General features: G+C 43.5%; 11 protein-coding genes, 1 long non-coding RNA gene and 2 other non-coding genes across 22 annotated transcripts in view; 5 read left to right on the forward strand and 9 right to left on the reverse strand.

The window, feature by feature from the left end:
* Positions 1–5908: 5908 nt before the first annotated feature.
* trim46b (tripartite motif containing 46b) lies at positions 5909–19224 on the reverse strand. 3 transcript variants are annotated; one of them, XM_047605740.1, is made up of 12 exons: positions 18714–19154; positions 16283–16544; positions 15958–16147; positions 15243–15441; positions 14803–14949; positions 14374–14469; positions 13136–13389; positions 12077–12198; positions 11542–11880; positions 9212–9441; positions 7560–7627; positions 5909–7330 (listed from the first exon to the last, which is right to left on the reverse strand). In XM_047605740.1, exons 1-12 carry the CDS (start codon positions 18801–18803, stop codon positions 6889–6891), a joined length of 2439 nt encoding a protein of 812 aa, XP_047461696.1. In that variant the 5' UTR covers positions 18804–19154; the 3' UTR covers positions 5909–6888. The 3 variants fall into 3 exon arrangements, 2 of the variants coding, with proteins under 2 accessions (XP_047461696.1, XP_047461697.1); XM_047605741.1 differs by having other exon boundaries at positions 18027–19154; XR_007114202.1 differs by lacking the exon at positions 5909–7330 and adding an exon at positions 10052–10113 and having other exon boundaries at positions 18714–19224.
* Positions 19225–20713: 1489 nt separating this feature from the next.
* On the forward strand, positions 20714–21732 carry LOC125020407. The gene is made up of 4 exons (XR_007114203.1): positions 20714–20838; positions 21013–21049; positions 21139–21275; positions 21482–21732. It is a non-coding gene; the product is annotated as an uncharacterized LOC125020407 (long non-coding RNA).
* Positions 21733–23410: 1678 nt separating this feature from the next.
* On the forward strand, positions 23411–25063 carry s100a10a (S100 calcium binding protein A10a). 2 transcript variants are annotated; one of them, XM_047604192.1, is made up of 3 exons: positions 23411–23577; positions 24557–24715; positions 24821–25063. In XM_047604192.1, exons 2-3 carry the CDS (start codon positions 24578–24580, stop codon positions 24980–24982), a joined length of 300 nt encoding a protein of 99 aa, XP_047460148.1. In that variant the 5' UTR covers positions 23411–23577; positions 24557–24577; the 3' UTR covers positions 24983–25063. The 2 variants fall into 2 exon arrangements, with proteins under 2 accessions (XP_047460148.1, XP_047460149.1); XM_047604193.1 differs by having other exon boundaries at positions 23524–23670.
* A 3841-nt stretch (positions 25064–28904) lies between these two features.
* Positions 28905–30997, forward strand: LOC125020032 (ictacalcin-like). Its single transcript, XM_047605234.1, has 3 exons — positions 28905–29027; positions 30317–30462; positions 30709–30997. Exons 2-3 carry the CDS (start codon positions 30325–30327, stop codon positions 30850–30852), a joined length of 282 nt encoding a protein of 93 aa, XP_047461190.1. The 5' UTR covers positions 28905–29027; positions 30317–30324; the 3' UTR covers positions 30853–30997.
* A 2733-nt stretch (positions 30998–33730) lies between these two features.
* Positions 33731–46882, forward strand: snx27a (sorting nexin 27a). Its single transcript, XM_047604905.1, has 13 exons — positions 33731–34208; positions 37682–37907; positions 38110–38302; positions 38625–38689; positions 39472–39576; positions 39673–39751; positions 40016–40179; positions 42147–42236; positions 43276–43425; positions 43522–43650; positions 43852–43911; positions 44080–44128; positions 45215–46882. Exons 1-13 carry the CDS (start codon positions 33895–33897, stop codon positions 45283–45285), a joined length of 1695 nt encoding a protein of 564 aa, XP_047460861.1. The 5' UTR covers positions 33731–33894; the 3' UTR covers positions 45286–46882.
* A 9533-nt stretch (positions 46883–56415) lies between these two features.
* Positions 56416–73029, reverse strand: chrna11 (cholinergic receptor, nicotinic, alpha 11). The gene is made up of 10 exons (XM_047604947.1): positions 72676–73029; positions 70908–71047; positions 70560–70604; positions 70344–70453; positions 70171–70250; positions 68052–68219; positions 67775–67969; positions 63294–63380; positions 61650–61759; positions 56416–60277 (listed from the first exon to the last, which is right to left on the reverse strand). Exons 1-10 carry the CDS (start codon positions 72725–72727, stop codon positions 59549–59551), a joined length of 1716 nt encoding a protein of 571 aa, XP_047460903.1. The 5' UTR covers positions 72728–73029; the 3' UTR covers positions 56416–59548.
* On the forward strand, positions 67096–83332 carry LOC125019900 (small conductance calcium-activated potassium channel protein 1-like). Of its 4 annotated transcripts, XM_047604946.1 has the most exons (11): positions 67096–67162; positions 78142–78311; positions 78535–79438; positions 79744–79839; positions 80013–80300; positions 80836–80957; positions 81181–81322; positions 81404–81514; positions 81951–82078; positions 82771–82849; positions 82947–83332. In XM_047604946.1, the coding sequence occupies exons 3-11, from the start codon at positions 78554–78556 to the stop codon at positions 83184–83186; spliced, it is 2091 nt and encodes a 696-aa protein (XP_047460902.1). In that variant the 5' UTR covers positions 67096–67162; positions 78142–78311; positions 78535–78553; the 3' UTR covers positions 83187–83332. The 4 variants fall into 4 exon arrangements, with proteins under 4 accessions (XP_047460902.1, XP_047460901.1, XP_047460899.1 ...); XM_047604945.1 differs by lacking the exon at positions 67096–67162 and having other exon boundaries at positions 77839–78311; XM_047604943.1 differs by lacking the exons at positions 67096–67162; positions 78142–78311 and having other exon boundaries at positions 78318–79438.
* Positions 83333–83705: 373 nt separating this feature from the next.
* Positions 83706–83835, reverse strand: LOC125020641. The gene has a single exon (XR_007114241.1). It is a non-coding gene; the product is annotated as a small nucleolar RNA SNORA35 (small nucleolar RNA).
* Positions 83836–83887: 52 nt separating this feature from the next.
* Positions 83888–85888, reverse strand: rps27.1 (ribosomal protein S27). Its single transcript, XM_047604948.1, has 4 exons — positions 85827–85888; positions 85118–85226; positions 84917–85027; positions 83888–84109 (listed from the first exon to the last, which is right to left on the reverse strand). The coding sequence occupies exons 1-4, from the start codon at positions 85830–85832 to the stop codon at positions 84081–84083; spliced, it is 255 nt and encodes an 84-aa protein (XP_047460904.1). The 5' UTR covers positions 85833–85888; the 3' UTR covers positions 83888–84080.
* On the reverse strand, positions 84292–84421 carry LOC125020640. Its single transcript, XR_007114240.1, has one exon. It is a non-coding gene; the product is annotated as a small nucleolar RNA SNORA35 (small nucleolar RNA).
* Positions 85889–87001: 1113 nt separating the features above from the next.
* Positions 87002–91656, reverse strand: lrrc71 (leucine rich repeat containing 71). The gene is made up of 16 exons (XM_047604407.1): positions 91469–91656; positions 91071–91103; positions 90850–90984; positions 90470–90574; positions 90218–90293; positions 90030–90104; positions 89819–89887; positions 89557–89716; positions 89398–89481; positions 89183–89257; positions 88936–89043; positions 88795–88858; positions 88626–88699; positions 88311–88419; positions 87851–87942; positions 87002–87566 (listed from the first exon to the last, which is right to left on the reverse strand). Exons 1-16 carry the CDS (start codon positions 91530–91532, stop codon positions 87480–87482), a joined length of 1410 nt encoding a protein of 469 aa, XP_047460363.1. The 5' UTR covers positions 91533–91656; the 3' UTR covers positions 87002–87479.
* Positions 91657–91962: 306 nt separating this feature from the next.
* ash1l (ash1 (absent, small, or homeotic)-like (Drosophila)) lies at positions 91963–121166 on the reverse strand. 3 transcript variants are annotated; one of them, XM_047604406.1, is made up of 27 exons: positions 121004–121166; positions 119829–119933; positions 115706–116506; positions 110707–115126; positions 108245–108905; positions 107906–108079; positions 107671–107765; positions 107215–107288; positions 107018–107063; positions 106700–106808; positions 106357–106563; positions 106039–106185; positions 103735–103843; positions 103485–103634; positions 102831–102898; positions 102411–102577; positions 102159–102311; positions 101975–102029; positions 101471–101603; positions 99223–99546; positions 98754–98840; positions 98568–98658; positions 97893–98031; positions 97608–97780; positions 97150–97316; positions 95798–96257; positions 91963–94486 (listed from the first exon to the last, which is right to left on the reverse strand). In XM_047604406.1, exons 3-27 carry the CDS (start codon positions 116309–116311, stop codon positions 94395–94397), a joined length of 8907 nt encoding a protein of 2968 aa, XP_047460362.1. In that variant the 5' UTR covers positions 116312–116506; positions 119829–119933; positions 121004–121166; the 3' UTR covers positions 91963–94394. The 3 variants fall into 3 exon arrangements, with proteins under 3 accessions (XP_047460362.1, XP_047460359.1, XP_047460360.1); XM_047604403.1 differs by having other exon boundaries at positions 95771–96257; XM_047604404.1 differs by having other exon boundaries at positions 95771–96257; positions 120907–121010.
* A 4945-nt stretch (positions 121167–126111) lies between these two features.
* On the reverse strand, positions 126112–131319 carry rnf115b (ring finger protein 115b). Its single transcript, XM_047605209.1, has 9 exons — positions 131131–131319; positions 129650–129708; positions 129445–129505; positions 129144–129355; positions 128420–128488; positions 128207–128285; positions 127891–127984; positions 126900–127015; positions 126112–126701 (listed from the first exon to the last, which is right to left on the reverse strand). The coding sequence occupies exons 1-9, from the start codon at positions 131206–131208 to the stop codon at positions 126579–126581; spliced, it is 891 nt and encodes a 296-aa protein (XP_047461165.1). The 5' UTR covers positions 131209–131319; the 3' UTR covers positions 126112–126578.
* A 1165-nt stretch (positions 131320–132484) lies between these two features.
* Positions 132485–139178, reverse strand: part of scamp3 (secretory carrier membrane protein 3) — a 7201-nt gene continuing 507 nt past the window's right edge. Inside the window, exons 3-10 of the mRNA XM_047605602.1 lie at positions 138874–138954; positions 137491–137604; positions 136980–137100; positions 136633–136761; positions 135297–135456; positions 135088–135189; positions 134217–134334; positions 132485–133399 (exon numbers count right to left, since the gene is read on the reverse strand). Coding sequence (XP_047461558.1) covers positions 133250–133399; positions 134217–134334; positions 135088–135189; positions 135297–135456; positions 136633–136761; positions 136980–137100; positions 137491–137604; positions 138874–138954 — 975 coding nt within the window. The 3' untranslated portion in view covers positions 132485–133249. The remainder of the gene's footprint in view (positions 133400–134216; positions 134335–135087; positions 135190–135296; positions 135457–136632; positions 136762–136979; positions 137101–137490; positions 137605–138873; positions 138955–139178) is intronic.

Genomic DNA, 139178 nt, shown 5'->3' on the forward strand with positions numbered 1-139178 from the left:
CTGGCCTTAAATCAGCTGATCCATAATGACATGCATCTTTAAAAATGTGAGATCTGTGGCGATGGCTGGTCTCCCTGCCATCTTGACTTAAGTCCAGGCAGCAAGATCTAAAGTAAATGAATGCAAGTGTCAAGTGTTCAACTAAACTCTGAGTCCAAAGCCTCAAACTTTTACATGCATATTTATGACGATACCTCACCTAGCTGTACGCTCTCCTAATAAAGGTGTTTTTCTTTTCTTTTTCTTTTTTTTTTTTTTTTTGATGGGTACGTGCCGATATCCACTTCCCAATTATATATTGTGCCTGGTAATGCCCCTCAGACATCATTTCGTGCCTCAACAGATCATACTGAGTGAAGCGGAGTTTGTTGGATCACTTCTCCGACAGAGCAAGGTCTGAGCTGAATCAGAGCAGATGCTCATTGGGGGTCCCCGAAGCTTTGACACTGACAAGCTCACAGCTCATGCATATCCTTGATCCAAGATCATTTAGGTACGGCGAGAGCCTGCACTAAATAGCTGAGATAATAGTTGTGGGATCCATGCGCTTCTTAGGGCCCACTTAATGAAGTCTTGGGCCGCTCAAGTGGGTGTAAGGTCAGAGTGTGGTCGAGTGTGACCGACTTTAACCACGTGAGAGTAGAACTTGCCCTCAGCGCCCTGAGTAAAGAGACACACCTGTTTCAGCTGCTGCTGTAACGGCCGCAATGAAACGGCAGAGGAATGTGCCCCCCCCCCTTCTCGTTCTCCATCCTCTCTCCACGCTGTCCTAATGAATCTCATCACGCGGCCTGTGTTTGTCCCACTAGTGCTTTGTTTGTTGACCTTTATGAGACGTCATTCCTTGTTATCTTCATGGCTTGTGTAATTCTGCCCCATAACACAATCCCCTAAACCACATCCATGGACCCACAATATGTGTGTGTGCGTGTGTGTCTGATCAAATGCTTCTTGTCAGTGTAACAGCCATTAACAATGAGCAACGGGCATAAGCTTGATGATGTCTCCCTCCTCCCTCTGTCTATTCTCTCCTCTCGCCCTGAAACACAATGTCCTTTAGCATTACCATTATTGACAGTGGAACTAATTGGCACATGGTTATGAAAGTTCCCTCTGGGCCATTTTAAATTGGACTACACAATTTCCTTCAGCGTCCGATGGTCTGCACACGGGACCTGAGGAGGTATTGATTATAAATGTATTAATGTGGGTCAGTGCCGTATGCACAGCATGGGACAGATGATAGGAGGCTGCACGTCTGCACTGGAATAGACTGACCTCATCTTGTGTTTACCGAATGGATGTTAATGGGAGGAAGAGGAGAATTTGTTCTGGCAGCCTTATCTGCTAACTACATTGTTGTGCTTTTGTAGAGCTGATTGACCCATGTCCCGGGGAGATGCTTCTATAGAGGTGAATTAAATCCGATTGCTGGTCATATACATCTGCAGAATTTACTGGCTTATTACACCCACATATGCACATGCATATTAAATAACCGAACAACCACGCATTTGCATAAAAAAAAAAATCATTAAGTCAATTCGATAGATGCAAGCATCACTGACTTCGTGCCAGATATTGCCTTTGGTGTCTCATTACGTAGACAATGTCCGACACGTTTAGGGTCGAGGATCCTTTGCTTTGCACGATCAGGGGAATCGCGTGGAATCAGTCATCTGGACGCAGATCCATATGTTCGATTTGTTCTGAAATCTACACAGTTAAAGAGACTGCAGAGTTAGGCTGTTGTGCAGAATGTCCCATATAATCAGTGATAGTGAGTTGAAAGGCGCCACCACTTAATTATTTCACAGATCCCTTTTTATGCAAATGCGGTGTGCATTTGTCGTACATTTTCCGGACATTGTGAATGCCATTGACTTTACGTTGAAATGGTAAAGGTGAAGGATTATGGATTATCTGTGGTGGGGAAGTGGGTAATACTCTGAAAGCTGATTGTGGCCGCCCTCAGGCAGGCTTGGCTGTCAGTACCCAACTATGAAGTTGATTAGGTCAGACTGCTGCTCTGTGGTCTCGTCTATCTCAACATCAGCCATATTGCTCCTCCGACCCAAAGACCCAAACTGCTTGACCTCTCAGAAATGTGACCCCGAGGCTCCTCGCTGCTCCTCGAGGCACCTGCCAACCTTTCACCCCTTCACTTGGTGAGCATCTGGAAGGTGAGGAAGGACGGACGAGAAGTCCAGGGTGGGCCGTTGGGAGCTTTTGACATGGTAACAGATAGGACTAAAGAGTCATTAGACTTCAGAGGAGCAGTCAGACTGTCTTTCTCTTTGCTCAAATCAAACACAACCTCCCCCCTCGTCCATTTCATTTGCCGAGTTGCCACATGTCCGTCTTTCCCTCGGTCTGTTTTCTGTCTTTATTTCGGCTTCTTTCTTCTTTCTTTAAGAGAGCACGCACATCTTGCAGGCTATGATGTATGCACAGCTGGTCTTGACAGAGCCGTCCAGGAAACGTGTGGTTTACAGATCCCCTGTTGACATACTGATTTGACTGGACTTTTTTTTTTTTCTCTTAAGACCTGGAATTTTAACGGTGCAGGTCCAGCTCAGCATGTTTGACCACGGTGGAAAACCGCTCAAAAAAAAAAAAACCCCTGCTGCATCCTGACTGACTGACTGACTGACTGAATGGATGTGTCACATAGAACATAAACCCCAATGCAGAATCATGGTTTCTAACCGCGCATGCAATGGCCCCACACCTGCTCACGCCATTTGCTACAAAGAATTTTGTATCATTAGTCTCGCTAAAATGCTATTCCACACTTTTTGAGTTTTATGGAACAATAATATTCAAGTTGTTAAGTTACAGTGTACGGACGAACTATATATCTGAAGTTACGCCATTCTTAAAGTTACACCTTGGGGCCAAACGCTGTGTAGTAATGTGTGCTTCACTTCACACACTTGATTCCAAAGACAGGATTTTAATGGTTGGAAACCGGTGAACCATTCTTTTGGGCAGATGATTAAATCGTTTACAAAGCGGGAGACATGCAGTTTCTTGGTTTTAGTTTGCAGTTAATGAAATGGCCCTTGCAAAACATGCACATTCACTTTCTTACCAAAAGATTAAAACGGGCATACTGTACCAAAATCTCGTCATTTCTTCCAAACAAGAGCCTAAGCTGAGCGTAGCTACCTCGATGCACGCCATGGCCTTGTGTTTTAACAAAGGTGCTTGAAAGTGGTATTAATCTTCTTTTCATCTAACTCTGTGCAGGAAAACAAATAACTCTGTTTCCCCATTGACTTCTGTAATGTACTGTCTGCTGTCAGACGCCACTTTATTTGCACGGCTGTGCGGTGCGTGCTTTTATGCAATAAACTACCCGATCATTGCATAACCCTTGTCGCATCATTAAATGGAGAAAACAAAGTGCAATTCACAAATCCAATAGAGTAGGAAATTCCGCCGGAGTGTAAACTGAATTAGCCCCGTGCCTTCGCTCACAATCGCAGCGCACTGGGTTACAGTATGTGGCCATATGGGCCCTGTCTCGCATTACTGTCACCCCTCATTTGATTCTAGTGAAGCGAAGGTGGCCTCGCTATGCCCCTCAAATCCTCTTAGCCAACATTTAGCTGATTGATTTTTTTCCCCCCTCCTTTCTACCTCCATTCAGATTATCAGTGTGATAAAAAAAAAATAAAAACAGGAAGTTCTATATTATTGATGCCGTTCGGTCTCGCGGGCGGATGGATGGTTGAGAAAGAGATACATAAATGTTTCAGCAGTGGTCACGACTGGAAGAATAACATCAAGGTGACGTGATTGAATTTAAAGGAGGTAAGAGGGAAGAGTGATGTGAGTGTGATTTAATCCTTTCAGCGAATAACCTGTTACACGTGGAGAAGGCGGGGATTGCCAGGGGGGAAATGAGACTCGGCACCTCATGAGACTTTAATATAGAAGTTTGCTCTCATGAAGATAAATAATTGAGCTACCTCACTCTTCAATCGGATGAAACTTTCAAAGCTATATAGCAGGTATCGCCTGTCGTAAACCGAGCTTTCATTACAAACACATCATATTAATGTCCTTTTTCATTTCACCCCCCGCTGACTTAATTCCTACTGCAGGCCTCCATCACAGAGACCCGGTATTAAACCCGGCTGCCCACTAACAATATATTGCACTTCGGGCTATAGAGGCTATATAGTGCATTCAACAAACAGGTCTTTTGAACATGTGGTTTAGCTTCATGTTTAAACCCGTTGGGTGAGCTGTATCCCAGCAGACTCTGTCCTATGTGTTCTCCAGATGGCACCGCACACTGTCTCTCACAGACTGTATAGCTACAGCTCCGAGATCCTTCATAAATTGAGACCCCCCCTTCATGTCCCATGAACTATGCTAAATGATGATCATGGAGATTATGTATGGGTAATTCCTGCCAGGTCTTTAGAAGAATGCCCATGCTGTGTGCTTAATACTCAGCGGAGGGATTATGCAGACCCCTACATGTGGTGTTGTGGCTGCATACCTCCAGTCAGACTAAACCCAATCTGTTACAGATTTGGAGTAAAGAAGAGAGGTGCAGCAAGCACAAGGAGGAGGGTGGTGCGGCACCGCGCTCATTCTTTACAGTACATTCCTCTTCTTCTATATCATAGGGGATCAGAGCTAAACCTCCCTTCGGAGGCAATATTTTTATCTGTGTGAATTAGGACGTTAAAAAAAGAAACCTTGGCTCACGTCAAGGCTGTGTGCTTTATTATTCCTCAATCCTTTTTTTTTTTTTTCCTTTTTACGCTTTTTTATTTTCCCTTTGTGGTTCAGGCAAACCCAAATACAGTTTCCCCTTGAACGTGGGTCCAATTAAACACATATGTGGATTTTCATATTAACGCTCATAAAAGGTAAACTCCGGCGATTTACATTACATTTACATAAGGAATGCTAAGTGCCTGCACATGTGAGGTGTTAATAGCTCTATCAAAAGCAGATGGTCGTCATTATTCATCATTCTCATCCAGGGTGTTTCACTCAATAGGAATCTTATATGTGGGCAGGTTATTTTTGGTCTGTGTAAAGTACTGTAAGCCTTTTATTTCCTATCAGGAAAAGGTCAAATGTGACAGCGTTTTGGAGGTATTTCAAGCGTGCACCAAGCCTCTGTTCTGCTTTAGAAAACTATTGGCCAATAGGTGGTGCCCTTTGCACTTTACAAAACTAGACTCCTGTCTCATTCTGTGCACCAGAGGACAAGAGGGATTAAAGGGCAAGTACTTTCTGCATGTTACATGGGAACATTTTACTGCATGCGTGTAAAACTTAAAGTATGGTTTACTTATTCCTGTACAGTCTCTTTTTTTTTTTACGCATAATTGCATATATACAGTACATACATTAGACCATTTGGCTGTGAGTGTTACTCTTCAATGCCGTTCAAGGACTTGGCAAGAATGTGCGATTTAATATCATGGCTTTCAGTTTGCCAGAAAGTACAGCAATTCATATGGTAAACGACTCGGTAAAGCTTTTTTATTATTAGAGATTCTTCTTCTTTATTTTATGTTTATGTGTCACATTTATCTTTTGGAGTGGGGGGAATGGGTGTATGCAAAGCTGTAATCCATGCAAATTAACCGTGAAAAGAAATGGCGGGGGCGCACATTTAATAAAAAATTGCAAGTTTAGAAAACGTCTTTTGTACTTTTCAACACATTTCAGTATTCTGCAACAAACGTTAAAATGCATGTGACCATCTTTGAGCCCTTTTAACAGCTGGAGTGCGCTTTGTTTTGCTGTGTCTTACTGCGCCCTGGTGGTGAAACTGTGAAACGGACTCCTTCCTCTTAAGTAAAGGCGCTTGATCGTGAACAGTTGAAACACTGATGGGATCCAAACATCAACGAGACGAAACAGAAGGCGGTTTCATAATTTAAACAATTTGCATTTATTCTGTTTATTTCCTTAATCCGCTTTTCTTCTGCAAACATTCTGCCAGCAGGTGGAGTTTACATGGAGTCAATCTGCTGTTCCTTTTCACGAGAAGCGCTGCTCATTAACTTACAATCAAGCAGGGTTTGAAAATAAATAGATAAATAAATAAATCTAAAGTAGTGTTTGCGAGGAAACATTTTTTTTTTTTTTTTTTTTTTACAGTCAGTGCTGTTATCAGTCAAACCGCACACCCCCATGCACACAGGGATTCGAACACACACATGCGTGCACACGCGCGCGCACACACACACATATACACAGACTGGGGTGCTTGAAATACAAAACAGCAATGCATAAACAGAACTATGGAAACTAGTGATTAGCTGTGCAGCGGAGGTATAATTGGAGCGTATAATTACAGTATTGCCTCATTGTTCCTCTCTACCTCTAATTTACCACATTTACATCCCAGAAAAAAAAAACAATAACTTTGGTTGGGATCATAATGGGTGAATGACTAGCATTAACCGTGGTTAAACACAGTTTTAGTTCTAGATGCAATTAAATAGTCTAGCCCCCCCCCCCCCCTTTTTTTCTTTTTTTTTTTGGTACTGGCATAATGTTCATATCTCTAAAGCAAAGGAGAAATGTTAAGGGCGTGAAATGACAGTAAAAGCTCCTACGAGAAAGACAAAGTCACGTGGTGCAGCATCTACATTAGCTTTAGAAATGTATGCGGTATAGCCTGGCTAAGTGCAAGCATCAAAGGTATAATTAAGTGCCGGATATACCAAAGCGATAATTCTTGCAAAAATGCATATAACAAAAATGTAAGAAACTTAATTACATTGCATATTCGTTGCTATAGAAACATTTTCTCATACGTGAAAATTAAATACAAAACAAAATCGCTGAGATGTCTACCTTTTCGCTCTAGCAGAGTAAATACTTCACAAATACATTCCTAATTCAGTTGCTGCTCAGGTTCGAGCTGCGGGGCTGGATGGTGACCCGTCGGACCGGGGTCTGATCCGCGTTGCGGTTGGCCACCAGCTCCTGCAGCTGTAGCGCCCCGCCGCCGATGAAACAGAAAGCCGGGCACACGGGGCCCGAGCAATCCACGTGGCCTTCCCACAGGGGTCGCAGGGAGTGGGCGTCGTAGAAGGTGACGCGGCCCTTCTCAAAGTCAAGGCACACGCCGAGCCTGGGCGGCAGAGGGTAGGTGAGGCCTGTGGGCGAGGAGGGGCCGTTGCTGATGGGGTCGCGGATGCTGTTTCCATGGCTACCGTGGTGGTGGTTGCTGTGCTGGGGTAGGTAGATTTTACCCATCCCCATCGTGAGGAAGCAGAAGGGCGGGGCGGAGTCCAGGGCGTCCTCTGCTCCGCTGTCATGGCCGCTATCTGGGTCATATCTAGAGAAAGAGCACAGTAAAAAAAAAAAAAAGAGGAAGATTCTAGGTCTATTTTACAATATTCCTCTGGTTTTTAATGCACTGTCCCCCCTTTTTTTCAGTAGATTTGGATTCAGACTTCCGCATACTTGTGAGTTGATTTTCATTTTCATCACCATCACAGAAATCCCTCAAGGGCTTTCTTCCATTAGTTTGTGTGATTTCTTTTTGTTGCATTTCTTCTACTCACCGGGGACTAGCCATGTCTTGTGGAAGGTGAAACCACTCCTGCAGTTTGGATTCCAATCCAACACCCACCTTGACAAGAGACAAACAGAAAAACCTGTTTTTGAGAAGATTCTTTGTGAGGCAAAGCCGTCTAATGAGCCTTCTGTTGTCATTTAAATAAAGCGCAAGTGGATTCATCTTCTTATGACTAAATAATAACACTGTTCAAAAACTGGTCATAATATATAAATTTCAACCAGTATGAAACTACTCTACCTGGCGGCAAAGGACGAGCGGACAAAATGTGTGTAGTGACCTTCTACTATAATTTTAGCTTTGTTCGATTAAGAACACATTTACTACACAGTTGTCAGCATGGAGTGGATTCTTTGTTGTCGACTTTAATAAAAGTAATCACTGACATAACGTGTGTCTGATTTATATGAAGAGTAACTTACTTATCAGGTTTGTGTTGTTGTTTTTTTCCAAGTAAGATAACATTACATAACATAACTCTTGCAAAGTATTAAACTACTAAAATGCTCTGTTATCGTAGGGAAATACAGCTCGTCAGAATGGGATGGCATCAATGTAACAAACCCCATCGCAATTAGTAAAGTAAAAATGGTTAAAAATAGAACTGATAAGGGATTGCAGTTGTTTTGCTCTGTTTTTCTTTTAACTCTTCCTTTGTACCTGTAACTGGTTTCAAATGGGTGGGGCTCGCCGTTCTTAAGGCCCCCTAAATAGTTTGGTGTTGTTTTATTTCAAGAAGTAATAAAAAAAATTATAAAATAATGCTGACAAATTCAATATAAAGCGGTCAGCGTGCAAGGACTTAAATGTGATCATAAATCTGTCAGTTTCCCTCCACTTCGTAGTGTACGGTAGAGCGAGCCCCTTTAGTGCGTCCTTATCCAATCCACTCATAATGTAATTCAAGTAATTAAGTAATATTTTTCAGGGCCCGAAACTGCAGCCGTTTTAGTCACATGTGTAATCGGTGCGACTTCAAAATATTTGAGAGCAACCGATTATTGTGTGGTGCACAAGCAAAAGTCACGCCTCTATGTTGTGTTTAAAAGCAGATTGAAATGAGGACAGTAAATAAATTCTCAGTCTTTGTTAGCTGTCTGTGAAATTATGTGCTCACACGCTACGTTGCCTCGAGTGCAACGAACGCAAACTGAAGGTTGTTACCATTAAGGGAAATAATGCATATGGTAATGCATAGGTACATGCATCCTGCATGTACCTATGTGGAAACTCCCTAAAACTAATAACCGGTTGGGCCACCCTTTGCAGCAACAACTGCAATCAAGCAGTTTGCGATGAACTTGCGAAGAACTTGCAATGACTTAACAATGACGTTTTTTTTTTTTTTGGTCCACTTGCGTTTGCAGAATTGTTGTAATTCAGCCACATTGGAGGCTGCGTCCTTCTGCCGCCATCAAGGAGTGTCTTTGCCGTGGCGTGGTCTGGTTTAGGTGGGCGCTACACGTCTAAGTAACCCAGTATCCCAGCAGAGTAGTGTATTGTCACAAGATTAGTCAATGTTATTTACTTCTCCCATCGGTGGTTTTAATGTTGTGGCTGATGGGTGTGCATTCAAGACGTGGAGTACTAGTCTTTAGAAGTACTCCTAATAATTCATAAGCAGTGCAGTGTACTTGCCTTCACTAGGTAAGACCCAGGTTCCACTGAGCATGCCCAGTAATGCCGGCCCTGTGTAATGGCTACATCCCCAACCAGAAGGTCAGAAGTCAGGTGACAAGAAGTGAGGGCGTGGTCGGCGGCCTGCAGCAGAGAGAGACCGGGGACGCTGCGAGCGCATCGCTGCTCTTTGCTGACCACCAGCCGGTCAGCGTGGAGACCCCAGCGAGAGTCCAGGTAGAAGTTGAGCACTGGGAGGAAGGACAGATTTTGGGGAAGGAAGATAGGAAGAGTTGAGAGGAAGTGAGTAGGTGCATTCGAAAATAGGGGTTTTGAGATGTGGCAGGAAGAGTTTGGGAGGCAGCTGAGAGAAAGTGGAGCGGAGCCATTTAAGAGGAGACTAAAGGGAAGGGGGACAGAGAGCAGGCATGCACCAACTCTCACCAGCACTGGAAGAGAAAAGGACATTGATTTATACATTGATGACTCAGGGAATAAAACACAAAAGGTATTGTAACAAAGCCCTGCCGTGGGAATTGCAGTTTTTTTTTTCCAGATAAAGAACAGAGGGAAGATACGCAGTAGCAGGAAGGAAAAGACAGCCAGCAGAGACACGAGGAATTCACCAATCACTCAAATCGACCACTAAAAATCCCTGGATCTGAATCCGATCCATGCTGTTAAGCCTCCAGTCTTAACAAACTGCAAACCTCATCAGCGCTCGGACAGACCTCGCTGTGGGGAAGGAATGATGTGGGAGGCAGAGGGATGAGTGGGATGACCACGAAGAGAGAGGGGGAGGAATCCTTATGCAGTATGGGGCACAGAGAGGAAGTGAAGGGACATGAATGCACTTCTTACGTTCAGTAGGAGGCATGTAGGTTGGCAGCGTGGAAGTAGCAGAGCAGATGTCAAGTACAAAGCTGTGAAATGGAAATAATACATGAGAGAAAGATGGGGGGAGTGGGGGAGGGGGCAAGGTGAAAGGACGTGGTAAAAGTGGAGAGGGCGGCGGAAAAGGAAGATGGGAATGAGAAGAAAAGAAAGACATTGAAATTTTAAGCATTTCACCGCTCTAATGCTTTCATCGTAAAATATAAATAATAGTAGGTGTTATGAGGTGATGAGACTCCTTCCTGTGCAGATATAATAAGAATGTCTTGAGTTGTTGAGTTATCAGTCAGATATTGTTGCATAATTGGTTGGAAGATGATACAAGATTGTGTCATACTGTATATGCATGACGCATTTGGAACTTTAAAAATTTATTTTCATAGTTCATTAAACTTTTTCCTCATAGTAAAGGACTCGAATTAAGGGATTACGGTACAAAAAAGAAGTGAGAGGCAGGTAAAGTTCTAGCCAGCAAACATGTCTCAGCTCACAGCTCATGAAACCAGTTTTGCAAAACTGAGCTTTCTATTCTTTTTTTAGCTCGTCAAAAGCTCTCGCTGTTGCATTGTTCTCCAGATGCTTCTGTTTGTCCTCTTGCGTGCCACCGGTTTCAATCCGTTTTGCTTGTGTGTGTTTAAGACGCTTTTCTACAGCACAGTCAGTACAGTTACTACGGTCATTACATAGGAACAGCGACACAGTCCCAAATCTCAACTCAAGTTATTGAGGTCGCAGCAATGCTTTTCGTAACTGGTAGAAAAACGGACCTAAAAATGAACTTAAGATAAAAATAGAAACTGTTGTCTAGCGAACTGGACCTCCTTCAACATTTTCTACTGCAGTATGCTGAGGTAGGGACTTAACCGGCAAGGGACTGGCAATATCTACCAAGCAGCTATTAATACTCACGTGAAGACCATAATAAGCCTGATAGGTGGTTTTTGAACCAGTTCTGCTTTTCAGTTACGTGCAAAGGTGTTAGTACAGAAGAATAGCAGGTGATTGTAACGGTCAGATCTGTCACGTCAGTCATTTCACATGGAAGGTCCTTTAAACACATGTGCTACTTCCTGGTTGAAGACTTGATGAACAGAAACCTCTGTGGTGTGCTGGAGCATGTTAGAGAATGAAGGTCTGGTTTCTCAGAATTGGCCATTGGTGTGTGTATTCATTATTAAATTAATTAGAATTTTTTTGCGCATGTGGATATGAGGAGTTCTGGTTCAGTTAATTATTCTGAAAACATAAGGACTAGCCCACTATGCAACCTGACCTGCTGTGAACTGAACCCAAGCATATTACAAATGTCGCTGCTACCACTTATCTGAAGAAAAGATATAAAACCATTTAAATCATCACGATGGTTCAGCTTGTGGAGCAAATAGCGGCTAATAACACAGACGGTCAAGCTCCATCTGTTCACTTGTGAATAACAGCAAATGCGAAGTCGCCCTCACCTGGCGCAGGCGGAGTGTGAAGGTACACCTCCTCGCTGTACTCCCCGTAGCCCGCCTTGTTGCAGCCTCTCACCCGCAGCACGTACACGCTGTCCATCTCCAACCTGTCAATCACAGCACTGCTCCCACTCACTTCGTCCAGACGCTGCCAGCCCCAGCGGGCGGCAGACAATCCCCCTCTGATCCCACCTCTGGATGCCCCTCCTGGGACCACGCCCCGGCGCCGATACTCCACAGAAAAGTGCCAGGCGGGAGCAGACTCCTGGGGCAGTCGCCAGCACAAGAAGAGCTGGTCGTAGGCCAGCGTACGCTGGGTATCAATCACTGGAGCCAGGGGAGCTGTGATAAGATCGGGTTTAATGTAGCTTCCACTCACATTAGGAAATTTCACATTTACTTCACTAGACAAAAAAAGGCTTCTTCTACGTCTTCTCCTCAGTTCCTCCCTTCCTTATCTTGTACCTTTCCACTATCTCCATCCTCATCCTTGCCTCTCCTCACCCGTCCTAAGAGCACTCCCTTTTCCTTTTCTCACCCTGGATGAAGTTCAACTCCGTCAGGAATTTGAGTTCTTTGGAGACGTCCAGCTGGAAGTGTCTGAAGGACGGATCCGCAGCTAGAGTGAAATGCTGGAGATTTTCAATTGCTTTACTCAGCCTGGTTCAGTGGGGAAGAAGGAAAGCATGTGTTAGAGGACTAGGGGACGAGACAGTGTTTGTGTGATGCCTTCATCAGAATGGGTGGGAGGGTGGCATAGATGGATGAGGTGGGAAGGAGAAGAAAAGAAAAAGATGATTGCGAATAAAACAGCACATCAGTCCACGCACCAGTTTATTTTAGAACATATTTTGCCCGAAGAATTAGTTTTGAACTATTTTCATCTGCAGATCAACTGACATGGTGTTTGTAAGAGCCGGGGCCGTGTGCTGTAGCAAGCAGCCACTATAGAGGTCTACTGCACGGCGCATCAGGGTTTGGATAAAGCTACTAGCCATAACATTATAACCACTGACAGGACAAGTTAATAACATTGATCGTCTTGTGACAGTTCAGAGTTCAGCTGGGAAACTTTTGCACCTGGCATTCGTGTGGCAGAAACCGGACCACACGCGCACACCCCATAGCAATGACACTCCTTGATGGCACTAAAAAGATAAGATGTTTTTTTGCGTACCAAGATGTTGATGTGGCCTCCAAATTTACTAGATTCCAATCTGGTCAAGTATCTGTGGGATGCACTAACAACACTGTGTTGCCAGACACCACAGGACACCCTCAGAAGGACCATGTCCATTCTCTGATGCGCCACAGCTGTTTTGGAGGCACAAGGGAGACCTACACATTAGGTGTACCTATTAGGTAGTTGGTCATAATGTTATGGCTGACCGGTGTAGCTATTAATATTAATTCATTACAGCTTTCATGGGAGCATGCCCCGTTTCACACAAATTTAACTTCATAGAGCTAAGTTTACGACTTTCACATGATGTCAGTTGTTGCAAGCCATGCAGAGAAGAATGTGGAAGAAGAGCCAATGTTTTTATGCAATTAAAATGTTCAGAAAGCCAAGCCAAAGTTGAACAAAAGGAAAAACCTGTTATGAGTCTGTCGAGCAGCCTGCACAAAACAGGGTTGGTCAGTTTCTTTTAATAGCTCCTGTGTGAACGCCATGAGTCCGGCATGTTCCATCAAGCCCCGTCTCTCCGACACCTGAGCGGCCAACGCCTCGCCTCGTTTCTGCCGGGCCGCCTCCAGAGACTGGGTGAGAGATGCGTGGCGCTCTGCAAGAGCGGCTGTCAGATCCCTGATGCTCTGAGCTAGCTGCTCTCTGGCAGACACGCTGTTTACCTGGGGACGAATTACACGGACGGACAAGGTCGCACGCATGAGCCTGGTATTCAGGACGACTTGTAACGTTTACCTTTAATCAAAAGACACAAAAAAAAATGTTGCGCAGTCTCCTCTGATATCAAACAACCTTTGCTTTGCATTTGTTTATGGGGCACGTTGATGGTGCTGTGTGAAAAGCACGATTTACAATAGTTTCCTACAGCAGAGTAAGGTCTTAGGTACTTTTATGTTAGCATGGGTTACAAGTAGGGATGTCCGATAATATCGGCCAACTGATAATATCGGCCAACCGATAATATCGTCCGATCTGTTCATATCGTTATCAGTTTTACCACCGATAATTAAAACAGATAATATAATGCCCGGGTTGTGCTGCTGCGTGCTCCTGCTGCTGCTGCTGCTGCTGCTGCTGCTTGTGGGGTCCTGAGACATTTACTGGTGCGGAATTGATGACCTTATCAAACCGCACCCGGACCCAAAACAACAACAGAGTGTAGCTAGTGTGGCTAACAGGTTGCTTGCTCACTCGTTGGCACACAAAATTAGTCTTGGCGAAAAAAATTAAAAAATGCCTGCATATATCGGTATGCCATATCGATTGATATCGGAATCGGAAATTAAGAATCTTGCCAATATCGGCTATCAGATATCGACAAAAAGTCAATATCGGACATAGTTATAAGTTTTGCAAGTGCACAAAAGGACAGAAAAAAAGTGGAGAACAGGTTTGACCACAAAGGTTGCGTGAACAAAGGACAATCGACAGATACATTGGCAGATACAACACAGTAACCTACTGAACAGTCCACAGTTAAATATTTTACATGTTTAAATATTTCAAAAGAATAATAATTTAGAATTATTTCTGTTAACTTTAAGGTCCAGTTTCTGTAACCCAGTTTCTGTATTTACGTGTCATTTAGCCGCTCACTGGTTAATTCAGTTTTTAGCAACATTTTGTCAGCTACAAGCGTTAATCACCTCAGTCTGAGTGATGCCACTCTCCAGCTGGGTAATCTGAGCCAGAACTGTGTCCTGGTTGGACAGAATGTAGTTCATCTCTTTCGTAATCTTCTCCTGTCAAATTAACGGCAGAAACACGACATGGAAACAACAAATGGACACAGATTAATAGTTTCACAGAGACTTGCATTCACTGCTCGGCGTTTAACATCGTAAGCTGACTTTTATTGCCCCTACATCACTTCACTTTATCTACTACTAAGTAATCATAATTTATTTCCAAAGTGCAGATGTAGCCCAATACGTGCAGGAAACAATCCATTCAAACGATGCTATCACCATAGTACATGAACCGCAAATGATGAATCCCAAACAGAATCAATGTCAAAGCTATCCCTCTATCTCTGTGTGTTGCATTTGCAAAAACTGCCAAGTTCAGGGCCGTACCTTCAGCGCTTGGTATGCCTGGGCGACTGGGAGGATTTTGTGCCCAGTGTGGATGCGGCGCAGTTTGCAGAGCGGGCAGAGCAGACGCTGACATGACCTGCAGTAGAACTGCAGCTTCTCCTGGTCATGCTCGGGACAGGTCAGAACCTGAGGGGGAGAGTCGAGTTAAAATTAAGAGTAATGTAACTGACAATCGGATTGAGAGGGGCGTTGTAAAACCTTAGATAATTCATTTACTGGTAAAAAGAAAAACAACAACAACAACAAAAAAATAGCGCCTAATAAGCATGTAAAAGCTTGATCTGATATTTTCTCTCTGAGCTCTCAGTTTGCCGGAGGGTCAAAAACCATGGCAGTGACAAAACTACTAGTTGTTGCTAGTCGAGTTGAAGAAACATTGTTCTTCTAAATGTATCTGCTGTCTTTGAGTCTCACAGTACCTTTGGTCTGAAGTTGAGAGTAGGCAGGATATGTTCATGTTGTGCCCGTGGCGTACCCCATGGGTGATAGAGCTTGAAACACTCGTTGCAGAAATTGGACCTGCAGTCGGCGCAGCCCTTGGTGGCCTCCAGGGTTTGAGGGGGCTTACAAAACTGGCACATCACAGCCACGCTGCCCAGGCTCACTGTGTGCCTGTACCTGGTGGCGTAAAGACAAGGCAGGAAGAGTAGAAAGTGAAGCAAGATTTTATTTACACTTCTGTTATCTAGCTATCTCCTGCTGTGACTGAACATATTTTATTACGGGTGAACTGTCCACCCAACAAACACGTAAAGATAAAACTGCTTGGCCACCCTAATCAGAGTCACGAAAAGCTGCAGAATGTGCCGTGTGAGGATTGAGGCAAGCAGGTGATAAAGTGCTGCTTACAAAGCTGCTACACTGTGAAAAGTGTGGGTTGCTACGGTATGTTTCCGTGCACGTTGAGCAGGATTCTTCAACGGTTCAGCTGCTCCAGGATAACAACAGTCTCATTTGGACATGTTCCTAAACCTTCTGTTTCTTCGGGTGTAAGTCTTCTATTTATTTATTTATTTATTTATTTAATTTTTGGCTCTTACCACCATATGCACTCAAGGATGATATCGCCACATGGGAGTTTTGTGCATGTCTTCGCACTTTTCTTTTTTATTGATCAGAGTGTGCAGCATCTACCTCTCCACTATACGCTCCAAAGTTAGATTGCGCAGACAGTCGGTAAGGCCCTTCTCTCCCAGTTCAACATCTCGTCCGCAGGGGCTGCAAGGAAACATCATCACCAGAGGCGGGCCCTCCTTACGACGTCGCCCTGGGTATGTCCCGTGACCGGGGGATCGCTGCATTGATGGCGAAGGCGGATGAGGACCTTAAACCAAGAAGGAACGATGTTTATACAAAAATAAATCATTTCTAGATTGCTTCTGTTTAAATGACTTTTTATTTTTTTTGTTTTTTTTGCACCAAAGATTATAAAGAGAAAGACCTTAGGAAGAAATCAAACCTGATCGCAGCACGCGGTCAATGGGTCGCTGCTCGGCTTTAGGTGTCGGCCTGCGTGCCTGACGAGGCGAGCGGGTGTTGGGAGTGGAGGCGGGGGAGTTGGGTTCTGGCGGCAGCTCCGGAGGCGGGTAGCCATTTGCCACCAAGACCTCAGAGGCACACAGGAGGCAGACGCTGTGCTGGCATGGCAGGACCACGGGCTGTTTGACGATGTCTTTACACACGGGGCAATGCAACTCGTGCTCCAGGCTCTTCATGTTAGACTGTTGGAAGCAAATTTCACCACACGGAGAAACAAATCGGGTTGGAAAGAAGTGTAACACGCAGGTAGTGCTTGCGATGTGGGGTCAGAATTCTGTCACGTCCCGATACTTCACAGACTGGATTCTCGCTTCCGTGGATTTACTGAGACACGGTCGCACTTGCAGGTGAGAGGCAGTAACACAGTTTCACAGAAGATAATGGGGCTGAACTTAAATAGAGAGAGGTGCTGTGCAAAGGCCGTCGCAAACCAGCGACATAGGGGTGCCATTCTTGTTAAATATGTATAAAGATCAGACATTAATTATTCAAGCGCTGCATCCCTTCAATCACAACCCTGCGTGTGAACGTCAGCTGTTTAGGCCGTGGCCATATACAGGATACTTCTACATTTATTACAGTTTTCTGACTCGACAACTTCAATTAAATGTGTATTTTAAACAGTGCAACAGTTACACCGGGCCACAAATGAGCACGGGCTCAGATGGGCATTCGTAAAGGCCATAGATGCAACATCCATGCACGGTAGAGATGCAGATGGCCTCCATGGTGACACAGTACACACTGCTGTAGTGGCGGGGTAACTATGCATAATAATACAGTGTAGACACATAGGGGGTTACAGCTAGGACAGTCTGTTAGTCAGTCTACAATATCTCAACACAAAACAAGGTTTGATGAGCGATTTGTGTCTTTCTGTGGCGCTCCGAATCCAGTCAGTGGCAGGCTCAAGGACGTGGACATGACGGAAAAGGACACTGGCTGTTGCAGAAAAACGTGACTTCAACACCTGCAATCGTTCCAATTACCTAGAGGAATGGCATGGCTAAAGATCACGTTCATTATCATTTTAGTTTCCTGGTACGTGTGATCATCACTCAGGCTTTATGCTCAGTCAGTTAGTGCTGCACATGAGCAGCACATTAAATATTCAGTCATAGGGTGGCCAGCCTCCCTTCACGGATGCCCTTGACACACAACCCCAACCTACAGCCTAAAACTGTTGCAGGGCCTCAGACATTCAGGGGACGCTTCAAAACAGCAGTCAGCAACACAAACAGACTGACTGTGCCGCGTAGGGATTTTGTGGAATTTCTCACTGTGATGTGATGTGATGTGATGTGATGCAGCATCAGGACAACTTATCATCTCATAGTTGAGACAGAATTAGGCTTCTGCAAGGAAAGCTACAACACTAGACATACATTGAGGCATAAAGTTGGACAAACTGGATTAATTTAAACAACCTACTCCTTGAGTCCACTTGAGTCTTTCTGTGTCATTCTCCAATGTCAGCTCCGGCCTGTCTTTTCTTTCCCCCTCCAGCAATTTAGCCTACTCCAGTCTACTACAATTCCCTGCTATCTATACACAGCGAGGCAAACTGTGGCCCTCTGCATCCACCTATAACGGAATGTGCGCGCTGCTACTGCCGAGTCCGGCGTGTTGAAGGCGTATAACCGGCGACAGCAGCGCATCCTTACCTTCACCTGGAATCTAGGCGCCATGACAGTAGACTACGTGTGTCTACCTCCAGCTTCAAGAGATCTCGGTCTCGGAAGGAAGGAAGGAAGGGTGGGAGGGGTCTGAGGCTTTACATCGCGAACATGCGAGCACCTCCGGTAAGATGGTGTCTAGAGGAGAAGGGCTATAGCGGCTGATTCGAGCGTATGAAAAGATGCTGCACCTTATGCAGGACTGCTCCAATCTGGGACGCGCTCTACGTGCACTACTAAACCTTGGTCCCCACTGTGGTGTACGTGTCTGATATTTTAACCCTATAGCGGACTATGCCACCAGCAGCAGCAGCAGCAGCATCCGCACACATTTTTTTCCTCCTGCATCTCGTATCCATGGAAACAACCATCCTACATGAGCCCGAAAAAAGAAACGTGTCATTTCAGTCAGCACCTAAGCTTTTTTTATCATTTGACTACCGATTGAATGCAAACAGTGTCGGACAGTGTTTTCGAAGGAATTCTGTGCACGGATTAGCAATATTTCCTCGGCCCCAGGCAGTGCGGTGAGGCATAAGAAATATGGGCCCATGTCAGGGAAATGTTGGGTTAATTCGGCGTTTCATTCCAATAGGACGGTCGAGAAAAAATTAAAGCGTTCGCCGTAATATCAACGTGAATTCAGCGACAGCACAAAAGCAGAGAGATACTTACGCTGATGCGAACCAAAGCGTCCATCGCTGTGGCTGATTTTAAATCCATCTCTGCCATTTTATTAAAATAGCTGCTCGCCGTTTTCATCATCTGGAGATATTTAAGTCACAGCCCAAGGAGCACATATTAACGACGCAAAAAAAGAAAAATAAAAAAAAAATACGACTGTTATTCCTTTGGATTATTATTTATTATTATTACTATTATTATTAGCGTTTAGCAATTTTATTTCTTTTTTTTTTGTCAAAAGATAATCGATCTGGATATTTTTACGCACAAAAAAATGAAAGAAAGAAACACGAATAAGCATCCAATACTATATTATTACGCGTACAGGAATAAAAAAAAATAACCCGATTTCTTAATTTGCTGTTGAGGACAATCCACGCTGAACAGGCTAGTAAGAGATGCCTGTGGCTTTTTCATCCTCACCCAGACATACCCGCCCCCTACCCTTCCTTCCCACCCTGCACCGGATGCTTTCAAAGGATGTGGCACACAGCGGACTGAAAGCTGGAATGGAGGGGAGAATCACTCTGCATCTGGTATTTTTAAATCAAACTGTTAAATCCACATCGGTCCTGAAATGGTAGTCACTATGTAGTCTGAAAGTTGTTTTTTTTTTTTTTTTTATTATTATTATTATTTTTTTTTACTATTCAAGTAGCCTAGTAGATCTAAAATATAATCCATAATATAAAATAGAATGAACTGCTACGGATAAATTAAGCCACCTAACAAAATGAATAAAATCAGACATTGCTATCCTTATCCAATAGTAATCATTTATTTCTAAAAAAAAAAAAAAAAAAAAAAAAAAAAAAAAAAAAAACATAGGAAAGTGTTTTGTTGCCATTGTTCCCATACAAAATAAATTATAAAAGAGTCTAAAGTGTTAAGAGTGACCAACACAGGCAGGAATGACCTCCTGTGGTGTTTTGTGGTACATGTCGCTAGGATGAGTCTATTGCTGAAGGTACTCTTTGCCAGTGTGTTGTGGAGTGTTTGGGAAGAATTGTCTAGGATGGTCTTCATTCTTGCCAACATCCTCCTCTTGTGACACGGAGTCCAGCTCCATCCCTACAACATCTAAAATCTGAGTTAAAATTGAACAAAACGTCCAACAGAACAATGCGTTTCATCCAAGACACAGAGTATCACTGAGATAACTTTTGAGAGCCACACAGCCATATCCAGATCCATTACTTGAGCAGAAGTTCTTCTAGAGGGATCTATATTTAACTTACATAATGGCTCCATTCAGGGGATCACTGTTGTTGTTGTTGACTCTGAGGCTGTGGAGCAGGTTTGACTCACATAACTTGAATGATAGAAGATAACAGTGCAACTGAAAAACTCACAGTGAAAAGGCCATAGTCACATTGGAGAAGTCATGAGTAAAGTAGTTTCCACTGGTTCTTCTTTTAACCTAATTTTAATAATGAAACACATAGACGTGGCTTGGAACAGAGACGGTAGTGTGTTTCATGCACAAGGCGGACTCAATGTGCTTTACAAGAGGTATACATAGTTACAATACAAACAGTTACATAAAAATCAGTTTGGAATCAATTGAAAGGTATAGGTGCAAGTAAACAATCATATGTATGCCATTTTCACCACATACACACTTAAACTCACACAACCACACATGCATACACGCACGCACGCACACACACAGCTCAGCAGAAGGCTGTAGAAAAAAGATAGGTTTTTAATCTGTTTTTGAAGATGGCTACTGATGTGGCATGTCTAACTGTGTCAGGCAAGGTGTTCCATGCCAGATCTTCTGCTACATGCCCAAACCAATCCAATGTAAATAGCTGCATAACCATACCAGCAAACCGGCACAAGGGGTTTCTTTGAATACTCTGCGCAACTTTTGTTGATATTAGTAAAGGATCAGTCTCAGGTGCTTCTTGTTGTAGATGCCATTAAATGACTACTGTCTCAGTGTTTGCATGCTTTAATCTTACTTAAATCCCAAGTACTTGCTGCACCGGATCCCTCAACATTCTTCAAAGGGTGTGTGCGTTAGTGTTGGAGAGCTTACCACCTCCTCTTGTATTTAAACCCACACAAACTGTGTGATCCTCACTCCGTGGAATCCCTTTTTTGAATACAGGTAGGAACACATTTTATGTTTTTTGTGTGTGTGTTAACTTTATTCCAGCGTCGTTGCAATAACATTGATTTACGATTTGATTTGATGTCCCGTATTTAAAGGTCTATTGTTGATTTTGTGTCAGACTGCTGCCGTCATGCTTTTAATAAATGCCCTTCATGTCTTATGATTCAGGTACTTCCTCCAGTGAGACTGCCTTACCCTCTGACAGGTATGTAAATGTTCTGCATTTGTGTTTGTCTCATTGACATTCAAATAATAACATGATTGTTATTTGTGGTTTTGTTTAACTGTTCACAGTTATGGGTTTAACTTCCCTGGAAGGAGCTTTGGCTCACATGATGATTGTCTACAGTTCATATAAAGGGGACAATGGTAAATTGTCCAAAGAAGACTTCGGGAAATTGTTGAGAACGGAAATGCCTCTATTTACCAAGGTAAGGAGAATCACTGAATGCACAAATAACTTATCCACTTGTAAATCACTACCATGTAGCATGAAGCAAATTAAATTGTTAAAGAAATGCATTAATAAAATGTCCTTATCACTCTGTACAATTAAGTCTGTGTACTTCACGACAAAGCTAAATAGGAAAAGGCAAAGTGAAATTTGAGTTCTTATTTGTGTCCTCCGTCCATGCAGGGCCCTAACCCAGATGAGCTTTTCCAACATGTGGACGGAAACAGCGATGGGAGTGTGGACTTCAAAGAGTTTGCTATGATGATTGCTTTGTTTGCTTGTATGCACCATGAAGCCCTTGAAGAGGCGATGAAATCTGTGAAATAGTAATAATCTGCCATGAATCTGTAAAACACTAGAGAAAGGAAGCAAACGTGTGGTCTGACCTATGTGGTTTTACAATGCAGTAATTAAAGGATTTCTGTTACAACCTTTTTTATGTGTGCTTATTTATTTATTTATTTATTTTTTAACTAGCTATATTTGGTTAAGTTGGTAACTTATGCATGATCTAAAACTATGTACGTGCCAAGGAAATACAGCATCATCAGTACGAAATGTAACACCACATAGAGATCAGGCATGTAGCATTAGGCACGAATGTCTGCTTGTGAATGTGCACAGTGACACCTAGCAGTAGTAACATGGCAACATTGCTTGCAGATGCACTATTTAATGGAACAAATGCTGCACCGTTGTTACATAAATTTGAGTGCAGGCGTAAAGGTGTATCGGAGATATCCTTCATATTTTGGATGATGAGCTCCACCGCAACTACCTGCATTGGACAAGAGATTGTTTTTGACTTGTTAAAACACATTTAAATAACGTCTAAAATCTTATTTGCTCAAATGGCATGCCTTATGAAAATGTTTTGTTGACTCACTCTTTTACAGTTTATGAGAAGTACGTACATTTGTTCAAATACTTTATTATACTGTACTTTTCTTAATTTAAGATACTTGTTCTCTCTCTTTCTCTTTAAGTGAATTTTCTTATAATGCTTTGCCCAAGTAAAGGGCGGATTTGTGCTCCATCACTGAAAATATCCTCATTTTACAAATATATTTCAGATCTATTTTAATGATCTGCGAGGAGCAAGAGAATATGATGATGATGATGATTATTATTATTATTATTATTATTATTATTTAAAAAGGATAAATTGTTTAAATCTACTTGTAATAATGAAATATAATTATCCCTTGTAAGTGTGTTTGTAATGTCGTATTCCTACCACAAGGGGGCACACAATTCACGATTAAAGGGCACTGACACCAGAGGGCTGAATAAAATAAAGTAAGCACTCCCTGTACTATAGATAGGGACACAATATCATTTCGGACAAAATATAACAAAATATATATATGAGGTTTAAATCTAATGATTTGCTTGCCAATCACTCAGTCATTGCGTCACGATAAATGGTCTCTATCTTCTACTGTGTGGCAAAAATGCTACCGATTGACTTTGTTGCTGATTATCCTGAGCCTCATTCATCAATCCTATCTATCCTATCCATCTTTTGTGGGTAGTAGTCCTGAAGTCAGTTTTCTTCGAGATAAATCCTCTTTCTGAGTTGATAATTATCCAACATTCAGGATGTATGTGAAGTGCACTGGTAATCAAATCTGGGTTACCAAAAGAAACAAGTCGCCCAGTAGCAATTTCTTAAGGAACTTCAAGCCTGCAGGGACCCCAAAAGCAACAGTCACAGATCAAGGCCTTAAAAGAAGAATTGTGTGTCTTTTCTTTCATCTTTTAATATATGTAATGCACCTTTACAGTTTTTTTTTCTAATAATCAGCACACAGAGCACATGGGGCAATGCAGTTGCCTCTCCTCTTTGTTTCAGTGAGATCACTATTGCCTGAAACAAGCTACTGTGACCAAGCTATTCCCCCCGTGGATCAATAAAATCTAATCTAAATCCGTCCCAGTCATTTTAAGTAGATTAACTACCCAAATTAATTAGTCATTTTAGCTCGACTTGGATTCTGATAGCCAGGGGAAATGAGAAAACTGCGCATATTCCTCTAAACTGAAAGAACAAAACTACTCCCAACTACTAAACCATAAAGTTTACTGTGTTACTAACGGCCTGTGTAACCGCCCATCCACACTCGACTCGAGAGTCCAGCAGTCTGTATCACAGCCTGACTCACTGCACAGCCACAGCAGACCTGGGCGGCGCCTCTCTATAAAACGTCCGCTGCGCTTCTTCCAAACTTCTGAACTTTTCCACCACTTCTCTCCCGGCCACGTCCCAGCCCTTCGAGGTAAGAACTAACGGTACTGCTCTTGTCTCACAGGTGTGGCTTTGGCGTGATCTTCTTCAACCCCATAACGCCTGCAGGTCTATCTAATTAGAGGTAAAAGGAACGTTGTGGGTCGTGTATTTTTATTTACTGTTATTCAGAACAGGATCTCATGGAAATTCGAACCGCGCCTCCTTTACGCACAACGTCCTTTGTGCGTAAAGGGTACGATTCATCTACTTTTACTTAGTCTGGTACTCGTAATTAACTTATTCCCATAGGTCCGAAATCCGTTTTCTACGTCCATGATACTGACTTTTTTTTAAAAAAAAAAAAAAAAAAAACTAACGTCACAGTTCATTATGCTTATTTTCGTGTATATATCTCATCCATACAGCCCACAGGGTGCGGCAGGACTGAGGGCATGTACGCACATGTCCTCTTCTTCTGCAGCGTCCTCTCTCATTACCTTGAATGCTACCACACTGGGCCTCTTCAAGTTTTCAGTTCCCTCTAACACAAATAACAGGATTTCCCTCCCACTTCTCCTTTTTTTTTTTTTTTTTGTCTAACTGTGCTACTGCAGGATGACTGCTTACAGTGGCAATACTTTTCAGTCATAAAGTGGAAGGAGAGCTATCTTTTCCTAACAACTTAATAACACACCTTTACTCCCTCCGCATGAGCATTACTCACTGGAGAGAGCAAAAGCATTTCTTCTCCTTCATTGTTCTGGGTCGCTTTAACCTAGTTGGAACAGTCCTCTTTAGCAGGAAAGTTTTTTTTTTTTCAGTTGTACCAGCCCTCTGACTTAACATCTAGATTCTCACTACAACAGGCAAAATACTGTTGCGTCAAACCTACACATAGGAGGCCTACTGTTCACCCCATAACCCATAAGGTCCAAGTCTTTGTGCAAAAATGGCTAAATGAAGATAAACTGTGTGCCATCGGCGACCATATTCAACATCTTCCTGTGTGTCTGCACGTTGTCTTTCAGTCTAAACACATTCCAGCAACCATGCCTTCAGAACTGGAGAACGCAATGGAGTCGCTCATCAAGGTGTTCCACCGTTACGCCTCTAAGGACGGCAAGGGCACGCTCAACCGGCGAGAGCTCAGAGAGCTGATGGAGAACGAGCTGTCTAACTTCCTTAGGGTGAGATGAGCATGAAAAGAGAACAATACACAATTTAAGCACCGTTATTTATTGTTATATCCTTTCTCAGCTCACGCTTGCCCTCACATCCCTTCTTTAACGCAGTCTCAGAAGGACCCTGCTGCCGTGGACAAGATCATGAAGGACCTGGATGCCAACGGTGACGGCCAGGTGGACTTTGAGGAGTTTGTTTCTCTGGTTGTTGGACTTTCCATTGCCTGCGAGCAGTGCTATCAGACGCACATGAAGAAGATGGGAAAGAAGTAAAAAAACAAAGAAAACGAGACCAAAAAGAATTTCAATTTTTGTAAAACTTGCTTTTGTTCACTATTAAACATTTCAAACCTCTCATGCTCCATGTGTGGATATGTAACTTTGCCTGTAGCACATTTTGCACAGACCTCTGCCTTTTTGAGGTTTTATAGATATATGATTATACGTGCCCTGCGATAGAGCGGCGATCTGTCCACAGTGTACCCCACCTCTCGCCTGAAGACAGCTGGGACAGGCTCCAGCGTGACCCTGTAGCGGATAAGCGGCTATAGAAGATGAGCTGGTTAAATGAAACATATGAAACAGAACATTGATAGCAAGGTTTTTTCTTTGCAAAACCCTTGCTCCTTTCACAGCTGTACTAGTGACATTAGGTGTGATGATGCAATTCCTACCTTTCACGCATCCCTGAGTGTCAAAGGGCAGATGAGCCTCTCCCTTTCTGCTTGATAAAGACCCGTTTATCATTGCCTTGAGGAATCTGCAGAATGTCCTAGACGTGAACACACCTCTCTGCGAGGAATAATCACTGAGCTGAGCTGTTACAACTCTGCATTAGCATTCGCGAACAGATACATTAGGTTGATAGGTTCTTGGGCAAAAGAATAAAGTTCTCATTATTTGATTCCATTACGCAAGATCTCAGCACACTGTAGAAATGTGGAGAGTCTGGGTCACAAGGCGAATATTTGGGATTTTTTTTTCCCCTCAAAATTTCTTTTCAATGTGTTTCGCGTGTGGCTAAAGAGACGAACAGGGTAACCCTTCAACCCACTGACCAGCCATATTCTCTCTGAGCAGGGAAAAGTGTTTGCCCTGATGTCAGCACTTAAAATCGCAAATGTGAGGGATATGATTCCAAGGCACATGCCTGTATTTGCAGTGACGATTCGCCAGCGCATGTGAAGTAGGCAAATCCTCCTCTGCCTGAGCCTGAAAGGCTAAACTCGGGGAGGGAAAAGTCTAGAGCGCTCTGCACACACACCTACTTGGGGAGGGCTTAGCCGTTTGCTCTGTCAATGTTCATGGTTACAGGGCAAACACTGAAGTTGCTAGGTTACGAAGCTCTGAGTGTGTGTGTGTGTGTGGCTAGAGTTTGTAATCGCCCCTCAGTTTACACAACCACCACACCCATGTGACCCACAGCTGAGTTCAGCGTCGGGAATTCCAGCATTGCTCACTGTTTTCTCAATGTTTCTTTTGTGTGGTTGACTTTTTTTTTTTTTTTTTAATCATTGCCTACAAAGAGTTCTGAAACATCTGCTTTTCATGCTTTATGTGTATGATGATGAGGAAAAGGATGATACAACCACGATTTGTCTATGGTTGGATTCTCCAAGAATGAAGTAAGAGACAAAGCAGGTCAAGTCTTGTTCCTGTTGTAAAGACGCTCACTAAGCCACAGGTATCGACCTTTGTCACAGCTCACAGTTTTACTACAACTCAAGGCATTCCTCGGGGGGGCGTGTATTTGTGTGAATTCAGAGATTCGCGAATAATATTCACCAATGGATGCCACACCTCACACAGGCAGAAAAAGAAATGTATTAAGCAACAACACAAATGCCTTGAACACAGCAGCCCTTCGTACATCCGGCTTGAAACTGCTGCCATGAGAAAATGACGTCAGGCTATTGTGATCCAGACTTTGGAACTGATTGTATAACCTACAAATCAGGCTTGTTTCAGTGCATCAGATACTTGGATCAGTTTGGGATCTAGTGAATTTGGAGATCAGGTCAGTACGTTGTGCTGTTCTTCGCGTTTTTCTGAGTTGTTTCAAAACTGTTTTTATTTTGTGCGCATCTGCGTTGTCCTGCTGGGGATGGCTGCTGCTGCTACCTTCAAAGAGTGTCGTTGCTATGGGGTGGGCGTGCCTGGTCTGGTCTGGGAGGGTGGTACGTGTCTACATGTCTAAGTAACATCAACACAAATTAGAGAGTTCCCCCAGCAAAACATTGTATTGTCACAACATGGTGAATAGTCAATGCTAATAAATTATTATTTATTGGGAAAAACTAATTTTCCTTGCAACAATATTATATGTGATTTACTTGTTTATTTAACTCTGGTAATTGCAAAAGCAGCGTTCACTGTACCATGTTGTACTGTATGTGCTGTGGAACGTTTCAAATTTTTTTCTATTTTTTTCTTATGCTTTGCAAATCAAACACTGAATCATTAATTAACAACAATGGGATTAATTAAAACTTTTTTCTGCATTTGGTTTTGATGACTCATATTTTTATTACATGATGTATCATTACAGAATGTATTTTTACAGTGTGGCGTTCACTTAAATACAGGACATGAACATTCTTCCACCACTGCCCTTAGGCGTGAGCTTTCTTCCCTCATTTCCTGTTATTCCTCTCTTCTGTATCCCTTTAATAAACGTGGAGGGCATGAGACTCTTGGCTTCAGCATTTCCAAAATCCCTTTAGCTGCATCCAAAATGTTCACCACTAGATGGCGCGAGAGCATAACTGCAGTCATAATGAGGGACACGAGTTCTTGGTATGTTATTAAAACCACTCCAGCTGCACAGCAAATAATTTCACATGAATCACAGCTGGATATGATACAGAATGTGGTTGCCGTGGATACTAGCTTCCTAATTTGGTAGATCTGAGTCGAGTTGAGGAGGAGGACGGAAAATGTCTGAGTAATGATTTCCAAGATGTGAAAAAAAAAAAAAAAAGATTCGCAATGTCAAAAAAAAAAAAAGTACATGAATGGTGATGATTGTGACTTCTGGGTTGTGATCTGTACTTAGCTGGACTTTGAAATCGCTAATTAGAGGCGAAAACAATTCTACCCTGACCAGAGACGAGGGACAGGAAAAGACGTTTGATATCAAATTGAAAGTCACACAACGGACCACACATGCAGACACAGACAAAATGTGCAAACAAATGTGCCACAGTTCGGATTTTTCTTCTTTTTCTTTCTTTTTTTTTCTTTCAACTCTGTAGCATATCTTGTGCATCAGGGATGTGACTGTGAGTCACAGCCTCACGACAAAACACAACAATCAACTCTCAGTGAGTCACTCTGCCCAATGTTTTCACTCTGGGATTATCTGCATCTGAAACAATTAAATAAAAATAGAAAAAACATGTTAGTTACATAAACAACAAACCAGAAATTACAACATGCAATTAAAGTGTCCTGTGATAAATCTGTGTTCAATTTAAAAACTTATTTAACTGTTCTGTGGTCGAGTATGTTTCCAGTAAATATGTTTTTCGAGAGGGGTATTGCGCTACGATTAGTGATTTACGATTTATTTGTAGCAAAGGGCTTTAGCAGGATAGCACAGAGCGAACCCCGGAGTTTTAATTCAAAATGCATGTGCAGCAGCTCCTTGGGGAGATTTAGAACCTCTTCGAACAGTTCGAGCATTTGCCCGAGACGCTGCCATCAAAGGTCTTAGTGGTCTTTGCAAGGCTCCGCAACACAAATTGTAGATGTTCCTTAAAAGGACTGACGAAAAGCGAGTTCCAAATGGAGCGGCCGACTACATCGTTCTAACAAAAAGTTATTCATTCTGCGTGAAAGCAGTTGCTCTCTTTTCATCCCCTTGCAAATTAAGAGCCTTAAAGTGACATGCCAGTAACCACGACTCGCCGTCTCGCTCCGAAATAAATGCATACATTAAACTTTATAGTGATGGGAATAGGAAATAAAATGGTAACCCTGCTGGATGAGTATATTTACTTTAACTGCACTGTGGCTGTGACAAGCAATACTACACACCTTATGTAAAGTAATATAGCTTGCTTGCATCTTGCAAAAACATGCCCTACAAAAAGTGCACAGATCCACTGTTTCGTAAAGAATAAGTTGGAAGATGGAAAAAAAAAAGGAACAAGACAAGGGCGGGAGAAGGAGGAGTGGCTGGAGATGAAAGGAACGTTACAGAGGGAGGGATGCAGGGTGTGGTGATGTATAAAGCATCCTTTGCACCCATTTCTCCTTCACTGCAGCTCCTCTGACACTGACACTCAACTCTCCCATCTCCTTAAATCTCAGCCTGGTGAGTAGAAAATCTCAGTAATGACCTGTTGTTTGTCGTTCGCCGTCATTTACTGCCTTTAAAAACGCACCCTTTCCAGTGTGGATTTTTTTCCTTTTGAGTTTCATTTCAGTGCAAGCCGAACCACTACTGCGCGAATATTCATAAACTGCAAAGTTTAAGTCCGATGTGTGTGTTCTGTGCTTGTTTGGGGCTGATTTTGCACATGTGACACTTGATGTTGCAGCAGTCGTTGCTCTTTTTTTTTTGGTCCAATGCCAGTTGTGTGGCCAACTCGAGCCTGTTATGCAATTCCACTGATTCATTGCACATTCTGAAGTTAGAACCGACCTCTGATTCTAGCCTTTAATTATAACCACAGACATACAAAACGGAGATATGGCATTGGTTTTTGTTCTGTCTTCCGCCTCAATTCCCATCTGTTTACAAACCCTCTGATTCCCTAAAGAGGGAGCAACACTGTGTGAGTCACAACGCAACCAGAACCGACTCTCTTGGGGTTTTGGAGACGCTAGGAAAAAAAACACTATTCTGACATATCGCGTTAAAAGAACAGACATCTGGCATCACCCCTGGGACTTAAATCAAGTCTTGGCCTGCTTCTTCACCTAGTTTAACGGAGTTACTAAGTGTGATTAAACGGTTGCTATAACAATGCCCTGTGTCCTCAGCACCGGTGCTGCGTTAGGGACCGGTAACAGGAGGAAATAAGAGTGGTGGAGCCCAGGTGGAAACCCTGTGTTTATTTTTATCCAGCTCCATGGAAAACCAGGAGAAAAACACTGGTAAACACAGAAGCAGTGATGTCAGGAAGCGTTTGCAGCCTCAAAAATCACCTCAAAATCAATGACATTAGTAGGTTAGTATGTTTATATGTCTCTGTATGACAGTAGAAAGTGGCCACTCAAACAATAGCAGGAGAAAAGGTTGAGTGAGTCTTTGCATCCTGGTTTTACCAAACAGTGTCTGCATTCCTCTCAAGTCATTATGCCCGTTCCCTTTCCTTCCCGTGTAACCACTCCCTGAAGCTGTGGATATAAATGATGTCCTTTGTTGAGGCCCCAAATGTGACCACAGTGCCACATGATTCACTATAATCTGCACCAGCAACCGTTAACAGACCTAGACTCTGCCTCTAGATGGAGTCATGGCAGCATTATAGGAGAGCATTAACAATGTCTTCTTTTATTTGTCTGGATATGCTGCAGACAATGCATTTGGGGAAAACCACAGGGACTTAAATAAACATAGCTCTGTTTAACTCTTTTTTTTTTTTTTTTTTAAACTAGTCATCATCATGTCTGACATCCAGACAGCTATGGCCCTCCTCATCACTTCCTTCACCAAATATTCCGGCAAGGAGGGAGACAAGCACAGCCTTAGTAAGGAAGAGCTGAAAGATCTTCTTCAGAATGAGTTTGGGGAAATGCTGTGTGTAAGTGACCTTTGACCTCTCTCTAATAAAATGCATAAATACACCGGGCTGCAGTACGCGTTTGTATTAAAAGTGTTAAATACACAGATTTACAATATGGTCCGTGCAAAATTTACGTACAATAAAGCCTATTTTTTGTTGCTTATGATCAGTAAACGTGATGCAGAGAACCGAGGTGCAATAAAAGTAACCACCTGAATGTCTGCGAGTTGTGCATCGGCCGTCTAACACTTTTCCCCATTACAGAAAGCCAATGACAAGGCAGCCATTGACCGCATCTTCAAGGACCTGGACACAGACAAGAGCAACAGCGTGGATTTCGGTGAGTTTGTCAACCTGGTCGCCTGCCTCACTCAGATGTGCCACGAGCACTTCATCGGCAAGAAATAAGGATCCAGGCGCCACCCTGAGGCCAGTGGCGAGAGCTGTGAACGAGAAGACGTGGCGCTGAAAAGCGTCAACGCGAAAGCATGACAATGAAGTCACAACAAAAATTTATTGCAATGAAATAAACTTTTTTTTTTTCTCTCTGAAACTCTGGAGTTTGTGTGCATTTTGTGTGTTATACCATACAGCATAGTGTGCCAGGGCATTGGACGGTTATGCAAGTACTGTCATATTAGTGAGCTTAGCATGGGCCTTAAATGTGATGACACGAGACTTTATGCCTTGCAGCCACATTAACTTCAGGAAAGGAACAATACAACCGCAGGATGTTGCTTGTATCACTGAGCTGACATAACAGAGCACATTTACCAAAGCACAATATTTAAAGTAACACCATATGTGACTTTTAAAATAAGTAATACTATAAAGCTTTCACAATATGATACATATACATATACCTTACCTTACAAATGAGATTCATTAAATTCATCAGCAACGCAGGACACTTTTAGGTTTTAGATTTGGATAATAATTATTTATGTTCGCAAATATTAGACAGGTAAGTATTTGACTCTGCTTGTTCTACACTTTCTACACTGCATTTTATAATTAACCGTAGTCCTACAAGCTAAATATAAGTCCAAAACAGTGGCTCATCAGTGGATCCTTTTACACCTAGAAGGTTTAAATGAGACCTAATGGTCTGGGTATTTTGTACATGACGGTTTGCACGATTTACAGCGGGTGCACGCACGTTACCTGAACTGTTAAATTCTGCATCGCTTGTAGATGTGAATGTGAATTAGTGCGACTGTCTGTGTGCATAAGCCCTGTAAAGCATACTTATGAAACTGAACACATGTTGGGACGTGAGTGCGTTTCCTGTTTTATTTTAGGCTATAATATTTAATTATTTTTCTTGGTGACATTGGTACTGGTATTTCCCATCTCTGAGTCAGGCATAATTTGATTTTGTGTAATTAACGCTCTTTTTTTTTCTTCTTGTGATTCTGTTGAAGCAATAACACTACTACTTGTGTTGCCTACAGGCACAGCAATAAGCCTAAAAATACTGCATTCTTCTGACACAGTTAGTTCACACTAATGATGAGTAATCATGTGCCTTAAGGGCTGACAACCTCATTCCAACCAAATACAATGAGTGATTTCAAACAGGCCTTTTAGACTAGGATTCAGCAGCGCTCCTAATTCTTCTTCGGATTGCATGAAATGATCGTACTGTTACATATAATGCAGATTTCTGCTTGAAATTCCTGTGAGTACCCCTACAACTCAGTTTTCATTCGTTTGCTTCTCTTACTTTTACTTTTAGTTTGCCAAAGCACTGGGTTTCATCAGAAGAGTTAAAAACAAAAATCAGATCAACTAAATACATTTTTTTATATATATATATATATTTTTTATATATAGAAAGTATAACATCTCGTTTCATTGTTTTGCAGATGATTGACAATTTTATCTGCAGACAAACAGCAATGCCTCTATACAGATTTTACTGGGTTGTCTGAAGGGTGCACAGTCATGGATGGAGGTAAATTTCCTTAATCTAAATGAGGTCAACAGTGAAATTACATTGTTTGGAAACGCGGTTCTCCTAGATGACTTTGACAGTGCCATCGGCCCTCTGACATCCTATTGTCATCCTACTGGAAGGATTAGTTCAGTATTCAAGGCGTGTTTTTTAAATTAAGACTCCTAAGTAAAGTGTTTTTTTGTTTGTTTGTTTGTTTTTACCTCCCTGTACACGATTTTGAGAGGATAATTCATGCTTTTATTACCACCCATTTAGACTATCTGTACATTGGGTTGGACCAGTCATCATTACGCCACCTGCAGGCTGTACAGAATGCAGCAGCGCATGTTTTAACACTGGTACTGGCCTACCTACCCTGGCTTCCAGTTCACTTTAAGATTAATTAGAATTTTTTATTACTTGTTTTTAAGAGTCCTAATTGCAGGGCACCATCTTATCCGTCAGAATTACCAAGATCTAGCCAGAGCTCTGAGACCAACAGACCAGCTCTTACTGGAGCTCCCTAGACTTAGAGACATTAGGCTCAACTTTATTGATGGAAATTGTATTTCCAGCAGATAAAATAAAAATAAAAATAAAATAAAATAAAATAAAGAAATAAGAGGAAATAATGTACAATAAACTCTTAACACATTAAATTACAAATTACAAATATTGCCGTATTCCCTCCTCCCCCTGAGTGAGGAATTGTAGAGCCTGATGGCATGAGAGACAAATGAGTTCCTGAGTGTGTTAGTCCTGCCGTCTCTCACTGAACAGGCTCCTCTGGTTGCTGATGACGGTGTGCTCAGGGTGGCTGGTATTGTCCACAATATCCAGCGATTTGTGCAGGGTCCAGGCACAGAAACAGGGACGATGGAGCCTTTCCGGTGGTGCCCCCCCCCCCCAACTCTAGAATAGGCCACCTTATCATATCAAAGCTGCCCAAAGTTTTAAGTCACTTTTGAAAACATTTGAGCAGACAATCTTCAAATGTTTTTATTGACTTTGTTTTATTTTATGTTCTATTGCCTAATTTATCTCATGTTTATTTGTTTTATATTGATTTGCATCGATTGCTGACTTATTTATACTGTTTTGCTTGTATGGCATTTTTTTTGGTTCAACTGAAGCTGCTTTTAAATGGGCCTTAGAAATAAACTTCGACTTTACTTAATAGAAAATAGTAAATGAATTACAGTCGGATGAAAACTGGCTTATATATTTCTATATTGTGACATTAACAAAATGAAACGAAAGTGTAACATTTCCTTGAAGCATGTGAGGGTAAACAGGCCAGACTTTTTTTTTTTTTTTTTTTTTTCCGGTGACGCCTCCGGTGGGTCACGTTGTGAGGCCGTGTCCCGTGACGCTACCGAGGGGCGGGTTATTAACAACAGAGTCGGTCTGTTGTCGAGCTAACGATACCGAGCCACGGAGCCTGTGTGTTGTTTTGAATTTGATCGAAAGACACCGAACGGAGGGGGGGCTAGTTTGTGCCAGTGGATAAGATGGCGGATGTAGGAGGCGATGAAACTCGGCCGGCTCTTCCTTCTTCGGCATCCCGGAACGGTCCGGTCGTCGGTTCGTCCGTTGGCACCGTGGGCCAGAACGCCACGACTGTAACGTCGGGTCCTCGGGTGGTGAGGATCGTCAAGTCCGAGTCCGGTTACGGTTTCAATGTTCGCGGTCAAGTCAGCGAAGGGGGACAGCTCCGGAGCATTAACGGGGAGCTGTACGCCCCTCTCCAGCATGTCAGCGCCGTTTTGCCCGGGGGTGCCGCAGACCGAGCCGGGATAGCCAAGGGTGACCGGATCCTGGAGGTGTAAGTCTGTGCGCTCAATTAATACATTCAGGGGGGGGGGGGGTGTTAGCAGGCGAGGCTAGCACTTGATGCCATTGCAGGGCATGCGATAACAACATTAGCCGTCTTCAGGGTTTCAACCGAGACGTCACTTGTATGTTACGAAAACACACACTGGCCGTTTGACTAATTAGCCTCGGCTTGTGTGTGTGTGTGTTTGTGTGTTTAAAGCTTTTATCCAAAACACATTTGGAGACGAAGCAACGCCGAGCTGGCTAGTGTGAGTTAGCTGAGTTATCCAGAATGCTAACCAGCTAACCAGCTTACATAAGTTCTGACAACAGCCTGTGCATGTTGATTAGCTTTAGCTCGCTAGCTACTGTGTTTGGTTTGGTCGGGTCCCTGCGCACTGGCATAGATAGATAGATAGATAGATAGATAGATAGAAGGGGCGATTCTAGGGTCAGAGCTTTAGGGGTGTTTTAATGTCAAACTGACGTTACTGTGTCACAAATCTATGATGCGGTTTACAAGATAAAGCGTTTAAATGAGAGGATGAGGTAAGAACAATAAGTGCAACTTAAAGATATGAAGGTCAATAATAAAGAGAGGTAACCGTGACTAAGAGACAACATCATTCTAGCCAGTGTCTCTCCTGTAAGGACTGAACCACATACTTACTCTGCAATTGTGCTGAATTTTTGAATCACGTCTAACCCTACTCCTGAAACTGGGCCAAATAACCAAACAACCATGTGTAAATGTGCAGGCGGATGGTTTGAGGCAGGAAAGACGTCCTGTATCCTTCTTTTTGAGACGACAGAGTTGCCCGAGCCTCTTGGAGAAGGTGCTCCGTCGTCCGTCCAGGCTTGATAACAGTTTGTTTAAGTGTCCTCCTCTCTGGGCGAAATTCAAAACCGCAGTCCCATTGACACTGCGTTGTCATGTGCATAATAGTGTTGATATGTGACGTGAGTCCGTCCTCACACGGTGGTTGACGGTCTGACTGAGCCTCATATGGCAGCAGTGTTTGGTCTCCTGGTCTGGAGGACACGGACGAGCTGCAGCTGTTTACATGTGACTGTTTTAGTGATGCTTGTTAGTGTCCTTGAGTGGGATCGAAATAACGTGGCTTCATCCTGGAGACAAGTGCTTTTTGTTTGGTCACACTTGAGATTGTTGTTAGTCTTTCTCTATGGGAGTGTTTGATGTTAATACGATTATTACTTAAACTGTATTCAAGCCTTTGACATGCAGGTGTCAAATACACGGATCCAAGAGCCGTCCTCCAGAGGGTCTCATCTGGCCTGCAGCATGAATTTGCAAAGTGCAAAAATTAGATAGAAGACTGCATTTTTATTTATTTATTTTTTTAAATAACTGCTACTCCTTATCCTCTGTCCACTGTTTTGGTAAGAGAAGTGGACAGTGCACAACACTGAGACGCTGCTTGAGATCAAATCAGGCACTGTGTGGCCCCTGAACTAAATGAATTTGACATTTTTGCTTCAACAGATACTTAACAGTGAATTTAATTGGAAGTGTGTCCTCACAAGAACCTGTTACAATTCATATTTGTAGGTAGAGTAATAATATTAGACTCTCCCACCAGGACTGCAAGCCTTGTCTCTAATGAGGGGGAAATGGTTTTTATAAATAAAATTAACTTAATTGTAAATAGTAATTGTTTTTACAATTCCTGCAGTTGAACAGGCCCAGCTTTAGCTTCAGAATTGGTATTCCAGTACATTAGCAATGAAAACACAATGGTGTATTAGTGAACCTGAACAGGTCACATACAGACTAAAGATAGAACAAGGAAGAACAGTGAATAAGGAACACTGGTTTTACTTCTACTTGCTGAGCCATCAACAAGTTTTTACCCGTTCTTTCTTCTTTTCTCTTTTCCTCATGTCTCCCGCTGGTCATATGACAGGGCCTATACTTACCCTGTGACTGATTAACCAGTGTTAACATTTTGCATAAACTCAACAACTATCATGCGCTTAAGCGTTTCAGGTGTCAGCATTTCTCTTTTAAGGTTCTACAAGCAAGGAAATAAATGTTGTGCCAAGTTTGTGGCAGTCAGGAGTCGACGTGTGGTATTTCTGCTGTAGATCTGAATCTACTACCTGGATGTAGTTTGTGTAAATAATCTGAATAGTATAGCGCCTTTAATAACTCAGAACAAAGAATAAAAAATGGCTGGTGTTAGTTTATTTGTATTTATCAGGCATTTATTTTATTATGTTATGCTAAGGCTATAAGGCTTTAGCTCAGTCAGAAGCAAGTGGTGGATTATTTTTCTGTTAGTCACAATTAGCACTTTGTGTTTATACTACTTCCTATTTTCTTTGTATTCATAATTGTTTTGTCACACACGTTTTTAATCTTATAGAAATATCTCATCAGATCTTGCACTATGAGTATAACTGCGGCACTACTTCAACATTTATTGAGATTAATTTCTAATTGAGCTGCTTCTCTTTCTTACTGACGTAACTTTCTGACAGATTCCTTTCTCTTTTGACTAAAAAGAGACGTGTAAAGACCAAAATGTCTTCCCTTTATTTGCACTTCTCCTGTTGCCTGCTAAAGACAATTTAGCTGTTCAGTTGAACAGCTCAGAGGAAATCTGTCTTGTCTATATCGGTTCCCACAACAGACGAGGTCTCCTTTTGTCTCCCTCCCTTGACATTATTTTCCACTACCCTCTCATTATGTGTTTAACTTTCTATTTTGGTTCATGATGCCGCCCAGATAAACAGTTATAAACGGTAATACAGACGCAGAATATAATGGACACCCCTTCACTCTCTTTTTGTGCGTGTGTCCCACTGTTTCTCATAGGAAGATTAGCAGGGACACCTGATGCTTGTGCCATCTGGCCTCATCAAAGCCAAGAAGGGAGGTGTCTCACGGCACCAAAGGAAAGGGACATTAGAGCCGACCTGGTTGCTCAGCGCTCCCAACATTGTGCTAATCAGTGGAGGACAATGCACTGACAGGAAACCATATTTAAGGCGTAAAATCATATTTGTTTATTATTATTAAATGGTCGACGGATCTCGATCTGAGCTCAGACATAACCGGTCCAAACCAAATTAAAGGCAGTTTATATTTCAGAGACCTGACCTTTCTCTTACATCCATCCATCACACACCAGGTGGACAACTCAATTTTTTTTTATTTATTTCCTTTTTTTTTTTTTTTTTGCCACAGTCTGGTCTCAGGTTACTTTGCATAAAACTGATTGCTGCATTTTAAATGTGAGGAGGAAACAAATAAGTTGTATCATGTCAGTACTTGATATCAAGACGTACCCTGAGTTGATGTATTCGGGGAAGAAAACAGCTGGATCAGTGTATTTTGAACTCTCTAATGGTGTCTATGTGTGGAGAAAAAAATGAAATGAATTATGGATGGATTGTATTTAAAAACAATGGTAAAAGCCGAATTCAAATATATTTCTTTTTTTTTTTTTTTTCTGTTAGAAATGGGGTGAGCGTGGAGGGGGCGACCCACAAGCAGGTGGTGGACCTGATCCGTGCCGGGGAGAAGGAGCTGGTTCTGGCTGTGCTGTCAGTTCCACCTCAGGAGGCTGATGGACTGGAAGGAGGAGAGGACGTCCAACCCAACTACGACTACAGTGACAAGCAGGCTGTGCCCATTTCTGTTCCCACATACAAGCACGTAGAGCAGCACTCGGAGAGGTTTGTGGTGAGTGCTGATTTGACGCATTTGACAATTACCCTCTTCCTTGAAACGAAAAAAAGAAGAAACTGCCCTTTATCTCCTCCCTGAACACTTCCTGTGGATATCAAAAAAATGTATAAAAACGAAACTTGCCTTTCTGTCCAGCTTTTTTTACGTGACTATTTATTTATTTATTTTTTTTGTGTGCTTATTCCTACGGCCACAGGTGTACAATGTGTATATGTCGGGCAGACAGCTGTGCTCAAAACGCTACCGGGAGTTTGCCATCCTGCACCAGAACCTGAAGAGGGAGTTTTCCAACTTCAACTTCCCAAAGCTTCCTGGTAAATGGCCCTTCTCCCTCTCTGAACAGCAGCTGGATGCTCGGCGTCGAGGCCTGGAGGAGTATCTCGAGAGAGGTAGGCTGATTTGGAAAGATCGCAAGACTATAAACTCACTAGTGTGGTGATTTTCAACATCTGATATGAAATCAAAATGTACTTTTTTTTTTTCTTCTAAATAATCAAAACCCGAATCCATGTGCAGTCATCGCACAGTTTTGATTGAAAATGCACCATGTACTGGCTGGCATCAATTTTCTGAAGCACACAGAAAATACTGTAAATCTGATCGGAACACCGGATCCAGACAAAGTGACATTTACCTGACCTTTGTATATTTAATTTACTTTGACCTTCCCTATTTCATGGCCATGTTTTTTTCTTCTATGTTTGCCTCTAGTTTGCTCTGTGCGGGTGATCGGGGAGAGTGACATCATGCAGGAGTTTCTCTCTGAATCAGATGAGGTATGCACTCCTTGGTGTTCTGGTACGAATCTGTGACTTGACTAACACAAATCTGGAAAGTTTTACTTTGCTTTTGACTTGAAAAATAGGGAATTTTCACATTACACAACATTACAGTTTAGTTACGTTAATAGTCGCTCTCAGACACTTGTGAAACGCCTCGTTTCTGAATTCGAACAGGAAAATCCACTCAATATTGAAGTGCGCATTCCTGAGTGATGCATCTTTTGGCCATAAACAATATTTGGCAGAGCGATGACAGTTGTGCGTTAGCCTGCAGCGATACACAAACCCGACAGCAGCAAAGTTGGCCCGTCTTTAAAACGGAATCTGAAGTAACATTAGTTGGGGACAGCTACTGTGACTTGATGTTTTTCATTTGGACCAGCAGCAGTGATAATTAGTGCTGGCTAAAAATGAAAGTTTTTGCCGAAGGGGTTCTCCCAACTCACCATGGCACCCTTACAATGTGTTAATTTCACCTCTTGAGGTCTAGTGTGAGAGTAAGAAGTATGATATTTGCTCTAAACGTAAAAAAAAAAATTGGCACGAAGGCTGGAAATCTGTCAACCGGCTTTGCTTTGCTCGTGAGTAATTACAGCAGCAAAGCAAATACATTAATTCTGATTTAATCCCGCTTTTTAAGAAACGGAGGTTGGAAGATTAGAATTGAACTAAGAAGAACTGACTATACTCAGAGCGAATACAGACATGCACACTAAACAGAAGCAAGGAGATAATGCAGACCTGTACCTTTTGTGATGTTTTGCTTCTCTGTGCAGAACTACAACGGAGTGACGGATGTAGAGCTGCGGATAGCTCTGCCAGACAAGACCACCATCTCTGTCAGAGTCCGTAAGAACAGCACCACAGACCAGGTGTACCAGGTGAGGTTCACTGCCCCCCCGTCGCTGGACATGTCAGTCAGACGTTGCGTTCGGTTGTCATAACTCATAACTGACTCTGTATATCCCTTTGTGTAGGCATTAGTGATGAAGGTTGGAATGGACAGTATTATGGCCAGTTACTTTGCCCTTTTTGAAGTCATCAACCACTCTTTTGGTAAGAAAATGTCTCAAACGCAGTCTCTAATGTGTTATTGTGTTTAATTTTAACGCCCTCTCCGGGGTGAGTTTACCACATGACCGCTAGTTTTCTAAATAAAGACCTGTATCATCACCACCGATGAGTTTTTCCTCTTGGGGTGGGTAGGTGGTAGGTCTGGGCAGCAAGGGCAGGTGATTTGATATAAGCTACAGTTATTTTTTTAATGATACACCTTCTCCCCCCCCCCCGCTCTCTCCTCCTATCTGTTTTGTGTTGCAGTGCGGAAGCTGGCACCTAATGAGTTTCCCCACAAGCTTTATGTGCAGAACTACACGTCAGCAGTGCCCGGGACTTGCTTAGCGCTCCGCAAATGGTTGTTCAGCTTCCAGGAGGAGGAGTTGCTCAGAGACAACGCACTGGCACTGCATTACTGCTTTCACCAGGTAATAACAATAATTGACCCCACTTGTCGTGGACTTCAGGCAACTCAGCACAAAAGAAAGTGATAGCCTTTTATTTTAGGCTAAATCTCAGAATCACCCAGTTCTGAATCTAGTAAATATTTCCAACTTCCCTGGACTTAATATATTGTCATGACCCGGGTGAAGGCAGTGCAAAGACGATGAAAAATATCTTTAGGTAAAATATAATCAACTGAAGCATGGTATTAGGTGTGTAAGTCAGTGGCAACAGTGTATTGATCAGGTAAGGTGCGGCGTGGTGGAGTCAAAGGAATCAATCGCATTTGTGGCCACATGTAATGTTCGGGGACCATTTGTTGTTATTTGGTAGTTCGTTGAGTCCAGTTGTCCTTAACTTGATCAGATAATGCACAGTTTCCCCGTCTTGCTGCTTTACATTACCTGCTTCCGAACAATATTGATATCATCAGCTGATCACCTCGGGAAAAGACGCACCATCAAGAATAAATTAAAGATCCCATGGCAGCCTAGACAGAGGCCGTCACACACACACACACACACATATATGTGTATATATATATATGTGTGTGTGTGTGTGTGTGTGATCAGAGGGCTGCCACATGTGCGGGGCCTGGGGGCCAGTTTGGGCCGTAGGTGCTTGTTAGAGATTAGACACAATGTGATTATTCAGCATCTTATGACTGCCAAACTCTTTCAACCAGATATATGAAGGGGCGTGCACACAAGAACAGACTCTCGGCAGTGTGGTGACAAGAGATTGTTTATTTGAGATTTCTTGCAGTAGCGCTAAAAAAAATAAAATAAATAAAATGCAAAGTCGACGGTTACCAACTTTGAGGCAGCAAAACAACAGGAATAACTGATACTGTTGATTGGCGTCCGACACAAGCAAACAGGAACCACAAGTTTGGCTCCTACCACCAAATTCGACATGCTGATAGGGGGATGTCCATCCACCACCAGTGTTATTATAATACTACTACTTGGGAGAAATTTGGATTTACCTAGGCAACAAGAGAAGTATCCACTAGCGACCAACCTTCAGCTACATATGCAATGACCAACGGGCAAATCGCTTTATATGTGGACTGAGCTTTTTTAAGTGGTCTTGTCCTCTTTAAAAAAAAAAAAATGACTGTGGGAACTAAATTATTTCCACCTGGAATTGTGTTGTCAAATAATTATGTAATTTTATTCTTTTTTTGTTATAGCCCTGGACACACGGCGGTGCCCATTAACCCCCAAATAACACCTGGAAAACTCCCTAAACAAAATATTAACCAGCCCTGCCAATGACATCCTGAGCGTAAAGCAAATAGTCTAGTGCTTTGAAAGGTCACCACTTAATTAAACAGGAAGCAGATAACGATGATATTCTCTAAAGGCTCGCACTGTTTTTTGAAGTATGAAGGGTCAACAGGGGGCAAAATAGAATAATCCTCTAATTTAAGTTCACTAAAATTAGCTGCAGCAGCAGCCGTCTACAGGCTGTCTGCACAGCGGTAAAGGTCACTACCTGGAGCATTTGAAGCATGTGAGGTTCAACAGTGACCCATTAAAGCGAGCACGAGAGTGAACATCTAAAAGACAAAAATGGGAACTAAGTAAGAGCTGTTTTTGTCACACACTGTGGACTGTGTTGGCAAAGAGCTGAGACACAAGAAAAACATTATCAGTAATTCTGATACGCCCTCTTTCTTTTTAGCTCTAAGATCCTCTACTCTTTTTTACTAACTAGTCACTAAATGTGAGTGTCTGCCGCTGAACAGGTGGGTAGAACAGAGAACAACCAAAATAATAACGCCAGCGAGCCAGACGGCTAAACAGAAACTACAAGAGATTCCTTTCATATTTGGCTTGGCACGCCTCCTTGCTTAAAGTTTTAACAGATAATAATTTTTTGTTGTTTGATTTCCAAGTGATAAATAGTGTTATATCTCTTCGTGTCACCCCACCCGTCCCTCTAGGCGCTGGATGATGTGAAGAAGGGATTCATAAAAACAGAGGACAAATCCTACCAGCTGCAGAAACTGGCAGAGCAGCGCAAGATGGCCACGGTCAGTACCACAGACCAGTCTTTGTTCGTGGACGGGGTTGGGAGGACTTGCACTATTCGCCTGCTGACCAGAGCCGTCACCAAAACGCTACCAAATAAAAAAATGGGAGCAGAAAAGACGAGCGACCCTTTCACACTTAAGAATAAAGCTCTCTATGGTCGACATAACAGATGAGGCTATTGAGTTGATATCGATGAGTGTGTAGACCAAAACATTTCCAAGCTCATAAAGGGCAACTATGATCCAGGATACCTGCTTTTCTTAGCTGGGATTAGGACAATAAAGAACCAAGCAGAAGAAGCAAAAGCCAATAACCACATAGAGAAGCAACAAAGTGACTCAGCGAGAACATATTGACATTTGTTTTTTTGGATGTGGCTTAAACTATACACTGTCCTGCCACATAATCTCTCCACTCACTTATCAATCAGTCCAAATGTTTTTTTTTTCTCCCTTGTTCCTGATTTTGTCAGCAGCACCGACCTTTAAATAATTAGTGGCAGACAATCCGAGTCATGCGGGCAGTTCTTATCTTACTTGTGTTCTCCTCGATCACGTGTGCGTTGTGCAACTCCGCTAAGTCCAATAAATAGCGCTGTCAGTGTTAATGTAGCGAGGAGACGGCGTAGCTCGTACCTTGGACGTTGACTTTGTCTCGAGGAAACTTTTCTCTCCGCCTCACCAAACGTCCACATTGCATAATTTACAAAGCCGCCTGCCTGACTTCATCTTCCAGAGTTAAGTACCTCCCAAACACTCAGACATGTGTTGATACTACAGGGACGTGATTTTGGTTTACGGCAGAACTAAAGTAAATAACTGCAAAAGATCAGGCCTGGATCAGCTCCGATACACATCGGGACATCCCCACCAAAAACATTAACAAAAAAAAAAGATAAAGAAGCCGAAATATCCTACGAGTAAACACATTTCTCGTAAAGTAAACGTTCTTGCTATAATTAGCACATTAATCTAGTTGAGGGTCGGCGAGAACTCTGGAGTGGTGACTGTTTTATTTGTGCTCCGTTACACTCGTTAGTACCTGAGCCTACTGCGGACGTGTGAGGGCTACAATGAGGTGACCTTCCCCCACTGCTCCTGTGACTCCAGAAGGAAAGGCCACGTCATCACAGCCATCGGCATCAATCACTTCAAGCTGCACGCCTGCACCGAGGATGGCACGCTGGAGGTAATTTAAAATGAAGCACGTGTGGTTTTATTTTTTGTTTTTTTTTCCTCCCCCACGCATGTTACCGATACTGAACCTGTCCTGTTTGCCTCCCAGAACCAAGTAATAGCTTTCGAGTGGGGGGAGATGCAGCGCTGGGACACCGACGAGGAGGGGATGGCTTTCTGCTTCGAGTACGCCAGAGGAGAAAAGAAACCACGCTGGGTCAAGATCTTCACTCCATATGTAAGCGTGCATGCACCTGCAAGCGACACCCTTTTACTTCACATGTAATCACGGCTTAAGCAAGAAAAACAACGACCAGTGTAAAAATAACTAGATATGAGCAGTGACTTTGCTGATTGTGGTGTTTTTAGAAGCCTGGATAATAAATCTGTCTTTTTTTTTGGTCCTTTTCGTTTTCTTTTTTTGTCTTTTCTCTCCCAGTTCAACTACATGCACGAGTGCTTTGAGCGAGTCTTTTGTGAACTGAAGTGGAGGAAACAGGTAAGGACCCCTCCTTTCCTCTCTCATTCTGGGAAGCGCGTGACTCCATGCCAGCTTTGAAATTCTAAACTTAGCCTATCCTTACATGTGTCTTCACAGATACAAAAAAGCCGCTTCGGTCTTGGTGTAAAATAAGTTTCGTATTTCTTTTGGTTTCTCTGCTTTCAGGTTGAGGAAGAGGCGTCTGATAAAGACAACAAAAACTGCAGCAACAGTGGTGAGCGGCAAGCGTTTATTTCTCTTTTTCTTTTTTATTCTCTGTAAACAGCAGCACTGAAATAGCAGAGGTTAGATTCTTATCTGGGGCAGTTTAAGAGGAAGAAATATCCCGATCAGCCACAACATCAAAACCACTGACAGATGAACTAAATAAAATGTTGTGACATCCACCTAGACCAGACCATACACCCCCACCCAACAGGAATGTTCAAGGTTCCTCAGGGGCAGGAGCATACGTACATAAGAATAGAAAAATGTGCAATAAAAATGCAGCAAATGCAATGCAATAAAAATGGCAACTGACAGTAACTTGAGCAGCCATCCAAAGCAGGACGCAGCCTAACAAACACACACAAAAATCAACACAATATTAGGAAGGTGGTCATAATGTTATGCCTGATTGGTGCATGTATTCAGATGTTGTTTTGCTTTGAATAATGCCACCCATCAAGCACAATGAATTATGCAAAAAAAAAAAATCCTTATCTGACAAAACCTAAAATGTCAAGGACAGGAAGACGAGAGGGGGAGACAACGTTATCGTCCTTTTGTTCCTAGAGGAGTGTATATACGCGAGCATATTAAGTAAAGTTCACTGAATTACTCCCACATTTAAAAAAAATAAATAAATAATAGAACAATAGAAAAAAATAGTTAATGTAGCTGTTAAAGCATTATAAGGAACACACAATGCACTTTCATAATAATAAATTCTGCTGCCGTGCCTTTAGGTTACAGTGAAATCCAATATACTGGTGTGTTTGTGCGCACTGTGGGAAACAGCGATCAGATACATGCAAAGACTTGTGCACTCACTATCAGGGCGCACATTAGACGGAAGTCGCCCCATGTGAGACCTCACGTAAATCACAAGCGACTGCAAGGACAAATGAGAAGGGCTTTGGAGTTAAAGGAACAGAGACAAAAACCAAAGAAGGTTCAGATAAGCGAGGGCTGCAGCAGCTTCACGGGGTCTCAAATAATAATCGGTAATTAATGGTTGGCATTTATACCGACCGATCTGTCACATGATGTGTGGGGGGGGAGAAAAAAAACAAGACTGAACTGTGTCTCTGTGTTCCAGAGTATCTGCCTCCTCTGGAGACACAGCAGAAGGGATGGCGCCACCTAGGGGGGGAGATCGCGACTTCCTAAAACCCCCATATGTTACATCCCATGAACTAAAAAACTGGTCCACACGCATCATCACAGCCACCCCAGAGAGCGCCCATCGACAGCCCTGAGTGACAGACCGAGGCGAATCCCTGCCCCCGACAAAACAAACCGGATTTGGGAAAAATTCGAAAAGTCACACTGAACTGAACTGAACCCGGGGAGACACACACACACATGCACGCACACGCAAACAAACAAACACACACGCATATAGAAAGAAGAGCATGGAAGGAAAATAAACACAAAACAACTTTCATGTCAGTTACTAGATCTCCATCATAGTGTGTCAGTCGTCCTCCTCCGTGCGTCTGCCCCGTGACGTGGGCCCCCGGACACAAGCAAATCCTCGCAACTGTTTGACTCCTAACGCATCGGCGCGACGTCGCTGCGGCACCGATGGCGCAACAGGAGCACCTCAATGAAAACGGCACTTGGCGAAAGAGCTGACTTCTGGGACGAGACCGCGGCGGTCGGTTAGACCCGCGCAGTCCGAGTAAATCCCTGCAGCGTGGACCTTATCTGCAGAGCTGAGATGAAAATAAGAAGGGAGGGATACTGAAAATGTTTTTTTTTTTTTTTTTTTTTTTTTTTGCTTCTTTCACAGTTAGTGATGAAGGAAAAAAAAGCAAAAATGATGCTTCACACTGATGCTGGACATTAACACGGATGTCGTGTTTTCTGTCTCTGGGGTTGAAAACGGAGATGACACAAATGTAACTAAATGAAAAGCGGTTGTGTGGTGGGAGGGCAGAGGGTTTGTGTTCATAATAATTTGTATGTTTAACAGCATTACTTCTGATGAAATATAGATTAATATAAGAGCTATAATAATTGATTTCTTGGTCTAACACAATGAAACGTTAATTGAAGTGTATTCAGGTCTAACTAACCTTCATTTTTTCCTCGTCTTCTGGTCTCACCCACACTAGGAAACGACATCTGTTGGCACAGGCACCCATTTATGTCAGTATGGATATTTATCCCCCCCCTTTGCAAGAGTTTTATTGTGGTGATTTTGCAGAGCTTGGAAGTTGAGAAGAAGAGACTCAGTCTCAGCTCTGTGCACAAATAATCTCTTGACGGGCCAAAGCTTTTTTTTTTTTTTCATGGAAATTGTCACTCCGTATATACGTTGATATCTTGCTGACAGATTGTGACCGTAAGGACGAGGAGGAGGGTTTTTGGGGTTTGAGGGTTTTTTGAGTGGCTCTGTTTAGCTGCAGTTCTCTGATCAGCCAGCAGGGAGCAGCAGAGCACAAGTCCAAGTTAGTAGTGCGTTTTGAAATGGAAAAAATCATCTCAGAGCTTCTTGAAGAGTGATCCCTCTGGCTGTGTAACTCACCCAAAAGTGTCACTCCACTGCGGTTTGTCCATTAACCAGTTGTGTGTGTGTATGTTGTACAGAAAGTATCTGGTGCATGAAGTTGTGCGACTGCAACCACAGGTCTTTGCTTCCGACTGCACCTACATGAACACAGTATTAGTTGTGTGTGTGTAAGCACATGACGTATGATTTTATGACACTGTTTTTTGTTTTATCAGATTGTTGTTTTTTTCAACACAGATATTGGACATATTTGTGTTTGTCTGTTTCATCTCTGTAGAGTTGATAACTTTTAATTACACCTGAAATATGTAAAAAAAAAAAAAACGCAATACTTGTGTTTATCCCCAAGGGCTATCGGTTCAATCTTGGCCAATCCAGTACAGACTGCTGTGCTTCACTCGCCTTTTGGCATCGACCAAAAATCCAAAATTGAGTTTTGTTTTCCATTCACAGGTTCAGGACGCAGGTTCTTGCTAACTTCAGTTTGAATACTTTCTTTTCCAGTTTGAGCTTAGGTTTCGGTTCGGTTCGAAATGTTTATCTCACGCCTCAGTTTTGTCATAATTTGCTTTCAGTCAGTTTCCTCCGGAGCGCGATCGTGTGTGCGTGTGTGTGTGTTTGTGCGAGTGTGTCCTCTGTGTTTATCATTGACATTGCTGATAAGCTTTTAGGCTGTGATTGGACGTGTCTGATGAGCTGTCGCTGTGAGAGCCGGCAAATGAAGATAGGGTTTTGTGCGACAGCGGAGACACCAGACAGATGGAGACAAATGGGAAAGGGTTCTCCTATTGTCTAGCTAACATTCACGTGATTTTTCAGCAACCAAACACACACACACACACACACATATAAAAATGGTGACAAAAACATTAAGCGCAGTGTCACACGATATTTTATTTGTCATTCAATAGTTTTCTCTGAGGACGGGCCTCAGTTATTCAGCAGCTTTATAGCAACACATACTGTAGCAGCATGTTGTGTAGCTGGACTGAGAAGGACAGTGTAATGCGCAGATTCCTGAATGGTTGTTTTGACAGCCAGAGTAATGGCCAATTTAGAGATGGATGACACAAGAATTGGAGCTGTTCAACCATGATGTTTTGTGGGGTTTTTATACAAGATGTAGAGGGATGGAGGTTTTGTAATTGCGTGTGCTGGCACGTCGGTCCTCTGCTCTTACCCTCTCCAGGTTGGTCTCCCATCATCACAGGGGGATGCGGTTGCCGTGGCAGCACCACGTTGGCTCAACGCGCTCAGCGCAGCCTCCGTTTCTTTTATTCTTGTCAGCGAACTGACTCAATCCTCCTAATAATGTATTCAAAGCAGTGTGTTTTTTTTTTTTTTTTACGGTTTGATGTTTGTACTCCGTCTCCGTGACTTGTGCTGCTGTGAATAGGCTTTTAGAAAAGCTTTTTTTTTTTTTTTTTTTTTTAATTTTATTTTATAGTCTTGTCTGCGGCAGGTGCCATCTTAAGCTCAGGCTCACAGGCAGGTGTGCGCACACTGTCGGCTGTTTCGGCCGTGAGCTAAATGTGACTGTGATGGTTTTCAGGCGAGAGTAAAGAGATGACAGGAATGTTAAGAAGCACGTCTGTGTACAGTTGACCTGTGTGTGTGGTTTTTTGTTTTGTTTTTGTTTTTTTTTGGTCAGTGTATGTGTTGCCTTGGGCTACCAATGTCTGACTTTTTGCGATTCTGGACGCCTCGGGCTCGTTAGGGAATGATTAGAAATGAATTTTCGGGCGGTGCAGCGAACATGGCGACGATGGAATGAATAAGAAAATGGAAAAAAGTGCTCATGCGTGGTCCGCGCAGAGGCTCGGAAAGTTTGTGAGCATCGCTGACCTCCGCTGAGGCGCTCTTCTAAACGATACTGTTGCTATAGTAACGCTACGGTTTCTGAGAATCATGTGCGTGGTCAGCGCTGATCATTTAGTGGCAGATGTTGTGGAAAATCTTTTCGGTTTGAAGTCTGCTGCTTTTCACATGACTCAGAAGTGTCTCTGATGAAGCCACGCGGTCTCTTTTATTTGGCATCACTGTTGGTCTCAACTGTCGGTTTTATTGTGTTGCTTGTTGACCCCCTGGAACACACATCACTTGCTGCTGGCTTTTCCCATTGTTAACGGACGTGTCCAAACCTATGACTCACCTGAAGGGTGGATGTAAGTTTAAAAAAATAATAATAATAACAATAAAACGTGTTCGCCTTAGTGTTATTAATTTCTATTCATTGCTTTGTAAGTCGGGGCTTTTCCACGGCAGCCAGGCAGCGGCATTGATTAAAAAAAAAAAACCTAAGTCTCGTTTGTCTGTCTTCAGCATAACCTGTAAATAGTTGTTTTAAAAGAAAAATAATATCCTTTCGACAAAAAGCAAATTAAAATAAATGCACTCTGTGTTTCTCCAACTCAGAACTTTTATTTATTTAAGCAGAAATTATAAAGATTGGGGAAATGATAGAGTACGAGCCGCCGTCGATCATTAATGAAGTGTGTGTGTGGAGGATCTAAACACACAATGAAGCAAGGTGTTTTTAAAAAAGGAGCTTATTCACTAAGTGTGTAAAGACGTCAATTAACACCTGAGGCAGAAATAGTTTAAAAAAAAAAAAGAAAAATGAGAGTTTTATATCTAAAACAAAAAAAAACACCCATGAAGGTTTACTAACCAGTATAAGAAAAAGGAAAAAAAAAAACTTTTTGAAAATGTTGTGTAGAGTAATAAATTGTAACAATATTTTAAATAAAGTTATATATTGGGGAAATTGCTGTTTGTCTGAATTTATTTACTCTTTCCAGTTGAATGATGAAGCGCTGGCGTTTTGTGCATCAGTGTATTGATTTTGTCGTCCTGTGACATGAAGCAGCAGCAGCAGCTCTCACCTGGGATCAGTTCATGTCTTGGAGAGGTGGAAAAAAATTAGCATTTAATAAGCTTTTGATTTTTGAGTTTTTAAACTGGCCAAAATGTTATAGCCACACTGAATAAATCTTTTAATGAGTGTTTCTTTTGTGAGCTGCCAAGCCGGATGATGTGAGAGTTGCATTCACGCACCTCATTCTGTCTCTAGGATTACTTTAACTCCGGTAAAACGTGTAATTTGTGCAGGCGCGGGTGGCATTTATGCAAATTCAGCTCATATGGAGTCTGTGGCAGTAAGTGTGAACTTCAGAGCGAAACGGTTTGGCACGTAATAACCGAGCTTTTCTCAAGACTTCTGCCCTGGCACAGGCTGCTGGATGAGAAGTGGAGCAGGTCTGATCGTGACAGGTGGCTGGCAGGAAACCTTTCACTTCGCTTAAGGAAGATGGGAAAAGAAAGCACAACTTTTTTTTTTCTTTTTTTTTGGAGCAGGTTTTTGTGTTTTCTTACTGCCCAGCTTTTCCCACCTGCACATAACCATGGGTTAGCTATAGGTTTACGGGGAAAGGGAGTACGTAGCAGGTCCCAAGGCAGGTGTCATGTTAATAAATGTTCTGGCAGAAGAGCGGTCGCAGTGACATTTTGATGGTCACACGCTGCACAGGTCGTAACGTTCACTGCACTCGACGCGGGGGCCATCGCGGTCCACGGGGGGGGAGGTAGGGGGAGACTGAGGTGAGGCTTTGCTCAAACCAAAAAATACGAGGCCTCTTAATGCACCCTGTGGACGCAAGCCCATAAAATGTTGTGTGCATTGGCACCGCTGAGTTGAAAATACTCATCTCATTAGTGCTGTCTCATGTGGGCGCTGTGTGCTGACTGCAGCCTGCCACCCCAACCTCACCAGCTGCCCTCACTTTCCATTCTTCTCGTGTCCACCTGCCCGCTGTTAATAATCATCGTCACACAGGTTTGACTGTTGGCTCGGTGTTAACCCTTATTGAGATTATATGAAGCGATACTGACATTTACTTCGCACTAAAAAGTTATGACTATGGTTTTTCCATTAGCAACCTCTGCTCCCTCTAACCTGGAGTGTGGACGTTGTGCCTGCTTTATGCTGAATTAAAGAAGTTAGATTCAGGTGAAAATGTTCTCTAAATCAATATAACCCGGTCCTAATAGATGGTTTAGACTTGCGTCTGCTGCGACAGACCAGAGCATTTGCATAGCCTAGCGCTGTAACTACGCGTCGAGGCAATGCAGAACGCAAGAGCTGTGATCTACGCCATTTCCAGATTGATTGCTTTAGATAAATAAAGGATCGGTAAGGTCAGCTGAGGAGGTTTGTAGATACAGACATCTGTGTGACTCTTATTAAGCCGCTTCCAGATAACATCATGATGTAGGGGATGTTGACGTTTCGCTTTATCATTGGTTGGACAACAAGAAAGAGAGGTTAGCAGCTTTAGCGGTTGTTATTGAAGCAGAGCAACTTAGCGGTTTTGTTTTGTCCTTTTATTCTTTGGATAAATTGATAAGAGCTGTATTTTCATTTAATCTTTTTCAGGCTACAACTTCTTAAACCTTCTCGCCCCTACTACTTGAACTCAAATTATTTTGTCATTTTATTACTTTATTTTTTATGAATAATGTGCTGTCGTCGTAATTTTTTGTGTGTGTTTTGTGAAAAACTATAAATAAAAAACTTAATCGAGACACGTCTTCCAAACATAGTGTGAAAAATAAATGAAACTCGTGTTGTCTAACCACGAACTGACCTCACACGAGCCGAACGTAGCCGAACGTGTAGTTGACGTCATCGGGGAGCTACACCGCCATTGTTGGAAGTGAAGCAGGAACTACAAACAAAAAATTACCCGACAGTGTTTGGGTGGCGTACTTACCTGGCGAGATAGACTGATAAGAATGTAAGTATAAATACCCCACACCTGGTCTGGCTACGTGCGTAGACTACTCTAAAATTGCCAAGAAATGTAACTACATGCCGCGGTGATGCAGACCACAAGAGCTGTGATTGGTCCGCTTGGTAATAGCGTGTTTCCACTTGAGTATTTCCGGCTGCTTCTCCATCTCCGCAATTTTTCGATCTATTACGAGCTCACCGGCGCAGGCTGAATGCGTAAGTTAAAGTACATAAATATAAAAATCCAGCACTACTCCTAAAAGGTTATTTATAACTCCACAGGTGCCTTATGTGTACCAACGGAGAACATGTTGCATGTGAAAATATACATCATACTTGGGCCCCTGAAGCAGACTTAGATTTGTACAAATACAGTTTGGAAGTGTTTATACTGTTTATTATTTCTATTTCTTTTTTTCTGCTACACTTTCCCACATGAAATATCGCCTATACGTGCTTAACAGCTTTGATTATTAAATATTTACACAATTAATTTGTGATATTGTTTCAAGGTACTCCATCCAGCAGCACATAACCTAGTTAATGTGCACTGTTGCCAGCTATAATATTAAATTGTTGCTTATGGACTATTAGTGATGATATAAAACAAATATTTGCACAATCTCTGAAATGTTGCTCACAATTCTTGAAGATGTGGGGTTGTGTTGTTGCAGTGGGTGTCTGAACTTGTAGTGTAGGTTGACCAGGAGAGATCATTTGGAAGTAGAGAGCAACATTTATAGAAGCAGTGCGAGCTGGTGAGGTTAAATATTTTGAGAGGAAGAGTCTATTAAGGTAGCAGATAGGGACAAGGCCCCCCTGGGAGTAGTGGTGGTGGTGGTGGTGGAGCAAATAGGCTAATGGAGGCGGAGGAGGGGGAGGCAGAGCGAGAAAATTGCAATGGATTTAAAGAGCGAAGACTCGGGGCCGACTGGCTTGGTAATCGCGGGCAGCCGGATCATTAGTGACGTGGAAATTGAGATTGAAGTTATTTCCACAGCGTGGGAAGTGATGAAGAGAAGTGTGCGGCAGAAATTGACCAGAGAGGAATAATAAAAGAGGAATAATAAAAGAATGTGTGAACAGGTTTTTCCTTATTAAACTTTAGTCTGAGCTTCGTTTGACAACGCTGAATACTCACTAGAAACCTCGCCTGCTGCTGCACCTTCACGTTGAAGCATTTAACAACTGTACTGTGAGTCTCTACAGGTGCTTCAAATGGATTTTTAAATGAAGTACGGCCCATTGACATCCCCTAATAATCAGTCTCAAGCTGGGTATTTACAGGATGGATGTACAGCCACTGTTTGACGCATAGTGTGGAGGAGGAGGAGGAAGAAACCCTCTCGTCGTACTGTGAGAGCCCCTCTCCTCTGAACAGTGACCAATTTTAGCTGTCACGTTAGAATAATGTCCTCAGACCCACAGAGTGGCTGCTTATGTAGTGGTCACACCTGAGGGAAGCCCACTTAACATCCACTTTGCTTGAGGCTTCAGTGGAAACCGAGTGGGAATATCTCCAAAATGTCATTCTCACTTGTACAAAGAGGAAGCTGTGCTGATCTTTTTTTTTTTTTTTTCTGCTGGGTTTCTGTTTTTTCTTGTTTTGCTTTGTTTGCTAAGCCTTCTTAGAAGGGTGAATCTGAATTCTCAGATAACGTTGCGTAACTTAAAACTTGTACCGTTATGTAATGTGTTATTAAAAGGCATCGCATTTTCAGATCAAGACTCCTAACCCTCCTTTTTTCTCTCTCTCTCATCCGTAGAAGTATCAGATTATCCGCACTTCTTTTTCTAAATAAATTAACCTCCCCAGCGTGGCGACGTTCTCCAGAGGAGAGCGGCTAGACATGAGGAGTTCTTCTGTCAGATTTAAATATGCCCCTCATAAAATGCAGCCGTGTATCAGGAGATTTAAACCAAGTTTAAACATATGATTAAGATTGAAAGTAGCCTCATATAGAAAAGCACTCTGCAGCAAAAAATGCAGAACACATTAGTGCGGATGTACGAGATTCTTCTTCATTTTCTTCTTCTTCCAGTTTCCTGATGATTCCGGCCTTTTCCTGCATTTTGTCAGGCAGATCCATCACATGACGTCGGAGCGCATAACAGCTCAGCCGACTTTATCGGCCTCCTTCTGAATCAGCCCTCAGCGTTATCCGCTGTTTAAAGCCGCACGCCATCATTCTTTGCACATGGCGTCTGGTCCACTTATCACAAGGAGTTCCTTTCAGACGTTAACGTCTCCTGGAGGATTTTCCAAAGTGTTATCAGAATTTTTCATTCTGACATTCAAAACAGCAGCGGCTCTTTAGTGTCGTAGACTTTTCCAAATTAATTTCGCGTACGCTGGAAACGACTGATGCGCCGGAGCTACGGGGGGGGAGTAGTCTACATCAGTTAGTGCTCTGTTCAAACCTGGTATTGACGTGCGTCCAGGGTGATCTGATTACAGGTCGCCCAGGACACATTGAGGACGTATTTGAGATCCAAACCTCATTTGGCCACATTGACGGACGGCCTTCTTAACTGTCTTGAAAGGCAAAAGCACTGTAAGTGATGTGCGTTCATTGGTGATAAGGGTCGTTTCAAATCAGAAGAATACGAATAAATAAAACATAAATTATATAAAATAAATAAATTCAGGGGTCGGCTCCAAGCCGCTGCACGATAATGAATGAGTTAAATTACTGCATATGAGTAAGCTATGTGTAATTACATAACATATTGTAGAAGGAACTTGCCCCAGCATGTGGTTAAAAAGCCATGTGTTCATGTCGGTGTATTTACAGTAGCCATGTGGAGATCGGTTACTGTATTTCCTTTATATAAACCAAGGAAATCCTTCCCTCAGAGACAGTTCTGCGCGCGTAGAGGCTTCCAGGGTTCGTGTTATAATCCAAGCTTTGGTCTCTAAAATGCCGGGGATCAAGATAAATAAATAACCGTGCTTCTGGTGAGTGAGAGACGCTGCATATCCTGTCTCATTGCCATGATGGACAGCGGTGGATAGTGATCCGTTGCTTTGAGACAGACTCTGTCTGCGTAATATTCCACTGCTCCCCAAATGATGTCTGACTACTGAACTGAGGAGACTCATACTAATGGGGAGGAAAGTCTCGGAAAGCCTCAGAGAAAGATTTCTGATGCTTCTGAAAATAAATAAGGGCCGTCGTCCGCTTTAAGTCAGTATAACTCAGCCTGAAGATTTGTTTTTTACTTTTACGAGATCCCCGATTCTATCAAAGTGAAATACCAGATCACTGGAGTACCTCTTCAAGAAAAATTAATGAACAGCTGCGTCTTAGTTCATTATTCACAGTACAAGTGACACAGATAAAACATTTTCTCCTTGAAATGGGGGTGGGGTGAGTGAAATTCTTTAGAATAAGGATTTATGCAACTGCCTGAGGATTCCTGAGTAGAAGTTTAATGAACGCCTCCTCCGTGTTGGATGCGTTTGATCTGTCTCTCCCAGTAAAGTGAGAATTCAGAGGTCAGTCACCTCACAATCAGAGTACAACTCCAGCCGGTGTTGTCGAGAGCAACCGGCCACCCTTGACTTATTCACAGAGGAGCTCGGGAACATCGGGGCGGACACCTCGCGTCCACTTAACCCCGTGACCGTGGCAGACCCGGATGGTTAAACAGCAGTCTGTAAAGTGAGTGAATGTGGCTTGGCGGGATTAATCAAGCCTAACGACACATCTGTAGGTCGGCTCACTGGGAGGAGTGAGTATCAATCAACGTCTGGAGCATCTCTCTCTCTCTCTGCTTCTCGTCAGCTATATCGACCAATGCTTTGGGCCCATGGTAATTAAAAGGAATTGATCGGGCTCAGCCGCAAGATGCAGCACAGCGCGCTGGGACTCTTAGGGAGAACAGGTGTGCGTGCACAAGGGGTGGGCGTTTGTGGACGTGTTCCCGCACAGTGCCGACGGCGTGTCGCGCAAATTCAGGTTCTAAACTTCTCCCTTTCACTTTCATTTTTTTTTTGCATCCTCTGTTGACACACAGCTCCGTGTGAGGCCGGGCGAGAAGCCACCCGAGGCTCGGCTGAATCGCCCGTTTAGTCAAATGCGAAGCCTGAGAGAAGCCATTAGCTCGGCGTTCTCGTATTAAATGAGATTCGGGGGTACAACGAATAAAAACAACAACAGCCGATTGATTCTGTGCGTATACGCAAACCCAGAGGCTCATCCTCCCTGCGGACGCGCGCAGCCTTCACACACACACACACACACACACACTCTCTCTTCTTTTATTCCATCTGAGTGAACACAGTAAATCTAAGTGCTGCCAGATTGCTAGCGCTGCACATTTTTCCACCGTCGAGTTAGCTCATCAAGCAGGGAGCCTTGCCTGGGCTGAATGAGGACCGGCACACTACTATAAATACACCCCTCTGACTCTTTGCTCAGTCTGACACACTGACTGAGTGACTCAGTCAAGGCCACACACAAATACACAAAAGGCACAGCCCCTTCCCCTTCCCTCCCCCTCCCCTCCCCCCCTTTATGGGCGTAGGGTTGCATGAAAATATGCCTCTAATTTCTGTTTATTTCTGAAGTGTATATTTTCCCTTGCGGAGTGATATAGTGCATTGGCCTTTCATTTGATGCGTGTGACTGAGTTATACTTGTCTGAGCGCCCATCTCCCCGCTGCCACTGTCCCTCATAAATCCGATGAATTACCCAGCATGCCCCCTCTTTCCTCCATTAACCCTCCCCTCCTCTTCTTCCTCCTCCTCCTCCTCCTCCTCCTCCCCCACCCTCCCTCCCCCTCCTCTTCTCTCCTTCCTGAACGAGTGATCAATTAAGGACCCGTCCAGATCTCACTACGTGAGCGTCAGCACTTTCTCCCCCTCCTCTTACCCCCCCACCCACCCACCCCAAACCCTTACTGTCATTTTTCTCTTCCTTTTGGGTGTCGGGCCAGCCACTGTCAACACAGGAAGATAGGGAGCAGAGTAAACCAAAAGCATTTAAAAAAAAAAAAAAGAGAGAATCCTTTATTTTATTTTTTTTTTTTCATCCGGGATGAGAAATACTCTGTACAGATGTGAGTGTTTAGTTAGGTGTCAGTGTGTGCTCGAAGGAGAACATCCTTTGGCAAACTCCCCTTGGCAGGAAGTTTACCTTCTGTCGGCAAGAAGACTTTAAAGAGAGGAGGAGAGAGGAGACAGCAGATGAAGAGAGGTATATATATATATATATATATATATATATACATATATATATGAAGAAACTGCCTCTATATTCTGTGAAGCAGTTCGGTGTGAGAAGATGTGAGTATTGGCACTAGAGACAGACGTTATTGGTCAGGAATCTCATTTACATACTTCATCCGATATTTTTTTCTCACTGTCATCAAATCCCATGAAAAGACAAAAAAAAAAAACAACAACAAACAAACAAAAAATGTCTGCATATGTAGCCAAAGCCTGAGAGTTTTCTTTCATCCCTGTCATAAAAACACATTAATGAGCCACACATTGAACCGGACGTCATTTTCCTTCATTACGACGGACACAGGTTTATTCAGGGTCAGTCCGAGACACAGTCCTGGTGCCATAAAAACACTAGATTCCCTAGGGTGCTGTGTAGTCTAATAAAATTAAACCATTTACTTTTAATGGGATTTGTTGACATTACAAAATATATATATATATATAGTCATTTCAAGTTGTAGCTTTTAATTAGAGTGTTCGTCTCCACTTCATGTCTCTGTTTACAGTTTGAATATATGGTTTGGTCGTCTATTGGCTCAGACACTTTAAACGCAGGGAAACACACTTTTCGATTCCCTACCAGGGAGCCGCGTGGGCTGCGTGAAGGTCGGCCGCAGAAAAACACAGAATAATCCTACCTGAATTTGTTATTTCATTCCTCCCATATCTATATTTATTATCAGTAGCTTCATCCACACGAAAAACTAATATTGAAATTCACCGACACTCGCAACTGGAGGATTCCTGTTGCTTTTCTTTTTTTATTTTCTTCTTTTTTTGTGAATGACTCATCCTCCTCTTCTTATCTTTGGCTGTGTTCGGTATCCCTGCCTCATTAACTCTCACGGCTCCTTCACTGTACTTTAATCCACAGTGAATTGGCATTTCAGACACTTAGGAGTCATCATTTTGCATCGAGGCTGACGAGTGTCAGGCAACTGTAATGTGAATATCCAACACGCTGTATTGGAAAGGTTACGTTCCCGTTCCACTCGGGGAAGTGTTATAAATGCTGCCTAGATATTTCACACAGAAATGATTCAGACTGATTTTAGACGCAGCCATTCCAAGAACAAAGGTTTTCAGTGCTTCTCAATTTTCTGTTAATTGTAAAATGAGCACACGCTACTTTTCTAAGCTTTGAATTCTGGCAATAACCATCCTTTTTATCCACTATCAGTTTCCTTTGTATCATGCATACTCTAGTTCAGTTTCTGTCTCCCTGCCTGGCCAACCTCAAGCAGATGGGTCTCCCCGTGTGGTTTGGGTTCTGCTCAATGTTCTTCCCCGTTAAATTTTTTTTCTTGACACATCCGCGGGTGCTCCTCGGGAATTCTGGCCCAAATTTCGCATTGTTAATGTTGATTCTTAAGCGAAATTCTTGAATCGTTTGGAACCCATGTGCACCTGTGCACCGAGCTAAGCTAACCTCGCATACATTTAAACTGCTGGCAGAGACGTGTGTGACCCAAAAAAAAAATAATTTGCAAAAGAAAAAGTCCCATTTCCTCAATTTTTACTTCACCGTCTTCATCCGCTCGGGTCAACTTCATGAAAGCACAACTCTATTAAAATCTCATTTTCTGGTTTTAGCTCGTGAAGCAGTGAACCTCTCGGGGGGGTCTAACTGGAACTTGATGGGATGTTTCTTCTCCGTATTAATTTCAGGACTTTTAATGATCTCGTCCCCTTTTTCTGCCTCTCGTGATCTGTTAAAGACCTGACCTTCTGTCTGAGTTAGTAAACTTTTAATACGAAATCCAATGAGGTTCGTTGGGGCTGTTACGACCTGCCAGATGCAGTTAGGCGGCCGCTCATTGGCTCGGGCCTCCAGTGTGGTGCAGCCGCTGCGTTGTTGGTGACCGGTTAATTCGTTTTCCCGGCCGTGATAAGCACCGCACACTGTGCGCGCCGCTGAGGAGCTTTTGATATCTCGGCTGATTGCTGCAGATTGGCAATCGCCTCAAAGAGATAAGGCCCCGGAAAGTTAGAGTGGCTCGCGAGCAGAGAGGAGACTTCATGTTTTAAAAGCTTATTAGTCTTAAAGATTATCGGAGGCCGCTCAATTTGACGGTCATTAGATGGATGCGATTGAATAATAGATGAGATTCCCTTACGTTCCTCTGTGCGGCTGCGCTCTTGATCTTCAGTCCACTTTTGTACATCCGAGCATCGAGCCGCTCGCTCTGCCAAAATTCGCAGGGGGGGTGAAGTCTTGTTCGTTCGCGACTCCTCTTTGATGTTTGTCCTTGCAAAAGTCTCTTTCTCCTCTCGCCTTCTCGTCCTCGCGTCACTCTAAACGGTGCAGTGTTCTCTCAACATGTAGGAGTGAGGGGCTGTCTTCTCTCCTCAACAAAATAAAACAGCACAAACTCCTGTCTCACTGATCTGTCCCCGTCTCTCTCTGCCCGTCTCTTTCCCTCTCCGGATTTCTCCCTTGCTTTAAGAGCTTTCTTGCCGGTTGCGTGGGACTCATAATCCTCTCTTTCTTTAGCCCTTCATAGATCCTCTTTCCCCTTAATTTAGGAGGAAAGTCTTTGAATTAACTACAAGAATCCTTTTCACCTTGTCAAGAATCTGATAAAGCACCCTGCTCACCCTAATCTCGTTTTAACTTCACTCTGTATCCCCTTCTTCTTCGCCTGTTTTCTTCATATTTTTCAGTTACAAAACACGACGTATTGCAAAGAAAACCTTTTTTTTTTTCTATTTCCCAGTTCATTGCAATCACAAATCACAGAGCCTTACAGAGTTTGCTGGAAATTGTGTTTCCTTGGATCGGGGCCCACTCCATCCTTTATCCTGTATGTAATTCCCTTCGTCCTTTACTTCACGCTTACTTCTCGTCTTTTTTTTCTTTTTCTTTTTTTTTTACTTTCCTCTTTGCTCTCAAACAAAGTCCTTCGAAATAGCCTCCACAAAGTTTGGAGCCGACATGAGGATTGAGATGGTGCAGATGATGTTGAAAACGCTAAATGCCACCAGACACAGGCGATCGATCACAGCGCCTGCAAATTTCCACTGGTCGGCCATGCTCTCAGTCTCGTCCTGCTCCCGGAAACGGTCTGCCATGTAGCGCACTTCCTCCAGGATAGCCTGCAGCTGGGGGTCGCCTATCCCCGAAGTCGAGCAGCCCCCCGCTCCGCCTCCGAACCCCCCGCCGCTGGAGACCGTGCTAGGACACCCTACGGTATCCATATTAGGAGTAGGCGGCGGTGGGGAGCTGCAGAACTGTGACGGTAGGTGCGGCGGCGGGCTTCCTGCCACGCGCGGAGGCCCGGCGGCGATATTGTTCCTCTGGATGGTCTCCGAGAGCATCGAAGGGTCCTCCATGCTCTGGTAGCCCATGTACAGGAGGTTCCCGTTGTTGTTGGTGCTGGACTGAGCGTGGAGGTGAGGGTGCCCCGCGTGAAGGGGCCCCGTTTGGAGAGGAGCCAGGTTCTGCGGGTGCAGCGGGTGAAGCGTCGGGTCTGGGGGGTTGGGGATGCTCCCGCTCTGCGAGCCCGAAGAGCAGCGGCGCAAGTGGGGAGCACACGGGGGCCGCTCCGGGTCGTCATTCTCCCCGGGCCGCTTCATTCGCAGGAACCATGCGACCCACTGCAACAAAACGAGCTGCACCTGCGGGGACAAAGACGCACGTGTAAGGTGTAAGGCGTAGGTCTTCAACAGGGGGTCCGCAGAGCTGAACAGAAAAGCATTCAAAGGTTGGCTAATAGCTTCATCTGTTGCAGACTGATGTTAGCTACGTTTCCATCCCTGTTCTGATGTTTTCAAACCACAGCTGCGCTTGTGTAAGAACAAGATCCTCGCCAGGGACACAAAGCTGAAGCGCCTGAGGCAAAGAGGATTTTTATTTTCTTTGCTTTAACTGGATTTCAGAGAGGAATCTCACAACGGCGCCGTTAAATTCAAACTGTGGAATCATTGAGATCGACTGTCCGATTACTATTTTGTGACGGTAATGAGCTTGGGGTAATGTTTCAGTAAACTACAGCATTAAGATAAAGGGAAGATTAGCAGCACAACCTTCAAGTCTACTCTCTTTTATCATCTCCCTGTTTCCTACAATATAACAGCCTCCCTTGGAAAAAAAAAAGAGACTACATGTCCCCTGAAAGGGCATATAGGCTCAACAGCATCCAGATGGGTGTCTGGCAACTAACGAGAAGCTAATATCCAGATGACTGCTCAATTAGTCTCCACCGAGCATGTTCGCCGGCTAACAGGTATGCTGGTACACTGTTGATGTTGTTTTTGTCTGCTCTATAGGCTAATTATGAACCGGTTCGATGCCCTCATCTGAACCACATCAATTAGCTCGTTAATTGGCCGCTGGACTCTCTGAACAGGCCATTCATCAACAGAACGTCCTTGCGATCCATCAATACATACAGCATCTGCGCTCCCATACAACGGAGCCACTTGCATGCATCAATAATTGCAGGCTTGTCAATTTTTTCTCTGCCGCCAAAACATAAATCAAGACATAAATACATCTTACAGAGCCAAAAACAACGCAACAGATACATAATAAACTACATTTCCCGCATTTCTCAATTTTAGATACTTTCATATAAGAGCTGATCTTTTGCGAAGACTTTTTTTTAGCATTAAACAGAAGGCAAGGGGAAAAAAAGACGGAATGAGCCAAATCGAATCCACCCACATAGCCAGAGTGCTTTGAAATGCACTCCAGCTGAAGTCTGTGGCGAGGGGTTTGATGAACACACTCAGGCAGACTGACACTGCTGGATGAGTCACAGCAGAGGAAGTCAGAGAATAAAAAAGAGAGAGGAAACTGGCACAGGAGCGCAGGTAACACTAACAAGCTCATGAAATGTTATTTAGAATGGCAGAGCGAGCAGAAGAATGAAACCAAAGCTGCAACTAGCATTAACAAAAACCTCTGAAATGTCGAGACCGACGCCAAATATCACGTTGCATGTAACCGATAATGAGGTCGCGATAAACTGCGCAAGCTCACACTCACCCATTTCGGCATGTTCCCTCCGTTTGGATCGTGGTGGTGATATTGCAGAACCACCACGGTGGCGATGACTGACATCCCAACGATGATCATTATACTGGCGAAGTACTGACCTGGCAGGAGTAGAGCACCGGACAGTATTTCATTTTAAAGTCACTGTGAGCTCTAGCCCGTTGACAGTGGACAGGGCAGACTCAGATGTGACACACATGGCAACAAACATCTATAGACTGTGAAAAAAATATAAAGAAATCCACAAGGCCATATTATTAGATACTTCTACTTCTTTTTAAAACACTTCGAGGTCAGTGTTATGCGCTCCTTTGATTGTTTCTGAGGAACAATAGAAAGATTCAAGGTGAATCTTCATACTAACACTACTGCCTCCCCCTTTGTGCTGTGTATTGTGTTGGTAAAAATCATCACACAAAATGATGCTGTTAGCAGCACTCTGGTGATTATGACTCTGCATTTTTTTCCCCTCAGGTTTTTAATGTCCAGGATTTGTGTCTTTAGGCAAAGATGGCCTTGCATCTGTCTCTGGCTGCAGTCTTAGCTCACTAAACATATTTTCCAGCAGTGTGCCCGCTATCAATTTAGCCAATTAAAATTTAAGGAGAGCAGGTGGCTATAATAAATTCTGTTCCATATTTATTATATTTTTTTGGCACATTGCTACTCTGCCTCTTTTGTAGTGGTATGTTGTGACGGTGCTGTGTCTGGATTTAGAGGGTCGGGAAATCTTTTGAGATTGTCAATACCTCTGCGTTAAACCTGGCTAACAGCGTGGCGCTAACAGCTTGGCGCTAACAGCGAGGTGCTAACGACGGCAACGCTGGTCCCTGGGAAAATCTCAACAACTCAGTGAATTGCCATGACTTTTTGTATAGATATTTGCGACCCAAATATAAAATTTTATTAATATTAGCATGCTAGCAAACTAAGATAAAGAACATGATATACATTGAAACTGTCAAACATACTAGCTTCTACTTTTGACTTTTTCTCTCAAAGTGCATGATGAAAAAAAATTTGATCTAATTTTTTTTTCTCATAGGTGGCCCTAATACTCTTCCATACAAACCACCATTGTTCAGCTAGAAGCTAATTCTCAACATAGACTGTATATTAAAAAAAAAAAAGATGGAGGCAGCCACTGTGTTTGGAAAGTGAAGACGATGCTAATGTGTGCTAACGCTGATCGTTTGTAGGTGCTGGCTCCAAAAGTATTTGGATATTTCCCATCAAGAAATGTTTAACATCACTTATAAAAGTCGTTAAAGAAAGTGGTGTCAAAGAGAGGTACATCTGATTCTGAGTTAGATTCACCCCTTGCTCGTCCCCATCTCCTCCTTCTTGCCCAAATATGGTCACTTCTGGTTCCAAAAGAAAAACAAACACTACGCTACAAACAAGCTGATGACTTCACTGTGGCTACGTCCACCTTTTATGTTCATATATTTCTGTGGTGCAAAAACTACAGCAGAGAAATTGGCCACTAGAGACAAAACATTGATAGATATTGATCGATGGACAAAACAGCTTGATTCCTTATTGACAGTCTATAATGGCAGCAGGTTTTAATTGGGCGTCCAGTTAACTGGCTCGTGTGGACATGAAAAACACAAACTTCTGTCTTCCACCTACCTATAAGAGGGACGGAGTCAGACGTGGCCGGCATGATCTCTGCGACCAGCAACATAAAAACAGTGAGAGACAGCAAGACGGTGATACCTACGGATAGAACAGAGAGATAGAACCTAATGATTTAACTGCATTTTGTTTGGCGATCAATACTGTGGTTCAGCCTCCTCCTCAGCCGAGTCGCCGCGTCCTCTTGTGAGAAACTACATTAGTCTGTTTGGTATTTTTTGATAAATGGTCAGGACGAGATCAGCTTCGATTTATGTAAATGGTCGGCTAATGCTCAGACAGTGAATTACTTTTTGACGTTTTCTACCTCTGCGGCAAAAAAAAAAGAAAAAAATAAGCATTTTTTTAAGATTTCCTTCTTAGAAGACTCCCTCTGTGCGCATGCGAGCACACACCTCATCTTCATTTATTCACCTACGCACTATATTTTGTCTCACTTCTCCAACAGAGAGAATTTAAGGAGTGCTTTGCTGGCATAACTGTCCCCATTCAGAAGCATTCAATTACACTCATAGATAAAATATGATCGCAAATAGATTAGAAATGTGGTTGTGGGCTTTTTTCTCAGCAGTGACACTGACTCTTTCTAAAAGCTCCCCTCATCCTTCGGGGCAAAGCCACTTGGTCCCTGTGTCTCCTCCATCAAGCCAAGTGACAGAGTATTTTCCTGGAAGGCAGTGTGTAAGAGCCCCCCCCTCAAAAAAATCAATTCACTAGCTTTAATTACATCAATAGGTTAATTGGCCGTGTGTGTACGGCTTAGCATTTTTTCCCCCTACAGAGAAATGCTGCGTAATGCATCTTGTATTGAGGTTAAGGATATGCTTTGACAAGGCTGTTGTGGCTTCCCTCTCAGAGAGAATAACATCTATAGACATTTAAAGGCACATTTTAAGGTTTACTAGGTCAGATCTGGCACCCTATTTTAATTATCTGAATAATTTTTTTTAAAAAACATGTAAATTATGGGTTATAATTTCACTAAATCAGAGGTGAAATATTCAGATTGATGTTTTTTCTGACAAATGATAAAAAACAGTTAATTTGAAGTAGATCTGGGTGGTTCATACAGAAAACCGGTATTTTTTCTGTTATGATATTAATTTTTAATATACTGGCATACCGGTGCATTTGATTACACATCGTTCGGAGTGTTGCACCGCAAGACACTGTTTCCATTTTCAGTGTAGCGTTACTAAAGACGCATGGCGCGTCACTGTAAGGCGTGGTGAAGATCACAAAAATTAAGCAGCAGGACGAGAGGACTTGTGCCAAAAAAAAAAGGTGTTGTCTTGGTTGTTTTTTTTTTAGTTTTTTTTTTAGGGTGATTAGATGTCCCCGATTTCTGGGGACAGTCCCAGTTTTGGACGACCTGACCTGCAGCTAAAGCTGTTTTAGCTAAAAAAAAAAAAAAAATGTTGCACGCATACAACTATTACGGTAGCCAGCTACGCTTCTATTGACATTACAGACATAGAAATATGTTTAGATATGAATAAATATGTCAAACTAAATGAAACCGTAATGGTCCCTGTTCCTTTATTTCATCTTGATAACATTTATTTATTTTTTTATCTCCAAGCTGTAAATGTCCCTGGATTTCCACATCAGCAGGCAGTGCTAACACAGGGCCACGCAAACCGTTTTAATATTTACTCATCATCACAGTAAAATAGTCCATCCTTAGTCAATCTGGTGCATTAATTCCTCTCTCAACCAGTAGAAAGTGTTGTGAACACCTGATTATGCATGAGAAAAAAATCCATGATATACATTTGTGGTCATACAGTGCAGTCCTAATTGAAGTGATAAAGACAGAATAATAATCTTTTAATTTTTTGCTTTAACAATTGATGAAATATATCACTCATTATATATTATTTATATATTAATTATTTCCATTCTAATTTGAACTCTGGACTCTTTAATGTGACAAAGAGATGAGCTCCATTCATCTCAAAACAGGCTGATATTAAAATAATCGGTCGCAGCTCTGCTTCCTTTCGCGCTCCTTGTTCCTGTTAATGTGCGATCCGGTCGCCTCCCGCCTTCCCCTCCTCACCCGTCCTCCCCCTCTCTCCATCTCTCTCTTCTGCGCTGTCCCCTCTCATCCTCTTCACATTCCTCTCCTGTCTCTTTTATCTCTCTGCCACCTTCCCACACCCATCGCTCTCTGTTCCTCCTCCTGGCATTTCTCATCTTTCTATTTTATCCTGTAATCCTTCTCCTCTCTCGCGGCTCTCACCCTCGTACAGGCCTCCCCTTAGTCTGTAGTGCCACTCCTTCATCTTATTTTATTTTTTTAGCCTTTGTTGGTGCTTTGCTTGTTCTGAACATCTTCAGGCGAGCTACGAACTTCTGTATTCACACCCAGAAACATGAGAGCCCTCGAGTAGGAGATTTTAGTTTGTGTTTGTGAGCCCTGATGTTGAGCAGCATTGTTAAAAAAAAATACTTTAATAGAAATAGAAATGGCTGCAGATGTGCATTTAATATCAGTCTCCTTTAAAGGTGCCCTGTTGAAGTTTCCCCTGATAACATTTGCATATAATCTGTAGACAGTGGACCAGATTTTGGCACTGGAAGGTTTTTTGTTTCTGTCTGTAGCCTTATAGGCGGTTTAGGCTTCTGCTTCTGCAATTTCAAGCTACGGTGACATCACATATCATATGCAGACGCCAGCGTTGTAACTGACGAGCACCTCCCCAGAAATGTAACTATACACTGTGGCGGAGCTGTGATCGGTCTACTTGGTAGTAATGTGTAACCGATTTAGTATTGCCTGCTTCTACACCTCTCAGTTTTCAAATTGATTGTTTTGGATCAATGCCGATAGATCACATCGAGGAAAGGTTAGCTGAGGAGGCTCGGAGGTTCAGACATTTGTATGACTCGTCTAACGTTGGGGTGGAATTTTTTACAGAGAAAGCCAGACCCATGAGTGCACAAGTATGAGTGGCTTGAAACCAGCGCAGGCTACATTCACAGGTTATGACATCTATGTCCATAGGACCAGGGCTCTACAGACTCATGCATGCCTGACACACATGACATTTGCCATGCTGAAAAATGATAAAACTCTCCATACATAGATTTTAAAAGAGATTAGTGATCTATGATTAGATGGAAGAGAGTAACTTTACGTCACGGTAAAGCCACGCCCCCTTGGGGACGTTGCTGCGTAACTCTGAGACACAGCACAGAGTTACGTTACGTTTTTACGTTTTTCTATGTAACGTTCGTCGCTCTGCAACGACATTATCTATTTGTCTGCCTGACCAACGTTAGTTGATTATTTGTATTTACCTCCAGTGGTTTGTTTTCGCTAAAATTGGGGAGTGGCCTAATTTGCTACTCTCTTCTATGAGGCAAAGGCCGGATGCTCTGCTTTAATCAGCGGCCAATCAGAAAATATCAGCGGCCAATTAGCCAGTCAGAAAATACCAGCAGCCAATCAGCCAATCAGAAAACGGTATTTGTCGTTGCCAGGTGAAATTCGGAGCGCCTTAACCACGCAAATACGCGAAAATGTGCACTCGTCAAAGAAGAACTGGAAGAAAAGGTGTGTGATCTGGTAATTACTTCATCACTTAATTTATCATTAGTATTATTATTTAACAGTTGCTTATTACAATCTAGGAACTATACAGGATATTTGCTTATGAGTCATGGGAGGTTATCTTTAAACAAACCCCTTCTCCCAGGAAAGAAAAATCTCATTACAAGCTAAATTCAAAACTCTCAGAGCCCTGATAGTACTCGCATCGACTGGTCAGACTTGGCTTTTGTTGCATGCAGGTAAAAGGTCGGTGTAGAGAGGAAAAAAGAGCTGTTTCTGTTTCTGTGCCGGAGCTACGCCACAGGTAAGACATCGCTCTGCAGTCTAAACAATAGTCTGACGTACAGAAATGTACGCAGACGACTGCGGCTGCGATTGATCTGAAAGGCTTTTCTTTATCCACATCTCTCAGCGAGACTCCTTCTGCCTTACGCAACATGTCCTTGTGACGTTTTCAAGAAAACCTACACTGTAGCACAGGAATCAGTGTTTTCACAGGCCACATCCTGCATAGATCCGTTACAGGAGTGTAAACCGAGCTTGAACTGAGTGTAAACAATTTACGTGATTTGGGTGAAGTCATTTTAAGCTCCAGAAAGTCCTGGCCCGTATTTTCTCTATTCAAATATCAGCTAGCCACACAAGAAGCTCCAAATCATTGGCAATTACCCCCAGAGACTAAGACATCAGATCATGAACTGATAGGTTCCTGGTTTGTCTTTACAGCGTGACTGAAACCACCAAAAAAAAAAGGTAAAATAATGTGCACTTGTCTACCTTCTTAAAGATTTAAACAACTAAGATGCGCTTTGGATCCAAAAAGACCACTTCTCCAACTCTCATCATGTCCTTGCTCCACTGCAGCTCCCTTCAGTCCACCTCTTTCCTCTGTCACAGCCGCGTCTGATCCACTCACCTAGCGATATCTTCTCCCCGGAGTCAGCTGGCAGCACAAAGATTAGCAAGGTCATGGAGGACAGCAGCACACACGGGATGAGCAGATTCAAGGCGTAGTAGAGCGTCCGCCGCCGTATCGTGATCACAAACGTCACGTCCGGGTAGGGCTCCTTGCAGCAGTCGTAGAAGAGCTCGTTCCTTGAGCCGGGAACACCTGGTGGAGAGAAACTAATTCTGCTGCTTTATGACTGGACGTTTTCGGTGAGGGCGACGTGCAAGGGTTTCTCTTCACTCACCCACGAGGTCCCACTCTCCGTTGGGCATGTAGCCCGAGATGTCGGCGTCGTTCATCTGGAGGTCCAGCAGCCAGCCGTCGTACGTCCAGGAGCCGAATTTCAACTCGCACTTCTGGATGTCAAAGGGGAACCAGCGGACGTCCACGTTGCACGTGCTCATGAAGATTCCTGAGGAAAAAGACAGAAGGGAAAGACGGCAGAGAGTCAAAGCTCTACAGCCGGTTTGTTAAGAAGTTGCGGTATTGAGCCCTGTGGCGCCAAGGGCAGAGGTGACAAAGGAAAGATGAGGACAGACAGACTGCGCTGAATATCAGTCTGTTAGAGAGAACCAATCTTTTATTTCAAGACCACCATAAAATCGTCTGAAATGTGTTGCATCGCAGCCAGAACTGCACACTGCAGTGGGACTGATTGTAGACTGTGCAGATCTACAGAGAGTTTACCATTGTGGTAGAAGGGAAAGCAAAGACGAGATTAGACACGGCCTGCCGTCACAAAGAAACGTCCATAAAAACTTGGCAGCGTTGTCTCTCCCAGGTTTCGCATATTGTCCCCTGCAAACAAACGAAGCTTCCGCGGTCTTCTCGCACACACAGCTGCTAGCTAAGCCTCGGAGATAGAAGCGAAACACTGGGAAAGGGAGCCTGTGCACAGTCCCCTAACCAGATTACCGCTTTTGTCATGCAAAATAAATACAGTGGCATGGGCACACGCGAGCGTAAAAAATCGTAAAGGCCCATTTGGTATCCCTCCCCAAACGAAAGAATCACAATGAACCTAAAAGTGTTGTTGGGAAACTGCAGCTCTTTAAATAATTACTGAAATAATCCAGCTCGTTAAAAGCGTCGCACACACGCGCGGAGGCAGAATGCCGGCGCAGCCTCGCAGCCTTCAAAGGCGTTCATTATGAGCGACATGCAAATCAGCCTTCAGAGTTAAATGAAAGCAGAGGTTGGAGAAGAGTAGGGAGGTAAGTAGTGGAAGTAGCAGATATACATTTTATTTTTGGAACACGTCTTCTGAAAATCAGTTACTAACTCAAAATCTTTTATTTCCTGAGGGTGATGCCTTTATACTAAAACTACTGTTGTAAACGCTGTTAATTAAGAGTAGCTGTGTCTGGCTTTGCACTCCTCTGCTCTATGCAGCTTCATGCACGGTGTACTTTTGCAACCTGCCTCTCAAACGTTTCCAGTAACTATGGAGCAACACCAGCTTTTTTTTTTTTTCTTTTTTTTTCTACAGCGCATGCAGCTCCCAAAATAAACCTCCCTCATTCTTAAGAAATAAATCCTTTATGAGGCCCAGAGACAAGATTGTCATAAACGTCTTCCAGTCGCCGTCCTTATCCGCTGTTAACCCAACACCTGCAGCCATACGATGTATTGTAATTCAAACGCTTCCAGATCCTCCGCATCTGAATTATTTATCACGTGTCGAGCCTCAGCCTCCCACGGACCTGTTGCCTTTCATTTACAGACAAAAACCAAGCCCCCGAACACACCTCAGCAATTGCAGCCGTGCTCGTGTGACGCGTCACATTTGCGGCTCATCCATTTTCCCCCTTTCTGTCATGTGTCAGACCTCTCCTCCTCCGGCTCGTTTCACCAAAGCGGAACACGGCCTTTTCAGCCTTCCCACTAATTGATCCAAATCCCCAGCATTAAGCGGCTCGCATCCAGCGTCAGCCTATTAATAAACATGCCCCCTGAATAGAATTGATAGGGTGGCTTTTGGAGCTCCACTTTCACTTCAGAAAGCCGCCGCAGCTCAACCTCCCTCGCCAACGCGAGGGATCCGCTCTGACGCCGCTATAATGTGGTGTCTGAGGAAAAGACTGAGAGAGTACAAAGCAAAGAACCGTGGAAACCCAAGGGTGTTGTTACTTTTCAGAGACTTCCACCCGGGTTGTGAGTTTGGGTTAAGACAGGAAGCGGAGGAAGCGAGCGTCTCCTATTTTTAGGCGTTACTCAGCTCTAGAGATCCATAAGCAGTGACTACCCAGGGATGCTTTTTTATAACAGTTAAAATATTAATGTCAAGTGTACAAAGAGCGGAGACGTGCGTAGATTGCGGATACGAGGCGTTGCTGTTCGGGGAAATAAAGAAGGAGGCTCACCTGGGGGCAGGTACTCGGCGTAGCCGCTGGAGTTCACCAGAATATTGGTCTTAAAGGTGGAGTCAAAGTCGTCATCTGCACTGAGGGAGGACAGAGGAGGATGTGACATTACTCGTGCGTGCGTGCGTGCGGGAGGGAGGGGCGTGCGATCGAGGTGTTTGTGCGTGTTTTACCTGTTGTAGAGGAGGATGTCCGGCGTCCAGATCTGATCCGTGGTGAAGCGAAGGTTCTTCACTCCGGGGTGTTCGGTCTGGTTCCACTGGAGGTAGTGATCGAACCAGCTCTTTAACACACACACAGTTTCTATCTCAGTGGAGGACAGGGAAGCTACTTCGTCCTAAATTTTAGAAGCAATTTACATGCTGCAGAGAAGTCGTGTCAGGCCTTACCATCCTCAGCCACATGTTAGAGGTTAACACCTGGTTCTTCTCATCCTGCAGAACAATAAAATAATTGTTATCTTTCTTTGACTTTGCAAAAAAAACAAAAAAAAAAAAACACCTCCACGTCTACCAATAAATTGATAAATATTTGCTCAAATCTCTGGCGCTATCACTTTCACAGTTTCAGGCATAAACAAACCGAATGCTTGACTCAACACCAATGAATTTTTAAGTTATTTTCTTAGGCGGATTTCAATATCAGTTCCACCTTGTCATCGTTCCACAAGAAAAAGAAGAAGGAGCTACCTCATAGTACACGTGCACTTTAGGAAAGCTCAGCTGGGAGACACCTACCACGTCCATGATCTGGATCAAACTGAGGGAAAAGACGACGGTGAGAGTGTGGGAGTCGTTGCCCACAGGCCTCTCCATCCGGTTGTAGTCTTTCAGGAGGTTCTTGAGCAGGTTCCTCTGGTGAGGACCTTGCAACGACACTGAAGAGGAAGGAAAAATGCCCTTTAAACCTGACGTGACGAGCCAGACTGCACAGCATGTTCACCAGCAGTAATGATTCTAATTATTAAGTTTGTGTATCCTGCGAAAATGACACCAACACTCAAGGAAAAACAGCAATTAAAAAAGCTGGCGGGGGAATAAGATAACAGGAAAAAAATAATGATCAAACCAAGAGATTTAGCCCTGAGGAGCTTAAACTCCTTATCTCCACATACATCCAGAAGAACGCGACTGAAATATAAAGATGATGAAATTAGCAGAAATGATAAAAAAAAAAAATAAATCATTTCATCGCCATTGGTCACATTTAACTTTAGTGGTTTAATCTTTGCAAACCAAACACAGGGGAAAGAAAAGTGCAGCTCTGAAATATTTAACATGAATATTTAAAAACACTGAGGGGAATCAGAAGAAAACAGAAGATATTCAGAGGACGCGTGGAGAACGTTTAGTTATCTGAACCTAATTAGCAATGGTGGGAAACCTTATCTGGGCGTAATTGGCACTAATGAATTTGTAATTAGGTTAGTTTGAGGAGCTCAGAGGTAACGCAGGCATCAAACGTCGAATGCAGATGCTGGACCACAATCGCGCAAACCAATTTAAAATGCTTCGGTGTTTCTTGTTCCATCAGCGCGCCGATAATGACACAGCCAAACCAAGTGCAGCAATCGAAAACAACAGGTTAGGTTCAGTCTGCCGTTACACACTGTAAATAAGCTGGTGCAGAACACGTATGGAGCTTTGCCGAGCTCTATAATGCAATTACATTGTTTAAAGGGTTTGAAAGGGGGAATTTCAAGCATCGCTGCTGAGTCTATGACAGGATTAAGCCCCCGTGGAGGCAGAGATGCGAGAGGTGGCTTCTTTCAAAGTGATGGAAAAGCCCAGGATGTTTTTGTCCTTGAGACGGCGGCTCGCCAAGAATATAGAAACTTTTACATCCGGCGCCCTCCCCCTGTCTTTTTATTATTGTCCACAGCTTCTAGTCTGGGACGGACACATTTTCACACACGGCACTCGTGCCCGTGGGGAAAGTTCGTCTGCCGCCCGTCTCTCTCTGAGCTCTCGCCCGCTGTGTCAAGCCTCCACGCTCGAGCTGCAACTCGTGCCCCGTCGCCCTCGTCTGCGAAGACGGACGAGCTGATCTGTAGGTGAGATCCGACCGATCTGCCACTGCTTTCCCCGAGCCGGAATGGGAAGAGGAAAGCGAGGAGACGTTCGGATTTCTCCCTCCCCCCCACCGCACACACTGTGTCTGTCATCCGGCGCCTGCCTCGCCGCACAGATTTAGATGTCAATCTGCCCCGTTAAACCGTCTCATGCAGAGGCATCATCCGACGTCCGACGGTTAAACTAAACATGCGTCTCCGGAAGAACATAAGAGCACAACTGCTTGATGTAAACAAGCAAGCAAACAGGTGAGACAGATTCTCACTTTTCTTCTCCTGGAGTATTTTATTATTATTAATATTTATTTCTTTTTTACTTTGAATTCTTAGTCAGGTCAAACAACACCGGCTTGGTTCCTGCTGTCCTATTAAAATGCTGCAATCGGATTCTTGAAAACAGAATGAAAGACAGGAGAGATGCCGGTCGGACTCACCGTGGATCAGAGCAAAGAATCCAGAGAGGAGCAGAGCCACCGAGTGCCACATCCTGGTGGTAAAGAAACAGGGGAGCAGAGGAGGCAGCAAGAAGAGGAGAAGCTCCAGATGTTGGAGGAGGAGGGAGGAAGAGGAGGAGGGGTGGAGGAGGAGGAGGGAGGGAGGAGGGGGGGCACAGAAAGGAGAGGAGAGGAGAGGAGAGGGAGCGCAGGCTCAGGAAGCTGCTGGAAATCCTCCGGTCTGCATCCAGTCAGCATCCGAGGGAAAGGGAGTGTGAGCTGGAAGAGAGAGGGAGCGTAAGATGAGGAGGAGGAGGAGGAGGAGGAGGAGACGGCGGCCGTGAGCTCTCTCTTTCCCTGTCTCCTCGTCTCTCCGGGAGGTGGGACTAAAATGGAGAGCGCGAGGGAGAGAAATGTCAGCGGTGGCGGGGGGTGAAAGGGGTGAAGACGGAGCAGGAGGTGGAGGACGGAGCGCTTTTAATTGCTCTGTCGCCACGAGTTGACCTCTTTGGAGACAATGGAAACAGATGAGGCGCAGGAATGGAGAATTGATTGAGTGGGAAAGTGGCCTCCCCGCGTTGGTCAGCAGTAACAAACAGAGAAGAAAAGCAAAAGCAAAAGTGGAAGAGGTGTTATTTATGCGGGGGAAAGAGCAAAAAGTAACAGTCAATCACTAATGGAGGGATTGGATTGTTCTGATTAGCAGGGATTTGTTGTGATTACTTGGTAAATCATTTCCACCACCACTTTTACATGATCCGTGCACATGGCTGCTTGACATGCGCACTGTGTCAAAAAGAAATATGTCATGTATATATTTATATATATATGTGGCAGATGGTTTTATGTATGATAACACGGCGCAGTGGTTACGGTCATGCACGGCTGGCCTGGAAACTGTGTGTCTGGTACGTGTGCTCGGCGGGGGGCGAGCTCTGAATCGGTGGGGGAGATGGACTCCGGTTTAATTGAGAAAGTGCTGGGCTCTGCAGGAGGGCAACGGAAATGTGCATAGTTAAACTCTACTTCTCATTTGTCCTCGTGAAATGCTGATGCAAGGGCAGAGGCAGCGAGAAAGACTGAGGGAGGAGGGGAGGAGGGGGGAGAAGAAAGAGTTGGACTGTATAATAGATTACCCTATTACTTCTACTGCCCTTCGGAATTACCCCCCTCTCCCGAGCAGCCTGTCACACACACATCCTGAGCGCTCCCGAGCCCCAGATTCATGCTCGGCTGCACGCAGAGGACGGAGAGTGGCCCTCGGAGGCGAAAAGAAGGATGGCCAAGTCACCGGTTAAAGCAGGGGAAAGCTGCACCAAGCGTGGAGCGAGGCCATCAGTAATGTATCATCAGAGGAGACGCGTCCTGTTGCTGCCGCCGCCGCCGCATCCGCGAGATAGCTGCCGCTGCTCCAGCGTGCGCAAAATTGACTCCAAGTTTATCTCATTAAAATAACTCCTTGTGCTGTTATGCACCAAGCACTACCGTGACACTGTGCCAAAACCCAAATTCATTATGCTCCATAAAAAAAAAAAAAAAAAAATACAGATTGGAGGCACTGAGGCGTGGGTGACATCTGGTGGTTTGTTTTCCAACTGCACACTGGCACAGCAGTCTTTTTTTTTTTTTTTCTTTTTATTATTATTATTTCTCTTCCAGGAGGCGGTGGTAATTAACAAGGGAGAAACTGGGCTAAATGATAGAGGAGGATGATGAGAGTCAGCCCTATAAAAAGAAGGGTAATTAGGAAAAAAACAATACCAGCAGACACTGAGCAGGGATCAGTAGTGACGCCAGCTGTGACCGTCGTGTGGACAATAACGTGGTTCTCTAATTGCGCCCGGCCTCAATTTCTGAACATTTCTTTTTAATTTTTCACTCATCCTGACTGTAACTCCACAGCTGCAGAGATGGCCATTGCTCTGACCTGGCGTGACTGCTGCCCCTCACCAACCCCCCCGAATGCCGCCCCTGACAATGCAGCCATCAGCCATCAGGGCTGCTGCGCTGTGTGTTTTTAATTACTCCGTTGATTGGATTAGGCCCTCTCCTCCGCTGACGCGTCCCCTCCACTTAATAGGGTGTTATCGACAAAACCAGCACACACATCCACCCGCACGCCTCTGACGTCTGATTTGTCAGAGTGGCTCTTCCCCCCCCCCCCTCGGTCTTGCGTAAAGTTGAATAGATGAAGTCCTCTTCTAGTGGACGACTACATGCTGCCAACCCTGGAGCGGTCGTACGAAAGTGGGCCGTGATCCAATAAAATTTTATGGGGTGAAATCAAAGAGTACTCGGTTCAGCTTAGTCTTTCTGTTAGACATCGTCTGACTCACAATGAGCTCTTCCAAAAATATCGTAAATACCTTTTTTTTTTTTTTTACTCCGCATTTTTTTTTACCCTTCTTTATCAAAGAAGGTGCCTACCTACATTATCCGTGCTGCAGAATATAAAACAGAAGACGCCTCTAAAGCTCAACAGGGATTTATTGGGGTTTATGTGCCTGACTACTATTTCTTGGGTGAGACCAGAGTTTTCCAGGAGGTTTCCTGACAGCTGACTCCAGACAGAATACGTTTCCGGTTTTTATGCTAAGCTAAGCTAGCCACTTACATTTAAAGGATGGATATCACGCACTGTTGTTACCTGTGAGTCAGAGACATGTATTTATACCTTGGTCTGAGGCTTTTTTTCATAATCGTTTAAAACAAAAAAGAAAAGGATTCATAATTTGCAGCTGTGAAGATTCTCAGTCACGCAGGTTATAGTATATGATATATAAATGTATACATAATGCCTGTAACTCCTCTTTACACGCTCCTTTATCCAGTTTATTCGCTTTATTCATGCAGCCATGTTTACATCCTCTATGGATGGTTTGAAAAGTTTCCAGCATTTCTAGCTTTTTTTCTAGCGTTTTTTGTATATATGCTTCGTAAAGCGCTTTGTTGACCATGTATGTTGCTCACGTGTGTATCAAATTGCTGAATGTTCTGAATCTGAATCTAAAACAAAGTGGTTCCAACTCACACTCAAACTTCTCTGTCTATTCTCTATGTTTTAAGGACGTGAGGAATAATCGAAAAGCTGTTTCTTATTTAAAAATAGCTGTTAATTGAGCATAAAAAAAGAAAGATAAAATATAAAATCAACCTAGGTACAACAGTGGCAGTGGTGTAATAAATTGGCAGCGGGTTTTAAGGTGTCCAACAGCCTCAGATGCTCCTAAAAAAACAAACAAAAAAAAAAACAACCTGAGAAGAAAACTGAAACAAGCAGCTGGCTTTGACTCCAGCTGTAACTAATCCAACACTAGGGGGTAGCCAGGGATGACATAGTTTTGCTTAATTTAAATAATGTGAAAAACATTTTTAGTCACATTTGAATAATTATGCATCAGCTCATTTTAATTTCATGTATTTTGAGCTTGTGGGTACAGCATGATAAGGCCTTTAAGTTGTGAGAACACTGCCGCTGCTGCTAGGCAACAGTTAAAAGACACTCAGGCTAACGGTTAGCAAGCTAACGACTGGGCAACTTAACAAAGGAGGAGAAATAGAGATATTTTCTTCTGATTTCTCAGAAAATCACAAAAAACATGTCTGTATGACTAAATTAGAATGTATTATCTTTTGTCATACCCTCTCATCCAACTATTCTTTTAGCCTTAATCGTGACCTATGACCTTTAAAACGCTTAATTCGTTAGCGCCATCGTCTCCGAGTTCTGCTGCTTGTTTGTCGTTTGTCTAATGATCCCCAAACAGATCAGACTGGAGCAATTAACTTCTCCTGACCAGAGGATGAACCGGCCAAGGATTTGGGTCACGGAGCAGCTTTGCCATTTGCCAGCCACAGCAATTAGTAGACCCCAAATATCCCAGTTCAATCTCTTCAAGCTTTCTTAACAGCCAGAGGAGGATTTTGCTATGGAGGAGAGAAAATTGAAGATGTGTGCTGGCTACGGGCCAGGGAGCGAAAAAAGAACTGACACACTTAGCCACCAGCTAGAGCGGCAGCAGCCAGAATTTACAAGCGCTTGGCAGCAGCTTTGATTGAGTCTGAAGCCGTGCAGATGTGCAACGTAACCTTTCTGCGTCTTGTTATGGGGGGGGGTCGACGCCATCTAGGAAGATTTGCATGGTCCGTAAAACCGGAGCAGAGCGTAGAGTTTTTTTTTTTTTTTGCAAATTAATTATTCATATTTGAGAGAAGTTTATTTACCCTCCACGAGAGTTTTTGATGTCGACAGCCATGCACCGGGGCGCAGACAGTTGGGAGAATATCAGCGCAACGAGAAACAAATCCAGACAGCAGCATCTGGCTAAGTCCCTGAGTAGAACCGAGTACTTTCAGCATAATTAATCTCATTTTACATCTGGAGAGGACGTCTGAAGAAAATCAGCGTGGATGATCAGACCATGCTTTAGCTCTTCCCACCTGTGCACATTCACTTTCAGCCGCCACCACCACCACCCTCCTCCCTCCTCCCTCCTCCCTCCTCCTCCCTCTGTCCATCTTTAAATACATGTTGTCTTCAGATTAGATAATGCCGTTCTTTATCCTGCTACTATCCGGATACCCCCTTCCCGGAGGCTCTATTATCTGTGGGCCCATCTGTCACCGGATTTGGTTGAATAAATGATGCCGAATGTCATTGTTATGACTTTAATGCTTAATACTCCACTGTGCGCTCCGTGCATATTGTTTGATCGAGGGGCGACACATTTCATAAGCTCATAAGCGTCACATCTCCATCTCACTTGATTAATCTTTGGTGCTAATCTGCCGAATTGCTATTGAGGACTGATATTCTCTTGCTGAAGATTAGATATATTTCTAAAAGTTTCTCTCTGGGGCTCAAATTACAAAGGAAATGCCCTATAACAGCACTTCTTATCAGACTTTTTTTTTTTTTCAGGCCGCCCAGGTTTAAGCAGACGTCCTCTCCCTACACGTACCGGGAGGAGGATGAAATCTGCCAATCCTGTCTAAAAAAAAAAAAAAAAAAAACAACTCTGACAGATGACTCAGTCTTTGCCTCGGCTTCACGCAACATCTGCAACTTAGATCTTTGTTTTCATTAAGCCCCTCCAGCTTTAAGGAGGACGCTCTGATGGTGGACGGCCACAGAGCGGAGAAAAATATATATATATATATATGTATCACAGCCGAACAATGAGATAAATGACTGGAAATGTAATGGACATCAACCTCATAAGTCGCCGTCATGCGTGGGACAAGTTCATAACCTCTGCTGGGATCCATGGGAGGAGCTCCGGGATGCCGAGGCTGCTAATGGATTGCTGGAAAGTTCATACGCGCGTGAATGCGGGAACGTTTGGAATATTTTTTATTTTTTTTATCTTGGAGCGCTACTTTGAACGTGGTCACAAAGGTTTAATGGGAGGTTCTTTAATTTAATTTAAGGTTTTGGATGAAACTGATGTGTTAGAGTCTTTCCAGGTGGCTGCAAGTGGATTTTACGCGAGGACCCGTTTGACTTGACACGGATGTGACCTTCAACAGAGACTGAAATACATGGAGAAGTAAAAGAAATTTATATATATATAATTATATAAAAGTAAGAATAAAGGCCTGTTTTCATCCTCATAGGGGAAAGCGTGATTGAAAAGGTAAGATTAAAAACATTTTGAGCTTACAACATGACAAAATTTTTATTAATGTGTGTGAATTTTTTTTTACATTTAAATCTAAAGACTCAGATTTAAACTCAGAATAGATGTGAATTTAACAGATATAAAAAAAATGATAAAACATCTGCTTTTAGACTGTTCAGCTGAATTTACTGCGTCCTTGTTTTGTCTAATATTCCATGTATTTCTCCCTCTTTAAAAGACCCTTAATCCCTCTCACCATGGAGCACTCCCCGTCTATGAACCTGTCAGTGGTGGATGGAGACGAGGTGGAGGACCACCGCCCCCTCCTCCCGCCACGAATGCTTCCTCCGGCTCAGGCCTGCTCGCCCCAGTGTGGGATACACCACACGGTCCAGGCGCCCGTGGATCACACCGTGTGGATGGACAGAACCCAGGCCATGGCCACCACCCCTCTGTACAACGGCCACCTGTACGTATCGCCCTCCCCGCGCTCGGCCAGGAGGGGAGACAAGCCCAAAGGCAAAGAGAGGAAATGCGAGAAAAAGTCGGCGGGGAGCAGACACGCCCCGGCGCACAGGGAACGGAACCAGCCGTGCAAAGCCAGGAACGCGGGGCCGCACAGACTCCAGGAGAGGGTCACGTCGTTCACCGACGTGTCCGTTTCTCCCCGCGGGTCACCCTTCAAGAGTCCCAGCAGGTCCCACCTGGGCGTCAGGGACGCCGAGGGGCGGGCGCGTCGCAAGTTGGGCAACGTCTCCTTGGAGATGCACAGCCGCCACAGCCTCCCAGAGATCATTGTCACCAGTAGGGACGACCACCTCCAGCAGCAGCACGCGGAGGCGTCCCAGCATCGGCAGGAGCGGTGCGAGGGCGCGGGCCTGCTGCCGGGGGCCGAGCGTCCCGGTCCGAGCCCCAGCCCCGGCCCCAGCCCCGGCCCGAGCCCTCAGCGCGGCCACAAAAAGAAGAAGGACGCCAAGGACGACGAGTACAAAAAGACCCACAACATGGGCTGGCGGCTGGTCCACAGGAGGGCCCTGTTCCTGAGGAGGCAGCGGCTGAACGACTGCGCCCTGGCTGTGGGCCTGTTCGGGGTGGTGTTGATGGTGATGGAGACGGAGCTCTCCTGGAGCATCTACAGCAAGGTCAGAGAGAGCCCCGAGGAGAAACATGGATCCAGTTCTTTCCCTTTAACCTTTTACTAAAAGTTTAAACAGAGAAGGAGAAAGCAAATCACGCTGTGGTCACTATCCACTGGTATTGTTGTCGTTATCGCACGCGGCGGAAAAATGCACAGTAAGATCGTGTTCATTACACCGAGCAAGTGGATTATGTTCATGTATATAAGATGAGAGGCTTACGCAGGATTGCCACGGCCATTCCGTAGAGTTGAGCTTTGTAATCAGCAGATGATGATGATGTCATGTGTATGTGTCCCCCCTCTCCACAGAGCTCCATCTACTCCATCGTGCTCAAGTCCGTCATCAGTTTCTCCACTGTCCTCCTGCTCGGCCTCATCGTAGCGTACCACTGCTGCGAGGTGCAGGTACACGTCCTCCTCCTCTTTTACGTCTATTATAACCCGTGGCGAAAAAAAAAACGTCATCGTGAGAGGCGATGATGGATGGCTACCTTTCCATACTCTGACCCCATAGCTTGGCGTGCTCCTTCAAAGAGCCCGATTTCATTACAACGCACTCTCCCCCTCCCTCCCGGTAGCTCTACGTTCACGACATCGGTGCAGAAGACTGGCGCATTGCCATGACGACGGACCGCTTGGCTCTGATCGTCCTGGAGCTGGCGGCGGCGGCCATTCATCCTTATCCAGTGGGCGTGCTGGCGTACTTCCAGCAGACCAAGGCCCGCCTGTCGCTCTCCGAGACGGAGCTGGAGATCATCCTGGCTCTGCCCATGTTCCTGAGGCTCTACCTGCTTGGCCGGGCCATGATGCTGCACAGCCGCCTCTTCACCGACACGGCCTCCCGCAGCATCGGGGCGCTGAACAAGGTGTGGGATCAGGCTTTGGGTTGTTTAAACTGAAATTTGAATTTTTTTCAGCAAAAACTTTTCAACGGGGGGCCCCTAGGGGGTCTGTAGAGGTACTGCAGGGAGGTGGGTTGCAAAGTTTTTGGTTGATTAGACATTTTTCATATATATTTTTTGAATTTCCCCCCCGCAAATTTACATTTCTTTCCCCACAATTGGTCGAGAGCCTCGTCAGTCAACCCGGATGAAATGATGAGAAGCTCACTCCCATCAGCCAACTACTGAGGCCAGAATGACTGGTGTCCCTACTACATAGTCAATTATTTAGCTATGTTTAAAAAAAATCTAGCTGCGTTATGTAGGTATGTTTATGTTTCCGGCACACTTGAGGTGTGGTTGTCACAGTTTCTCCTCCGTGAACCCCCGCATTCTGATTGTGTCCCACCCCTGGCTAATCCCTTCCCTCACTGATGCAAATTTAAGAGTGACTGGATATGACTTTTGACCCCCCCCCCCCCCCCCCCACTGTCATGATGACGACATTTGTGATCTCCAGATACACTTCAACACGCGCTTTGTGGGGAAAACGCTGATGACGACCTACCCCGGCACGGTGCTGATGATTTTCAGCGTCTCTCTGTGGATTGTGGCCGCGTGGGGCTTGCACGTCTGTGAGAGGTGCGTGATCATGTGCTAGTGCTCAGCAGTGTTTAATATTTCATAATCACGAGACTTCTGGAAGGTATTCATATTTGTTCTGCAGCTCCAGAGCTGCAGTAAATCTCCCGCAGCTGGGAGATGAGAATATTCCTGATGTGACGCACATAAGTGAAATATTAAACACAAGTGGATTGAGCATCACAACATGTCAGCACATTAAGAGAATCTTTCACTCCTGCAGACACCACAACTACAGGGACCTGAGCAGCAACTACATGGAGGCCTTGTGGATGGTGTCCGTCACCTTCTTGTCCATCGGTTACGGAGACGTGGTCCCACACACCTACTGCGGACGCAGCATCTGCCTCCTCACGGGGATAATGGTGACGAGTTTGCTTGTTTTGAACGAGCCGGCGTTAAGATTATCTCAGGCTCTGACGAATGCCTAATCCTGACTCTCCCAGGGAGCCGGCTGCACGGTCTTGGTGGTGGCGGTGGTCGCCAGGAAGCTGGAGCTGACCAGGGCAGAGAAGCACGTTCACAACTTCATGATGGACTCCCACATATCCAAGAGGGTGAGTTATTAAATATCTTGAGACGACAGCAGACAGCGTGGGCCTCATTTGGCATCAGGAACCGAACACCAACTCGTTTTATTGAACAAAATAGCAGACTTTTGGTATAAAAACAACCTTGTGCCATCAGATTACGCCACCAATGAGTAAAAATGTGCAAGTAGGGTGAAATTTTTCATCCGAAAGTTTTCCTGATACAGCAGCTTTTTTTTTAAGATACTAAATGAAAGCGCCAAAAGCAACAATCTTCTCACCTAATGAGAGTTTTTCTAATTTAAAAGTCGAGTACGAGGAGTCAAAACGTCCGTAGCCCGGTTGAATATATAGCCGCAGTTTGTTGCTGTTGTCCAGCCTGTGCAGTAAATAAGAGAACTTGGAGGTTATGTGCATAAACACGCAGTAACTCTTTTTTTTTTCCTCCACGTCCCCTCACTAGATAAAAATTGCTGCCGCAAATGTGCTGAGAGAGACTTGGCTCATCTACAAGCACACTAAGCTGTCAAGAGAAAGAGATGACACCAGAGTCCGCATGCACCAGAGGAAGCTCCTCCTGGCCATCCACGAGTAAGACACGACAATCAATGCCTTAAATTAGAACTTTTATTTTGTATTTCAAGTTGCATTCGTGTTTACGCAGTTCTGATCAATCTATAAAAAACATGTCAAATCCACTACATTTTTCTCAGATTTCAGATTTTAAACGACCGGTTATCAGTTTCAATTTAGCTTCTTTACTGCGAGTTTAACCAAATGACATTTTCTGATACCATTTATAGACGTGCAGATTGTTTGAAGTCCTCTGGATTCAGATATCTTTGCTCCTCAATGTTCAAATAAGACTTAATGGAATAAAACTTTTATTTTTTATTTTATTTCACCAGGCAGACTGATTAAGATCAAAACGTCTCTTTTACAAGCAAGGCCTGGCCAAGAAGGCGGCATTAAAAAAATAATACATAAAAGCTACCATTTAAAAATGAAATTGCTGAAGCCCCAACGTGGCTCGGCTGAGACCTTGCTGGAGGTTTGCTCTTACACTTCGGGTAGATGGTACTCTACAAGGGGCAATTATTTTATACTTTATGATCATTACAATATACTTTAGCGTTTACTATTGTCCCTCAGGTTAGGTTTGCTTTAATTGTACGTCTTCCTTAGTTTTATTTGATCTGCTTTCACCTCATAAACCCTTGATGGTGTTGCATGTAAAAGGTGCAAAAAAAAAAAAAAAAGTAATGAAACTGATAAATTTCCAGGCTGCGGAGAGTGAAGATGGAAAAGAGGATCCTTGCAGATCAGGCGAGCACACTCGTTGACCTCTGCAAGGTGAGAGAGGCAAGTGAAGGCACCCCTTTATGTTACCAGCTCTTCTTAAAACACCCGGATAAAGTAAGGGCCTAACTCCCTGACAACCTTTCCTCCCTCGGTGCAGATGCAGAGCCTGATGTACGACGTGCTGGCGGAGGTGCAGGGCTGCAGGGGGGAGCTGGACTCGCACATCCACAGCCTGGAGAAGCACGTGGTGGAGCTGAGGGAGGGCTTCAGGAGCCTGATGCCGCTCCTCTCCAGCACCCTGTCCACGCAGAACTCCTCCATCCGCCACCTCCTCCGGGAGAGGGAGGGGAAGACGGAGGCCGCCGGCGCGAGCGGAGCGGACGGGCTAAGAGACTGAGGGAAGATGTTTTCTGCCCGTGAGGCAGCTGAAATGAGAACTGGTGGACTCTGCTCTTACAGAAGGGGGAAGATTGTGCAGATCTGTGTAAAATTGTTTTAAACAGGCTTTTTCTCATAGCAGGAATAATCATAAAACCAAAACCAGTACTGGTAAAATAACATCCCATTTATTAATCAATAGATTGATACAAGTTCATGAACTGATTGAACATTAAACCAAATAAATGAACCTGAAAAGTTCATGGGAGGTTTTATAACGGTAGTCGGTGAGTAGCTTTCTCTCTAATCACTATCTACATTTAAACAGTCTGGTATAAAGTCTCATCTTAACCTGTAATAATTTATAATAAAGTTGTTAAGACAAACGTCTATTCATTTAATGCATCTTAAACTGCAGGTGGTGCATGTGGTTATTGTGCTGCCGTTACTAAAATCATCATTTTCCATAATTTCCTGTGACTGACGGGATGGAAATCACCTACACTGAACAACCATCAGCAGCCAACCTGTGCTATGTGTTTGTTCTCAGCCTTCGAAAGGGGGGATCCAGTGGTCTAGCTCAACCCTTCTGCAAACTGAGGTTGATCTGGCACTGGAATGAGATTGGAAGACCACGAAAGAGGAAGTCCAGTCACTTAGCAGTGCGTCCAACGACTTAAAAAGTGACGTTGCTTTGAGTAACCACGCACAAACCTTTCCTTTAGCCAAAACAATATTTTATTTAGAGAGACAGGGTTGGAGGGTGGAGTTACAGCAACATCCGATCTGTCGACGTGAAACAGGAATCAATCTACTGTCCAGTCGGTCTTCGGGTCTCGTTCCAGATAGCGTAGAAGACGCTGATATCAACCGGTCCATCCCCTCCTCTCCCGTTCAGCTCCGGGGAGAACAGCTAGTGCTGCTTCCTCCTGAATGAGCACCCTGCAAGAGGAGACAATGCTGGTCAGTCGGTCCGCTGCTGACAAAAGAGAGGCCTTACAGTACGGAAATACTGCAGGCGGTGCATGTGTCTATTGTGCTGCTGATACGAGAGTCATCGCTTTCCGTCGCTGTGACCGATGAGGTCCGCATCCCTGACACTAACTAAGCAACCTGCGCTACGCATTTGTTCTCAGCCTTCGAAAGGGGGGAGCCAGTGGTCTAGCTCAACCCTTCTGCAAACCGAGGTTGATCTGGCACTGGAATGAGATTGGAAGACCACGAAAGAGGAAATCCAGTCACTTGGCAGTGCGGCCAGCGTATCGTTTACTAAAGATGGTGTCGTAAGGGTCATTTTGACACAACTAGAATCAACCCTTCTCTAATAACATGCTATAAAGATGCTTAGCTGATCATTTCAGACCGACAAAGCTCTAGCATCTAGAAGTTGCTTCGTTAATTATATTTGTCTGGTTTTTTGAGAAGTTGCATTTTAAAACCTAATCAAATGATCACAAATAATTATAGCAGTAAAAATAAGAAAAGTACAAAAATATTAAAGATGTTTTAGTGGTAAAAGGAAAGGTATACATTAGGGAACAAAAAAATTCATTCAATAGTTCCCAATCTCAGTTTGGCTGAGACGCATCTCACACAATTCCTACCATAATTCTAGTGTAGTTATCTAACAAACGCATGAAATAGATTTGATCGTTCTCAGAAAGACACACTTTGTGCTAAAGGGCTGCAAACTGCATTCAAGGACAATTTATCTCTGTGTGTTGTGTGTGTGAACAGCTGAATACTGACCCTCTGTGAGGCGGGCTTTGCCTCCAGTGGGCTGACAGAGGACTGTCGAACAGCCCACACACAGCACAACCGTCTGCGCGTGGCTGAACACCGTCGTGATCTTGTAGCATCCTGGAACACAAACACAAATGCACCACATTTAAGAATCCCGAGCTGAGGTGAATAAACTGTTGAAGCAGAGACCAGAGCACTGATACGTACCTGGACATTTCACATCCATAAAGTAAGAGTTGGGGCTCTGAACTAGACGCTTCTTCTTGTGCCTCCTCTTCTCCTCCTCAGGGGATGGGTGCAACAAGTCTTTTGCGAGCTGCATTTGGGGGGAAAAGGGTGAGATAAAAGAAAGATGTTGGTGAGCTAATCAGTTATAAAGATTACTATTGACTTACCAAACATAACACTGAGTACATGAACTATTAGATTATAGTCACTTATGACATTATTTAGACTAAACTACACTAGCTTTTGTTTTGTTCGGATTTGGGGCTGTTACGTTTCTTAAGGCTTCTCGGCTGGCCTACATTAGTTGGATTAGATAACACAAGGTGCGCATTTTCCTCCAACGTGGCCGATTCATTAAAACGTTGTGATTTAGCGATAAAGCAATAAGACGGCGACACAAACACAGATAAAACAGTTAATCTTTGGTTTTCGGGGTTATAGGATCCTCCGTGGAGCTGGCTCCATGTTTGCGCTGTGCGCGCAGCCATCTTGTCTCACAATGCGCTCGCAACGCGCTCTCAAGTGAACAATTATTGTAGTAAAACTGGGGTCAAACCCCGACGAAACCGTCTAAAACCTGAATCAGTCGAATCGCTAATGTCTTATGTACGTGCTAAGCCGTGCGGGGACTGTCCAACACTTGGTTAATAGTCAAAATATCATTTGCTAAGGGCCAGAGGATACTCACTGGCATGTTGGCGAGGAAATAGCCGCTGCCGAAAAGGAGGCATTACCGGAAGCGAGGGACTGATATCGGTGGCTCGTTTGAGCACGAGTCGGAAGTGACGTTTATGGCGGCCATCTTGGTGAGGTCAGTCCTTTTTTTTATTTTTATTTTTAATTATTATTATTCGACAAATAAACATACGTGCAACAACTATCTCATTAAAGTATTACAATACAAAAACAAATACTCCGAACCCAGGTCAGTCCTAGTTTATGTAGTCAATGGTTAAAACGAGTCTTTCTTCTTCTTTGATTTTTAATGGTAGTAAGCAAACCATCTTAAAGGCGTTCTACCGCCACCAACTGGACTGAAGGGCAGAACACAAGATTAAGCCTAAAAAGAAAAGAACTACTGCATTTTATCCAAATTTGACTAAATCTGTGTACATCATGTGCCACAGCTTATTTAACCATTATGTCTGCTTGCACTGACATGAGTAGGGACCCAAAGGGAGTAAGTAAATAAATCATTTCTTTACATGCTAATGTGAAATATTTCTATCTGTTCTGACTGATGGTCTTCCAGATTTGATGCTCGCAGGTGCAGATAAGCTGTCAGATACCATAAGAGTGTTACATTATTGCTAAAAGTGGTCGAAACAGGTACAAGATCAGAAAACCTTTTCTTTATGAATATTCCTTTATCTGAAATATAAACTACACTTATATGTCCTGTACACAGATCTTTGGAGCCAACTGTTCAAATGAAGACTGATAATTACTGTATTTTGAACTATGTAGCATGTAGGATCTGAGATGTCCTTTAGTTCATGCTGTATAGTGAAATCTATATGTGGCATGTGGAAAACCAGGGAGGGATGGGTGAAATTGATATTGACTGAAGCCTATATTTTTTGCTTTCACATCAGCATCCCATCCAAAACTCGTAACGTTTGACTCATCATGCTCCCAGCCGTCATTTAAGACGTTCTTTGTTGGGTGTGAATCATTATGACCCTTCAGATTAGTCCAGTGTGCCAGCATAAACTTCACTCTTCCAATCCAGAGAGGTGTCCATCAAGGTTAAAGCTTATTAATGTTTCCATAGTGAACTGAATATACATATGTTTATTTACAGTATATCTGGGTCTTAAAACACTTACTAGATACATCAAAAATCACAACACAAATATTTATTTTTTTGGAAAGAATTAATGCTTAATAATGTTGTTTGTTTGGTAAAAAAAAACATACAAAAAAAACACAAAGGTAAAAAATAAATAAAAATAAAAAGTACATTCAGATTCTTATATTTCCTGTTTACACAATACAATCTTTAAAAGTGTAAATTTATACACTGAGTAGCCTGAGGAACTGACACATTCAATGAAAAACATAATGAAGAAGGAGCGATTCAAATGTTCTGTCATATTATATATTCACATTCCCATATAAGCACGTAAATCGTAATAAAGAGTTATTGGTAACTGTAATTTAGGCAGTGTGTTGAAGCTTAAGCTGCATGTGAGAACTAAATTACATGGATATGTCATTTTTGTCCATCTTGTTTTAAAAAATTTTTTTAAAAAAATGAACAAAACAATAACTCCTATTGCTATAAAACAGAGGACATTGGAACTTGAATTGTGCCTCCTCTCCCTTCGTCTCTGTACGTTCATTGCTGCTTTTTAAGTAGATCTCTTTGCTCCATCAGTTTCTGTATCATCACGTAACTCTCACATTCTGGTGGGATGCGGTTTCTCTGCGGTAGAAAGATCAGAAATCAAGACACTAACCAGTGACTGTAAACATCACAGACTTTATTAAATATTTGTTTGTTGATGGTAAATCACAAACAAAACAAAGTACAAGGCGGAACATAATAAACTTGAGATGAATGAAAATGACAGTGCCACACAAAACTATTTTAATTGGAAAAGTTTAAAATCTACTTATTACCAAGGAATGATGGACAAAAGTATGAATAAAAGTGCAGGTTAACGTTAATTGTCTCCACATACAAACACAGCATCAGCTGAGTCCTACCTGCAGATAGAGTCGTGGCAGTATTTTTCTATCATGCTGCATCTCCAGTGATGCCAGGATCAGAGGTAATGACTTCTCTGTGATCCTGTTTCCTACACAAACAAACATGCAACACAGCCACTTAGTTCTTTAACAAAAAAAAAAAACAAACAAACAAAAAAACAGGATTTCTTTTGCAAGCAGTCTTGGGAAAATCACTTTTAATGGTTAGCCAACTTAAGCAAAATAATGATTAATAATTCAATTAACCGAGTGTGACCTATACACAAAATGAAACAAAATAAAATGGATGAATCTATGACAAAATTATGAATTTGTGAACTAAGACCCAAAAACAACATCTATGCTGTAGGAAACCTTTCCGCAATAAATGTTGTGTGATTAAAAATATTTCCACTGTCACATTTAACTGTAGCTGTGATTTGGTTTTCAACCAGAGATGTAAACTATTGTTGCTGACCTGCCAAACAGAGAGAGATGAGAGTCGTGTTCCCGGGAATAAAGAGCTGTCCGTCTCTGTAATTCACCACCTCATCCAGTAGGGGGTGCACGTTCTCCACCAACTCGGGCTGCACACAGAGAAGGAAACAAAATGTGTTCAAATCAGATTCATCAAGAACATTTTTATTGCATAAAACTGTGTTAAATCAAGTGTTTTTAGCTCTGTATTTGATTTGTTTTGAAGAAAAAAATAAGATTATTAAATTACATCCTGTACTGTGAGCATTTACATCCATAATGAATGGTATTGATGCAGAAAACATATTTCTGGTACCTCCTGTTCAGGTGGTTCTACCTCTTTGCCTCCAGGCTTTCCATCTTTACTCTGAGATCCCTTTTTATCGGAAGCTGGGAGAGATTTAAAAAGACAGCAATGAAGAGGACAAAACCCCTGCTGTCAGAGGACAAGAGAACAAGTGTTAATCTGTGGCAGAAGCCATTACGGTTCTTGCTGATCTTCTGGTTTTCTTTGTCAGCAGCTGCTTTCTTGTCTTTTTTGGACACTTCCTGTAATTTAACAGACGCCTTTAAGCTCTTGCAGATCCACCTTTTGCTGTCACACCATGACACTATTAGCCTGTTACCCTTTTTTTGGTAGGGACTTCATTCTCCTCTCTGCTGACACTGAGTGATGAGCTGCTGAGCACCGAACCAGACTGTTCAGCAGATGATTCTTCAGCCCTAAAAGCAGACTGAAAAACACAGCAAACAGTCAAGTTAAATATGTAGCAACATATCAAGTGAGAGTAATGTTGGTTTGTGCATTTTCTACCGTGCCCACTGATTTTAAGTGTGAGGGGTAGTTTTAAGGTAAACTGGGTATTAACTTACAGACTGCCCTCTTTCCAGCAGGAGCTTCCTCCTCTCAACTATTTCTTCATGAGTTAGAGCAAACTCACAAAGTATCTGAAAATGGAAGCAGCGCGCAGTGGACACATATTACATTACATAATATAACGCAATGAGCAGAATATGATTTACAGAAACTCAAGCACTAATTTTAACACCATTATCTGCCAGTTAAAACCTTTGGTGAAAAGGGATACCCCGGCCAGATGAGCAGCTCCTGAGTCTCCAATATGGTTGTTGGTCAACGCGAGAAAACGCAAAGTACGATTGAACCGTAGACCCTGAGAGGCGAAACATGGAGAAGGAATCATGTGAGGAACATATAGGGGGAGATGCATATATAGAGACAGTTTTACCTGTGCAATGTACTTAGCTCCTGCATCACCAATTGAATTGAATGCCAGGTTGAGTGACGTAAGGTTCTTGTTAGCGGACCGGGTTGTTGACAGGGCCAAACCAATGAGACGAGCGCCTTCGTCTCCAATCCGATTATTTCGAAGGGACAACTGAGTGAGACTAGAGCAAAGAAACACCTCAGAAGAGTGTTTGTGTGCGAATGGTTCTTTGAAGATGTTCTGTACAACACATGCCATGTGTAGGTGAAGGTGAAGGACTCACACACTGTCCTCAGAGAGAAGAAGGTGGTGGCTCCGCTCTGGAAGGGTGTTGCCCTCCAGTGTCACAATTCTGAGATAATACAAAGTATTGTTCAGTCAAATTTAGAGTGAATTTGTCAGTTTTAATCATCTCAATTTTACATTTCTCATCTCCCACCCAGTCACTGCAAAACAATGATCCCCTGGTTTGAATGACAGTCACATCTACTCACCTGAGGCTGGAGCACAGAGATACTGTGCTCATGAGGGAGATCACCATTTGATCTGTCAGTCCCGCCTGCCAAAACCTGCAACACAGACGACAAGATTACACCAACAAACAAGAACAAAGCAGTGACAGCTCTAACCATGTTCTCTGTCACAAGAGTGCACGGCCTCTGTCCGGCAGCTCATTACTCACAGAATCCTCCGTAGCAATTTCATGGAAGGAAGCATCTTCATCAGCACTCGGAAAAGCTGCTCATTCAATTTCCACCCTGTGTTTTCATTACAAACTTGATTAGGTTCTTGCCAAACATTTGGAAGACACTGTATTTTTTCTGTCTCTGCAATTTTATTAAACCATGGCACAAGTATAAAAAACTGTGTTAATTGCCAACTTAACTACCAATCAAATAGATATGGTTGTGAAGTTTTCCCTGTAGTGTCTTACCAGAAACCCTCAATGTGTTGGCAGTGAGGGGGTCTTCCTTATACAGCTCAACGTGTAGACAAGGCTTATCCCAAAAAGGTTCAGTGTTTTCCTCTGGCTTGTTGTCTTTTGGAGGTAAAACTAGAATAATTAAAACTGAACAAAGCTGAGATAATAAAAGAGCAATAACAATATATTTACTTTTTCGTCATAATCATCAGTAATGTGCCACTGTTCCAATATTCTTTGAGTCACAGTTTCAAATTGAAAAGTGTCTTTATGACATAAGGCAACAAAAGGCAAGACAACAAAATAGTATAGCAGAAACATCAGTTAATCTCCAATTAATTTAACTGGAAAATACTGCCTGTCATTACAGACCCAGAGCAGCTTTTAATTACCAGTGCCTCCTCCTTTAGTACCAGAGCTAGACGAGGCTGTGATCTGAGACTTTGCAGCTGGAATATACTTCATGTCCAGGAGAGAACAAAGCCGAGGGAAGTCGATCTCCACATTTCCACAGCACTGATATTCATCTGTAGGACACATGGGATTCAGGCACTGACCGTACAAATTGTTAGCACATCCAAACTGAGGACAACAACTAGATCATTTTACTTACCGAAGGTCTGTACAGGCAATGTTGGACTCAGCCCTGGAGAATAACAGGAGAGCAGATGTATGAAAAGTGCGGGGGGAAAAAATCCAGTCTTCCAGTCTAATGCTGGTTAGGTTATGTCTCTGAAACTTCATCCAGTGTAAACAAGTTCACCTCAACTCATGGTTAAGATACATGCACTGGCTTAAGCTGACTTTATTCCACAGGATGATACTGCCGGTTAAAATGAAATTATTTGACTTGGTTGTTGTAGAATAATGTATTTCCATATATGATAAAGTAGTGAGTATTATTATAACGTTACATTTTAATCCTGAATTTAGTATTACTCAGAAACGGCGGTTGGTGCTAGCCAGCGTTTAATTCTGAACTGCTTTTATGAAAAAACTCATCAAGCTAACCTTCATTTTTAGAGGCGTCATCCTGGGTGTTTGCTCTCTTTGCTTCTCTCCTCTCCTTAGACATGGTTGTGTCTCAGTTAGGCAGCTAAATAATTAAATATAGGGCAAAAGTTACCACAAGTGTAAGTCAACGTCGAGCGCTCAGTTCACCGAAGCGCCTGACCGTTTGGGTTACTATGGTAACCAACTCTCTTCTCAGCCTGCGGGTTCTCGCGATACTTCCCCTGCCCTGGGCCTATTTTGAAATTATCAGTAATGAAGATTTTATTGTTTATTTCTTTGGTAGCAAGTGAAATTTAAATATGGTCGACGGTGTAATAGTAATGTGAATGTCTACATTCATAGGTGTATTTCGTTTAAGATTGAAACAGCTAAATGCAGTAGTATCGCGAGAGTTTGATCCGATATTAAATCTAATTTTCACCGACAAACTACATGTTTTCACTCATGTGAAGTGCATTAAGAGTTTTCAAAGCAGGACACCATCAAGTATATTCACAATAATGTAGTGCTTTTTATTAAAAAAAAAAAAACAAACAAAAAACAAACAAAACAAAAACAAATATAAAACAAAAAGTAAAAACCAACAGCATTTTTTTTCCATGACTTAAGAATCATAATTACAAACTTTCAACGAGTGGAAGAAGGTTTTTTTTTTTTTGACAAACTGTACACATCACAAAATGTCCGCCAGTCTGCCATTTACAATGCTTGCATCTTATTTTGTGATTGTCTAAAAATAACTAAACGAATCACACAAAACACACAAATACAAGTACAAGCATCATACAATGACCGCTATCACAAAACGGAACCGCTTCCTATTTGAAAGAAAAACAAAAAAATAATAACATGATATTGGGCTGACAGATGTTTCTTTTGTGTCTGTCACCGTTTAAAAATATCATTAACATTTTTATGTTGGTTTGTTTTTTTAGTGTTCAACACTTTGCAGCAAAAAACAAGGAGTACATTTCTCCTCAAAAAGTAATATTATTAACAATATTCAGCGACAAAGGTGTCGTTGCTGAGTCACTGTCATGTCCAAATGCCTTCTGTGTCCATTTTTGACATTCTTCTCGCTCATGCAGTACATAGATGAATTTTTATTTATAGGCAACGAAAACTCAGCTTAAGTTTTTATGTCATCAGGACAGTTACGGTGAGATATTCTGGACATTAAAAAAATCATTTTCCTCCAAGCTTAAGTGTCTTCATTATAGTAATACAAACGGAAGAAATTATAATATTATAATAATAATAATAATCATAATACATTTAGGGCTGAGTCCTGTACAGTACAATAATAAACAAAATCCATTTTTCAAGATATTGCTTTTAGAGACACTCCTCAATGTAAAGTGTGTATATTTACATAACTTGGCACTGTTGGCCTTCAGCTTCCTGTTCCCTCTCTCCCTCCATCAGTGTCTCATTCTCACCACGTCTCTGTCAGTTTACCACACTGGGACATTGCAGACGGTCCCCTTTTAGCAGAGGCATTTTTTTGAGGGGGGGGCGGGGCGGGGGGAGAAATCTCATCAAATATCACAATTTCTTTTTTTTTTTTTTTTTAAAACATTCTCCATGGCAACCAGGAACATAGTCAGAAGACAAAAAAAAGGATCTTGAATCCCTCCCATTCCCAATATACAGTTACACCTCCCCACCCGTCACAGAATATAAGAAAATATGACCATCACGATACATTTCATGTTAAGTATTGTTTTTCCATAGTTTTCTTAAAACTGTTAATTGCCATCGAGCCCTTAAATTTTTTGTCAGTTTTTTTTTTTTAAAAAGGTACATTTTTTCATGAAATCTGGCAGAGTACAGACACGCACACACTCGCACGCAAGGCAGTCGGAGCACGGCTGTGTAAGGCGTTACAGTTGGAGCCGGTGTCCCCCGTCCCTGCCTGATTTAGTTAAGCTGGTGAATCATGTTACTTCAAAAACCAGGGGCGAAGCTGACTGCCTCACGTGAAAGTAAAAAATAATAACAAAATCCTTTTGACTGACAAAAAAGCGCACACTCAACCTTCCCCTCCCTCCCTTTCCTCTCCTCTAAAAACACCACAGGCCTCTTCTGTTCCTAAATGAGTTTACTACAGTATAACAGGAAAAAGATAATAGACTTTTTAAACTCGCTTTTTTTTTCTTTTTTTTTTCGTCAAACTGCATCATCCAATACTGAGAGTGTTAGTGTGTTTTATTATAGATACATTACACAGAGCTTCACAATAGCCATGGTACCAAAAGTGCAGTTCACCACCCTAGTTCTCTCTTTCTCAAGAGCAGCATCTGAGCACACTGCTCATCTTAACTTTTCTCCTATGACATTTTCCCCCCACGGTCCCGGCGCAGATCTCCTCCCATCCGTTTCATTTTTTATTTTTTTTTCCATTGCAGCTAGGTCCCACTAGGGGGAACAATTCTCCAGCATTCACATCCCCACTGACTGAAACAAGCCCTCCCTCCCCCTCTATCCATCCTTATTCAGTACCACTTGTTTCATTTCTGATGCTAGCTAGTGGAATTCATCGACCCATGTTTGTAATGTTCAATGCATTTAAGTGCATGGGTTTTTCTCCTATATTCTTTTTTTTCTTTTATCTCTTTTAAACATGTTTTGCATGATACTACTTAAATAAGCCAGAAGTCTGCGTCAGCTTTCTTTGTGCTCCTTGAGAACCCTTGAAAAGCTGAAATTGCCATGGAGTCAGCGCTTCCAAACCCCCTCCACCCTCTCAGAGTTGAGATGACAGTCTTGGAAGAGGTAAACTGGAAGAGGCCCCCAGGGATGCATTGTGGTCCTTAATGGCAGGATAACCAACAATGCTCATTTCCCTTCTTGCTGTCTCTCCGTTTTCTGCCCTTTGCTCACTATGGTGAAAGGCAGTGTGCTTGACAGGCACGTAGAAACGTCATTTTCTGCCAACGAAATCACCGAATCCGAGTGTCCGCCGCCGTAGCCGCCGCCCTGCACCTTCCTCAAGGAGATAAGTGACATCTATGGCTACAGAGAGAGACAGGAGGGGAATTAGCAGCTTACACACAAACACATAAGACATATTGTGTCAAAGAATCAGCAGAGGTGATGTGTATTTTATCATACGGATGTATTTTGCTTTTAAATGCTTTTGTCAGGTGTGTTAAGACATTGAATTCTCTCCTTACACATGTCCTTCCGTTGTTTATCATCAAACATTTCCTGCGGCTGCTTTAAGCATGAAGACAGGTCATGTTGGTGCGTGTGGAAGGACTCAGTAAGACACAGCTGAAGGGTAAAGACTGGGAAACCTCTATGTTTATGTTACTGCCAGCAAACTCGACGAGAGAAAACCAATGTATTAGTGTCACCGCCTTCTGCGTGCGTTCACTGATCCACATATGTATATTTTTCTCCCGGCAACAGACACAGGACGTATTCACAGGAAGGCCTGTGCTACTGGAGACGCTGTGTACCCGTGCAGCCCATACATCGCCCTGGAAAATGCCTGTGGTCTACCTCTGTTAAATATTTTTTTACTTCAGTAACTGTTTATGTTTTGGTTAAATCGAGACTTGTAACATTTATTATCATTGTGCCATTTTTATCATGTAAATAGAGGTAGAACAAGCAGTACCGGCTCCAAATATCGGCTCAGAAAAATCAGCAGCACGCATCAGCGATGGTACATGGCTGAAAGAAATCGGTATCGGCCCTAAAAAAATCCATATCGTTCGATCTCCACTCCCTAACCCATTTTATCCCGTCACAAAGAAAACAATGCTCTACTTTCTGGTTTGAGATCGACTCCAAACAAAAGGTTTAATCTAACATGACAATGTGAAGATTTTTTTTTTTTTTTTATAATGACTTTTAGACACGAGCTTTACAGCACAAAGGAAGAAGCTGCTGACTTTATACTAGAAACACAGACGCTGCTTGACTGATATATTAATGGTCTTTAACCAAAATAAAATGTCACCTGAAACATGCTTTAAAAATTGAGATTATCCATTAAGGGCTTTACTAGATTAAGGTAATATTATCTAGATACAACAACAACCAATTGCTCTCAAACTTGATTTCTGAAAGAACACACAAGTATGGGCGAACTTCAGCTACCAGTCCTAGCTAGCGCATACTTAAAGTGGCATATAATAGGTTAATTATTTATTTATTAGGCAGAGTGTTAAAGTATTAAGTTAAATTTTTATTATTCCAGACCCTATTGATGGAGAAATCATAAGCAGTGAATATTTTGACATGTTTAAATGATGTGCAACAGCAACCCTCATTCATCTGTTGACCTACCCCCCTGCTTTGTTCCCGGTCCCTCACCGTTCTTGCTGGGTGTTCTGTGCAGCAGATCCAGCAGAATCTTATTGAGTCGTTCCCTCTGAGCCTCCCTCCTGCCCAGCGCCGGGTGGTGAAGAGGTGATGAAGCAGAGGACGACGGCAGCTCGAGCATCTCTCCTATCCTCTCAGTGGACGCTTCCTCCAGCTCCTTGCGTTCCTCGGTCTCCTGTCCTTCCTCCTCTTCCTCCTCCTCCTCCTCCTCCTCATCCCCCTCTCTTTCGCGCTCCGCTCTTCTGGACTTGGCCGAAAGCAGTTCCGAATCCTCCGTAGCCACGTCCATGTCGTCCTCCACTCCCCTCCCGTCTTCCGCCTCGGGGGGAAAGTCCTCACCGCGGTCGCAGGAGGAGCCGTCATCCTCGCAGCCTCCGGATTCTTTGGGTCGTTCGCTTTTCCAGGCCGACCGGCCGCCGTTCCTCTTGTAGTTGTCGGGAACATAATGAGGCTGCAAGAGTCAGACCCGGATCAAACAGTGTTAGCGCCGTTTCATGCAGCTCGCTAAGGTTTCAGATAGTTGAAGGTTTGCAAATGTGAGCTGTATTGTTTCATCCATCTCAATGTCTCAAAGTGTTAAATACTAAGCACACAAGAGGAAACTTTTGTTTTTATTTGCTTTAAACATTACAATCATCTCTGTATTTTTAAATAAAACCATCACCAAATTTCAACTGTTTTATTTATTTATTTTTTAATCTAATAACAATTAAATGCAGTTAATTTTCAGTGCTGCAGTAACTGCAGAAAGCAAGCAGTCATGCTGCTGTTAAAACGACTGCCCCTAGACGGGGCGTAACACTGTCTTAAATAATTTAACCCTGAGGAGGACTCTAATACGCCTTGTAGTCAGAATTGCCCCAAAAAAATCCCCAAACAAACAAGTACAAATAGAAAGAAGATGTACAGCTTCAAAGTCCTGGCAGATGGTTTACTGGCAAGTTTACTGTCGAGGTGAGTGAACTGAGCAGCTATACTGGGGAAAAAATGGGAATAATTTCCATTAACGCATGTTAACTGTGGGAATCAGGCATTTAGCCGTGAGTGAATTTTTTTAATCCACCGCCCTAAAAATAAACTTGCCAACACAAGTGACAAGATTACAAAGCGGCTACTTTGATGTGGTTTCCTGTGGGTAACATTACACCTCCACCTGAGATTGAGGCTGGCTATACAGCCATACAGGCTGTCTATACACTGTGAGGGAGATGAGACGGAGAGACAAAATACGCCCTGGCCTGTAATATTACCTCCACTCTTAAAATATCTTTCAGCGTTTATAAATCGGTAACGGATCCCACCCCGGCCGCCCCCAAATGTCAGGACCCCCGAATCACTCTCACCGAGAAGTCTCTTTTGGGTGTGAGTCGCTTGGGGAAGTGGTTGAAGGCGTATGGCTTGGTGCAGACTGGGTAGCGGTTCCGATGGATCTTGTAGAAGAGGTGGGCCGACTTGTCCAAGCGGTAATCACAAATGTACACATCCTGCTCTTTCACACCCTTCGGCCGTCCTGCAGGAAAAATGTATTGAGTATTAGAAAAGGAATTGCTGTAATTAAGTCACATTAGAAGAGCAAGCGCTTGTTTATTTGATGTGGTGCATGTTGGTTGAAGCTTGTCTGAGTTCAGAAACGCCCATAATTGCAATATTAACCTTCATCTTTGAGCATTGTCCTTCTTCATGTACACAGAACATTTGCCCCAAAGAAATTGAGCAATTCAAATTATATTAAATGAAATCCAGGTGGATTTAGAGACTGAAATCAACATGTGAATGTAAAATTGTGTGTTTATCATCTCACCCTTGCAGTAAGTGTAGAGATCGAGGACACAGCATGTTCCCACCACCGCCTCTAGGGGGATGATCTCATAGAGCGGCATGCGGAACAACTCATTCTGGTAAAAACGGCGCGATGGAGAGTGGTGCGTCTCATGAGGACGGAAGTAGTGATGTCCAAAGGCAAACCGCTCACCCCTTTGGAGATTAAGTGGAAACATAAAGGCCGTTAAATCAAACAATCAAGGAATTCATTAGTCCTGCCAGCGTGCGACGACAGAGCATCATGGCGCTTGTGTGATAATCTTACTTTTCATTCTTCCATATTTTCTCAATCCGGAAGATGTCAAGTTTGTCTCGGTTGACGTGAGACAAGAGCCGGTAAGACTGCCTGACGGGCTGTCCTTCAGGTGTGCGTCTGCTGTCTCTCATCAGGTACACACAGTCGCCTGCACAAAAACCACACACTTTCAGGTCAGTAATGCACGGTAGCAAAAATTAAACAGCTAAGTTACCTGAGTCTAATGTTAAATACTGAATATTCAGTTAAATATTCAATCAACATCCAAAGTATTCAAAGACAATAAGACCACATTAGTAGGTGACCTGTTTGTTATTAATGAGCACTAAAAATCGATTTAAAAAGATATAATTTACTGAAATCTCTTTGACTTAATTTTTAAAAACAGCTCAAAGAATCAAAGATTCTGTTTCCGCCTGATTTACAGTATCACGCCCGTTTCATTTCTGACCGAGCCCAGCATCTCTGATAGGCGTAGTCGGGGTGTGGTCGTAAGTGTGCCCTGTTCCCCTTACAACCACATCAACAGTCATGTCAAGCTGTCCCAGAGTACTCCGCACATCACTGCAGCAGCTAAAACTACTCAAGGTCAGCGAAGACAAAACACTCAAGGGCTGTTAAATTGCTCTTAAGGTCCAGGAGCTGGAGCACAAGTGAGCACATGATTGCCGGTTCGTGTTGTACCTTGGTGCAGCAGCAGGTCATCTCTAAGGAGACAGATGTAGTAAATAGAGCCAGTCTGGGCGTAGCCGGGCTGGGGTAACATGGGCACTTCCTGTCATGACAACAACATACAAGTGAGATTAGAAGAGGGCGAAGATACACTAATAACATCTGTATTCAGTTATTTATTTGACGGTGTAGGCGTACCCTGTCCACTGGCCGAGGGTCACACTGCTCACACAGGTAGTGCTCCACCTCAGTCTCCAACCGCATACAGTCAAAGTGCTGCCACACCTATTGCGACAAAAGCGATTGTTAGGTGACTTGAATAAAAACAATTACATTTGAGAGTGAGCGCTCCACGGTATAAATCTGCGCTGATGAGTCACAACCGTGGTTGTTTTCTGAACGTTAACCTCCATTAATATGTTATCCTCCTTGTTTACTCTGTCTAAAAATAACAGCGCATGAAACACAAAGGACTGCCGGCACACTCTAATTGGAAAATCTCCATGACAAAGTAGATAGGTGAAGTCTCAAGAGGAACGCACACAATTATACAGGTGTAACCTATCAGCCGGTGAAAGGAAGTAATGGAAAATGCACTTCTTTCTTTGCCGGGCACAGTAAAAGGCTGTCACCAACAACTTTTTTCCAATTACTGTTATTCCATTACCATGCACTTTTCACACTGGATCATCAGGCCTTCGTCCTTGTACATTCCACAGATGCAACGGATGACGTCGTCGTCCTTGTCGTGAGACCCCGGCCCTCCTCCTCCTGCTCCTCCTCCTCCTCCTCCTCCTCCTCCTCCTCCTCCTCCTCCTCCGTGGTGGTGGTGGCCGTGGTCGCGCTCCAGCGAATCAGAGCTGTCCGCTTCGCTCGCAGTCTCGCCCACAATCTCATCAATCTGGACAGCAGCTTCATGACGGGCGCTGAAGTAGGCTTTCCGCAGCCGACACACGTCCCTGCCTACCGATGACTTCTTTCCGTAATATTTCTAGAGGAAAGAAAAAAGACGGACGTTTTTTTTTTTTGTTTTTTTTTTTAGGAAATCATTTAAGCGTCACTGATTTCTTCTGACACACAGCACAGGGACTACAAGACCTCCCAAATGGCATAATATAAGTCAGAAGAGTACACATTTGACCCCAGAAGTTCACACTCAGTCATTCAGTCACCCAGACTTTGAATAGATGTGCCTGTAGGGCAATTTCCTGCAGGACAAAGGTCATTGACACAGAAAGCTGCATTCAAAACTGCCATCATTTAGAAGACAAGGCTGCACCCAACAGCTCAATAATCCACATTCCACTCGTGCTTCTTTCAGTCCACCAGAATGGGCCTTGGGGGGAAAGGGTAATTCTAATTTATACATCCACTTCAAACTTCTCAGACTGGAAGAGTAAGCTACCCTGAGAGCTTTCAAGTGGCACTTGTTTAAACTGCTAAGCTATACAGATGTAAATCAAAAGGCCTGCAACGTGTGTGCAGAGCATCAGCAGTCGTGAAGTTATGTCTCATTTGGGAGGTGTTGGTTAGTTAGACAGGAAGAGAGGAAAGCAGCGACTGAGTGGGAGGAAGAATGTGTTGGAGCAGCGCAGTAACGGCTTAAATGAGCATTTTAATTACGCTTTCTGATATTGATTGAGCTCCGGGATCACACTCGAGAGACTCGCAAGTGTTATTCTTATCAGTGACGAAAACAGGATGTTGCAACAGCCTCAGCCTTCCTGCAATTTGAGTTTCATATGATTGTTGATGATAAAAACGTCTTGTTTGCAATTAAATATTTTAAAATTTGGCTAATTACAATGATGTTGGCACAAATGAGTTCAGGGCCAGATTTATTTCTAGTGGTTGTGGGTTTATCATTCACTGCAGCTAACTGGAGAAAGCTCCTGGAGCTGCAGGAACTTCAGTTTTTCAGTGACTTAAAAGTTAACAAATGTAGCTGTGAATCCACCTATATCCTGGGAGAACGTCCCTGCTAGCCTGGAGCTTTCTGAACTTCCCCCGCCCACAACATTTTTGTGGGGGAAAGTTGGTCTGGAGTCGCTCCTTTGGGAACAGATTATGCCTTGGGAAAAATCTCTCAGCAAATCAAACCATTTTGGAACAAAAGTAACAGCAACATTTATGCAAGTCTTGCTGTATGCTGTGGAGTTATTTCACAAACAGGACTGTCCAGTTGCAGGCAGAAATACATGTTTTTCTCTCTGTTCTGGTTGAGGCCGCAATGAAATTCAAAGGGCGTGTTACCAGACTTGTACGCTGATAAGGATCGAATCTATCTACAGATTCTCTGTCCCTGCTGCTGGAGTAGCAATTTCGAAACGTTGAGTAACGTTTGCAAGGCTTAATGTAAAGCTGCAGTAAGAATGTGAACCTCATGCATAGATCCAGCAAGAGAAGAGGCCAGAGAGTTGTTTATCAGCATTGAAAGTAACTGAGTTAAGTAACTGTGGACGAGGTGAATATGAGAACAAAGTCAGTTACTTTGAATAATTTAACACTAAAAATGTAACACTCAACAGGCAAGACGATCATCAGCTGCAACAAATAGACCGGAGTGACGCCATGACACACACACAACACCAGTCTATGTTGTGTTTAAAGTTAGATTGTAACGTCTGACACCCTTTTTTTAATCCTTTCGGGACTGATTTGTCTTTGTGGTTCTACAGATATGGTCAAAATGCTCATGGGAAAGCACAAAGAGATTTTTAGTTAGTTATTAATTTCCTGAGTTTAGTTCCTCCAGTAGAATAGTTCCTTTTCTCAACCTGAGAAGAGCTATAATCGTTCCATTAAAAAAAACAAAAAAATTAAACAAACAGCAATCTGTGATGCTAAATTAGAAATGTGAGTTTACAGTCACAGATGTTCTCATTTTATGACGCAAACTATCACGAAGTGCCTACCTCAGCATTGCGAAACACTTTGAGCATGTCTGTGTCAAACGCTTCAACAGTTTTATAATGGCCGGTGAGGATTTGCTTCTCGATGGTGCTCAGATCCAGAGGGTCAGGCACCTTCTCATAGTACTGGCTGTTCCTGTTGGCACACAAATACGGTGGGATTAGTTTCTCACAATCTGGTCTGTCAAAATTAAAAAAAAATAAATCTAAACTCATTACATCTGATTGCAGCTAAATCGATGTTAAAGCCACGAGTTTACGTGGGTGCCAAATCTGTGACTTAGACAGCTTTAGTACGGCGCAGTTGAAGAAGAATAATGAGCTGTTATTGTTTTGACTGTGACTGATTACTATCAATACTGGACTAGAATCAACACACAGGCTGTCACGGCTCAAATGTGCAGCGAGATAAAACTGTTACACTATGTGGGTGCTGTACACCGACACTTCAGAGAACTGGAAAACAGTCAAACATTATGAAGTCGACATGCGGGTTTGAAATCTTACCTTTTCCTGGATGGGAGATTCACAAGTGGAGCAGCGAGAGTCTGGCCAGCGGAGTCTAAGGTAAAAAATAAATGAATCATAATTTTTTAAATAATACGGCCTTTTCATTTGTGAATGTGTGTTGTAGGGACCAAGTCAGCTGTTGCCAACACACATGTGCATTTGTCTCGACTTGGACACGAACCTTTGTAGCTGGTGATCATGTCACAGATCTCCTTGAAGATGTGTGCGAGGCGAGCAGTGCGTGTGACTTCTGTGTTTTCCTCAGCAGCAGCGAGTCTCCGTGTGCGAACCGACCGCGACGTCTGCAGAGCTGAGAACTGCGTCAGGAACACATCTGGGAACAGGGAGGGAGATCACACATTCAGAAAATGATACCTAAGCTAACACTCTTAAGCTGTACTTCCTCTTCCAGTGGTCAAACTCGCACGCTCACCTGACTTGATGTTGCCGTCGTCACGGATGACTCCTCCCCAGCGCGTATAAATGGAGAGGCTGCCCGCGTCCCGCTCTCTCTCACCCTCTCTCTTCTGCATCTCCTGTTTCTCCCTCATCTTCTCCCAGTTCCTCAGGAGGAACACTCGGTGCTTCAGCACAAAGTTTCTGGTGATTGAGGGAGAGACGAGCGGGAGTGTGAAGAAAGTATGTCAGCGTGCCAAAGATAAACTGGATGGAAGTCGTGGCTTTAAATGAAAAAATGCCTTAAGATCGGCTGCTCGTCAGATTCACATCTGAGCAGGGAAATTCAGAGGATTCATTCGTACAAGGTTTAGAGGAATCACGATCATGCGTATTGTTCTCGTATATATCTGTTGTTGCACTGATGTAAAGCTTGTTTGTCAATCTGTGTGTTTACCTCTCTCTGTTGGACATGGGCTTCATGAGATGAGGGTAAAACTTGTTGCTGTCACTTGACTCTTCCTCCTGAAGTTAAAGAAATTTGCATTAAAGCATAACTTAATTTTTAATGAATAACACACCTGAACTATTATCTTAAAAGGAGGATACATGTTTTTTTTTTTAATCAATCTCAATCTGAGCTTTTGAAATGATATTAAAAATGCAAACTTTATGTAAAACATAATATTATGGAAACTTCAGGTGACAGGACTTAACTAACCCTAACTGAAATGTACAGCCTTTGAGGTTTTCTGAGTTATTTTTTTTTTAGAAACCTTGTGGCCCACTGACAGTACCTCTGAGACACAGAAACATTGGTGTCCTACATATTTCCTGCACCTGATATTTAACAAGACAGTGCCAGACTTGGACACATCTTTCGCTGACCGGGAAATAAACACCAGGAGAGAGCTTTCACTCATAGGAAATTTAAAACTCGGTAGGAAAACATGAACGTAAAACCTCGAGAGCAAAGTGTCAAAGTCCATTTCTTCCGAATTTCGCCATGAAATGTTGCTTTTCTCTAACAAAAGCAGTGTCCAGATTTTAACTAAAAGTGAACCGACGCCAACACAAACTCTTCGCGCTTCTATTTAAATGCATCACTCACTCGTTTTTTGAGCTGGTGTTTGGATTTCCTCTTCTCCTTGAGTCGACCCAGGCGCCGGGAGCTTCCCGTTTTCCCAGGCAAGCCGTTAATACGCTGGCTCTTCCCTCCAATGATGCCCCGGCAGCTCTCTGAGCCACACTTACACACTTGCTGTGGAGACAGGAGAGAAAAACAAGCCAAAATAATGAGTATGCGGGAAAATGGGGTTTCGCTCAAATCCGAGAAGAAAAAAAAGGTGGTCATGCTTCACCTGCTCCTCTATATTGAAGGAATGGAAGTTGTAGTCGTAGGTGAGCTCAGTGCCGCTGCTGATGTCCTTGAGAGCAAAGAGACCAATTCTGTACACCCCGTTCACGGACCTGCAACGTGGAAGGAAAATAAAAACTTAATGCGACAAACAATGTCTCTGTAAAAATTTAATGTGCACATTTAAAGTTCTAAAAAAGGATATTTAGAAAGACATTTAATTAATAATTTCATCTGTCTAGATACGACTGGATATTCAGAGATAAAATTCTAAAATAGACATTGAATGTGGTTGTAGTTGTTTTGACAGTAACTGTTGCTATGATGTAATTGCGTAACAGGTTGTGTGTGCTATGTAACAGACGCGCCGTTTCAGCTGAAAATAAAATTATAAGAAAGTGTCGTCTTCAATTTAGGTTTTCAGATCAAAAGTCAAAAGGTTTGACAACAATCAGCTGAGAGCACAGCTCATGCTGTATTTTATGCTGTTGACCATTTTAGTCGTTCTGGGGTAGGGACTTAAAATCACTATCTACTGTACATCTAAAGGAGATTGTGCGAAAGACTTACTGCCTTTACGTTTAAATGTTGATTTGAGAAAGGAAAGGAAGCAACGTTAAGTGCATTTCAAATATGGGATAAAAAGGGGAACCAGTGTGGCAAATGCTCAACGCTGTGTAAACCCCATTCTCTCCTCCCCAAATAAAGCAGCGCTCCAGCTTTTGGCCGTTCGTCTAAGAATAAAGCGCACTATTCTGCTTGCCAGCCTCTTGATAATTTATTCCTTCTATAGGGGTAAAAAGCTGGTTCAGCGCATTGTCTTCAGGCTCTACAGCTGTATCTAAGGCCCGGCTGCAAGTAATCTCTCTTCTGTGACAAGATGGATGGCTCGTCAGGCATTGTGCTGAAAATCCTCCATCCTCGTGGAGTCTTTTATTTCAGTCCAGCCACTCTACATTACACACACACACACATCTACAGACTGGTGCCCTAGATTATGAGCTGGTCTACGTTGGAGGGCAGAAGGTATGGTACAGTTAACTCTCTGAGGTCATTAGCTGTCCACAGCTGAATTCCCCTGAGAGACGCGTCTCGTAGATTCACCATGACAACTTAAGATAAACCAAGTAGGTTTCAATGATGGAAGTCAGGCAGAGAGACCTGCTCTGCCAGGTCTCCAATTGCTGTGGATTTAACCACGCTGTGAGAACAACCCCTCAGGAAACCAGTGAATTGTCTTGGCAGGGTGCAAGGGCTTTAAGCCATTTAGGCCTCTGAACACTGGCAGTGAAGGAGAAAGGTGATCTCATCAGATTACAACCACATGAATAAGGCTGGGGTTTCAAGGTAGAGCCTTCTCATTTACAGTGAAGTGCACCTGTTACACGTGTCCCTCTAAGAGCTATCATACAAGTTACATAAACAAGGACAACAAATATTGTCCAACATAAACTGTGATTACATGTCAAAGTATTAGGCTTAAACTAGTTTAAATGCAAAGCAACGAATCTCCTGAAAACCTTATAAAAAAATTCTAACACAAGCATTAACAGACAAATATTTTCTCTAAAGCTGTGGGTACTTTCACTGTAACCTCTGTTCTCCGATAACGAGTGAAGAATCGAGAACACAACAGCTGCGGCAGGACTTTTAGTGGCTCGGTTAGCCATGCCTCTATTTATTTGTCTAAATATAATTCTGTGCAAAAACATTTTCTGCCCCGTTCTGGTATTTTTTTTTTTTAAAATAGTCTCCAGCTCGTCTCATGCAGAGAGAATAAAGGAATTCCTCAGCTCACTCGAATCATCAGGCACAGAGAGACAGCCATTTAAACAAGTTAAACCATTTAGGTAATAGGCTGGTCTTTTTTCCAGTTCGTTAACCTGAATAGACAGAAGCATTTAGCAAACAAAACGCAGAGTTATCAAGCTGGAACTCTTTCTAATCAGCAGCTCTAATATTGCTCTCAACATCGAGCAATAGCGCTTGTAACATCATGCTTTAATTTCCTCTGTGACCAAAAGGCCATGAGAATATCTAACTGTCTTAATAAGACAAACTACACTGATGTGGACTATTAGAGCTACATAGTGAGAGTGAAAGCAATACTCTGCATTTGTCATCGCAGGACTAACAAATGAAGGTTGTTCCAGGTCTGGCTGGTGCACCCATCCACAACAACTTGTGGTTAACTGCTCATGCTCATGAGTCCTGAAAAGGCTTAGCCAAATCTGTTTTTGGTGAGAACCCAAAAGCACCACAAGGGCATTAACGAGGGGAATGGTTTAAAAGCTGCCCTGACACCCACCACTTCTGCATCTCGCAGTTGGGTTCACAGCTGTGGTTTATGAAGCGTGCCTCGTTGCCCATTCGGTAGCTGTCGATCACCATGCCGCTATCCAGGTTCAGACAGTAGTGTCCGCTGTTGGAGAAGTACTGCTCCATCATACGGTTCCTAACAAATGGAAGGTGTAAAGCAGAGGGAAATAAAAAGAGAAGTTTTCATTAGACTCGCAGGCCGACAGTATCGTAAACTGAGGCGCAAAGCAGAAGTAAAAACATTCAGAGAACATGATAAACGTATTGATATCTGTAACAGCAGGTAATCCGTCTGCCGCCGCCTCACCTGAACTCGTGTTCGCTGACTACTTCTCCCAGGTACTCAATGATAAACTGTCCAGAGCGGAGAGGCTCCTTGGTGCGGATTCCCCAACCTTTGCCCTCAGCGCGGAACCGCTCCAAACACTGGACCCAGTCGTGTCTCTGGATGTGCTGGTTGTCACAATGATCACCACAGGGACAGGTGCTGGGAGAGCACTCAGCGAAGCTCATCCTATGGAACGAGATCATTAAATAAGAATGAGGCTGCTGTACTTTTTTTCTTGACACCATGTTTCACATTCTTTAATTTTCATAGAAACATGTGACCATATCGTGTGCTGTTTAAAGCCGGCATTATGCGTCTCTACCTATTCAGGCAGTCGTCCAGGCAGCCCTTCTCAGTTGAGGCCTCAGCAGGTCTACAGTTGCATGTAGTCGTTTCATAACCAGAAAGAGGCTTCACATCCACATACACATCTATGATACACAAACAGGGGGATTACCATTTCACATCAACACTTTCAGGCACACCCAAAAAAAACTGAAAATAATTCTGTTTTGCGAACAACTGTGACATTCAAAAAACCCCAGTGTCTCAAAACTTAACAAGTTATCAGCAGGACATGAATTCACGAGGTTACAAACTACATTTTGGTTGGTTCACTGGAATGAAACCAAATACTCACTTGATCTGATCTTTTTATAAAGGGGGACATCGGGCCTCTTGTAAAGCTGAAACGCAAAAACAGACAGGTAAACACAAAAGTTTAAAGAGCAATAAAAACATATTTAACCTAAACTGGGCTTCAAAGTGCTCATTAACCTTTTTACTGTAAGCAATGAAAAGCCCATAAAAACACTTCTGTTCAACAAAATTGATCACCTGATCGTGTTTCCACAACCATAAGATGTCATAAGGCAACTGGAAATCAATGCGCTTCTGCCTCAGGTACTTCCCTGAAAAGACAAAGCAGGGGAAATTCAGCAAGATAGATTAAAAATTGACACAAAAGTGAAGAAGGAAGTCATTTCTGACCACACATGTAATTCAGTTACATTCATATATATACCCAGGTGTGTGAACCAAACGTTTGATGCAGCTTGCAGAAGAAATGTGTGTTTTATCTTATCGCAGCTGAAAATACAGGCGTGTGATAAGTGAAAAATGTTTACTGTGCTCAAGCTGTAAACCCTTGGAATCTTAAACATGGACTGAAAAATGATTTTCTGGATGTTACTCAACAACTCATTCAACTCAACCACTTACTCACACCTTTGACAATATGCAAAAACAATTTAGAAATTAAAATCTAACATCTAGTAAGAGTTTAAAACTCACCAACATGTATAGGAGCAGGAAACAATCCATGTTCATGTTCCCCAGGTATGTATTCTAGTTTCTCTTTCTTCAGCTGCAGAAGCTGACTACGAGGGCTACAGAAAAGAAAAATGAGAAGGTGGTTTACTAGGGGTGCAGAAAAGCAGTTTATGGTGCGTTGCGATGTGTCCTGCTGAAATAAATATCAGCATGAAGAAACAAAAAAGACATTGGGTAAGATATCTTTGGGACTCACTCCTCGGTCTTGTACACATCAGAGTACAGCCCCGCTTTCTGGAACTTTTTCTTCGGAGGTCTGGCTGCTCTTTTCTCCCGCTGGCTGGTTATGGGCATGGGTGGAGCTTGTTCCCTGGAGACGGTGCCTGGGCGCTGCGGGGAGCAGTGGCCATCTGGCTTGCCTTCCATTGAGCTAAAAATAGAACCGTGACTCGGTTTGTAGTGACAACTGGACATAATAAATGTTCCTATACAGTACATACCAGCACTAAATCCTTATATTAGCACCCAGCGGCTCAAAGCTGAGACTTGCAGATATAAAGGCCACCGTGCCACAGTGCACTGAAAATGTGCTTACCCATGAAAGTGCTGGAGCTCCTCTTGGGTGAGCCAACTTCTTCCCGTTGCAGGCCGGGACCTTGCCACCAGGCTGCCCAGGTTCTCCTCTCTTTCTGGCAAGGGCTCCTCCGTCTCTTCAACTTCCCCGTCCTCTACCACCTCTTCCTCGTCCTCCTCGTCTCCGTCCCAGTGCTTCCTCTTCTGACCTTTTCTACGCTGGCCCTGGACCACTGACTCAATAGCATCTGTCACAGTATCACCATCCCACCCTCTTCCTCCCGCTAGCCGTTCTCCCCCTCTGTCCCTGTGACGGGTCTGATTCACCTCCACGACGGGGGGTGGAGACGGCGGCGGGGAGGGCAGCGGGTGTTTCCTGGGACGCCCAGGACCCCTTTTCTTCACCACGTTGTTTCCTGTACGGGCTTGTCTCTGCAGCTTCTTGGCACGCAAGATTTTGTTGACGTGGTGCAGGCTGTGTTTGGATGGCTGTGCCCGATGAGAGTGGTGGGACATGGAGGCGTCCAGGCAACAGTCCTGAGAGGGAGAGAGGGAGGAGGAGGCAGAGCCATGGGAGTGAAAGAGAGACGACTGGTGATGGTGATGCTGCCGGTGGTGTAAAGATCCTTCAGACCCTTCGGAGGTAGGGAGGGCAACACCTCTTGTCTGGATACCTGTTGATCCTGGAAGAAAAGAAAAACAAATCGCCAAATTAATGCTACATGCAAAATTTTTTACATTTTTTAAGGGTGATTATCACTCATCATTAGCAATCACTTTCTCATTTTTCCCATAAATCCTTCTTCAAATCTCTCTCTATTTTAACCCATATGTCACCATTGTCTTTCACTTTACTCTTCATGCTTTCCATCTTTGTATGGACTTGAAGGAAGTGACGTAGATGAAGGTGTAAATCAATGGACAGCATCATGTTTTTCTACACTGGTCCCTTACAAATAAACTATTAAGTAAATAAAAATAAATTTTACTGCTTCACTTTTCAAACATATTCTTGTTGTTCCTCATGAGTGTTAAGGTTCAACATCCTCTTCCAACCTCCTGCCCTTAGATATTTGCACAGAGATGATAAGATAAGAGAAACGTTGCGCATGTATTGTGATTTAGACTAGAACATGTGAGATGTTAGTCAAGGCTCAGCGGCAACAAGCATTTCAAATATCACTTGGTTAGAGGAGATCAAAGTGGATCACCATTAATTTATCCACTTCTGTCATTCACTTTTTGTCTTGTGTGTCAGCTCAGTCTCCACTTTTGCCCTCCATTATACTTACAAGTCTGTGACCGCTCACTGACCTCAAGCACTGAGCTCTAATGCGGGATTATGCTGGCTCGGTTTAAACTGCACCATATTGCCACAATGGAAACCTTTCAGGTTCCCATCTTACCCCCATGCACATAAACAATATTCATACACAAACACCCATCTTGGCACATTTCACACCAACGCACGAGCCGCCCTGATGAAGCGCCCTAACTCAAATCAGCAACATTAGCCGAGCCCAGGTGCTGGGCGTACAACCAGACAGGACTGGGCCTCGCATTGTGGGCTTTTGAGGGGAAAGTCGACTAAATATAGCATGTTAACAAAACACTCCACCCCTTCAGTAAGATGAGCTCTGGCTGAAATGCTGTACCAACTGGGGCCAAGTGTGGCCATCCACTCTCGCAGAGGAGCCAGTTTAAGTAATTACGTATGCTTTTTTTTGCCAAGCCTTTAACCACTAGTAAGAGCTACCAAATGTCAGCGTATGCTCAGGGGATGTCATTGGTTTTTCAAGGGGATTTTTTTTTTCACTAAAATAAGTGGCCCATTCCACTCATTTTCTCAGATGGTGCAGCTGAAAGAGCAACAGAGACAGAACTGATCATTTTCCAGAGTTGTTTGTTATATCCACAGCTGAGGTATGAATGGTTCCAGTGGCAACCACTGTGCAATCTCAAAACACACAATGACAGATTCTCAACAGAGACACATGCTTCGCTGTGTATAGATAAAGGACAATTTAAAAAAGCCCACTTGCTGTGCCATATGGCAATGTTTGAGGGGGTTACTGTCCAAATGCACAATCCAGGAGTCAGTGCTCAATCTAACAGACTGTTTCACTATTGCTGTGCCAAGTAATAAAGCTCACCAGACACCAGCCAATCATACTCTGACATAGGATTCATAACACATCTGCATCACATTTATTTTTTCTGAATGAATCTGATGCATAATTGACTCCAGTAACCTTTAACAATATGACATTAAATGCATTTTTTGTATCAAATAGCTCATCAGTGTCACTAGTGTACCGAGCTACATGAAGGGTAAGGCTTTCAATGCAATTCTCTCAATGTTCCAACGCATTCATTTCTATTAAATAGATCACATCTATCCTGCTGTCCTGCCAGTTTATCACTATAACCAGACTTTTCATACAGATGTTTTTTTTCAGTTTTAAACAACTAGATCAGACCTACCTAATTCTCTCCTCTCTGCTGATGCTGAGCGATCCTTCCTCATCGATCGGTCCATGTGGGAGAAGCCGGAGCTCTCTGTAACTCCCTCAGACTTTCTGCTTCTGCCCACCTTCATTGAAGTGCGGGTGAGAGCAGACGCAAACAGATTTGTCAGATTCGGAGAATCGTGGGCTTCTACATCCTCTGTGGGGGTGAGAGGCTCCTCGTCCTCGCTGTCCGAGCAGGCTGCTGGGTCTTCTGCCCGTCCATCTGAGAAAGAACCCTGGCCAGGTGCTATTTGATTCCGCGAAAGCTTGGAGTAGTCCGTTTCAGAGCTGCCCATCCTGAACCAGGACTCCACTGGATGGTGGCCCTTTGAGCTGCTACCCAACGCAAGCCTGGAAGGTCCTAGACAGGACATGGAGCTCTCTTTGCGCTTGTACCTTTCTGCAGATGAGGATGAGGAAGAAGAAGGGGAGTTGGCAGAGGTGGTGGCAGTTTGCTTGCTGCCACTGGTGCTGGTGGTGGCGTCTCGGCCAAAGCGGCATCGTTGTAAAGACTCTGCCATTCCCAAAGTGCCAACTCGCTCTCCTTTACTTGATGGCCCACTGTCAGAAATCCCTGCACTAGACCTGCTCCCTGATCCACCTCTTGCTGCTTCCTCTCTGTCCTCCTCTGCACAGCGTTCTCTATGTTTGTGCCTGTGTTTATGTTTGTGGTGCCAGTTGAAGGAAAGCTCAGATGACATGGGTGGGTACAGGACAGGGGACCTTCCTGCACCCAGGTACTCCTGCCTAAGCAGCTTGTGTTTTTTCTTATGAAATTTGGAAGGGTTCAGCAGGAGATGTGAAGGGTGGTGATGATGCATGTAAGATGTCGGTGGAGGAGGGGGGAAAGATGGGGAGTGGTGAGAGTGGTGGGATGGGCCTCCATGTGGTGACTGGTGGTGCGGGTGAGGATACAGAGCGCTTGCTGGAGGAAAGCCTCTGTAATAGCCCAAACCCAGGGGCCCAGAAGAGTAAGGAACGCTGTAAGAAGGGTGGTAGAAGCCTCCGCTCGAGAGAGGGAATCCTAGCCCAGGTACAAAGGGAACTTCTGACATTGATTCTCTCAGTTTGGGAGGACGTCCTCGTTTCTTCTTCATGTCTGGTTTACGAACATAGTGCAAGGGGTCGCAGGAATATGCAGGATGGGAGTAAAAGCTGCCAAAATTAACCCTGAAGATTGTAGGCAGGAGGTCCCTGTGAACATAATGATGTGGAGGTGGGCCGCCAGTGCCACCTATGCCACCACTGGACCTACTTCCCACACCTGGCACTCTACTTGATCCAGCTGGTATTCCAATTCCACTGCCGAGCCGGTGTCCTGTCGTCCGGTGAGCTATCCGAATTTCACTTAGTCTCACGACAATCTCATCCAGCTCAGCAAGAAAGTCTGGATCGAGCCGCCTGGACCGCAGCTGTAAGTACTTCTTCTTGCGTTTCCTCTTCTGTCTCTTAAGCTTCTCATAGCCAGGGCAGCCATGGCTGCGGCGTTTACATTTGTGCTTATGCTTCTCCTTGTGTCCCAGTAAAGAGGAGGCGGGTGCCGCTGGATGAGGTCTCCGGGGATCAGGAGATGACCTTGCCCCGTGGGGCGATGGAGAGGGTGAGGGATGCTCCATGAGTACAGTGGCGTGCCGACGCCTGCCTCTGGAATTGAGTCCCATCCCTGGACCCATAGCTGAGCCCATGACCCCCGGCATTAACAATCCACTGCCGATCCCAGGTGGCATCCCAATTCCACCCAAGCTGCCTGCACCACCAGCTTTCTCACCGCGGTCAGAAGTGCTGTTGTTGTCCGTTCCTATGCCACTGTCACTGGGCACCGTCTCCTCACTGTGTGACTCACTGACTGGTGATGGAGTTGCTTCTTTCAGCTCGTTGAGAGGGGCAGGGGAAGTGGGATGGAGTGGCCTGGGAGGGGAAAGCTTATGATAATGGTAATGCTGCCTGTAATGGTGGTGATGGTGGTGGTATCCACGACAAGATGACTTTTTCTGGGAAGCTGCCGTGGCCATAGACGATGAAGTCGTGCCGAGCACATGGTTACGAGGATTAGGGGCCGAAAAGGTTGGAGGAGGAAAGGAGAAAGTGTTGTGGCTATGATGGGTGTTAGAATAATGAGAATGACCTGCAAAATGCACCGAACCGGGCTCCACAAAGCTGGCATCGCTGATGGGACTGTGGCCTCCACTTGACTGTGACAGCGAGGGAGAGGGAAAGACATCTGAAGAGGAGAGCTGGTGCTGGGATTGTGACTGATGGTGATGGAGAGGGGAAGTGGTGTTTGGAGATAGAAAGGGTTCTGGTGGTGGCGTTGTCGCCGAGACGTTAGATGCTGCTTTTGGTTTACGACCTCTCCTCTTTCCCATGTATATCGTCCCCTTTTTACTAACATTAATTTGTGGTCCTAGTTTTCCCCCAAAAGAGGCAGCCAGGGAGGACAATGATTGAGTTGTAGCTTCCACAGCACCAGCCACCCCACTGGTGGTGCATTTAGGGGTGTCTTCTGTTCTTGGGCCTAAGAGGAACTGACTGAGAATACGCTTTCGCTTCACACTTTTCATCTTATTAATCTTGCCGATAATAGTTTTCATGATAAGCTGCCCGTTTCCTTTGTTGCGGAACCGCCTGTCTCCCATGTCTCCTGCTTCTGGAGCCAATGTGGGAGGCTGGCCCTCTTGGGGTAAGGTAGGCGGAAGGCGCTTGGGGCGTCCACGTTTTCTAGGCATAGGTTTAGGGGGATTCAGATCCACCTCTGGGTGAAGAACAGGTGGATCCTGTTCTTCTTTGGATTTCAGCAGAGATGAAAAGACGTTAGAAGGGGCCTGTTTGTTGGGGGGATTCCCAGGGGCTGGTGCGTCAAGCCTTGGCATTTTAGACTTTGGCCTTCCCCTTTTCTTAGGCTGGGGCGGGAAAAGCTGTGACACTGGACTTTGAGGCACAGGATTTGGTTTGACCTTATTTGGATTGGGCGGTCTGCCTACAGGTCTTTTAACCGGCGGTGATGGCATTTCCAAGCTTGAAGCTAAAGGCATGGTGGTTTTGTTCTCTGTGAAGGGACTGTCCTGGCATGCTCTTTGATTCTGCGCCTTGTTCATAACACGCGTCCAGCGGGGTTTCCTTCCCCTGCGTTTTTTAAGGGGTTTGCTGTCCTGCTCAGCGGGAGAATCTAGTGATGAATCGGGAGAATCATCTCTTAGAGGTGTCTGTGGGCTCTCATCGTCATCATCATCCTCATCCTCATCCTCTTCCTCCTCGTCATCATCATCGTCGTCTGGCTCTGGTGGAGACGGCGCCCTTTGTCTAACAGACTCAGGGGGGCTGCTAGTCCGACCAGGACGACTGCTATCCCGATTAGGACTACGCTTACTTGGACTCGAGCTCTTTCCCCTCTCAACCCGCAGTGACTGATTACTCTGCCCCTTGTCTTTCCCCTCTGGTTTGCCTGTTCCATTTGAAGGAGGGTACTTGGTTAAGTCTCTGGGGCTGTCCCTGTCCTGTTCCCTCTCAGCCGTACTGCTTTCCTCTGCCAGGGCAGGGGACTCTCGCGCATGGTGTCCTTGAGAGGGAACAGGGGAGCTCAGGTGACTCACTGCACTCACCGTCCTCTGCTCAGCCGAGGTGGAGGAAGAGGATGAAATAGGACAAGATGGAGAAGACGTTGCGTGGGGTAGGGAGTGAGCAGGACGAGAATGTTGCTTTGAAATGCTACTGTTGTCGTTGTTGCCGTCCTTTGACATGGCCGACAGGCGGTTATTGCCGTAAGTGAATGCTGGGCTGCTGTTGCCACTGCTAGCTTTTTCAGACCCATCTGAATCTTCTTTCATCAGTTGTGTCGGGCTAGGTGGATTATCTGAAGCACAATCTTTGTTCCGTGAACCATAGGGCCGACCAGGTGGTCTTGACACAGGAGGTGGTGGAGAAAGGTGAACCATTCTTGAATATGTGTTCCTGTTGGCCATAGCCCTGTCTCGCTGCTTGGCTGTGGGAGCCATGAAGCCTGAGCTTGGTAGAGGAGGAGTGGGATCAATCTTTGCAGGTTTGGCTGGCTTAGGAGTCTTTGATGGCGGGCAAGTCGCTATAAGTTGAGCTAATTTCTCAGTGACTGTTGGCGCTACCCAACCTTGAACTTTGTCCTTGTCTCTCTGACTTTCTGTGCTGTATGTGTACTGAGGTGACTTAACACCTTCGAAGCTGGGTTCTTTTGATGCAGGTAGTGGTGGAGAAGGTGAAGACGTCCGAGCGTTGGGTTGTGGAGGCTGTGTTTTCTTCCCAGAGGAATGCGTTTTGCAGTCTGGTGGAGGGCGGTGAAGGTTAAGGGGTCTCTCTGATGTGGTGGTGGTGGATGCTTTTGTGTCTGACTTTGAATCAGACTTGCAATCTGTCTTTGGTGGGCCCTGGGAAGAAAAAAAAATACAAGGCAAGTGATTAATTGTCACCAAACATTATATTATAATTAATAAATGTAGCACCCAATTTAAAGTTACACAAAATATGGCAAAAAAAAAAGCAATGTTCTTTTTAACCTTATACAAATACGTATTCAGTGCCAAAATATTTTCAGTCCAATTCATGGCAGGCGGGATGGGGGGGAGGGTGTTACATTCAATAACACTTATTAGGGTCAGATTGGGGACAGCGAGGGAGAGCTAGAGAGAGAGGGGTCATGCAAGGATGGGGGTGGAGAGGACATGGCCAGGCAGAGACAGAGGATAGACGACACAGACGAAGGGAGAGTGGAAGGGGTGGTGCCGAGTGAATAGAGGCAAGGCAATGGAAAGCACAAAGAAAACTAAGGAACAATTTATGATGTGCTCTTTTTTACTGCGGTGATTACTAGGGTCGCATTGTTATGGATGCTGCTTTACCAGTGACTGACTATTAGTGACTATTTTAGGAAGTAGGATGCATGAACAAAACCAGGGTATCCGCTGCTGAATCAAAATACGTAAAATGACTATGTTCTCATTCCTTACCCTTTTTGCTGGAGCACTTCCATTCACTTGTGATGGTGACACGGTGGTTGTGCTGGCAAGAGGAGGAGCGGGAGGAGGTGGTGTTAGAGCTTTAGAAGAAGGAGCTGATGAAGATGATGTGGCTGGTGGTCTGTTTACACTGGGACTCTTTTCCCTCTCTTTTTCCCTGCCCTGTGAAGGACTTTGGCTCTGACTGCCTGGCCCATCGCCTGTAGCTGCTGCACGGTTTCCACGAGCACTGCCTCCTCCACGACCCGTATGCCTCAACGTGGCCCTGAAGGCTGGTCGGCACACGTAATTCTCCAAGATCTTAGGGGGCTTCTTCATGCGCTTTGCTTGAAGGCCAATCTTAAGTTTGACATTGCCCTCAGACAGACTGCTCTCTTTGATGGAGAAATGGGACTGGTCGCCACCTGCACCTCCTGGGCCACCTGCACCTCCTGCACCAGCAGAGACAGCGGCAGCTCCCTCCTTCTCTCGGTCCCTCTTCTTCTCCTCCTCCTCTTCTTTCTTTCCACCCCCTCCCTCCTTCTCGCGCTCCCCTGAAGAAGCACCAGAGAGAAGGGGCGGCGGAGTTGCAGTTCTCCCCTGAATCTTCTGATCCATCAGAACCTTAGTGCGGCGTGCAAGTTATACAGGGAGTGGAAGTTGTGGATACAAGGTAGAGTTTTTGTGTTGGGGTGGGAAAGGGGTGAGGGAGGGGAAAGGGGGAGGGAATAACGGCAAGGGTGAAGCGCTCCTTGTATTGAGGTGGCTTCTCTCCCTTCCTTGGCTGACCAGCCCTCTTTCTCCGTCCTTCAACTGCAGAGGCAAAAACAGGTATAGTGGAGGGGATAGAGGAAAAGAGACAAGGGAAAGGGAAAAAAAAACAAAATCCACATTAATTACTGCAACACAGAACAAGAAACAAACATTTTCAGTCTTGCATATAACAATAAAACTGTGTACAAGTCTGTCTTATGATGTATTATGAGTTTTGGAGGCACAGACATTTGTATGACTTGTGCTGTGCGAAATTTCAGCCTAATTCCGCTAAAATTTCATCAAAAGTTTCAGTCACTATTGTTGAAAGAGAAGCCGGAGGTGGAAACAAAGATTGACCTGGCTGGCAAAAAAAGACACAGCGCTGACTAGCGTTGTTACAGAGCGAGCCAGACTGATGAGCATACAAGCATAAATGGCTCTCACCGGCGTAAATTACTGCGTCTAGGTACCGCTGTACTCTTAAAGCACCTTAAGGTATGTCTCAAAGATTTTCATTTCATTTCACAACACAGCAGGAGAGCATTATTCACTCAGAAATAAAGTAACAGTAAAGCCTATATAGGCTCTAAACAAAAAAAAACACACTGAATCTGGATGGTTTTAGGGAAGTAAATAACAAGCTAACAAACTTAAATAGCTTCATAAAAAGTTGCGCGTAACTTTACTCGAACATTCACACAGTCACAACAAACTCGAAAATCATATTTCCGATTATAAAACAATACACCAGAAATCTCTTCTCTGGTCTGTAAAGCACCTCCATTACTGCGCCTGGACATATGATCAGTCTGATCCGCTCATTTTAAAAACATTTTCATCAAACACAATCGGGGTATCACTAGTGCAAAGCAGACAGAGGACAATCATTTTTATGATCTACTTGGCCAGAGACTGACCTTCATTCTGCCAGGGTGACTTTTTATGGTGTGCTCTTTCTCACAGCCTATAACAATCTGTGACCTATTTACACCACGCCAAAGCTCTTCTACCTGAGAAGCGTAACCTTAGGCACAAGGACTCTGAATTGTCCACCTGCGATTTACAAAGCACACATGGTTCAGAGTCAATAGTTAATCCCACAGTGCTGCCACATCCTTCCAAGTGATATGGGGTAAGATGCCGAATGAGCAGTCCCTTAAGTAGGCTCATTAGCTGCAGTGGAAAAGGGTTTCTGTGATAGTGGCAAACTGCTCATATCCGACGTTAGCACAGCAGCAGAAGAGAGCAGCATGCTTCTTAATTGTGCTCCTTAGAGGATAGCCCAATTCAATGAAGTTGTCTACAGCTCCCCGTGGTCACTGAGTGATTTAATGCGGATTCGCCCCCGAGCAGGTGCTTTCTCCGGGTGAAGTCATTTGGAGGCAATTCAGAACTGTGACCTCAGCACATTGGGTCCTCTGGGACTAGACAGAGGATCCAGCCGCCTTTCCCAGCCTTCGCCAGCAGCAACTGAGAGTGAGTGATAGAGCGTCAACGTGCCGGCGGTTTCTCTGCACCCTGCATTAGTGGAAAGCACTAAAAGAGCTACTTAATGGATCCTCAAGAAAGTCATACAAGTCGTCACATTGGTAAAGAGAGGAAAAAAAAAACAAGAAATCTACCCAACACATCATCGTACATGTGCGTGCTTTGGATTATGAGTGTGGAAAACAGTAGTAGATTTTTTTTTTCTGTTTCAGCTGAACCAAGCAGTACACTTTTTGGGAGTCTCGTCTGTAGTTCCCCCACGCCCTCATCTCTGTGTTTACTTCAATTACTCACTCCTTTTTGCCTCAAAACTGCACTCTCCCCCGACTATACATACCACACTCAAATCACACCTCCCTCTTTTCTTTAACACTCCATCAATCTCCGCGCTCTTTAAGCTTTTCCGTCCCCTTCCTGCTCTATTTCGCAAACTTGGAAAGCAGCCGTAACGGCGTACAAACTAAAGTCACTGTGTTCCCACTTTAATCGAAAACACATTTCACCCATCACCCACCCCACAAACTCGGTTCATCGTGTCCTTCTTACACACTGTGACAAATGTTCCCCTCATTCTTTTATACTGAAACGCTTCACGGTGATGGGAGCTGCTTCCGTTGCTGAAAATAAACCACCGTACTACCTAACTTTGTGAGCGAATACTGACACGGGTCTGGAGATTAGCGCCCGAGAAAGTCAAAACATTTTTTCCCTAACCGCTAACACGCCAAGACAAGTTAATTATCTGATGCTAGCCTCTGTCCAAATTGTGACTGATAATCTTTGACACTGAAGTATATAATGTTTTCACGTTTAGCGGCGAGGTACTTTTGTGTTTACCACGCTGTCGTTTCATTTTTGTTTCGAGTCATACCACGCAACGACAATCTACTATCGGTTTCGAAGTCTGATATTACTCAAGTCTGACACTTGTTTTTCGTTTAGGTCCAGAGCAATTACGACAATTTAAAGAAGAAGAAAAAAGGGTATATATATGTCTATATACATACATACATACATACAGTAAATACAACAAAATAGTAACAATATGAATACCAGAGTACCAATAATCAATATCAGGCCAGCAACCAAAGAAATGGCAGAGCAGGGAGGAACGTAGTAAACAACTTCCAGTACCCCCTCCCATTTCTTTCCTCCCCTTACTCCCTCCCTCCTTTCACTCCCTGCTCACTTTTGCACACGTTGTTCATAACTGCCGATTTCCCTTTGGTCATAGCAATAGTATCCAACCCACCCACCCCCACATCATTCACATGAGGGCTGGCGTCTGCCCCAGTGAGAGAGCTCCCCTGTCATTTCCAAGGCTTTTTACTCCATCGGCATGAGCACAGAGCCGTGCTCTGGTGGGGGGCGGGGGGCAGGCAAATTCCTTTACTACTATTACTACTACTACTACCATTGCTTTAAAGTCATGTAGCAGCGCAAATGAGAGATGTTTAAGCACTGAACACGAAGGAGTTGCCGTCGAGGCTTGAATGGGAATGACAGGTGTCAGTCAGACAATGCTTAGAAGTTCAGCTACTAATGAGTTTGGAAACACACCGCAAAACATACATATATGTATAAATCAAATAACGTTATCTGCTTTACGGTTTCCTGCACAGTCAACGCTGCCACCTCAAAAGAGTAACTGATGTGCGATCGCCTCTTAATTTTCACTGAGACAGCTCATAAAAATTCACTGTTTCACTGTTTAGTCATAACAACCGCCTCAGCCGAAAAAGGAAACCCGGGTTCAGAGACATGCACTGGCAGTTTCTCAAAGTACTCAGCAGTGCATGCTGTGCAGTAATAACCAAACAGAACCAGCGAGCCTTCACCTTAATGTCAGAAGCAATCAGCAAACATGACAAGTTTAGGATTTTGCACTCACCTCTGAAATTGTCCAAAAACGGCGTTCACATTATTTGGCTCACTGTCCTGCCTTCATGTGTATCAACGTGGTGGCCACATATTTTTTTTTGTAATCATCCAACAGCTGAAAACACCAGAAACCAAAACATGGTCAGGGTCGTACACATCTAAGAAGAAAAAAAAAAAAACTACAGAAAAAGAAGAGGAGCTACAGGGACAACATAAAAAAAAAGAAGTGTATTGTCCCTTTTCCTAAAGCTACAACCGCATGTGCTGTTTTCAAACGTGCCAATACAACATCACGAGGAAGCGAAGAAAAAAAATAATCAAGATCTTGAAGGCAGCCACAAATCTGAAACGGAAATCATTGCACGCAGCTTCTTACCACCTACAAAAATAGATTAGTAACCTTGCCAGCTCCAAAACACAAAGTTGTGTGTGTGTGTATGCAAAAAAGCTGAGTGCCAACATGTGAAAGCATCTCCCCTAAAAATAATGTATTTCATAATCCTTAAGATAACAACAAAACGGAGCTGTAAAGACGCACGGGCGGCGCTCAATATAACCCCGTGTGTATAATAAAAAGCTTTGTGTTTATTTTGTTATAAGCTAGTAGCTATCATCCGTCCAATAATAAAACAGCCCGTGCTACGTTTTGTATCAATGGCAGCTAACTAGCCATCTATCAGCAGCCTGTTTGAGGACGATTTAGGCAAATTTCTCCCCAGCACAGCCTTAACCTGTGCTGTATGCGAGCAGGAGACGAGTGCTAGACGCTTACAGCTTTCGTATAGTTTGCGTAAAAACCGAGTGTATATGACACAACCCGGGACAAGTGATGCACATAATCTTGCATCTCCGTCACAGACACTCGTGTTACTACATCTCAGGCTACGACGGCTAACGATGCACTAGCAAGTGAGCTAAACCAGAAAAAAAAAAAAAAAATCTTCCCACGCCGGTTAAAAGACAAAAGCACAATCAAATCGACCGGAGAGAAGGAGAAAAAGCAGACACGGAAAAATACGGCGGATTATATTCCAGTGGTACAAAGTAACGTATGCAGCGCCGTGTAGGTTATTAAAAAAAACACTAACTGTCAACAAAATGGCGGCTGCGTTGAATCAACAGAGACCCGAAATGGATCTCCTTGTATTTCTTCTTCCTCGCTGCTAAAAATCCAGTTTTCCTTACAGCAAGCGGTGTCCGTGGTATCTCCCCCCGAGATGCTCCGAGCTCCGGTCCGACACGCCGTTAGCTGGGCCTGGATGTGTCAGCGCGGGCCTCTGTGGTTAATCGGGCCTCCATGTCTGCTCAGCCCGTATCGCTACTGTGTCAGTACAACACGGGCATTCTCGGTCCCACAGAGGAGGAGGGAGGGAGGGAGGGAGGAGGAGGAGGAGAAGGAGGGAGGGAGGGAGGAGGAGGAGGAGAGGTGCAAATGTCGACTGTGCGCGCGGTTCCTGCGGTCCCTGGTCATTGACAAAACAAAAACAAAAAAAGAAAAAAAAAGATAAATGTCTGTGTTTCTGTATTTCGCTATTTTCGGGTGCAAAGCCTGGTGTTTTTCTGCAGGAGGACGAGAGGGTGTGTTTGCTGGTATGCAACTACTGTCAAAGTGGCGGTGCCTGGTTTCAGTGGCTACGGAGGGTCAATAACGCTACAGTATATAAACAGGCTAAAAATAAACTCATTCTGCTCCACAAGGATGTTGTTCTCCTGTCCTGTTGTGTTGTGCTCTTCAACTTGAGTGAAGAATATGAAGGCAGATTCTGGGTTCAGAGCTTTAGGGGGTGTCACAAAGCTGTCATTTGGTTTAAAAATATAAAGATACGAGGTAGGAACATTAAGTGCAAAACAAACTTAAAGATATGACGATCAATAATAAGAGACAACATCAGTCTATTTAATTCTTTTGACTCTCCTTTTGGACTAAACTTCTATGTTTAAACCACATATTACTACTTTTTTGTCATCTTACCACAGACAAACAAAACAAAAATAAAAACATTTCTTCAGTTCTTATTTTTAGGGGTGCTGGGGCAGAGTTTCAGGGTGTTCAACTAAAACAATGGACTAGACACGCCTGTGAAAAATATGAAAAATATTAATCTAATCTGCAACATCTGTGATTATTGATTAACCCTCATGACTAGATAGCACACAGGTGTCAAACATAAGGCCTGCAGACCAAAAGTGGCCCACCAGAGGGTCTAATCTGGCCCACAGTATGAATTTACATAGAACATGGCAATTTTTCATTGAAAATAACTGCTATTCCTAATTTGTAATCCACTGTTTACACTAACCTCACCGGGGGAAGTGGAAAGGATAGTTCATTAAATGTAAACATTCTAATTTATTTGTTCTTCTTTGCAGTAAAGCAAGTAGAATAATCATGGGTTGTCGTTACTTACAGAAGTTTTTATATGTATATTTTTTCTATTTTTTGTTTCTGTCAGTATTCCTACTGTGCTCTGAGCCATTACACTGAAATTTAATTTTGATGTGAATCTGAATTACAAATAAAGTCTGTCTAAGTCTAAATTATAGGTTATTGTGCTGTTATGTTACTGGTCTGGCCCCGCTTGAGATCAAATTAGGCTGTCTGTGGCCTCTGAACTAAACTCAGTTTGACACCCCTGAAAATAGCACGTTATTATTTTTATTTTTTTTTACATAAATCACTTCAGAAATCATCATAACTACCAAAAGTTTGCTTCATTTCTGACTTTTAACCCACTATATGCCAGTGTTTTGACTTTTTTTTGAAAAATAACATACAAATTGAAATATTTTCAATAATATGAATGCAAAGTAGATTTTGCTTGGGGGTATTATTAGAGCCTTGGACATGTTAATGATTAGTAGAAACATTAACAACAAAAATCCATCAAAATCAGTGTTGCTACTAAATCACATTGTCCCTTAATGGTAACAATGTAACAATTCAGTATGAGGGTTAATGAGGAAATTATTAGTACACAAATTAGGCTTTTTTTGACTCATCATTTCTCATCATTTGTACACTAAAATAAACAATGAAAGAATGACTCAGCTCAGTGGCGATCATAGATTATTGGGGGCCCCAGGCAATGATCGCCCCCTCACCCCCTCAGCCCCTATCCAGTAAAATCTGTCATAGGGCAGACAGAGGGGAGGTCCTAGGGCATTTGAAGAGTACTATCGAGGTCTTTGTGACTAGTGGGCTTCTGTCTTGTGTTGGACAAATGATGCTCTGACATACTGCTAGCTGTTACGAGGTGATCTCGATTTCTCTGGCAAATTTTACCAACAAGACAAAAAACCTTGTAAATCAGCAGCCTGCTTTTGGTTCTATGTGAACGAAACAAATAAAATGAGATGAGTAGAGAGTTCGTTTACATGCACGTGAAAAAAAACGAATTACTGCCTCAATGTGACTTTAACTGGACAACTTAAGTGCATGTAAACACGTTACTCTGATTAAAAACCGGAGTTCTCCTTATCCGATTAAGACACCCGGATAATGCGATTTGAGATCGATTTTCTCTGGCATGTATACGTTTAATCTGACTTTTGACTGGACAACGCATGTGTGCATGCTCCACAACTGCTGCAATAACATATGACAACGGAAGAAAAACATTCAAGAAAGATTATTATTATATGACATATTAGGTCAAACAGAAAGATGGCCATTTTAAACCACTGAAAAGACACATATCGACGCCTAGTGTGGAGGAGGAGGAAATGCTTGATTAAGCTGTACATGTAAACGCACTGGGTGACTTTTAAGCTATCGCAAAAGTTACTTTAGCGTTACCAACACATCCTAATCTTTGCACGGTAAAAGGTCCTTGTTATTACCCCCCGTGACCCTAGTGAGGACTGATGGTAGTAGAAGATGAGATGAGATGTTTACACATTTTATATTACTCCATATTTTCATATCCTTGTATTTTGCATAGAGATATACTCTCTGTGTACATACTTTTGAAACATTTCTATGGAAATACTTCTTATTTTTCCATTTTACTGACGTTGCTGGGGGATACTGAACTCGTCACGTGATCAGTAAAGTGTCTGTGTTAGCCTGGTGTTACCAGACTCAGTTCTTTTCAGAATTTAAGTTTGGTAACACCCCATTTGGATTTCATTATGTTTCTGCTGATACACAGAGAAAAATACCTCTGCATGTAACTGGGTGGTCCCACAAGCAGTTAGAGCCCTTTAGTTTTCAAGACATGCAACTTCAGTGTGCTCAGATGTCATGTATGTCTATGTCTCTGTCTTCTGTCCTATATGGCATAAATCATGGGCAGACTATTTGAAGTCAGCCAGATCAGATTATGTTGTCATTGCAAAATATGCCACAGGGTAGCCATCTTGGGCCTCCTTTCTCTCTTTGTTTTTGTCCTACTGGGGCCCAGTACAATCACTTGGTTTCTATGCCTTCATAGTGCACATCTGGCAGAGGAAGTCAGCCACCTTAGCCAAATTCAACTTGTTTTTTTCACAATTCGTGACATTTAAAATCTAGTAAACATTTCCTGTCTTAGGTCGATGAGGATCACTGCTTTGCTGGACTGTAAAATGTCCAAATTATAATAATATATTTCTCATTTATTTCTTCTACCAAATTCCCAGGAGACAAGATGTGAACATGCACTTAGTATTTGGAAGCATTGTCCTTAAATAGTTTAACTTGGGTCAACTGTTTCAGGTAATCTTGTTGTAGCTTCTTATAACCTGGGAACATTAACCAATTTCCTCCTGGTAGAACTGGTCTAGCTGAGTCAGGTTTGTAGGTTACGCTTTTCCAGTTCTGCTTACAAATTTTCTATGGGACTGAGGTCAGGGCTTTGTGATAGCTATTGCAATGCGTCAACATTGTTTGGCCCTAAGCCATTTTGCATCATAGTCAATAATTATCTTCCTTCGTCGAACCCCCTTACAACATGATGCTGCCACCTACGTGCTTCATGGTTGGAATGGTGCTCTTCGACTCAAAAGCCTCTCACTTTTTATATTTTATAGTATTATATAGCTACTGTATATACACTAACTGGGTACTTTATCAGGTATACTTATTCAATTACTTGTTAACACAAACAACTAATCACACACACATCACATGGCTGCAATTCAATGCATTTAGGCAAGAGGGAAGTTCAAAATGAGCATCAGGATGGGGAAAAAAGGGGATTTAAGTGACTTTGAACGTGGTATGGTTGTTGGTGCCAGATGAGCTGGTCTGAGTATTTCAGAAACTGCTGATCTGCTGGGATTTTCACGCACAACCATCTCTAGGGTTTACAGAGAATGGTCCGGAAAGTTGTTTGGATGAAAATGCATTGTTGATGTGAGAGGTCAGAGGAGAATGGGCAGACTGGTTGGAGATGATAGAAAGGCAACAGTAACTCAAATAACCACTGGTCACAACCAAGGAATGCAGAATACCATCTCTGAACGCACAACACGTCCAACCCTGAAGAAGATGGTCTACAGCAGCAGAAAACCACACTGGGTGCCACTCCAGTCAGCTAAGAACAGGAAACTGAGACTACAGTTCACACAGACTCACCAAAACTGGACAATATACTGTAAGACTGGAAAATCAATGCCTGGTCTGATGAGTCTCGATTTCAGCTGCGACGTTCAGATGGCAGGGTCAGAATTTGGCGTAAACAACATGGATCCATCCTGCCTTGTATCAATGGTTTAGGCTGCTGGTGGTGGTGTGATGGTGTGGGGGATATTTTATAGGCACAATTTGGGCTCCTTGGTACAAACTGAGCATGGTTTAACTGCCACAGCCTCCCTGAGTATTGTTGCTGACCATGTCCATCCCTTTATGACCACAGTGTACCATCTTCTGACAGCTGCTTCCAGCAGGATAATGCACCATGTCACAAAGCTCATATCATCTCAAACTGGTTCCTTGAACGTGACGATGAGTTCACTGTACCTGTGTGCACCTTTGGGATGTGGTGGAACGGAAGATTCGCATCATAGATGTGCAGCCGACAAATCTGCAGCAGCTGTGTGATGCTATCATGTCAATATGGACCAAAATCTCTGAGGAATGTTTCCAACACCTTTATTTAAGGCAGTTCTGAAGGCAAAAGGGGGTCCAACCTTTTACGAGAAAGATGTACCTAATAAAGAGGCCGGTGAGTGTCTACACTGTACACTGTCGAGGTCAAATAAATGTCTCTATTCTAAGGTTTAAGACCTGTCATACAAATATGCCTTGTCATTCTTAAACAGACTGGTTCTTATCTGACTCAGAATCTCAGAAAAAAAAGAGAGGTCACAGGTGAGGGTCACAGGGTTAAGCTTTAATAACAAACTTCACGTTGGTAAAACAAAATACTGCATTGACAAAACGTCTTACCAAAGGAATAATGCAAAACTGTTTCTCCATAACTCTGTGAGTTCCCGTCATTTTGACAACCACTGGCAGCTCAGTGGCGATTAGTTCATGGCATCCAAGTAAGTCATTCGGAAAACCATTTAAGAGCGCAGCGTACCGAGAAGGACACATCACTTCCGCATCTTGTCTGCAAACTGCTGGATCCTTTCGCGTATGGTCTGATAAAAATGGTGCACACGTTCAAGTAGATAAACACCTTGCAGAGATGCATGAATCAAGTGAAAGTTGAAGCTGCGCATTACGACTGCGGCGCAATTGTATTTTAAAGCAGTGGGCGCAGAGGGGAAAGGTCTGAGGTGAGAGGTGTGCCTCTTGGAGACAGTAAAGGAGGTAGAGTTGTTGACACGTCTCTCAGATCGCCTGCCTCTCCTGTTGCTCCGCCCTGATGGAGCGAGCTTCTGGGAGTTCTGATGTGGGCGGCAGGCTGTTGTCGACACCTTCAAGGCTTTTCCGACACACTGGGCAAGTATCATGCTATGAGGGGAAGGAAAAATTGTGAATCAGCATGCAAATGTAGACTATTTACAGTAGGCTACAACCTGCTACATCGTTTGTAGCAGCAGTAGTAGTAGCAGAGTAAAAGAAAATGTACATCCTGCTGCGTGAAACCAATTCTTCACAAGTCTGACGGACCATCAAACCCCACTGACCACAGCCACTCCCCATCCTTACCAGCTCCAGCCAAGGCACTATGCATTCACTGTGGAAGTAATGGAGGCAGGGAAGCTTCCTAACGGATTCCCCTAATGTATACTCCTCCCTACAAACTGGACACTCCAATCGGCAATCTGGGAGCAACAAAACAGAAGAAAAAACGTATGATCGAGTATGTGGGAGAAGAAGAAGAAGAAGAAAACTCACTCATTGATTTATTATACCGCAAATGTGCAGAACAAGTCTAACACAGTAATACATTTGGATTGTAAAACATTTTTTTATGATTCACTAGTGCACCTCATAAACCATGCCTTCATGACAATAAAGAGGACATTAGAGGAGGAAAGCAAGACAGGAGATGGGAAGGACATGTAGTAGTAGGGAAAGATATGATGAGAGAAGTAAAGGCGGGAGGGAGGACAGCAGCATATAGAGATGTATGGTGTGAAGAAAAGACGAGACCTGAGAACAAGACAAGGGTTAAAGAAGAATAGGAGTAGTAGAGGAAAGAGGGGAGAAGAGCAAAAATCGAAGAGCAAATTAGAGTCAGGAAGGAAAATAAGGTGAAAAATGAAAGGAGGGAAGGCAAGACTGAAGGATAGAATGAGATAAGGGGACTGATGGAGGGAGGAAAGGCTAAGGGGAAATTAAGGAAAAGCCAGGGGGAGGATATTAACCTAGCAAAAAGGTAAAGAACGAGGAAATGCAAGATCAGAGGAAGGAAATAAAACATAGAAGAAAAGATATGAAAAAGTGAAATAGGCAGATGGGAGAAAATATAGAAGAATGGGAAAATAAGAGGATGGAAGAGAAGATAAAACAAGGAAATTAAAAGTAGCGAGGAGATTAGGAAAGAGCAAAGAAAGAAACGGGGAGGGACAGAAAATCTGAGAAGGGAAGAAGAGGTAAGGCTGCAGGCAGCATTTTCAAGAAAAGTGTAGCCCATGAAAAAGGAATAAGTCATAAGATGAGTGATTACGTGATGCACTGGACATTTAATTCCCACCTGTCTGCTCTTGAGAGATGCAAACCGTTGGCAGGGACGAGATCATCTCCTTTTCTGCGGGAGGCGGACCCGTGCTCTCCAGCTGTCCTAATAACTAGGTGAATGAGAAGCAAGCGGTTTTAATGTGCAGTCACAGGGGTTTTTAATGAATACTGCGCACGAATAAAGCAGAAAGCTGAATAGATTTAGTGACAAAACACAAAGAGAGATGTGTGTTTCAAGACTGGGGCGGCAAAGTAAAAAAAAAAAAACCTTCTAGTTTTGTGTATTTCATTATAAAAAGGAAAAAGTTGAGAAAGAAGGTAGAAGAGCTGACCTCTGTGATGACGCCGTCGAGACCTCCCTGACCCCATGCATAATCTCCAGGGTTTGAGTACAACTGCAGCATGCTGGATCTGAGACACGGACAGAAGGGAAAGGGAAAGACGGAGAGAGAGAGAGAGCGAGCGAGAGAGAGAGAGAAGCTGTCACACATGGTTAGACGAAACCAAAAGCAAATTATGTGAAATGAAAATTAAAAAGCGTTTACAGGGCAGCTGGTGCAGCACCGGGGTTTCCGTTGTTGGCAAACAGGCCGGCCAAGAACTGCTGCACGATCCTGGAAAGAGCCAAAGAGACAGACGGTAAATCTGTCTGCTTTAATCTGACTGTTTTAAATGTACTTTACTGTATATTCAGTTCATGCTGTGCATTCATCCAGCGTACAGTAAGTAAGTAAGCAAGTAAGTAAGATGCTGAACCGAGCTCACTTTATGTGACTGCACTTATTTGGTGCATCCTTAATGAAATTATCCTTGTGAAAGCTCCACGCATACACAGTTACACTGTTTGGAGCAGAAACAGTTTCCGTGTGCTAATGCCACACCTGGAGAAGAAAAAAAGCAAAAAACTCCAGAGCATTTAACCTGTTTAATTGATGAGAAAACCTGAAAATAAGTGCCTATGTATAAAAACGGTCATAAACCTTCCTCTCAAAGCGGATGCCCTTAAATTAAAACTGGCAGTCTCCAGTCAAAGTCCACCTTCATCATCTAATTGTAACTTCACTATCTTCAGAAAAAACATATTCCTTGAACATAAGTGGGGAAAAGACAAACTGTTTTCATCACTATAGACTACAATATGTGATTGTTGTGTTTGTGGAAAAGTTTTTATTTGCCAAAATTTGTTGATTTTTCTATGTAGTGCTGTTTTTGCATTTGTTTCATTCATTCATCATTAGTTTCATTTCTTATGTTTTTGTGTCCACACACCCTTCCACTGCAGGCCTCTGCTCAGGCCTCGGCGACCTTTCTGGCTCAGGGGTGGAAGGAGACTCCGGCTCCGCGGCCTCGGCAGCGACCGGCGTCGGCGGCGACGGACTGCCCTGACCCGCTGATACCTGCTCGCTGTCGTCAGGGTCGGACTCCGAGGAGGGCGGATGCGACAGCAGAGCGGAGCCCTCCATAAACAGCAGCTGCCATAACTTGGACAGAGACCAGAGAAGCTAAGTGTCAAACAACGCCTCAGAGAAAGAGGAGTGTTCTTATTAAAGCGCCATTTATGAGGACATACTTCTGAGAACAACGAGTTTGAGTCGTCACTGGGGACAGAGGCCGCGCTGTCCTGCAAGAGGCTAGACAGCAGGGAAAAGTCTGTCAGTGGTTTGAAATGAAGAACGCGGCTCTCAGGCGCCTCAGAGTTCAAATGAACTTTGATGGATCATTTAAAACATTTTTCTAACCCAGCATTAGAGTACAATAAGACACCAAAACTGTACCTGGAGTCTTCTGGCACCTCCTCAATGAAGCCAGAGTCACATCTAGGGCACACCAAATCCTGAGGGAGAAAAAACTGCTTCACAAATATGAACAAAAGTGTGCACACGCACAGATGTCTCATGCCAATCGACTTCTATGAGGATTAATATGATGCTATAACAGCCTTTGTTCCTCTGGAATAGGATTTTAGATCCCGTCTGCAGCTGGGATTTTTTTTTTTTTTTAATATTTACCCACAGTTTTATTAGCAAGGTCGAGGTGCAGATGTTTGGCCACAGCTGGTGTTTCAGTTCATCCTAAATGTGCTCTGTGTAACAAGTTTCCTCACACTTCAGAAAATACTTTTAAGAACCAGTGGATCAGGTGACTGTTGTTATTTTCTTACTCAGTGGCACAGCCAGCACATAAAGGCCAAGATCTTACACCTCAAGGCTACCAGGTCACGGTGACTATTCCAGGTCAAACGAGTCGCTCCCATACTGTTACCAGAAAAACTGGAAACACACTATTGGCCAAGATGTCACCGTATGCTGCAGCAGCACGCACAACAAAAGGACGCAGTCAAAGCCACAAAACCTTGTCCTCGGTTTGGCTCTAGCTGAGTTGTGAAACATCCCCTTTGCCCTATCTCCAAGTTTTTTTGTTGTTGTCTTCTACAATTTAAAAATGTACACAGTGTATACACATATGTGTGTCCAACATTTAGGGTGTTACTGTGGACGAAGGAACACCCTAGAGTTAAGAATCTGTTAACTTAATATTTAATGTGAACACCCAACAGACAAGTGTCTTTTTATGACTTTTTCTGTTTTAGTTAAAGTTTCTAGGCCGTGTTTCTAAACCCATGGCTGACGTGCGCATTTGCTCTACGGCAACAGTGTCTGTGCGTAATTGTGCCATTTAGTGTCAGCTGCGCAGCAAATGCGCTCCAGCAGCCGGTTCCACTGTGCGCACAGTGTCATGTCTCCCGGAGGACAACAGCGTCCAGGCGAAACTATGATGCCTTTCATCTGTGGTGGGGGAGAAGTAGGCCAACCCCCACTGAACCAAATATTAAGAAACAAGGTGAAAGGCGCCCAACTGAGGCTTAGTGGCATGTGATAGTTTGTGAAGCCGTGGTGGCGCATGTGACTACACCCGCGAAGTTCCTCTTACGCCTCTCACATGCAGTTGACAGTAGACAACTGGACACAACAGTGGCGCTTCTAAATATGGAAACGTGAATCGCCAGATCTGACTGACTCACTCCTACCTTAAAGCTTTCCTTACGCACACGAATAAAATCAATAACTCGCCCGATCCCAGCGATTATACTTTTAGAGGGAATAATAATAAAACAACCAGATTGAAAGATTAAAAAAAGGAAGAAAAAAAGAAAGAAAGCGATCTCCAAATATTAATCCCCCCCTTCGTGGGTAGTGCACGATATCCGGATCAGCACACGTGGAACAAATACACTCTCTCCAAAAAGCAGACTCACCGGGAGTTTGGGGATTGTCTCACATTTACAGCAGTGACAGAAAAACCGGTGTTGTGGTGTATCCGGGGCCTCCGCCATCTTCACGGTGAAGTGCAGAGCCTGACGTCGGTGCAGCAGCCCATAAAAGTCTCACACGGGGGGTCAGAGCCCGTCCAGGAGGGTTTGACATGTCAGGAAAAACCAAACCAAAAACCGTAACAGAGCACAGAGGGCGCGATCCGCTCTTCGTCGTTTTTTTTTTAAATAAAGTTTCAGATACATTTTTGTGAGTGGTTAAGCGTAACTGTTTGTCACATATTTTGAGCAGATTGCACGTCTTCCCCGCAAGGATCAGGTTGCAGAAACACACCACAGCTTAAAAATAAGCAAAGTTGTCATCATGACAAGGATGCAGTTTGCTCTGGGTGTGTTGGGGGTCGCCAGAGAATAAGAGACATTTTAACGTTTTGTTTTGTTTTTTGTTTTTTTGTTTTTTTTCCCAGCGTCAAAATGGAGCAATTAATTGACTTAATAGGATAAATGATCAGGGCAAACTAGGCCCAGGCTGTTTCCTAGAAACGTATATCCAGCTAATGGGTTTTACAAAACAGAGGTCCCCAAACACGGGGCTTTGGACCATTACTGGTCCCCAAAGAATCTGTTACCGGACTCTGAGGAAATGATGTAATTCAGCAGCAACAACAATAACAACAACAACAACAAAAAAAAGATAAACGAATAATATTATTTGTGCAGTAATTACACTAAGTATGTCTGAGCTACCCCCACCAGAAAGAGGAGCTCACTGGAACAAAGGGTCAGTCACCGGCTACGCCGACAAAGAGAATCACACCGACCGTTCACATGATCAACATCAGATTAGATATATGCACCCATGTGCCAGAACAAAAATCAAATCAGAATATACATCAATCAAGCACAACATTATGACCTAATATTGTGTCCGTCTCCATTGGGAATCATCAGAGAGTGGACGTGGTCCTTTGGGTTGAGGGATACTTGATCAGTTTGGGATCTAGATTACTGCTATGGGGTGGTGGTATCTGGTTTAGGTGGGTGCTACATGTTGAAGTAACATCCACATGAAAAAAATCTATAGTGACTCCACAACTCTATAGCAATTCCGCTACCTCTGTTTCTCCCACATTGGGCTGTTATTCAGATTATTAATTAAATAGCAGCGTCCATTTAAACGTAGCAAACAACCTTTAGATGATTTATTAGGATGCTGGTGCTAAAAGTGTCACATTTGAGCCAGTTAATACTAAAATATAGCTTTAAAATCCATTTAAAAAAGAAATGGTGCTCATTATCTTTCCAGTAAGATATGGTAGTAAAAAAAGAGCAGACTATGAAAGCATGACAATACATGTTTATTAAAAGCAAGACTATGACTTGTATAATAATAGTAACAATAATAATAATAATAATCACAAGCAGCATTAACAGAACAGCAACAGATAGTGGAACCAAAACAACACATATTCAGAATCTTTACAGTATGAGAAGTTTTGGCGGTACAGTAAATAGGCATTCTCATTTGCAATAGTAGCAAAACAACTTGTTAGTGTAGGCAACAAAAGAGAGAAAAAAAAAACGAATGCCGGCTAAAGCCACTGAGGCATGGATCAAATGTTACTATGGCAACATTTCAACGTTCAGCCCCGCTCTCACAATTAGTTTCAAACATGGCGCTTTTCAAACACAGTATCCAGAAAATATCCCACTTGGCACAAAGCTTCTCTTCCTTAAAAATAACAAAAACAATTCCCTGCGTTCTCTGAAACTTTGTACAAGTGCACAAACTTCCATATTTCAGCATTTTGTTTCGTTTCTCTTTTACACTTCACGCCATCTCTCCGCTCCTCGAGGCAACAATTTTGTCGACTCGGTTTGGCAATGTAGCTAACTTGTCCTGTACACCTTTAGAAATTAGATCACCCCACCTCTATCTCATGCACGTGCCCTGAAGTTTAGTTGCCCAGGTGTAATTATATAGACTTGGCTCCCCCTCCTCGAATTCAAATCACCTGTTGGGGGAGTAAATTACTGATCCTCCATCGAGCTGAAAGGGTCCTCCTCTCCGCCGCTGCCCCCTCCCAGCCCTGCTCCTCCCTCTCTACCGGGGTGCGGTGAAGGCCCCCTGCGCGGCGCTGGTGGCGGCGTTGGCGGCGGCCTGGCGTACGGCCTGATTGGACATGACTTCGGTGGTGAACTCGGCCTGGGCCTTCTGAAAGCTGGCATCGGTTTGCCTGTACAGGCTGTGGATCTGGAAGCGGGGGGAGAAGAGCGGAGCACGTTGACACCCGATACGAGCAGCGGTTACATCGTCACATTATTCCCATTGTGGGGGTGAAAGAGACACCGACAACCTGATACTGTGGCCATTCTTTGAGCCGCTTGTTATCTACGGCAGGTGGACCACCTGGGCAAAGTGTTGAGAGTATTTGCGTAGACCGGGTAGAAAGTAAATACAGACTGACAGGTTTGCTTTTACGTTCGTCCTTTGACCTATTTAGTTGACCCACTGAACCATGTCCCCATTCATTTTAGCCTCAGTGAAAGCATAAAGAAAGTTAACTGGTCCTTCACTTGTTGACTGGATTTAAATGGCTACTTACAGCCACAAAGAAGCTTCAAATAAAGAATCCAGTTGCATAAGTGATACAACATCATGAAGTGACATGCTACACTAATCAGGCAGACCATTATACCTTGTGATGTTGTTAGTGGGGGCTTTTATCGGGCTGATTTGTGTCTAGTCTATTTTTTGGGGGGTTTTTTGGGAATCATATTCCACACCAACAAGCGGATTTACCTGAAACAATTTCACTGTTGTTGCAGCCCTACTAAATACTATTGTCGTCATGCATACAGGGATATGGTTAACTCTATGCAAATACAACCCAAGTTAGGTCAAACCCAGGATACTAATTTACATGTAAACTCACTGAATTACCCACATGTGTTAATGCTTTGAGGGTTTTTATTTCTTTCAGCGGTGCAACTCCAACAAGCCCCCGAATGGTCACAAAATACACCGCCTCGATCTGAGTCACTACCTGCACGTAAACACATTTATTCACCTTCTTCAGCATGACAATCCCCATGGCGGTTTGGGCAGTAAAGAGGATGGCATTTATTATCATGATCGCACCGACGGGGACGCTGGTCTTCAGGGCGGCCAGGCTCACGATCCACCCGCTGAGGGGGAAACGGAAGACAGAAAAATGAAAGGAAAGACAAGGATTTAAAATGTGAGCGTGGTGGTGGTGGTGGTGGTGGCAATTACACCTGGAGTTAAAAACAAACTGCATTTGAATAGTTATTTATACAATGATATGGACACCTGGTATTAACTATGCACCTATTTATTATCTACACTGTGTAGTTAGCCATCAAATGAAACAAGGTCCACCACCTCATAAAAAGTTAAAGCTAAAGGCAGTGACACACCAAACTGATGCCCAATGAGCATTTGTTGCCCTAGTCGGACCTCTGTTGGCAGTCGGTGAGAAAAAAAAACTCTCTGAACGGCCGAGCCTCAGAATATTCATCTGAAATGAATATTCAGAGATACCAATATATCCACAACAACATAATTATCTTGAATTAATAAAATGTACTGCAACTTGGTCCTAGCTTATTAGCCTCCCAGCTAAAAGCTCCTCAGGCTTCCCCTTTTGAATGACAAATACAGACTACTGCCACCTGCTGGTAGGAAGAGTTATTTCCTTTCAGACATAAGTACTATGTGCCATGTGAATAAGTTCAAAAAGCAGCTTTTTGCTTCAGGCACAAGCAACAGGAGACGGCGTCACAGTTAGCCTTTGTATGTCGGTTTGGTGTGTCCAGGCCTTAAGGTGTCCTTTCTCATCCAGATTAGACACAGATTGTTTTGAATGCAGCTCTTAACATGCACTGAAAGAGAAGAGGAGGTCTGCGTATTGCTCATACCTGAACCCCCATCCAGGGATGCCGATGGTCATGATAACAAAGACCCCGACTTGGGCGAAGAAAATGAAGAAGAAGACGAAGAAGTTGAAGGAGCTGTCACTCCTAGAAGACAGAACACGAGCTGAATATATAGAGCTAAACAGCGGCAGCTCCACTCGGTTAAGGAAGAATGGTTGAGAGGTTTTTGGTCCGAGGTTGGTGGCGCTCACCTGAAGGCTTTGTACACAGGTCGATACCAACAGACAAAGGAGCAGGGCGTGAAGAGGAGGGCCCAGAGGATGGCGAGGCCCAGGCCGACCCCCTCGGACGTTTTCACACAGAACATGGCCACGGAGGAGAGGAGGTTGTAGAGCATCGTGCCAGTGCAGACTGGACGTCGTTGAAGACAGAGTTTAAAAATGAGACAGAGATGAATGAGGGGGAAACGCACGCAGCACAAGCTCAAGGGTTATAAACGCAAGACGCTCTTCCTCAATTCAGCGCCTATTCGTCAGGATTTTGGCTGATGCAACATGACGCCATTTGTTACTACTTCGCTTTGTCTACTACTGGATTAACAGTCTCTGCGTGTCTGCGTGCCTGTTTGAAACCTGCTTTTATTTTGTGCTATCATGCTGTCCTGTTATTTTTATTTTGTATATGAAATGCCAAAATAGGCTTACAGTTTCAAGCCACTAAAGGCATTATTCACAAACAGTAATAAGAATCTGAACTATACATTATTAATGTTGCACGCATTATTAATTATATTAATAACTGGTACTGGAAGGCAGTGAAACTTTTTTTTTGTAATTCTGTAAAAATGCTAATTGCCTAGACATTAATTATGGAACCTCATGAGCTGTTAGAGGCTGTTTTAAAGTATTAATTGAATCATAAGTATGCAAGGCAACTAGTGGCTGCTGCCTTTCATCATCCATGTTGAACATTTGCTGTATATTTTACTTTTTTTTAAAACTTTCAATATACGACTGTATGCTGATCAAGCATGACATTGTGACCACTCATGTGACACCACAGGACACCCTCAGAAGGCCCATGTCCACTCTCTGAAGAGTCACAACTGTTTTGGAGACACAGGGGACATCTACACGATATTATGATCGGTGTATTTTATAAATGTTATTTAATATTTCATAAATTATGTATAGAGTTGGTTGTACTTTCCCGCTGCCAAAGGCTTAACATATATTTTTAAACATGGATTTGCACCTGAATGGAGACACACCTCTTCCCCTTTTCTGGTGCGTGTCATTAACATCGTCTTATATGCTTTCCACAAACTGAATCCTTTCTTGTCTAACAGCCCCAAGTAAGTGGGTGCCTCCAGCTCTAAATCTAGCAGTGAAGTGTCAGAGTCTTTGTGCAAACATTCAAGCTCTTAAGCCGAACGGGACAGCAGGCGTCAGCATTTTACTGCTCTCCGTCGGAAGGCGTTAAGCGGAAATTTCAGTCCTTCCCATCACATAAAGCACAGGCTCTTCGCGTCACACTCGCCATAAGGCTTCATATAGTTCTTATATGGCAGGAATCACAGGAACTCACACATCCAGAAGTAGTACATCATGGTGACAGTTTGCTGGAAGCGCTGGGTGATCTCCACGCTGATGTCCTGGTAGAAGCAGGGGCCCACGGGGCAGAATGAAGGCAGCGGCGGCCAGTTATTCTGACGTGCTGATGGGGGGAATATAGTGGTAAAAGTCAGTAACAGTGATGTCTTCTACTAAAATTCAATCATAATCGATTCAAATTAGTCATTATTTTATATATTTGTTTTACTTTTAAAAAACATGTAATAATGCATTGATGCTCGTATTATACTTGTACGCAAAGACATTTGGTTTTCGACTGTCAAATCTACACCCGACTCCCTCCCCCGTCTCGTCTCTTACAGGCTCCGGGTCCGAGGCCGTGTGCCTGAAGCTCCCGCTCTCTCCTCTCCAGCTCCTGGGCTTTCTTCTCCAACTCCTCCTGCTTCTTCAGGAGGTCTGCTGTGGTAGCGTTCACCGCGGTCTGTGCACAGTGAGACACCGAGTCAACGAAGCATCAAAACTCTGTGTCGTGGCTCAAAGAGAAAATGCAGCGTTTAGGTCATAAATAATAAATAAAATTTTAAAAAAAAGGAAAGAGATTCGCAGAGGAAATGCTTTCAGAGAATGACGGTTCATGAATCAGCATTTATCATGCAGCATTTAAGCGATGTCTGAAGTGCAGTTATAGGTCTAAATGTTGGTGAAGTGGTAAGGTTCAAACCTGTTTAGGTTATACTAGTTTTCTTTGAAAGATTCAAGACCAATATGAAATATAGGAAAATCAAACAATAGTGCAATCCTTTTTTTGGGCACCAAGCTGCCACGCAATGAAGATCAGAGGGTGACATCTACTACGTTACAGCGCGTATACCTGAGAGGCGTAGGAGCCATAGTTGCGATGCTCAGTCGGTGTCGTCCTGCTGGGTGGGGTCTGTGCAGGCACAGACGGAGCAGAAGGAGAGGTGGCTTCATATGGAGGCGGAGGCTGTAATGCATTTAATAAAGATTTAGTGCGAGTTTGGTCAATAATGATGTCAAAGAGGGACTAAATTGACAATAAAATGAATGAAAACAATACATGAATAAGAAGAAAGCATAAACACTAACGTGGTGTTTTAGATTCTCACATATACAGGCATTTAGCCAAGTTTGCAACAACATTTATGAATATTTGTAATTATTTATTAGTAAGGAATAGAAAGGAGTGTCCAGTGAACTGTATGTGTGTATAGCTGAAGTTCGACTCCAGTCGCTGGAGCACTTATTAAATTACTGGTTATAATCAATACTGTGTATGTACAATAAAAGCAATGGCAGCAGCCAGCAACAAGCAAAGAAACTATACAAAGCTAGTTTAAAATGTGTGCAAATAAAGACATTAACATCTTTATTTTAGTAGCAATAAATCCTTTCGATTTCATCCCATCCTACTGTCTTAACCTGGGAATTATCAGCATAAAGCAGATTATAAGTTTGTCTGAAACACGGTTACACAAGGATGAGTGCCACAAATAATAGTGAGTGTTCAAGTGGCTTTCCACACTGACAGTGATCCACTTCGGTCTCATTCCTGTCGCTGCTCAGTTCAATAATATCAAGGACTGACAGGAAGTATACATGGATCCAGGTTGTTTCCTAGCAACAAAACTCCATCGACATGGCCCTTAACTTAGACTCAGGCTGTTTCCTAGCAACAAAAACTGTGTATATGTGATATAGTCATTTTTCTCAAAGCAGTAAACTGCCCAAGAGCTTCACAGACTCACTGTGTGCCATCTACTTTGCCATTTTGAAAAACAAAACAAAACAAAACAAAAGAAAAAAACTGAGTTGGTTGGTGATGTGGAAGCGGTTTCACAATGTAAGGTCCTGTCAACGAGTTTTTCTTCTGCTTTCCTGCGTCGCTGCACTGATTTGTTCAGCAAATTCAAACTGAATAAATAAGTGAAGTGAAACAAAACTATCCTAAAATCCTGCAGATTTCATCAGTTTCAAATGTGGACACGTGATCTGTTTTAAATGTTTTGACACACATCGAAGGCTAGCTTGGGATTTTTATAGACAATAATGTCTGCAAAAGATACAAACTCTTGAAGCAGAGGGGGAACTCGGACTAAAACTAGAAACTGTAAAAAAAAATGCAGTGGGACAATGAGAGAAAGAGGAGTCAACTCTACGCCTCGGTTAATTTTTAAAATGGGATTGCCTTGGCAGAGATAAACTGCAAATAAATAAATAAAAAATTATTACTTACCCTAGTTGTGTTATCAAATGGGTTGTAAAGGTCCAGTGTGGCATAGCCTGTGTTGCTGCTGTGTTGAGTCACTGCAGGGTCCTAGCAGACAAAACGTAGACAAACAGAATTATTCTATCACCACAGTAATAACTATAATTTGCTCTGGTGCAGCATTAAGCCTCATTTAACCAAACTAACAGGCCTTTATTCGTGTGTCCATTTTTGATAAGAGCTACAAGTGGGAGAGGCCTAGAAAAACACACATACACACACACACACACACACACACACACATTCCACGTCACATGAGCAACAACACGGCA

The sequence above is a fragment of the Mugil cephalus genome, chromosome 14 (assembly GCF_022458985.1).
Source record: "Mugil cephalus isolate CIBA_MC_2020 chromosome 14, CIBA_Mcephalus_1.1, whole genome shotgun sequence".
In the NCBI taxonomy this organism is placed as follows: Eukaryota; Metazoa; Chordata; class Actinopteri; order Mugiliformes; family Mugilidae; genus Mugil; species Mugil cephalus.

Excerpts from the sequence above, each read along its gene's own strand:
- trim46b (XM_047605740.1), bottom strand. The coding sequence starts at position 18,803 with ATGATGAAAACGGCGAGCAGCTATTTTAATAAAATGGCAGAGATGGAT. Across the intron at positions 16,545-18,713 it reads ACGCTTTGGTTCGCATCAGC|TCTAACATGAAGAGCCTGGA; the intron begins GTAAGTATCTCT and ends TGCTTCCAACAG. Across the intron at positions 14,470-14,802 it reads AGGCATACCAAGCGCTGAAG|GAGAAGATTACGAAAGAGAT; the intron begins GTACGGCCCTGA and ends TTAATTTGACAG.
- s100a10a (XM_047604192.1), top strand. The coding sequence starts at position 24,578 with ATGCCTTCAGAACTGGAGAACGCAATGGAGTCGCTCATCAAGGTGTTC. Across the intron at positions 24,716-24,820 it reads AGCTGTCTAACTTCCTTAGG|TCTCAGAAGGACCCTGCTGC; the intron begins GTGAGATGAGCA and ends TCTTTAACGCAG.
- LOC125020032 (XM_047605234.1), top strand. The coding sequence starts at position 30,325 with ATGTCTGACATCCAGACAGCTATGGCCCTCCTCATCACTTCCTTCACC. Across the intron at positions 30,463-30,708 it reads AGTTTGGGGAAATGCTGTGT|AAAGCCAATGACAAGGCAGC; the intron begins GTAAGTGACCTT and ends TCCCCATTACAG.
- snx27a (XM_047604905.1), top strand. The coding sequence starts at position 33,895 with ATGGCGGATGTAGGAGGCGATGAAACTCGGCCGGCTCTTCCTTCTTCG. Across the intron at positions 40,180-42,146 it reads TGCATTACTGCTTTCACCAG|GCGCTGGATGATGTGAAGAA; the intron begins GTAATAACAATA and ends CCGTCCCTCTAG. Across the intron at positions 43,651-43,851 it reads TCAAGATCTTCACTCCATAT|TTCAACTACATGCACGAGTG; the intron begins GTAAGCGTGCAT and ends TTTCTCTCCCAG.
- chrna11 (XM_047604947.1), bottom strand. The coding sequence starts at position 72,727 with ATGTGGCACTCGGTGGCTCTGCTCCTCTCTGGATTCTTTGCTCTGATC. Across the intron at positions 70,251-70,343 it reads GACATCCTCCTCTACAACAG|TGCAGATGACGACTTTGACT; the intron begins GTAAAACACGCA and ends GTCCTCCCTCAG. Across the intron at positions 61,760-63,293 it reads TGACTCCGTCCCTCTTATAG|GTCAGTACTTCGCCAGTATA; the intron begins GTAGGTGGAAGA and ends TACTCCTGCCAG.
- LOC125019900 (XM_047604943.1), top strand. The coding sequence starts at position 78,512 with ATGTATTTCTCCCTCTTTAAAAGACCCTTAATCCCTCTCACCATGGAG. Across the intron at positions 80,958-81,180 it reads GGCTTGCACGTCTGTGAGAG|ACACCACAACTACAGGGACC; the intron begins GTGCGTGATCAT and ends TCACTCCTGCAG. Across the intron at positions 81,323-81,403 it reads GCCTCCTCACGGGGATAATG|GGAGCCGGCTGCACGGTCTT; the intron begins GTGACGAGTTTG and ends TGACTCTCCCAG.
- rps27.1 (XM_047604948.1), bottom strand. Across the intron at positions 85,028-85,117 it reads TATGGATGTGAAATGTCCAG|GATGCTACAAGATCACGACG; the intron begins GTACGTATCAGT and ends TTTGTGTTCCAG. Across the intron at positions 84,110-84,916 it reads CAAAGCCCGCCTCACAGAGG|GGTGCTCATTCAGGAGGAAG; the intron begins GTCAGTATTCAG and ends CTCCTCTTGCAG.
- lrrc71 (XM_047604407.1), bottom strand. The coding sequence starts at position 91,532 with ATGTCTAAGGAGAGGAGAGAAGCAAAGAGAGCAAACACCCAGGATGAC. Across the intron at positions 91,104-91,468 it reads TGACGCCTCTAAAAATGAAG|GGCTGAGTCCAACATTGCCT; the intron begins GTTAGCTTGATG and ends GTTATTCTCCAG. Across the intron at positions 90,575-90,849 it reads TACTAAAGGAGGAGGCACTG|ACAACAAGCCAGAGGAAAAC; the intron begins GTAATTAAAAGC and ends TACCTCCAAAAG.
- ash1l (XM_047604403.1), bottom strand. The coding sequence starts at position 116,311 with ATGGATCAGAAGATTCAGGGGAGAACTGCAACTCCGCCGCCCCTTCTC. Across the intron at positions 106,186-106,356 it reads GTCAGCGAACACGAGTTCAG|GAACCGTATGATGGAGCAGT; the intron begins GTGAGGCGGCGG and ends TCCATTTGTTAG. Across the intron at positions 98,659-98,753 it reads ACCCTCGGCCAGTGGACAGG|GAAGTGCCCATGTTACCCCA; the intron begins GTACGCCTACAC and ends TTGTCATGACAG.
- rnf115b (XM_047605209.1), bottom strand. The coding sequence starts at position 131,208 with ATGGCGGAGGCCCCGGATACACCACAACACCGGTTTTTCTGTCACTGC. Across the intron at positions 128,489-129,143 it reads CAGAGGCCTGCAGTGGAAGG|GATCGTGCAGCAGTTCTTGG; the intron begins GTGTGTGGACAC and ends GGCTCTTTCCAG. Across the intron at positions 127,985-128,206 it reads TCGACGGCGTCATCACAGAG|TTATTAGGACAGCTGGAGAG; the intron begins GTCAGCTCTTCT and ends TCATTCACCTAG.